This window comes from Salvelinus namaycush, chromosome 33 (assembly GCF_016432855.1).
Source record: "Salvelinus namaycush isolate Seneca chromosome 33, SaNama_1.0, whole genome shotgun sequence".
Classification (NCBI taxonomy): Eukaryota; Metazoa; Chordata; class Actinopteri; order Salmoniformes; family Salmonidae; genus Salvelinus; species Salvelinus namaycush.
In genome coordinates this window covers 14,916,740-15,060,918 of record NC_052339.1, presented here as the reverse complement: position 1 = coordinate 15,060,918, position 144,179 = coordinate 14,916,740, and the positions used below count along the sequence as shown (strand labels likewise).

The following is a 144,179-nucleotide window of genomic DNA, read 5'->3' as shown; positions in this document are numbered from 1 at the left end:
TTTCTCCAAAAAGTACGATCTTTGTCCCCATGTGCAGTTGCAAACCGTAGTCTAGCTTTTTTATGCCGGTTTTGGAGCAGTCGCTTCTTCCTTGCTGAGTGACCTTTCAGGTTATCTCGATATAGGACTCATTTTACTGTGGATATAGATACTTTTGTACCTGTTTCCTCCAGCATCTTCACAAGGTCCTTTGCTGTTGTTCTGAGATTGATTTGCACTTTTCGCACCAAAGTACGTTCATCTCTAGGAGACAGAACTCGTCTCCTTCCTGAGCGGTATGACGGCTGTGTGGTCCCACAGTGTTTATACTTGCGTACTATTGTTTGTACAGATGAACGTGGTACCTTCAGGCGTTTGGAGATTGCTCCCAAGGATGAACCAGACCTGTGGAGGTCTACATATTTTATAATACTGAATGGGTATAGACAAAGAAGGGCTCTCCAGTAGTAGCACCAAAACATTGAAAGATGGTTTTCTCAAAAATTTGTTTACAAGTTGATCAATTTTCAAAGCAGAATTCTTTTCCCATTGTTTCCTCAAATGCAATGTATGATATACCATTTTGTAGCTCTGAGTCTCTACTTTTATCCAATGTAACAAGAAATTCAAATTTTGCTACTAAAGACCAAATCCAGGTGGTGAGTCACATTTATTTCCACAGAGCCTTGGATTGAAACAGGGATGCAGCTTGAGCCCCACCCTCTTCAAAGTCCAGTATGTATCAATGAATTGGCGAGGGTCCTAGAACAGTCTGCAGCCCCCGGCCTCACCCTACTAGAATCTGAAGTAAAATGTCTACTGTTTGCTGATGATCTGGTGCTTCTGTCCCCAACCAAGGAGGGCTTACAGCAGCACCTAGATATTCTGCACAGATTCTGTCAGACATTGGCCTTGATTGTTAAATCTCAGCAAGACAAAAATAATGGTGTTCCAAAATAGGTCAATTTTCCAGGACCACAAATATGAATCCATCTAGACACCGTTGCCCTAAAGCAAGCACATTCTTTTTACCCTCCTCTACCTAAACATCGGCACCACAGGTAACTTCCACAAAGCTGTGAATGATCTGAGAGACAAGGCAAGAAGGGCCTTCTATGCCATCAAAAGGTATATAAAATTTGACATCCCAATTAGGATCTGGATTAAAATACTTGAATCATTGCCCTTTATGGTTGTGAGGTCTGGGGTCCTGTCATGGAAAATTACAGTCAAATTATTAGTCATGCTATACTGTGTTTTACTACTTAAAAAGTTGTCTCTTGTTATATGCTAGTGTTTTTTTCTAACCTGATATAAACTTGTCTTTGTGTAACTTAGCTGTAAGACTGGGCGTTTAGCTAAGATCTGTTTGGGTGTGACCGCAGTATGTGAGACATTCCGTGGTTTTACTATCTGCAGGAAGTCAGCTGTATGGAAACCTGCAGGAAGGAGCACATTATAGTGTGAACTGCGACAAATCGCAGATATACTGTTGAGCCCTCGTGCTAGTACATCTTAATCTGTACTGACAAACCAATCACCTTTTAAACCATGTTCTGTCGCTGTTTCCACACATCTGCTAACTGCCACATAGACAAAAGAGGTTGTACTTTCTCTATAAAAGCTGAGACCCAACTATGTTTGTTGGGCTCTTAACTCTGCACTGTTGAGTGGAGTGTTAACCGCTCCATTTTTGCAGATCTTATAATAAAGTTGCTGTTTGAAGAATTCCACAGGCTCTGGTTAGAGTTTCCACCACAGTCCGCTCACCAACCCAGAATTCACAAAATGTGACAAACACCAAATTGAAACTGCATTCATAATTCTGCAAAAACATCCTCTGTGCACAATGTACAACAAAGCAAATATGAGCATTCACAGACAAGCTAGCCGGAGTGTTTATGGACATATTCAATCTCTCCCTATCCCAGTCTGCTGTCCCCATTTGGTTCACCATTGTTCCTGTTCCCGAGAAAGAAAAGGTAACTGAACTAAGTGATTATTGCCCCAAAGCACTCACTTCTGTCATCACTAAGTGCTTTGAGAGGCTAATTAAGGATCATCTCATGTTCACCTTACCTGACACTCTAGACCCACTTCAATTTGCACAACGCCCCAATAGATCCACAGACGATGCACTGCAATGCACAATGCCCTATCCCATCTGGACAAGAGGAAAACCTATGTAAGCATGCAGTTCATTTACAACAGCTCAGTTTTCAACACCATAGTACTCTCCAAGATCATCATTAAGCTCGGGGCCCGTGGCCACGCATGCTTCCAACTCAATCATCAAGTTTGCAGAAGACACAATACTAGTAGGCCTGATTACCAACAATGATGAGACAGCCTACAGGAAGGAGGTGAGTGCCCTCGCGGAGTGGTGCCAGGAAAATAAGGAGCTGATTGCGGACTTCAGGAGACAGCAGAGGGAGCATCCACAACGACGGGGCCACATTAGAGAAGGTAAAAAGCTCCTCGGTGTACACATCACTGACAATCTGAAATGGTCCACCCAGACAGACAGTGTGGTGAAGAAGGAAGCCTCAGGAGGCTGAAGAAATTCGGTTTGGCCTCTAAGACCCACAAACTTTTAGAGATGCACCATTGACAGCCTCCTGTCGGGCTGTATCCCTGCCTGGTACGGCAACTGCATCACCCACAAACGCAGGGCTCTCCAGAGGCTGGTACGCTCTGCCCAATGCATTACCGGAGGCACAGTGCCTTCCCTCCAGGACATCTACAGCACCCGATGTCACAGGAAGGCCAAAAAGATCATCAAGGACATCAACCACCCGAGTAATGGCCTGTTCACCCCGCTATCATCCAGAAGGCGAGGTCAGTACAGGTGCATCAAAGCTGGGACCGAGAGACTGAAAACAGCTTCTATCTATCACTGGCCGGCCTCCACCCAGTACACTGCCCTGAACTTAGTCACTGTCACTAGTCGGCTACCACCCTGTTACTCAACCCTGCACCTTAGAGGCTGCTGACCTATTTACATAGACATGGAATCACTGGTGACTTTAATAATGGAAACTGGTCACTTTAATAATGTTTACATACTGTTTACTCATTTCATATGTATATACTGTATTCTAGTTAATGCCATCCTATTCAACTATTGCTGTACATATACTATTCTGTCCTACGTATTCTACAGATAAACAAAATATTCTATCGCACGCACACACGCACGCATGCACACACGCACGCACACACACAAACACACACACACACACACACACACACACACACACACACACACACACACACACACACACACACACACACACACACACACACACACACATACAGTACCAGTCAAAAGTTTGGACCCACCTACTCATTCAAGGGTATTTCTTTATTTTAATGATTTTCTATTTTATGAAATAATTGTGAAGACATCAACACTATGAAACCCCCCCCCCCCCCCCCCCCCCCAATAAAAAAAAAAAAAAAAAGTTAAACAAATCAAGCCACCATTTAACTTGATGACTGCTTTGTGCACTCTTGGCATTCTCTCAACCACCTTCATGAGGAATGCTTTTCCCACAGACCTGCACAGCTATTTTCAGGTCTCTCGAGAGATGTTAGATCGGGTTCAAGTCCGGGCTCTGGCTGGGGCACCCAAGGACATTCAGAGACTTGTCCCGAAGCCACCCCTGCATTGTCTTGGCTGTGTGCTTAGGGTTGGTATTGGAAGGTTAACCTTCACCCCAGTCTGAGTTCCTGACTGCTCTGGAGCAGGCTTTCATCAAGGATCGCTCTGTACTTTGCTCCATTCATCCGTCCTTCGATCCTGACTAGTCTCCCAGTCCTTGCCGCTGAAAAACATACCCACAGCATGATGCTACCACCACCAGGCTTCACCATAGGGATGGTGCCAGGTTTCCTCCAGACGTGACGCTTGGCATTCAGTCCAAAGAATTACATTTTGGTTTCATCAGACCAGAGAATTCTCGTGGTCTCAGAGTCCTTTAGGTGCCTTTTGGCAAACTCCAGGTGGGCTGTCATGCGTCTATACTGAGGAGTGGTTTCCGTCTGGCCACTCTACCATAAATGCCTGATTGGTGGAGTGCTGCAGAGATGGTTGTCCTTCTGGAAGGTTCTCCCATCTCCACAGAGGAACTCAGGAGCTCTGTCAGAGTGACCATCGGGTTCTTGGTCACCTCCCTGACCATGGCCCTTCTCCCCCAATTGCTCAGTTTGGCCGGGCGGCAGCTCTAGGAAATTTCAAACTTCTTCCATTTAAGAATGATGGAGGCCACAGTGTTCATGGGGACCTTCAAAGCTGCAGACATTTTTTGGTACCCTTCCCCAGATCTGGGCCTTGACACAATCCTGTCCTTATATAGACAGGTGTATGCCTTTCCAAATCATGTTCAATCAATAGGTGTCCACCACAGGTGGATTCCCATTGATCATCTCAAGGATGATCAATGGAAACAGGATGCACCTGAGCTCAATTTCGAGTCTCTTAACTTCTGGCTGCAAGCCCGAGGCCGGCCACAATATGACAACAGCCACTTCAAGTGCAGGGCGCGAAATTCAAAATGTATTTTTTAGAAATATTTAACTTTCACACATTAACAAGTCCAATACAGCAAATGAAAGGTACACATCTTGTGAATCCAGCCAACATGTCCGATTTTTTAAATGTTTTACAGCGAAAACAGCACGTATATTTATGTTAGCTCACCACCAAATACAAAAAAGGACAGACATTTTTCACAGCACAGGTAGCATGCACAAAGCCAACCTAACTAACCAAGAACCAACCAAACTAACCAACAAACAACTTCATCAGATGACAGTCTTATAACATGTTATTCAATAAATCTATGTTTTGTTTGAAAAATGTGCATATTTCAGGTATAAATCATAGTTTACATTGCAGCTACAATCAGAAATTGCACCGAAAGCAGCCAGAATAATTACAGACACCAACGTCAAATACCTAAATACTCATCATAAAACATTTCTGAAAAATACATAGTGTACAGCAAATGAAAGACAAGCATCTTGTGAATCCAGCCAATATTTCCGATTTCTTAAGTGTTTTACAGCGAAAACACAATATAGCGTTATATTAGCTTACCACAATAGCCAGAAACACAAACCATTCCCCAGTAGCAAAAGTTAGCGATCGTAACAAACCAGCAAAAGATATATAATTTTTGACTAACCTTGATAAGCTTCATCAGATGACAGTCCTATAACATCAGGTTATACATACACTTATGTTTTGTTCGAAAATGTGCATATTTAGAGCTGAAATCAGTGGTTATACATTGTGCTAACGTAGCAGCTTTTTCCCACAACGTCCGGATATTTTTCTGACACTTTTTCTGACACACATATTCTGACCAAATAACTATTCATAAACATAACTAAAAAATACATGTTGTATAGGAAATGATAGATACACTAGTTCTTAATGCAATCGCCGTGTTAGAATTCTAAAAATAACTTCATTACGATATGCAGTTTACGTTATGGCGAGAGAGTACCCAAAACCTGGCCGCAAACGACTAGTTCACATGTACGACAGATATATGAAATAACATCATAAAATGGGTCCTACTTTTGCTGATCTTTCATCAGAATGTTGTACAAGGGGTCCTTTGTCGGGAACAATCGTTGTTTGGTTTTAGAACGGCCTTTTTCCCTCTCGATTTAGCAAGCACACTTGCCAAGTGACGCGAATCTCTCCATCGTCAACAAACTCAGAGAACGGCACACGGCAAAACTCCCGAAAAAATTTCAATAATCTGATTAAACTATATTGAAAAAACATACTTTACGATGATATTGTCACATGTATCAAATAAAATCAAAGCCGGAGATATTAGTCGTCCATATCGACAGCTTATCAGAAGGCAAATCCAGGTCCCTTGACGCGCTCTCCAGAAAACAGGAAACTGGTGACACGTCATACAAAGAGCATTTATTCGAGCCCAGATCAAGTTACACACTCAATTTCTTCTCTCACTGCTTGTCGACATCTAGTGGAAGACGTATGAAGTGCATCTAAACGAATAAATATCAAGGACTTTAATAGGCAGGCCCTAGAAGAGAGCATCGATTTCAGATTTTCCACTTCCTGTCAGGAAGTTTGCTGCAAAAGGAGTTCTGTTTTACTCACAGATATAATTCAAATGGTTTTAGAAACTAGAGAGTGTTATCTATCCAATAGTAATAATAATATGCATATTGTACGAGCAAGAATTGAGTACGAGGCCGTTTGAAATGGGCACCTTTTATCCGGCTACTCAATACTGCCCCTGCAGCCCAAACAGGTTAACAAAGGGTCTGACTACTTATTTAAATAAGGTATTTCTGTTTTTTTTATACATTTGCACACATTTCTAAAAATCTGTTTACGCCTTGTCATTATTGGGTTGTAACATGTACACTGGGAGTTGGGAAGCAAGTACAGGAAGTGAATAATTTAATAAACAAACAAACGAACATGGAACAAAACAAGAAACATGAAAAGCGTACAGACTTGAAACAGACACAGAGTCAATAACGCCTGAGGAAAGATCCAAATGGAGTGACAGATATAGGGGAGGTAATCAGGAAGGTGATGGAGTCCAGGTGAGTCTCATAATGCGCAGGTGCGTGTAATGATGGTGACAGGTGTACATAATAACGAGGAAACTGCCGACAACGAGCGCCAGAGGCGGAGCGGAGGTAGACGTGACATGGGTATTCTGTGTACACTGATGGGGATTTGTTTTTTATTTCATCCATTTTAGAGCAGAATTAGGCTGATACACGCTAATGATCAAAATCCAGAAAAGAGCCTTCAAATGCCACAACCACCTAAAAGGAAGCGATTACGAAACCTTCCATAACAAAGCCATCACCTACAGAGAGATTAACCTAGAGAAGAGTCCTAGAGCTAGTCCTGGGACAAACAGACCTCACAGAGCCCCAGGACAGCAACACAATTAGACCCAACCAAATCATGAGAAAACAAAAAGATAATTACTTCACACAAAAAAACAGAGCTAACTGGAATGCTATTTGGCCCCAAACAGAGAGTACACAGTGGCAGACCACTGTGACTGACAAAATTAAGGAAAGCTTTGACTACGTACAGACTGATTGAACATAGCCTTGCTATTGAGAGAGGCCACCGTTGGCAGACCTAGCTTTTAAGAGAAGACAGGCTATGGCACACTGCCCACATAACTGAGCTGCACTTCCTAACCTCCTGCCAAATGTATGACCATATTAGAGACACATATTTCCCTCAGACTACACAGACCCACAAAGAAATAGAAAACAAATCACATTTTTATAAACTCCCATATCTATTGGGTGAAATACCACAGTGTGCCATCACAGCAGCAAGATTTGTGACCTGTTGCCACAGGAAGAGGGCAACTAGTAAAGAACAAACACTATTGTAAATACACCCACATTTATGTTTATTTATTTTCCCTTTTGTACTTTAACTATTCGCACATCTTTCTAACACTGTACATAGCCATAATATGACATTTGAAAACTTTGAAACTTTTGTGAGTGTAATGTTTACTGTTGTTTACATGTATTTCACTTTTGTTTATCTAATTTACCTGCATTGGCAATGTAAACATATGTTTTCCATGCCAAAAAAGCCCTTTGAATTGAATTAAATTGAGAGAGAGAGCGTGCGAGAGAGCGTGCGAGAGAGAGAGAGAGAGAGAGAGAGAGAGAGAGAGAGAGAGAGAGAGAGAGAGAGAGAGAGAGAGAGAGAGAGAGAGAGAGAGAGAGAGAGAGAGAGAGAGAGAGAGAGAGAGAGAGAGAGAGAGAGAAGGAGTTGGCATACTGTCCTACTTCCCAAATTGTTTCCAGCAGCTTCGAAGAGGAAATACCATTCTGGGAGCAAGATCCTTTTGACTGTGTAAAACATTATTGCCATTGTTTCTGTCTGAGGATTTTAAACTAAAACACCTGCCCGAAACAGAGGCCCAGGTTAGAGGAGACTGGAGGGTTTGATTTACTGTTGTATCTTTATTGGAGGTTTGCTTTCAAACCATGAAAGCCAAAGCCAAAATGTACTTCAAGAAATGGCCCAGATTTGAACCTGTATGTGTGTGATTAGCGTTTAGCATAACTATTCACATTTGGAGGGAAAGCATGTTCATACTAACTGTTCATAGAAAAATAGCCAAATCGTACCAAAACACCCTATTCACTATACAGTGCACTACTTTTGACCAGGGTCCATAGAGAATAGGCTGTCATTTGGGACGCTTGTTCTTCTCTATGAATAGAATTTGCCTCTATCTCTCATCTTATTCTATCTCCACCTACCATGGCCATTTCATATTGCTCTTCACTCCCCTTCCATCTCTAATAAAGCTGTCTTCCCTTCTAAGAGCTCTGAGACATTGGCTCTGTTGAAAAGCCCAAGATATACTGTAGAATGCATATTTGTGGTAAAGAAGTATAGAAATGTGTGAAAATGTTTAAGCGTCCAAAGAATGCACGTCTGCATAGAGTGAAAGGAGGTCAGTCAACCTGAATTTTTTAACATTTAGGCTGCATCCCAAATAGCACCCTATTCCCATAGGGCTCTGGCCAAAAGGAATGGACTATGTAGGTAGAGTAGAGGGAGCCATTTGGGGCGCCGACATAGATACTTCCCATTCCAGTACCCAGACATAATGATCCAAAGGCATGTATGAAATAACAGCATATACTTTCACCTTAAAACCACATCACAGAATTGTTCAGTCTTGTCCTTACTGCAACTTATTTTTTCTTGGAAAGTATGTGTTGTATAATATAACTCGTATACGGCCGGAGTCTTATGGTTGCATCCTAAATGGCAACCCTGGTCAAATGTAGTGCACTACATAGGAAATATGGTGCAATTTGGGACATAACTTAATATCTGTTTCATGTTGTTGAAGGCAACCAGAAGCAACAGATTGTCAAGTTGAGTACCTTAATGCACCATAATGTGGAGGCGAGAGAACATCTTCCCATTGGACGAATTGAGAGGGAAAAACTGGCAGAAGAACCATCATCCTCTTCACTTTCCCAGCCAGACAGAACACGGTTGATATTGTCACTGGAGAAAAGATAGAGATTGATCAGGAAGAGCGGTGACTCAGACTTGTGGAGAAGTTCCCTTAAGCTTTTAGAGAGGTGTCTAATTTAGGCCAATGAGTGAAGATATCACAGAACCCAAATCTCATGAGAGGAAGCATTTGGTAAAATCCACCCTATTAGGGCACTTGTTTTGACCAGAGCCTTACATCCTGTAGGGAATAGAGTGTCATTTGAGACTACATGTCATTCTAGAGTCAGAGGCATCTCATCTACAACCGGATTTGTGCACAGTTGAACGAGCAGCTCACAGAGTTTATTGAGTACACTACACGTTTACAACATACCGTGTAACTATATCATCATAATCCTGGCCCTTTGTATTAAGATACCAGATTTAATTCTGACAGATGACTCAGTTACTGAATACGACTATCGCCCAATATAGCCTCGGTGTCCTCTTGTTCACCCTCTTCACTAGTAGGCATAATAGAGCCTATTCTTCACTGTCCCATTAAACACATCAGCTCTATTGAATACAAGCCATTTGAAAGCGGCAGTACCCTTGAGCATAGCAATTAACCTAGTAGAGCTGCATCTTATATTCACTAATACATATATGAACACATAGTCCATGCCTACTGCCCTCTGCTAGATGGTGTGATAAGCCATTGAGTCCCATAATAATATCCCCATCGATCACAGTTGATCACCAAGACTGGAGTCCCAGGGGTGGCTTGGAATGCTTTATCAAGACTGGGAATTTAGAGGTTGAGAGGAGCATGGTTACTTTGCTTTGAGGCACTAATTTGTATCTATAAAGCTACAGCATTATCATTGAATCATATCTCTGAGGAAACCTAGGTAACATAGGTTACATGGGAGGGGGGGGGGGTAAAGGGGAGGGAGAGACAGAGAGAGAGAGAGAGAGAGAGAGAGAGAGAGAGAGAGAGAGAGAGAGAGAGAGAGAGAGAGAGAGAGAGAGAGACAGAGGGAGAGAGAGACGAGGTGTCTATAGGTCAATAGTAACCTCATCAGAAATATGATGGCAGTAACTCAATGCTAAGACAGGGGCGTGTAGCGTATCTTTAGTGTAGTCATGTCAGTCATTGATTTAAGGCATGCTTGTCCTTGGACCTTGACATGAAGGTACTTCATTGTAAGTGTAGATCAATTGGCTAAGCTGACAAGGAGAAATACTGAAAGGTTTCTTGGTAGCCTTCATTTGTGTGTTAGACAACATAGATGTGTGACAAATAAAACACACTCCGTTCATTTCACAGAAAAGCCTTTCCAAGAAAAGTACAAGTGTATTCCGATACCTTGCTATGTAGTCTCTAACGACGACAAAACACAAATGTTACGCCTGTTATGAAACTGGGATTTGAAGGAGAATGTGGAACAACTCCTCCAGTGCGCTGGTTCTGCATCGATAGAACTTCGGAAGTGGGATGTGTACAACACATCAATAACCCCTACCACTATTATGATGCGTTTTTAGAGTTTCCTGAAGTTCATATGCAATAATCAATCCGCAGGCAATGATTTCCAACTTGATTTTTACGACACAATTGTCTCCGCTAGCTTCCATAAAATCTTCATGTCCTTTCATAACAAGTATCGGCCGGACTGCTGGTGTGTTATTATTTTAGTGATGATGTTAATGATGATAGAACATTGGAGCGTTTCCAACCACCATGGAAATTGCCTTCGGCGAAAAGATAGCAACCAAAGAGTTGAATGTCTTTTATAGCTTTGTTTTCATTGTGCAATGAGGTTGTTATGGTTCTCACTGGGTGGAGTGTCATCCTTAAAGTTTGTCTCAAAGCAGTGATCCATGGCAAATAGCTAGAGTCAAGAAGATCGTTGCGACAGGTTTATAATATCAATCAAACATTGGCCAAAAGGAAAGAGAAGATAAAAAATAATAGAGAACTGTGCAAACAGAAAATCTGCTGTTTCAAATGGCCCTCTTGATAATTTGCCAAACGAGAAAACTTTTTGGAGTTACTCGTCGTTTTTTTCCTGTTTCACTTTCACTGGTATCAACAGAATGTACACACAATGCCTAATGCAAGTCCACTGACTACAAGTTGCCACTTGAGCCAAATATGGTTTTGTGCAATGCTTGTTGTTATCACATTGATACAGAGGTTTGAATGTTCAATGCTGAAGTACAGTCCAGCGGCTAAGTGAAAAAAAAGGTATTTTGGGATAACCAACATTCTCCCACAGCTAGGGCATATCCAAAGAAGTATTTTTGGCTATAGTACCATCTCAGAATTTGTCTATTACCCCCTTAATTGTATTGAACTAAACTAAAAGTATTTGATTTCATCCACTCATACACAAAACTAATTTAGCACAATAAGCCCCTCCCTTATCATACCCTCTTATTTTGTTTTATTAATCGCCTATGTATTTTATGTTAATTCACATTTTATGTTCAACGTTGGTCGTTTGCCATTCCCCCATAACTGAAATTGCCTTTGTAGCCTGAGAGCATTTTTGCATTTTCTAATGTTTCAAATCATCTCTCTTTTGTAGTCTGATGTGATTGGGCTATAGCTCAACGTAGTGTATGATAGATTATAGAACACCTCTTTCTCAAGAGCCATAGTATTGCCATTGCCATCCATTTAAAAGCTTCACATTATTAAAAGCTGTTTACTGTATAGCAGACAGCAAGTCTACCTAAAGACTTAACTATAAAACGCACAACATCTATGGTCCGTGGAGACTGTGATACCACAGACCACGGAGCGCTATCTAATGTAAGACAATGGAGGTTTTCACTCATATCGTGTCAATGCCTCCCTGTAGAACTTCTCACTGGTACAGTACACATGCACATATAATTCTCTGGGGAGATCACTTCTAAATTCTATTGTGTAAAGAGCCTCAAGTCAATGGTTTTCTAAAAAGTGCAGCCATTGACCAAAATATATAGCTGTCCAACTCTAATACTGTTAAATGCAACAGTTCAGGGTATGCTTATTTTTTGGTTGTTGTTATAAAACTACCATCCCTGAAATGTTCTTCTTTAATTCGTTGAGATATATTTTTCGGTCATGTCCTCCTTGTAAAGTGGGCTACCAGCTGAGGCTGTGTGAACCCGGAGCAAGGATCCATCTGGATGCCCAAACGGGACGTAGGAGGAGGGGAGAGTCATAGAGAGAGGTGTGAAGAAGGGACCAGAGTTGGCCACTGACACAGCCTTCCTAAAAGTCAGTCAGTCAGTGCCATAATAAGAACAGATTGTGGTAGGAGGGATGGAGGGATGGAGGGATGTGTCCCATTTCTAAAAGTGAGTAACACAGAGACCAGATGACAGCAAGCTCTGAAACTCAGTCAAACAGGCCATCAGAGAGCGAGAGAGAGAGAAAGAGAGAGAGCGAGAAAGAGGAGGTGTATAATTGGAAAGAGGATGATGATGATGATGATGATGAGCTCATTCACAGCCAAAATTGGTTTCACAATAACACCATGCACAGGGGAACACTTTCAAAACAACAAACATAAAACAACAAACTGTTTTGGTAGGATTTGGCCCATGATTACAGCTCATGAAGTCCTCCACTCAAAATTGAGACAGAAATGAATCTGAAATATTGGGTTGCTAAGGAAAAATAAGATGTTATCCTATTGTATAACCTGGCATATGGTGAAATAATGGATGGTGTGTGTGTGTGCACGTGCGGCGTGTGGTCATGTTTGTGTGTGTGTGTATTGTGTGCTTGTCTGCAGACTATATGTCTTGTCCTTCAACCCCCACTGGCACACATATGGTCCCCTGCCACCTCGCCATGTGTGCTGCAGGGTTTAGAGTACTGTACAGTTAGTATCCTGTTCTCTGAGTGGCGTCACTCTTGTTCCCTATGCCAAAGTCAATAACTGCACCACCCGTAATTGTAAATGGCAAGATTAGATCATTCAATTGATCCTGACTATACTCTAAATTGATCCAACGAGCTGGATGTGTAAGGTTATAAGTAATTGATTTGAGAGCCTCTTGGAAACGCTATTATAGTTTAAAATAAAGCTTTTCTAGTTGGTGCAGAGCTTTACTCTATTTAGTGAAATATGATTATTTTCCACAATGCCCATTGGAATTTGATACTCAACCAGAAATATCAATCAAATGTATTTGTAAAGACATTTTCACATCAGCAGTTGACACAAAGTGATTTACAATAACCTGGCTCTAGACACCAAAATGCAAGCAGAAGCAAAATCATATTGTCCACAAATCATGTTAGTAAAAATGTGTCCTTACTGGTTGCTAACATGTAGAGGGCAGACAGACTACACTGTACAGGTCCACGCTCAGCAGATTAAGACAATGAAAAAAGCCTGACATGGAAAAGGGCTTGGCCTCCGACAGAGAAACACAAAACCCAGAGACGTATCAAAGTCCGTCTGAAACGCGACGTTGATCGATGTTATCTGAGAAACGTGCGGCCATATTCTACTCCCCCCACTATCTCAACACGCACAACAATTCAGTTAGCGCTCCTCTCCCACTACACGTAACAAGATTAGCGCCGAGCGAGGAGCCACGGCGATACACATCTCTCCCCTCGCTCGCTCATGTTTCATTCCCGTTAGGAAATAAATAAATGAGGAGAAATAAAGCTCGGCTGTTAACAATGGGCCTTCCTTCCTTCATCTGTATTCAGAAGCGCTACCTATTGTTGATCACCTGAATTCTAGCGTGTTTGCTTATCTCGCCGACTCACTCCCGTGCCCTCTACACTGTATTCCTTGTGGCATTAGAATGTTGCAGGCTACATTTACTTTTAATAATCCAATTCAGTGTATCCAATGTGTTTGTATTAGCTTTGAGCCACTTGTCATATCATTGACATTCACTTTGAATATCTAGCTACAGTCCGTCTTCCCTGAACACGTGTATTTGTTTCGGGAGACCTACTGTATGTCGATAATGGCTAGGTTATTGTAATGTCTCTGGCCTTAATAGTACTGACTGACTGTCATGTGTGTCATGGTTGTATGTAAAAGGTTTGCCTACTTTATACAGCTTGACCTCAGAGTTAATGCGAGTATTAATGGTTAATAGGTAAGGCCAGGGGGTTTAATATATCATCAAATTATATTATATATCTGAGCTGACAACAGATCAGCTTGAAGAAACCATCGATTTTTGTGTGTGTGTGTGTGTGTGTGTGTGTGTGTGTGTGTGTGTGTGTGTGTGTGTGTGTGTGTGTGTGTGTGTGTGTGTGTGTGTGTGTGATATTAAAATAGGAAATCTAAACTAGAGACAAACAGAATATTTCCTCTCCCTCCTCCTGTCACCAAATCCTCTGATAATCCAACAACCTGTCTGTCGTTATGTAACGAAGGCTGGCTTCTTAAAATACGTTCCCACAGTCTTCCTGGTGATGGCCTTTTAAAACATGGTATAATCCCAGGATCCCCCTGGGTCTGTCATTACATGGTATAATCCAACGACCCCTCCCACCCCATCCTCCACCGCCACGCGGTTCTGGTGCCATGGGTCTTGCCAGCTGCTACCAATTCTTATAATCTTCATCTACATCATGATTCTCTTCATGTGGTCCCTCCTTATAAGGATCAGCTAGAGTAGAAAACCTCCCATTTAGTCAAAACCCTCCCATAGAGTCAAAAAACCTCCCATTTTGCAGCATTGGTTTCCCATGTTGGATCTTGGTTGCTTTTCACGTGTGATATGACTGTATTGTCTGTAATGTCCCAGGGATGTAACATACTACATGCCTGTCTTGTCCGTGTGTTGTGGTTTTTACCTCCATGTTGCATGGACAGAAATACAGTGATGTCATTGTGACTGTGTGTAATCTGTTTTCTCCGAGGGTGATCTGGCACCACCAGACCTCCACACAGAGCCTGTACACATGTCACTTCCTCTCCCAGCAGCCCCCTGTGTAAACGTATCACAGGAAATGTGCCTTTTCTTGATAACCCTGACTCACTGACTAAACTGTGCCGTGCCAGTCAGAAAGTGCAGGTGAGGGAGTGTTATAGATGGGCCGCTAGATGGGCGAGCTGCAAAGTCAAAATTGGCTATATTGTAAAAATTCAGGAAAATTAAAATGTGCTTTTTGGTCTTCATTTAAGGTAAGGGCTAGGCAATAGGGTTAGTGGGGTGGTTAAGGTTAAAGTTAGGTTTAAATAAATTTTTATGACTTTGTGGCTGTGGCAGCTAGTGACTATTCTGCAGAGCTGCCTACAGAAGTCGAATCATGACAATAAACACTAACCTGCCATTGTTAGCCTGGGATACAAACCCTCTGATGGAGCTGCTCCAAAATGAATCAGTGAAGTGAAACAACAGTGAAGTGGAGAGTTATTATACAATGTGGATTCCAGGCTATGACACTGGTTAGACACCATAATCACCAGCAAAGTACACTCTTTTTCAGCAAGTACACTAGATCCACCAGGCTAGCCAACCCATTCACTACAACAGTCTGTGGATGTGGTTCTTATTGATGTTCACTTGAGGTCTTTACTCTTAAGGCTATGACACTAGTTGAACATGATACAGAGATGCACAGCCCAGCCGAAGACCCATCCATTTTCTCATTGTGTGCCCACCATTGCATATATGTCCTACTGGGCAATTCATTTTCCTGATGCATGTGAGACTCTATTTAGATAAATGGTGCAGATATCTGAATGGCAAACATTAAACCCTGACTGGTAGATTTATAGATCAATCTGCAAGCCTGCTGAAAACACCACGGATCAGCTCTTTCTTTCCCCTGCAAAGGTTCCTTTTCCTTCACCACAACGTTTTTAAAGAAAGATTACACTAATAATTAATAATATATTGGCGGCAATAAAACAGTGGGATTTATACTAGTAATTTTTTTCCTGAGTTTGTGGTGATGTGTACTTGATGATCTGATGTTATTAGCTCATTTTGAAATGTTTACAAGGCAATAATCCACACTGCACTCTTGTATGCTTTAAGTGAAGCGAGAAAAACTGCCCAACTGAGCATTTTGCTTTGGAGACTATGTTGGGCAGTAAGAGAGACCAGGGGAACAAAGTAATTGGGGTCACTTGTAACAGCTTAATAACTCAAATTAGAAACTACTTAGAAAGCTTTTATCCAGTGTGCTAATGCTTGGTTAGTGTCTCTTGAACTGACAGTTGATTTGCTATGGCTCTACTCATCAATCTAGCAAGAAGGCAATATTTGGAGTAATGTAGTTGTGCCCCCCCCCCCCCCCCCCCCCCCATAAATGGATTATTTATGTCTGGGAAAGAAAACCCATATGACCCAGTACATAATGCAAGTATAATAAACCATATACAAATATGATAATATTATAGTGAATTCATGACATGTGAATTAATTAGCCCTTTTCATGCTTTATGATGTCTATATATAGTTGCAATCAGTTTTAGCAACATCTACCCAAAATATTTCACGTTCTTTAGTACTTTACCCAAAATATCATGGCATTAGTGATATTTAAAAAAGCTAGCTTTTTCTTGGTTCTACTGTGCTTACGTTTCCGGTGTAAAATAAAAAATGTTTTGGACTTCCACACAAAATTACTTCTTTACTTATCTTAGGTTTAGGGAAGTGTGTTGGTCACATTCTTTATCGTACAGCTATGAAAGTTATATATTTAGAATCACATCCTCGGTAGGAATCCAGCGATGGCTGTGTGACAGTGGGCGTCAACCTTTTCTAAAGACGGCCCCTTTGAGGTGATGTGGCAAAGAGCTGACAAAATGGATTGTAATGACTCAGCCAAGAACTGGATAGAGCCAGAGACATGTTTATTTGACAGAGAAGCGTTTGAATGTCCTAGAGCAGTAGGTTTTTTGTGTTCTGACTTAGAAAACAGTGGGAAATGAATCAAATAAATCATGTAAACATATTAGAAGTAATTACCAGTAAATTTAGTGTTTTATCGACAAAAAAATGTGTTTTGAGACCCTAAAGTAAATATACACTTCCCTATGTATTTATTTGGACAGTGAAGCTAAGACTTTTAATTTGGCTGTATGCACCTGTCACGCCCTGACCTTAGTTCCTTTTTTATGTTTTCTATTTCTATGTGTTTGGCCTGGTATGGTTCCCAATCAGAGGCAGCTGTCTATCGTTGTCTCTGATTGAGAACCATACTTAGGTAGAACCTCTACCGCTTCTCTCTCCCGGATCCGGGATCCTCCTCATCAAAAAAACTGACTAGCATAGCCTAGCCTAACGGGACAGGGATATCATATAATATAATTTTCATGAAATCACAAGTCCAATACAGCAAATGAAAGATAAACGTCTTGTGAATCCAGCCATTATTCCCGATTTTTAAAATGTTTTACAGCGAAAACACAATATGTATTTCTATTTGCTAACCACAATAGCCAAACACACAACCGCATATTTTCACCATGTTTCCACCGCATAGGTAGCTTTCACAAAACCGACAAAATAGAGATAAAATTAGTCACTAAGCAAGAAACAACTTCATCAGATGACAGTCTTATAACATGTTATACAATACATTTATGTTTTGTTCGAAAATGTGCATATTTGAGGTATAAATCATAGTTTTACATTGCAGCTACCATCAAAAATAGCACAAAAGCAGCCAGAATAATTACAGAGAGCAACGTGAAATACATAAATACTCATCATAAAACATTTATGAAAAATACATGGTGTACAGCAAATGAAAGATAAACATCTTGTGAATCCAGCCAATATTTCTGATTTTTTTAAGTGTTTTACAGCGAAAACACAATATAGAATTATATTAGCTTACCACAATAGCCAAACACACAAACGCATTTATTCACCGCAAAGGTAGCTTTCGCAAAAACCAGCAAAAGATATAAAATGAATCACTAACCTTTGGACAACTTCATCAGATGACTGTCTTATAACATCATGTTATACAATACAATTATGTTTTGTTCGAAAATTTGCATATTTATAGCTACAAATCCTGGTTATACATTGTGAATACGTAGCATCGATTCACCAGAATCTCCGGAGATATTTTGGACACTCACCTAATCTGACCAAAGAACTCATCAAAAACTTTACATAAAAATACTTGTTGTATGGCAAATGAAAGATACACTGGTTCCTAATGCAACCGCTGTGTTAGATTTAAAAAAATAACTTTACCATAACATACAGCTTGCGTTATTGCGAGACAGCGCTCACCAAAACGGGGGAGAATAGGACTCAACATTTTACACAGAAATACGAAATAACATCATACATTTTTTCTTACTTTTGCTGAGCTTCCATCAGAATGTTGTACAAGGAGTCCTTGGTCCAGAATAAATCGTTGTTTGGTTTTAGAATGTCAATTTCTTCTGTCGAATTCGCGCCACAATGCTAGCCAAGGTTGCTAACATTCCCATCCTCTCTTGACGCAAAGAACGGAAAACTCCAAAAGTCCCAATAAACGTTGAATAAACTGATAAAACTCGGTTGAAAAAACCTACTTTATGATGTTATTATCACATGTATCAAATAAAATCAGAGCCGGAGATATTCGCCGTGTAAACCGAACGCTTTTCAGAAGACAATGTCGAGCTCCGCCGCGCGCCTTAGAAGACAAAGAAAATTCCGGACCTGTCACTCCAAAAGCTCTTGTTCGACCTCAGATCAAGCTAGACACCCCATTCCACCTTCCACTGCCTGTTGACATCTAGTGGAAGGCGTATGAATTGCATGCATATCGATAAATAAAAGCCAGTTGAATAGGCAGGCCCTGAAACAGAGCCTCGTTTTCAGATTTTTCACTTCCTGTATGGAAGTTTGCTGCAAAATGAGTTCTGTTTTACTCACAGATATAATTCAAACAGTTTTAGAAACTTGAGAGTGTTTTCCATCCAATAGTAATAATAATATGCATATTGTATGATCTAGATAAGAGTACGAGGCCGTTTCATTTGGGCACGATTTTTTCCAAAGTGAAAACAGCGCCCCCGTATTGACAAGAAGCTTTAGGTAGCCTTTTCCCACCTGGTGTTTGTGGGTAGTTGTTTTCTGTTGTGTGTCTGCACCAGCCAGAACTGTTTCGGTCGTTCTCTTTGTTATTTTTGTTATTTCAGTGTTCATTTAATAAATATGGACACGTACCACGCTGCACCTTGGTCCTCTCCTTCCAACAGTCGTTACAGCACCAGCATTTTGGATTTGAGATCAAATGTTTTATAAGAGTCAAAATTACAGAATGTTACCTTTTATTTGAGTGTATTTTCATACGTCTCTCTTTTACCATTTAGAAATGAATGCACTGTATCTAGTCCCCCCATTTGAAGGTGTCATAAGTGTCACGTTCCTGACCTGTTTTCTCTTGTTTTTGTATGTGTTTAGTTGGTCAGGGCGTGAGTTGGGGTGGGCATTCTATGTATTGTGTTTCTATGTTGGGTTTAATGTGTTGCCTGATATGGTTCTCAATTAGAGGCAGGTGTTTGACGTTTCCTCTGATTGAGAACCATATTAAGGTAGGCTGTTCTCACTGTTTGTTGGTGGGTGATTGTCTTCCGTGTCTGTATGTATGTTCGTACCACACGGGACTGTAGCGTTTGTTTGTAGTCTGTACCTGTTCGTGCGTTCTTCGTGTATTTGTAAGTTCTCATGTTTTAGGTCAGTCTACGTCGTTTATTTGTTTTGTAGTTTGTTTAAGAGTTTTCGTGTTTCGTCGTTCTGTTAATAAATATTCATTATGTCTTCATCACCCGTTGCGCCTTGGTCCGCTCATTCACCACAAGACGACCGTTACAATAAGTATTTGTACAAATTCACTTACAGTGTATTACATTTTGTCAAAAGTTTAGTATTTGGTCCCATATTCCTAGCACGCAATGACTAAATCGAGCTTGTGACTCTACTACTTGTTGGATGCATTTGCAGTTTGTTTTGGTTGTATTTTAGATTATTTTGTTCCCAATTGAAATGAATGGTAAATAATATATTGTGTCATTTTGGAGTCACTTTTATTGTGAATAAGAGTAGAATATGTTTCTGAACACTTCTACATTAATGTGGATGCTACCATGATGACGGATAATCCTGCATGAATCGTGAATAATGATGAGTGATTAAGTTACATGCACAAATATCATACCTCCAAGACATGCTAACCTCTCACAATTACAATAACAGGGGAGGTTAGCATTTTTTGGGGGGTATGATATTTAAGATTCTGCAACTTTCTCACTGGTAAATCAAATCATAACATTTTTCAATTACCCTTTTTTATTTTTTTTTTTACTATTGAAGACAATGTTACATTTAACCCCGTAGCCTGTTAATTTAACCCCGCCTACCGGGTCAATTATAACATTTAGCTTCCGCTACTTTCGTTTGAATTGTAAACGACTTGTATGTCCTAGAAACCGTGTTGCTGTTTGTAATGGTAGCTGAGATGCATGTTGTTCGCATAAAAATATCATTAATCTAACTCTAATAATATTTTCATAAATAGCAAAAGCCTAAAATGTGTTCTTTAAAGCCCACATCTTCATTCCCACCATCTGGTTTGTATATCCAGTTATGGCAGGAGAAAATGGGAACTATCACTCACTGTGGTTGGTTATTCTGTGACTGTGTGCTATGCTATAAACAGATTTGGGATGGCAGCCGTCCTCCATATTTTCACAGACTTTGGGAGTCTTCAACAAAACTCTCTTGGTCACTCTGAGACACACTCGCCACAAGCACCAGCAGAACAGCATCCATAGCAATCGTCCCACTTCCAATTTAGGTGTGGATCAGATTGGAGAAAAGTGAGCAGTGAGCAAAGCGCTGCTGTATTGTAAGTATGTTTGTCACAGGAATGATAAAAAACGATGACATGCTGTGTGTTTCTCTGGGAGAAGGGCCAATTACCCGGGGTTTCCCTCTCCAAACTTCACCCCAGTGAGAGTGGACTTTCATCATCATCTTGTTGGTGGATAGTGTGGGTTAGGCCTGGGTGATGCTCCAATTACTATGACTCAAAGTGACTTTCTGAGAATAGCTAGCTGCTAGCCTCTCACTCTCAGACTCTCTAGGGACTGTATCCATTATATCAACTCTAATTTCCAAGCAGTACAACCTAGAAGAAAACACACACATGAACACACTTAAACACACACACATGAACACACACGCTGTACACGATCACAAACTCACACACCTTCAATTCTCACCACAGATGGCAGAGGCCCCATCACTTTCACAAACTCTAGCTGGTTTCTTGGAGAGTTGGCTCATGTAAATCTGACTGCATGGTTAAGCTTATTATGTAAATACCCAGTCTGCTCACAGTGATGGGAACGTGTGGGCTGTAATCAGGTTATTTTTATACCATGCACTGCGATACTGTCTGTCTGTCTGTCCTACTCTCTCTGGCCAAGCCTAAACAGCCAAGCATCCTTTCCATTACTGATAGTTCTCAAGCTATGGTTAGAGTAACAGGCCGATCAGTGCAATGCCTTATGTCTCCTTTCAAACTTCCTAGAATGAAGTCCAATGACGTAACAGACGGTCAAATCGTTCTGAGAGTCTCTGATATGTCAATTTCCTCTGTCAGCTGGTCTTGGATGTTGATTGGATGCTGATCCACCGGTTTATATGGCTTGTCTCTTCCTGGAAGACTTGACCAGTGGTGAGGGTGTAAAGCAGTGGCGGTTCTAGCTTGTATTGCTCCCTGGGCGAAGCCCCCCCCCTTCAGCGTCCTCCCCACCCCCACCCAAAAAACACCACTCTGCACTAACTGTAATTTTTATTCTGACATTTGGAACAACACAAATAAATAATCATAATATTTAAAACTATATAAATATAAAAAATACAAAAAAAAGGAACAAAGACATATGCTGATTTTGCACTCGAGCATCAATACATTACCCATCCCCCAACACTGTCAACCAAGAGTCAAGACTAAACCAATTCACCTTGGTAATGTGCAGACTGGTTTCATATTATTCTTAATGATTTCGCACAAACCAGAAAAAAAGTGTGGTTTATTTGGTAGCATTTCGTAGCGTGACTGATTTTACTAATTGCATTAGTACTGCACAAAGTTAGAGGTGCGCTATTTGATAGATTCCCCCGCTCCCCCTACCTCGGGCTTCCAGTGGGGAGACCTGAGGTCAACCTACACCCGCTCCCCTCCCCATCTCGTACTTCAAAGTGGGAGACCTTCCCAGACAGTAGCCTGCCTAGCTCACAAACTAGAATCAGGGCGCCCACTCCGACAAGGTTAATTGACACACAGTCCCACACGGTGACATGATATCATTGACGTGACGTGCAAATGAGCGATAGAAAACCGATCGCGCAAATTTCACCATTCAGATTTTTTTGTGAGGGCGCCCCATGCCACCCCCGGCAAGATGCCGCCCTGGGTGGCTGCCCATGTCGCCTATACCTAAATCCGCCACTGGTGTAGAGTAGCTGCACTGATTATGCTGGATGTTAGCCTCCAAGCTAATGTTCGTCTTACATCAGGCAGACGCCATCAGAATTACATGGACATTGTTTTTCTCTAATGTGGTTGCAAAACTTGTTGGATAAAGTCCCAATACATTTAGATCCATAGATCCTATGAGGGAGATATTGAACTGAGGAACTAGAGTGAAACAGACTGAAAAAAAAGAGAGAGGAGAGGGTTAGAGAAAGATAGAGAAAATGAGAAGGGACAAACAAATTCCAACTACAGAATGTGGTGCACCTATGAAGCCTACAGCAGGCTTCTGGGCTTTTTTCATTCATTTCTGGCCCTCAGAAGGAGGAGGAAGCAGAAGGAAGGCTTTGGAGCAGAGCTGCCAATATGACTAGGCTGGGTGAATGAAGAACAGATGCAGATATTACATGTAGAGTCACATTTGGAGAAGGATAGATGGAGGGAGAGCAGAAGAGAGGAAATGAGGCGGGGGGGGAGAGGGAGAGAGATTGAAAGGACAGGAGGAGAGGGAGGTTGGAGGTTTGTGGGGCCCTGCCTAGCCCTGGCAGGACTGCACCGTGGGAGGAACAGGGAGAGTGGAGGAGAGGAGCAATGTGTTGGTGGTGGTGGTGGAGCAGGCTAAAGACTCCTCTGAAGATTACAGAGCAGGAAATTAAATGGGAAAAAATAGGATTTGAGAGAAAAGGAGAGACGGGGAAATAGGAGGAAAAGAGAGAGAGAGACTGGGAGAGAGGAAGTGGGGAATAGAGAGTAAGATGAAGAGGGAGAGAGAGATGAAGAGAGATAGAGAGAGAGAGGAAAGACATAGAGAGTGTGAGAGAGAGCGAGAGAGCGAGAGAGAGAGAGAGAGAGAGAGAGAGAGAGAGAGAGAGAGAGAGAGAGAGAGACTAAAGGGGCCTGTGGTGCAGATGGCAGGTAAATTGACTGCTTGTGCTCTAGTTTTAGGATGCCGTGTGGCGTCACTGAACGTCTGGGACACAGACCAGACCATCCATGAGTCTGCTGCACCTGTTCTCTGTTCTGCTGCCTGTGTGTGTGTGTGTGTGTGTGTGTGTGTGTGTGTGTGTGTGTGTGTGTGTGTGTGTGTGTGTGTGTGTGTGTGTGTGTGTGTGTGTGTGTGTGTGTGTGTGTGTGTGTGTGTGTGTGTGTGTGTGTGTGTGTGTTCAATACCACCAGCTTGAGATAACATCAAAGACAAATGCACAACTAGAGCAAGCTACCCACTACAGTAAAGAATATGTTCAGTACACTGAACAAGAATAGTGTATAAATGCAACTTGCAACAATTTCCAAGATTTTACTGAGTTACAGTTTATATGAGGAAATCAATAAAATGCTATTGTGTTTGTTGTCCATAGCTTATTCCAGCCCATGCCATAACCCCACCGCCACCATGGGGCACTCTGTTTACAATGTTGACATCAACAATCCGCTCGCCCACACGACGCCATACACGTGATCTGCGGTTGTGAGGCCAGTTGGATGTACTGCCAAATTCTCTAAAACCATGTTGGAGTCTGCTTATGGTAGAGAAACGAACATTCAATTCTCTGGCAACAGCTCTGGTGGACATTGCTGCAGTCAGCATGCCAATTGCAAAACTCAAAACTTGAGACATCTGTGGTATTGTGTGGTGTGACAAAACTGCACATTTTAGAGTGGCATTTTATTGTCCCCAGCACAAGGTGCAGCTGTGTAATGATCATGCAGTTTAATCAGCTTCTTGATGTGCCACACCTGTCAGGTGGATGGATTATCTTGGCAAAGGAGAAATGCTCACTAACAGGGATGGTAACAAATTCTCACCAAATATTAGAGAAATAATATTTTTGTGCATATGGAACATTAAATAACACTTTACATGTTGCGTTTATTTATTTTTTCAGTGCATATTAGCTTAATAACAAATCTAGAGTTAATTTATCTATTTGTTTCTTGAAGCGTCTGAAGGTTGGTAATTTCTTCGTTCTACTAGCAGTTCAAAAAGTAGCTACAGATTGTTACACCAGATAATGTGATTTAACCAAAGATTTTTGGTATCCATTACTGGGAGTTATAGATTAGGTACTGTTTGGTGTAGCACAGAGAATTTTCGATCAATCTTAACTTGGTGATACTATTTTCGTTCTCGAGTCAAACATGTATCTTCTAAAATGTCTGAGTCCAGTTGCAGGTGGTGCGTTTGAAATTAGAATAGACTTCGTTATTAAAATGAATAAACGTTTTGCTCCAACAATCCAACAATGTGTATACCGCCATCTTGTCTATTTCAAATAAAAAAATATTTGTATTTTCATAACAGAGCATTTTCTCATTTCAAACGCACCACCTGCAACTGGACACGGACATTATAAAATATATATGTTTGTCCGAATCGAGAACGAAGATAGTATAGCCAAGTTAGGGTTGGTCAAACATGATCTGTGCTACACCAAACAGTATCTGTAACTCCCAGTAATGGATACTAAAACTCTTCTGTTAAATCACATTGTCTGATGTAACAATCTGTAGTTATTCAGAAAGCAGCCTTTTCACTCAATATTTGCTATTGATTACAATTAGCATGGCAATCATGTAATTCAATCAACACAACAGACACAACAAGCAAATCTATAGCTTGCATTCCACATTCATCATTGCCTGTTTTCTGCTCATTAATTACACATACTGTAAAAACAAATATGACATTTCTAATGTTGCTTTAACAGTGGGGATTTTAGCATGTAAATATTGGTGGGGCAAAGAGATTTATTTTTTTTAGATGCATGCCAGCAAAGCCACTACACAACACAACACTAAACAATACAGGAAATGCACTATAACGGTGACAAACGGTGCCCACAAACTGTTAGGGCCTACCAGCAGAGCTTTCTTTTCAGCACCATGGAGTGAATCCTTACCACCGCTACACTTGCTATCAGCCTTATCTGTTAGCAAAACAGTTCATTCAGACTCATTTACTGCCTTTAAAAAAAAAGCATTGCTGATATGGCTGACTTGTGGTTTCTACTGACAATTGAGATGTACAAACTATGGAATAAGGGAACGATGAGCGAATAAGAGGCAATCCGTAATTTCGATTAAAACATTAATGAGTGAGCTAAGAGGAACGTAGTCAATATAACAATTTGTTCAGCACTTTTGACATTTACAGCAACAGAATTCAGAACATGGGCCATTCATACAGTATTCTCCCTGTACACCAAGTCATAACCAATGATAAATAAAGGGGGCATATAAGCAGACAATGAAAGCTCTTACAATATTCGATGATGACATTTCACCACCAAGTCAGAACAGTAGGCTAAGTTATGAGGGGGAAAGGGACAAAACTATTAAGGTGAGGCATATGGGCTACTAACAGCTTACTACACAACATACATACTTTCTTAGCTACAGTATACATATCTTCCTGGCATATTGCATAATTTATGCAGCAGCATACAAGACATTTTTGGACTCACTTGAACAATTGTGGGCAATTTTTGTCATGAAACTTTGTCATCAAAGTCTGGCATTCTCTTGATTGATGGTGCTTTCAAAACAACTGGGAACTCTGAAATAAACAAGGTTGAATCATGACGTCAGGGATCTTCAGGTCGGAGCTCTAGAAAGTGGCCCGAGTTCCCGACTTGGAATTCCGAGTTGGATGACCGTTCAAAACGTATTATCCCAGTCGGCGCTAGTTTTTTTCAGAGATCCCAATTGTCTTGAACTCACAAAAATCTAAGATTTCCCAGTTCCAAGTTTCCATTTGTTTTGAACACGGCAGAAGTTGTGCTTGGCCAATGTATTCAACCTTTTCTGGCACATGGTGTTGCGGGTGAATGTTTTTCGTTAAACCCAGACTTGGACCACACACCCTTTCCACCAAATAGCAGGCAGGGGAAGCAAAATAGGGATTCCTTGGCAACGCTTGCAGTTAGCCACTGATTCCTTCCAAACCACTCACTGTTGAATTTGCGATTTCCAACTTGTTGTGTAATGTTTATGTCCAATGGCCAATGAGCACCGATACGTTTTATCTATAACTTCTCTTCATATGACAAAGATTGAAAAGGATTTTCCAGTACATTGTCGACGTGATTCATGGTGATGACTGCTTGTCAAGCTTGCTAGCTAAGACTTTGAAAGTATGATGTTGACATGATCAGTCCAATCAAAGCTACGGTAGATGTAATGTGATTTGATGTAATTTTATCTGTAGCCAATGACCTTGAACCTTCTTGGATGGGCACATCTAACGTAAATCTATGGCAGCAACCAAGGGTGATTGAACTTTCAAGCTCTCCCTGTATATTTTGCGGTGACAGAACACTGAGCACAACTAGAGAAGATGACCAACCCCTACACTCTGTATTTTCCGCTGGCTACCCCTTCACCACAGAAAGCACTGATCTAGAATGAAACACCAGAATTTTGGAGCAAAACAGAGACCACGTTTGTGTGTGGCTTTATTATGTTATGCTGGTGAATGAGGACCCAAAAGCGACGTAATAGTAACAGAGTCTTTATTCCAGTAATAAACAAATAATGATTCTCCTGGATATTATCAATGGTCAATCCAAAACAGGAACTGAAATCCTCTCGTCAATAGAGAGGAACGACTGGAGACGCGACCACAGACTGCAGGTCGCTTCAGGAAGGCACTGGCCGTAGCTGACATAGACACCTGCTCACACGCAGCATCTGAAGAAGGCAAAGAACACGACAGGGCGGAACAAGGACACAGGAACAGCAAACATCAAACAAGAATCCGACAAGGACAGAAGCGGAAAACAGAGGGAGAAATAGGGACTCTAATCAGAGGGCAAAATAGGGGACAGGTGTGAAAGAGTAAATGAGGTCGTTAGGAGAATGAGAAACAGCTGGGAGCAGGAACGGAACGATAGAGAGAGAGAAAGAGGGAAAGAACCTAATAAGACCAGCAGAGGGAAGCACAGGGACAAGACATGATGAAAGACAAAACATGACAGTACCCCCCCACTCACCGAGCGCCTCCTGGCGCACTCGAGGAGGAACCCTGGCGGCAACGAAGGAAATCATCAATCAACGAACGGTCCAGCACGTCCCGAGATGGAACCCAACTCCTCTCCTCAGGACCGTAACCCTCCCAATCCACTAAGTACTGGTGACCACGTCCCCGAGAACGCATGTCCATGATCTTTCGTACCTTGTAAATAGGAGCGCCCTCGACAAGGACGGGGGGGGGGGGGGGAAGACGAACGGGGGCGCGAAGAAAAGGCTTGACACAAGAGACATGGAAGACAGGGTGGACGCGACGAAGATGTCGCGGAAGAAGCAGTCGCACAGCGACAGGATTGACGACCTGAGAGACACGGAACGGACCAATGAACCGCGGAGTCAACTTGCGAGAAGCTGTCGTAAGGGGAAGGTTACGAGTGGAAAGCCACACTCTCTGACCGCGACAATACCTAGGACTCCTAATCCTACGTCTATTGGCGGCTCTCACAGTCTGCGCCCTGTAACGGCAAAGTGCAGACCTGACCCTCCTCCAGGTGCGCTCACAACGTTGGACAAAAGCCTGAGCGGAGGGAACGCTGGACTCGGCGAGCTGGGACGAGAACAGAGGAGGCTGGTACCCAAGACTACTCTGAAACGGAGATAGCCCGGTAGCAGACGAAGGAAGCGAGTTGTGAGCGTACTCAGCCCAGGGGAGCTGTTCTGCCCAAGACGCAGGGTTTCGAAACGAAAGGCTGCGTAATATGCGACCAATCGACTGATTGGCCCTTTCTGCTTGACCGTTAGACTGGGGATGAAACCCGGAAGAGAGACTGACAGAAGCACCAATCAAACGACAGAACTCCCTCCAAAACTGTGACGTGAATTGCGGACCTCTGTCTGAAACGGCGTCTAACGGGAGGCCATGAATTCTGAACACATTCTCAATGATGATTTGTGCCGTCTCCTTAGCGGAAGGAAGCTTAGCGAGGGGAATGAAATGTGCCGCCTTAGAGAACCTATCGATAACCGTAAGAATCACAGTCTTCCCCGCAGACGAAGGCAGACCGGTAATAAAGTCTAAGGCGATGTGAGACCATGGTCGAGAAGGAATGGGAAGCGGTCTGAGACGACCGGCAGGAGGAGAGTTACCTGACTTAGTCTGCGCGCAGTCCGAACAAGCAGCCACGAAACGGCGCGTGTCCCGCTCCTGAGTAGGCCACCAAAACCGCTGGCGAATAGAAGCAAGCGTACCCCGAACGCCGGGATGGCCAGCTAACTTGGCAGAGTGAGCCCACTGAAGAACAGCCAGACGAGTAGAGACAGGAACGAACAGAAGGTTACTAGGACAAGCGCGCGGCGACGCAGTGTGAGTGAGTGCTTGCTTTACCTGTCTCTCAATTCCCCAGACAGTCAACCCGACAACACGCCCTTCAGGGAGAATCCCCTCGGGGTCGGTAGAAGCCACAGAAGAACTAAAGAGACGGGATAAGGCATCAGGCTTGGTGTTCTTATTTCCCGGACGATAGGAAATCACGAACTCGAAACGAGCGAAAAACAACGCCCAACGAGCCTGACGTGCATTAAGTCGTTTGGCAGAACGGATGTACTCAAGGTTCTTATGGTCAGTCCAAACGACAAAAGGAACGGTCGCCCCCTCCAACCACTGTCGCCATTCGCCTATGGCTAAGCGGATGGCGAGCAGTTCGCGGTTACCCACATCATAGTTGCGTTCCGATGGCGACAGGCGATGAGAAAAGTAAGCGCAAGGATGGACCTTATCGTCAGACTGGAAGCGCTGAGACAGAATGGCTCCCACGCCCACCTCTGAAGCGTCAACCTCGACAATAAATTGTTTAGTGACGTCAGGAGTAACAAGGATAGGGGCGGATGTAAAACGCTTCTTGAGGAGATCAAAAGCTCCCTGGGCGGAACCGGACCACTTAAAGCAAGTCTTGACAGAAGTCAGAGCTGTGAGAGGGGCAGCCACTTGACCGAAATTACGAATGAAACGCCGATAGAAATTAGCGAAACCGAGAAAGCGCTGCAACTCGACACGTGACTTAGGAACGGGCCAATCGCTGACAGCCTGGACCTTAGCGGGATCCATCTGAATGCCTTCAGCGGAAATAACAGAACCGAGAAATGTGACAGAGGAGACATGAAAGGCGCACTTCTCAGCCTTCACGTAGAGACAATTCTCTAAAAGGCGCTGGAGTACACGTCGAACGTGCTGAACATGAATCTCGAGTGACGGTGAAAAAAATCAGGATATCGTCAAGGTAAACGAAAACAAAAATGTTCAGCATGTCTCTCAGTACATCATTAACTAATGCCTGAAAGACAGCTGGAGCATTAGCGAGACCGAACGGCAGAACCCGGTATTCAAAATGCCCTAACGGAGTATTAAACGCCGTTTTCCACTCGTCCCCCTCTCTGATGCGTACGAGATGGTAAGCGTTACGAAGGTCCAACTTAGTAAAGAACCTGGCTCCCTGCAAAATCTCGAAGGCCGACGACATAAGGGGAAGCGGATAACGATTCTTAACCGTTATGTCATTCAGCCCTCGATAATCCACGCAGGGGCGCAGAGTACCGTCCTTCTTCTTAACAAAGAAAAATCCCGCTCCGGCGGGAGAGGAAGAAGGCACCACGGTACCGGCGTTGAGAGAAACAGACAGATAATCCTCGAGAGCCTTACGTTCGGGAGCCGACAGAGAGTAAAGTCTACCCCGAGGGGGAGTGGTCCCCGGAAGGAGATCAATACAACAATCATACGACCGGTGAGGAGGAAGGGAGCTGGCTCTGGACCGACTGAAGACCGTGCGCAGATCATGATATTCCTCCGGCACTCCTGTCAAATCACCAGGTTCCTCCTGAGTAGAGGGGACAGAAGACACAGGAGGGATAGCAGACATTAAACACTTCACATGACAAGAAACGTTCCAGGATAGGATAGAATTACTAGACCAATCAATAGAAGGATTATGACATACTAGCCAGGGATGACCCAAAACAACAGGTGTAAAAGGTGAACGAAAAATCAAAAAGGAAATGGTCTCACTGTGGTTACCAGATACTGTGAGGGTTAAAGGTAGTGTCTCACATCTGATACTGGGGAGAAGACTACCATCTAAGGCGAACATGGGCGTGGGCTTCCCTAACTGTCTGAGAGGAATGTCATGTTTCCGAGCCCATGCTTCGTCCATAAAACAACCCTCAGCCCCAGAGTCTATCAAGGGCACTGCAGGAAGCAGCTGAACCGGTCCAGCGTAGATGGACCGACAAGGTAGTACAGGATCTTGATGGAGAGACAGGAGTAGTAGCGCTCACCAGTAGCCCTCCGCTTACTGATGAGCTCTGGCTTTTACTGGACATGACATGACAAAATGTCCCGCAGAACCGCAATAGAGGCAAAGGCGGTTGGTGATTTTCCGTTCCCTCTCCTTAGTCGAGATGCGAATACCTCCCAGCTGCATGGGCTCAGTCTCTGAGCCGGTGGGAGGAGATGGTTGAGATGCGGAGAGGGGAAACACCGTTAACGCGAGCTCTCTTCCACGAGCTCGGTGACGAAGATCTACCCGTCGTTCTATGCGGATGGCGAGTGCAATCAAAGAGTCCACGCTGGAAGGAACCTCCCGGGAGAGAATCTCATCCTTAACCTCAGCGTGAAGTCCCTCCAGAAAACGAGCGAGCAACGCCGGCTCGTTCCAGTCACTGGAGGCAGCAAGAGTGCGAAACTCTATAGAGTAATCCGTTATGGATCGATCACCTTGACATAGGGAAGCCAGGGCCCTGGAAGCCTCCTTCCCAAAAACTGAACGATCAAAAACCCGTATCATCTCCTCTTTAAAGTTCTGATAATCGTTAGAACACTCAGCCCTTGCCTCCCAGATAGCTGTGCCCCACTCCCGAGCCCGACCAGTAAGGAGTGATATGACGTAAGCGATCCGAGCTCTCTCTCTTGAGTACGTGTTGGGCTGGAGAGAGAACACAATATCACACTGGGTGAGAAAGGAGCGACACTCAGTGGGCTGCCCAGAGTAACATGGTGGGTTATTAACCCTAGGTTCCGGAGACTCGGAAGACCAGGAAGTAGCTGGTGGCACGAGATGAAGACTCTGAAACTGTCCAGAGAGATCGGAAACCTGAGCGGCCAGGGTCTCAACGGCATGACGAGCAGCAAACAATTCCTGCTCGTGTCTGCCGAGCATTGCTCCCTGGAACTCGACGGCAGTGTTGAGAGAATCCATAGTCGCTGGGTCCATCTTGGTCGGATTCTTCTGTTATGCTGGTGAATGAGGACCCAAAAGCGACGTAATAGTAACAGAGTCTTTATTCCAGTAATAAACAAATAATGATTCTCCTGGATATTATCAATGGTCAATCCAAAACAGGAACTGAAATCCTCTCGTCAATAGAGAGGAACGACTGGAGACGCGACCACAGACTGCAGGTCGCTTCAGGAAGGCACTGGCCGTAGCTGACATAGACACCTGCTCACACGCAGCATCTGAAGAAGGCAAAGAACACGACAGGGCGGAACAAGGACACAGGAACAGCAAACATCAAACAAGAATCCGACAAGGACAGAAGCGGAAAACAGAGGGAGAAATAGGGACTCTAATCAGAGGGCAAAATAGGGGACAGGTGTGAAAGAGTAAATGAGGTCGTTAGGAGAATGAGAAACAGCTGGGAGCAGGAACGGAACGATAGAGAGAGAGAAAGAGGGAAAGAACCTAATAAGACCAGCAGAGGGAAGCACAGGGACAAGACATGATGAAAGACAAAACATGACATATTAACTCAATTTATATATATTTTTTACTTTGTTTGCACACTGATATGTGACACGTATTAATACCAAAACGATATGCAAGACAGGCAACAAATATATATGATTTTTTTTCCATAGCTAAACAGGTGGGCCTCACAAGTTCTCAACTGGCAGCTTCATTATTAAATAGTATCCGCAAAACACCAGTCACAACGTCAACAGTGAAGAGGCGACTCCGGGTTCCTCTGTACAGTGTCTGTGTTCTTTTGCCCATCTTAATATTTTATTTTTATTGGCCAGTCTGAGATATGGCTTTCTCTTTGCAACTCTGCCTAGAAGGCCAGCATCCCGCCTCTTCACTGTTGACGTTGAGACTGGTGTTTTGCGTGTACTATTTAATGAAGCTGTCAGTTGAAGACTTGTGAGGCATCTGTTTCTCAAACTAGACACTCTAATGTATTTGTCCTCTTACTCAGTTGTGCAACGGGGCCTCCCACTCCTCTTTCTATTCTGGTTAGCGACAGTTTGTGCTGTTCTGTGAAGGGAGTAGTACACAGCGTTGTATGAGATCTTCAGTTTCTTTGTAATTTCTCACATAGAATAGCCTTCATTTCTCAGAACAAGAATAGACTGATGAGTTTCAGAAGAAAGTTATTTGTTTCTGGCCATTTTGAGCCTGTAATCGAACCCACAAGTACTGATGCTCCAGATACTCAACTGGTCTAAAGAAGGCCAGTTGTATTGCTTCTTTAATCAGGACAACAGTTTTCAGCTGTGCTAACATAATTGCAAAAGGGTTTTCTAATGATCAATTAGCATTTAAAAATTATAAACTGCCCTTCCGGGTGGCGCAGTGGTCTAGGGCACTGCATCACAGCGCTAGCTGTGCCACCAGAGACTCTGGGTTCGCGCCCAGGCTCTGTCGCAGCCGGCCGCGACCGGGAGGTCCGTGGGGCGACGCACCATTGGCCTAGGGGGTTTGGGTTTGGCCGGTAGGGATATCCTTGTCTCATCGCGCACCAGCGACTCCTGTGGCGGGCCGGGCGCAGTGCGAGCTAACCAAGGCAGCTAGGTGCACGGTGTTTCCTCCGACACATTGGTGTGGCTGGCTTCCGGGTTGGAGGCGCGCTGTGTTAAGAAGCAGTGCGGCTTGGTTGGGTTGTGTTTCGGAGGACGCATGGCTTTCGACCTTCGTCTCTCCCGAGCCCGTACGGGAGTTGTAGCGATGAGACAAGACAGTAATTACTAACAATTGGATACCACGAAAATTGGGGAGAAAAGGGGGTAAAATAAAAAAAATAAAAAAATAACAATAAACTTGGATTAGCTAACACAATGTGTCATTGGAACACAGGAGTGATGGTTGCTGATAATGGGCCTCTGTACGCCTATGTAGATATTGCATTAAAAATCAGCCATCTCCAGCTACAATAGTCATTCAGAACATTAACAATGTCTACACTGTATTTTATGTTATTTTGATGGATGAAAAATGTGCTTTTCTTTCAAAAACAAGGACATTTCTAAGTGACCCCAAACTTTTGAACGGTAGTGTATGTTGTGTGCTACTCCAGCGATCACTAGCTGAAACCTTCAAAACAAGAATGTTATCCAATTGTATGCTCCTATGGCTCACCTGGTGAATTTGGTCTACTGTATTTGTGGGTTCTTTAGATGGTGTATGGATAATTCTCTATGTAGACAAACACTGGGTGGAGACCGATTACCCGTTAGTAGATTTTATGAAGAACCAACTGACCACACTTACAGCCATTCATCAACTCACTGTCACGCCCTGACCTTAGAGATCCTTTTTATGTCTCTATTTTGGTTGGTCAGGGCGTGAGTTGGGGTCGGCATTCTATGTTTTTGTTCTATGTTGTCTATTTCTATGTGTTTGGCCGGGTGTGGTTCTCAATCAGAGGCAGCTGTCTATCGTTGTCTCTGATTGAGAACCATACTTAGGTAGCCTTTTCCCACCTGTGTTTTGTGGGTAGTTGTTTTCTGTTTTGTGTCTGCACCAGACAGGACTGTTTCGTTTGTTCCGTTTTTTGTTATTTTTTGTTCTAGTGTTCAGTGTTATTAAAAGTCATGAACACGTACCATGCTGCACCTTGGTCCTCTCCTTCTTCCTCAGACGAACGTCGTTACACTCACCGACTTCCTGTTCTCTTCCAACAATTAACTAACACCTGACCAATCGGAATAGAACAAAGTAGTTTGTAGGTATTGTAGATAATAAATTACCATTACAATTCCCAACAATTGATTCCTCGTATTTTAAAACCACACAGCAGTTACTTAGAAAGCAATAACATCTCCCATAAAATAAGTCTACACTACCATACGTATCTACATACAGCATATAATGATCATAAAAAAATAATTGCAGGCTATCCTGCTAAAGTTATACACCATTCAGTTACAGCGATTTCAACCATTGGCTCATTTGAAATCAGCAGCCTAATCTCTCAACACAATAACAAGGATGAAACAGCAATGTTATGCAGATGTTTGTGATGGCTGTAGATGGAGTCTCTCTGCCCATTTATTGCTGCTGCACACACACACACACACACACACACACACACACACACACACACACACACACACACACACACACACACACACACACACACACTGTGTACAACAAGACCCCCAGGGGGGAGGCCAGGCAAATTGAAACCTCATCAACAGAACTAATGGTGTCGAGGCTCCCCTCGCCACCCTCTACCTACTCTCTGGTTGTTTTTTCCCCATCACATTTGACTCTAAGTGGAAAATCATTGGTCTGCTTCATTAAACTAGATTCAAATGAAAATGAAAAATCAAATCAAATGTATTTGTCACATGCGCCAAGTACATCAAGTGTAGACTTTACCGTGAAATGCTTACTTACAAGCCCTTTCCCAACAATGCAGAGTTAAAAAGTAAGACAAATTTGCTAATTAAAAAAGGAAATCGTAACACAATGAAATAACAATAACGAGGCTATTTACAAGGAGTACCGGTGCCGAGTCAATATGCAGGGGTACGAGGTAGTTGAGGTAATTGAGGTAATATGTACATGTAGGTAAGGGTAAAAGTGACATGGCAATCAGGATAGATAATAAACAGAGTAGCAGCAGCATATGTGAAAGGTTTGAAAGAGTGTGGCATCAATATCAAAAAAAAAAAAAAAAAAAAATCAAATTGTATTAGTCATATGCGCCGAATACAACCTTGACCTCAAGGGGTATTCGATGGTATCGAAATGTCACATACTATAAAAAAATGTACATACCCAAAATGACTACTATTTCTTCACAAAATGTGAACAGAATGTGAACAAAATCGGTTGACCTTACCATGAAATGCTTTCTTACGAGCCACTAACCAACAACGCAGTTTAAAAAAAGAATAAGAAATAAAAGTAACAAGTAATTAAAGAGCAGCAGTAAAATAACAATAGCGAGACTATATACAGGGGGTTACCGGTACAGAGTCAATGCGTGGGGGCACCGGTTAGTTGAGGTAATATGTACATGTAGGTAGAGTTATTAAAGTGACTATGCATAGATGATAACAACAGAGAGTAGCAGCGGTGTAAAAGAGGGGGGGGGGGGGGGGGGGGCAATGCAAATAGTCTGGGTAGCCATTTGATTAGGTGTTCAGGAGTCTTATGGCTTGGGGGTAAAAGCTATTTAGAAGCCTCTTGGACCTAGACTTGGCGCTCCAGTACCGCTTGCCGTGCAGTAGCAGAGAGAACAGTCTATGACTAGGGTGGCTGGAGTCTTTGACAATTTTTAGGGCCTTCCTCTGACACCGCCTGGCATAGAGGTCCTGAATGGCAGAAAGCTTTGCCCCAGTGACGTACTGGGCCGGTTGCACTTCCATCTGTAGTGCCTTGCGGTCAGAGGCCGAGCAGTTGCCATACCAGGCAGTGATGCAACCAGTCAGGATGCTCTCGATGGTGCAGCTGTAGAGCCTTTTGAGGATCTGAGGACCCATGCCAAATCTTTTCAGTCTCTTGGATAGGCTTTGTCGTGCCCTCTTCACGACTGTCTTGGTGTGCTTGGACCATGTTATTTTGTTGGTGATGTGGACACCAAGGAACGCTCTCAACCTGCTCCACTGCAGCCCCGTCGATGAGAATGGGGGTGTGCTCGGTCCTCTTTTCCTGTAGTCCACAATCATCTCCTTTGTCGTGATCACGTTGAGGGAGAGGTTGTTGTCCTTGCACAACACGGCCAGGTCTCTGACCTCCTCCCTATAGGCTGTCTCGTCGCTGTCGGTGATCAGGCCTACCACTGTTGTATATATGCATGTGTGTGTGTGTGTGTATTTTGTGTGTGTGAGTGTATGTAGTGTGTGAGTGTGTGTGATCGAGTGTCAGTGTAATATGTGTGAGTGTGTGGGTAGAGTCTCGTGAGTGTGCATAGAGCCAGTGCAATAGTCAGTTAAACAAAAGAAATGTCTCAATAGAAAATAGTCCGGGTAGCCATTTGATTAACTGTTCAGCAATCTTATGGCTTGGGGGTAGAAGCTGTTCAGGAGCTTTCTGGTCCCAGACTTGGCGCTCCGGTACCGCTTGCCGTGCAGTAGCAGAGAGAACAGATAGACTTGGGTGGCTGGAGTCTTTGCCAATTTTTAGGGCCTTCTTCTGACACTGCCTGGTAAAGAGGTCCTGGATGGCAGGGAGCTTGGCCCCAGTAATGTACTGGGCGGTACACTACCTCCGGTAGCGTTTTGCGGTCGGATGCCAAGTAGTTGCCATACCAAGCGGTGATGCAGCCAGTCAGGATGCTCTCAACTGTACAGCTCTCAAACATTTGGAGGATTCCTTATCTATTATTTGAAGAGATGAGAGAGCCAGAGAGAGAGAAAGAGAGAGGAGGGGGGGGGGGGGGTTTTGGGTTGTATGGGAAAGGGATTGGGGCATTAGTAATTTTAACTCCAATTAGATTGGTGTGTATATTTTCTTCTTCAATGCAAATATTGTACAAATCCATGGGACTGTGACATTGTGTGTTTGCATATACATAAATGTAACTATTGTACTGTACAGTAAGTAGTAAACTGACACGTTTCCTTTCATCTAATATCACATTTAGCTTGTCATTGCCCTCTGGTGGACTTGACAGACAACAACGTACAGTGCATTTCCTCTGCTTTTATCAAAGCCTACTACTGTACATTCACTGTTAATACATCCCAAATGGCACCACTATTCCCTACATAGTGCACTACTTTTGACCAAACCATATGGCTCCTGGTCAAAAGTAGTGCACTATAAAGTGAATAAAGTGTCATTTCAAATACAACCACATATAAGATGTATATGCTGGGCTGTCACGGCCTATACGGAAGTCATTCAACAAGAAACATTTCAACATTAGCTATTAAAAAAGTGTACAGAGAACATCTGAAATGAAAGTGTTGCTGCTTGACAGTAGCCTAGTGTTAAAATGTTAAAAACAGTTTTCTGTAAGAGCATCAATGGAACGGGCAACATGTAGGCTAATAACATGTAATAATGAGTGAAATAGGTCGTCTGTGCAATTATATAGGCTAATCATAATCGAAAGCTTCATCGTCATTATCATCATCATCAACAACCATCAGCAACCACCGATGTTATGGGCAACACAGATTCTGTCATACTAGCTTGGTTAAGGTAGCACGTTTGTGTTTGGCCCCAGGAATAACAACCTCGGGCTCCTTTATCCCCTCCCTTTTCCACTACTGTCCATAAGGTACGATATAGCGATGATATAGTTTGGTATATGATCCAAAATTCCGTGACGCTATGAGCCTCGCAGGCTCCAAAATGGGAGTGTTATAATATGCGGCTCTGATGGGGGTTCGGAGAGAGAGCGCAGGCGCAGTCATCCGAGTTATGGTTGAAAACTAGCAGCTATGCCGCGCAGTGTAGGACCCAAGCTAAATGTGTCTGACAACAGCATTAGATGTGGATCCACTGAGGAGAACTGAGCAGTGGACAAATAAAACGGAACATCTGAAAAACAATTGCGAATTATTGTCTTCTCCGGATAACTTCCTCTTCAACCCTCGACGAACCGAGGCGACGATCATTCCTTCCCCGGGCATGCGAGAGAGATACCGTCACCACCAATGTTCCTCCTAGCCTCCGCCTGAGACGCCAGGGATTTACTCCTTGTCCGTTTGTTTTTAGTGACTATTAATAAAACAAGCAGAAACAATTAAGGGGCTTCATTATGATTTTGTTAGCATTTCACACTAGAAGACGTTTGAATAGCTTTTATCTAGGGACGTTGTGCTTGCAATTCTTGCTGTGGATTTTATGTGCCGTGAATGGAGAGGAACAACCGTTCAGCGTAGAGGTAAGAATGGGAACGGGGTACTGCTAGCTTTTTTCCACTGGTGGTGACCATTCATTGTTATTTCAATTTTAAAAAATAGAAACATCTTGTGTTTTATGCATAATAATTCCTAGTTACCAAGACAAATAGGATCATAATGCGTGCCAATTTATGCCTAGGGTTTGAATACGAACCGATATGAGCCCTCCATGCTTAGGGATGGAGTTGAATTTAGCTTCAACAGCAGACCTCTTTGTGAGTGTTTACGAGGTGCGAACTAGAAAGGCTACAACAGTACTGTTCCATTCGGTCCACCTTTCCCTCACGCTATTACTATTTTAGACGTGGAATGTGCCTATAGCCATATGTTAGGCAATTTTAGAAGCAAAGCATGCTTCTATGGTTCAATGGTTGTTGTTAAATAAATCCACCTGATATATCTGGTCACTAACTTTGAACATTGATTGGAGTGGTATTATAATGAACTGAGATCTAACTTGTGATTATGTATCCTAATTCAAATATAACTTGTATTTTCATAACGTAGCACCATAGGCTATTGGCGCATTTGGTGATGCCATTACCTATACTGCAAGGATGGGAATTGGATTTGTGATGTCCCACACAACCCAAGACAAATGAGAATGGGATTTAGAGAACATTTATTTAAACTCCCCACTTTACAGATCAAGATCTTAATTTGATTTCCCTGTTGTAGGAGAAATGTCCTCCAATACAGGAAATGTTAAATTTGTAGTATATTTGAGGTTTAAAAAGGCTTCTGAAGTTTGTAAATTCCACCTGAAATTTGAGACTTAATTTTCCCTTAAGAAAAATGTATCAACCCCAAAAATTATAATCCACATAATAATTCAGATTTTCAGTTGCTGCAGGATTATTTTCCTGCTGTAGCAAACAGGATACAATTATCATCCTACATCTGTAGCCTACATATCTAATTGTCAGAATGGTTCTCAACTATTTATCCATTGGTTTAACCGTTTCAAAACTTAACAAGGGAGTGCTTTGTGGATGCTGTAGCCTAATCATTTATTTCAACCTTAAAACGTGGTAATGAATTGTTATAACGGGTTTACAATAGGCTATAGGCCTACACAGCTTAGTTTATTTCTGATGTTACACAAATGTTTCTGCAAATAAAAATAAATCAAATAAAAACAAAAACATAGACTTCTTTCAAAAGGTTCATGTCTCCCCATCCTGCACCGGGTACTCATAAAAAGTTCAAAATTATTACCCAGTATCACTCAATATTCTGCCAAGTGGGCGGTGCCAGCTGAAGTTTGGCTCGCATTCCCTAAAATTAAAGGAGGGTGTGGTAAAGTCAAAGTCCGTGCCAAAAGTAGACTTTCTGCATAACATGTGTGCCAAAACTATAGAACATGTATAGAGTAAAATGTTAATAGTCAATTTTAGGGTGAGTGAACTAATGGCTCTGTCATTCCTTTGCAATTGAATGGACATAATCCCATTACCAAGCATTTACCCATATACTTACATATAGGATGAATTATATAACTCTATGCATTTAGCATGTTAACACTGCTAATAGAAGGTTTATATCCACATGATTTGCAAGCCCAACATATACAAACCTGTGAAGATGAAAAACAGATGCTACAGGTCATGCAGTAATAGATGTCAAAGCCAACATGACAAGGGGGCTGCGGCCCTCCCTCTCCCCCACCTCAGGGCTGCATTCCAAATGGCACCCTACTCCCTACATAGGCCACTACTTATGACCAAAGCCCTCCCTATGGGCCCTGGTCGAAAGTGGTGCACTTTAAAGGGAATGGGGTGCCATTTAGGAAGCAGTCATGTCTTGGTGCACGGTCAAAAGCATAGCCAGGAGCCTGAAACTGAAGAACCTTGATCATTGTGATCTGGCTTCAGATCAGATCAGATGACTGAGAGCATATTGTAATGCAAATACGTTGAGCTTTCAGTCCCTTCTTTCTGCAGTCAGTGCATGGAGAGAAGGCTAACAGATCAACTGCATTATAAAGCAGGAAGGAATTGTTTGTCATTCCACAGCAAAATACATTTGTATGACCTTAAAAAGCTCAATAGGTATATTATTCTATTTGCTCTAAGATTAAACCTTTTCCTTTGTTGAAAATTCACAACACAATGAATGGGCATTGGAATATAAGCTCATACAGTGTACAGTGTGTGGTGTTTAGTGTTACGCCAGGAAGTGAAAGAGAACCAAAATACTATGATTCATATCCCTAAATCCCTCTGATACTAAAAATAGTTGTTGGTTTGGAGTACTGTGGTGAATCTGTGTGGTTTGGCCAGTACAGGGTGGGTCTGGCAGCCTGTCTCTCCTGCAACTCTTTATACTCACAAACACACACACATATAGGTCACAGAGGACAATAAAAGATGACGGTTGACATAAACCTGCTGCTCTGTAATTGGTGGTCAGACTATTTTCAAGAGAAATCCTCACTGGCATTGGAAGAAAGTTTAATAATGGTCCCAACTTCCTGTATCTAGTTGGTTGTTAGTTGAGAGTCCTATAACCCCAGAGAGGCCTGAACTTGAACTTGCTTACTTCTTCTCCAATGCAGCAGGCATTGTACAGTATTTATTTTGCAGAGCATTTCTGAACATTTTCACTCTTTTGGTCTGTCTCCCACTCTGCTAAAAAGCAATTTCCCCCACATTAGTCTGCCCTTGTTATAATGGAAGAGAGAGAACCAAATGATGTCATTTATTTTATTATGGTTTCGTGTCTTTTCAAGTGGCATGTTTCCCATTGGATAATCAAAAATATGTGTGGAGGAGACATCATTAACGTTTGTGATGGACAAAGGAAGCCTTGGGTACTGTGTCTGTCAGTACAGCGACGTATCTAGTGGTACATTATTGTTATGCATGTAAACGAAACTAGAACTGTCGACACAAAGTAATTACAGTGAGACAATGGATTTTTAAGCTTATTTCCCTGTCTGTGTCTGGGACTGGTAAGGTAATAGACACGTATAAGAATCATTCCTCTGACTGTAGGCTACAGTACCACAGTGATGTTATCTGGGTTGTATTCACTAGGCACGAAACGGAAGCAAAAGGGCCAAAACGGGGAAGGACGACCTGAACTTGACCAATAACAAACGGTTGTTTTCATTTTCTGTTGCAAAGCGTTTTGCTACAGTGTCCAGTAATGAATATGACCCTGGTGGAGAGCGACTAAAAGGAATCAGAGTGTACTGATCCAACAAGCATACACGTCATTGCCTTACGTGAAACAACTTTACTACAAACTACTAGTAAGGTTCAACTAGTAAAGTTGAACTACTTTATGTTCAAGGTCTGTAGAGTAAATGGCAAAAAATCGAATTGCTGGCATGGTACTTGATATATTTTGCCCTCTACTCTATGGTATATTTGTGTGTGTGTGTGTATATATACTGTATACATTGACAGAATCAAGTTCAAGGCAGCATTTCCATTCGCTCTCATTCAGCACTTGTTTCTTTACATTTTATGACTGTAGTCATACAAATAGACCCCATTTTTCCTGGAAATGAAGACGACATTATTCAATAACCACAGCTGTAACAGTTACAGTGCCTCCGGTAAGTATTTTCTACATTTTCTACATTTTGTTAGGTTACAGACTTATTCTAAAATTGATTAAAAAAGATGTTTTCCCTCATCAATCTACACACAATACCCCATAATGACGAAGCAAAAACAGTAGTTTTTCCCCCGCTAATTTATTACAAATAAAAAACAGAAATTTCACATTTACATAAGTATTCAGACCCTTTACTCAGTACTTTGTTCAAGTCCATTTGGCAGCAATTACAGCATTGAGTCTTCTTAGGTATGACGCTATAAGCTTGGCACACCTGTATTTGGGGAGTTTCTCCCATTCTTCTCTGCAGATCCTCTCAAGCTCTGCCAGGTTAGGTTGGGAGTGTTGCTGCACAGTTATTTTCAGGTCTCCAGAGATGTTTGATCGGGTTCAAGTCTGTGCTCAGGCTGGGCCACTCAAGGACATTCAGAGACTTGTCCCGAAGCCACTCCTGTATTGTCTTGGCTGTATGCTTAGGATCGTTGTCCTGTTGGAAGGTGAACCTTCGCCCCAGTCTGAGGCGCTCTGGAGCAGGTTTTCATCAAGGATCTCTCTGTTGTTTGCTCCATTCATCTTTCCCTCGATCCTGACTAGTCTCCCAGTCCCTGCCGCTGAAAAACATTCCCACAGCATGATGCTGCCACCACCATGCTTCACCGGTTGGGATGGTGCCAGGTTTCCTCCAGACTTGACGCTTGGAATTCAGGCCAAAGAGTTCAATCTTGGTTTCATCAGACCAGAGAATCTTGTTTCTCATGGTCTGAGAGTCTTTAGGTGCCTTTGGTCAAACTCCAAGTGGGCTGTCATGTGCCTTTTACTGAGGAGTGGCTTCCGTCTGGCCACTCTACCATAAAGGCCTGATTGGTGGAGTGCTGCAGAGATGGTTGTTCTTCTGGAAGGTTCTCCCATCTCCACAGAGGAACTCTAGAGCTCTGTCAGAGTGACCATCGGGTTCTTGGTCACCTCACTGACCAAGGCCCTTCTCCCCCGATTGTTCAGTTTGGACGGGCGGCCAGCTCTAGGAAGACTATTGGTGGTCCCAAACTTCTTCCATGTAAGAATGATGGAGGCCACTGTGTTCTTGGGGATTTAAATGCTGCAGAAAAGTTTTGGTACTCTTCTCCAGATCTGTGCCTCGACACAATCCTGTCTAGGAGCTCTACGGACAATTCCTTCCACCTCATGGCTTGGTTTTTGCTCTGACAACTGTGGGACCTTATATAGGCAGGTGTGTGCCTTTCCAAATCATATCCAATCAATTGAATTTACCACAGGTGGACTCCATCAATTTGTAGAAACATCTTAAGGATGATCAATGGAAACAGGATGCACCTGAGCTCAATTCCGAGTCCCTTACCAAAGGGTCTGAATAAAGTATTTCTGTTTTTATTTTTTATACATTTCTAAACATTTCTAAATACCTGTTTAAGCTTTGTTATTATGGGGTATTGTGTGTAGATTGCTGAGGATAGTTTTTTTTGTTTTTTATCCATTTTAGAATAAGGCTGTAACATAACAAAATGTGGAAAAAGTCAAGGGGTATTTTCCGAAGGCACTTTATGCTTACAGACGTACACTGAGGCAATATAACCTTGTGAGCCCACTATCTGGCACTCCACATCTAGCATACAGTGAAGGTTTCCCCCAGCGAAGAAGCAGGTGTAAAACTGTTGCATGATTAGTCACAAAGGGTTTGAATTACACCAAGACATTAAACACAGAAATCACCCCAGAGCGAGAATAGAATATAGAGATGTAGATACCTACTGTATCTATACTGTACTCTTTCTGGTAGAAATAAACTATGAAATCAACAATGACCGTACACCTCAATACAATAGCAAGTGTCTTTGAATACAACGCAATAATAAGCACAAACAGTTAGCTAGCTATTTCAATCTCAGTCCCAAATGCTAAATATCTAGCATGGGGTATGATGTGTTGTCACTAGGACTCACAACATAGGCACAAGTGTAACGACAGAGCCCATTCCTAACATGACTCATGTTACCAGTTGGCATGCCCTGCCTGGGAGGCCTGGCTAACTGAATAATTGAAAGCGGGTGGTGTGTGTGTGGTGTGTGTCTCTGTGTGTGTGTCTCGTACTGCCAGCGGCCAACAGTGTTATGATGACTCCATGGTGGGACCGAGGCCAATGCTGAGGTCTGTACTAATGGCTGCTCAATGGTCAGGGCAGGGGCTGTTTGGTTTGGTGTGTGTTTATTTGTCCAGTCCCATCACCACACCTCTCTCTCTCTCTCTCTCTCTCTCTCTCTCTCTCTCTCTCTCTCTCTCTCTCTCTCTCTCTCTCCCCTCTCTCTCTCTGACAGCCCCCCATTGCTCTCTCTCTGTCCCCCCCATCTCTCTCTACTTCCTGCTCAAACCTTTCTCTTTTTCATTATTCTCACTTCCATTATCTATCATCCTCTCTACTGCTCATACACACTGCATCTCTCTGAGACTTCATAGGCATACATTGATCGAGGTTGTGGTTAGTAGCAGTTCTGTGAGCTATTAAATCTTTAATGAAACTGAAGTGTCCAGTGTTAGTTAGGGTAGAGTCACACTGTCACAGGCGAAGCTGTCTGTAGTCGTCACCAGCAGTAGGCCTGTCGTGTGTTTTCAGTACTATCCATTGTCGTGGGAACATGTCACTGGGAGACAGAGACATTACGCCACAGATAGAACAAGGCGCCAGATGTTTCACCGGATGTATAAATCTGAAGCATACGGTTGGAATTTCCACTCCAGACCAAATATGGTGATGAGAGGAAGCCCAGGTGCCGGCAGTGGGAGAGTATGTAGTGAGATGGAACTGGGCTGACATTCTGCACATTTTGGCATCTAAGAAAAGCCTGATCTCAATACAGTTTCCTGTTCCCAAAACTAGAATCTCTTACAAACAGAGAGCACTAAGTTTTGTAACTTTACCCTTTGCCAAAGTTTTAAAAAGTTGTTTACAAGGAGAGCAAGGGTGGATTGAGTTATCACACACGTGCACTTCACAGAGTAGGCGTTCCCTAGCAGAAATATGCAAATACATAATAGAACGCGCCAATAGGATCTCGCTAGCTCGTGCTTGGCTCTGCCCACCTCCTTGCTTCTTCTGCCCACTATCATTTGCTCCCGTTGAAAACGACACAGATTAACTAGTTATAAAATATCTTTGATTACGCTGTTAGCTTGTTCTCTTTCTTGATTACACTATCATTTACTTAATAGTAGTTGGATTTGTGTGTCTACATTTAAAAAAAGAACAAAGCCTAGAATTTCAGAAGTGATCAGAGCGCTCTGTTCAGTCCAGGACGTAAACATTTAGTCACTATTTCAGAATGTCCATTTTCAATGAGGAACAGGAAATAATCATTAGTATTGCTAGTATCATGACCACATTGTGATATTTGTTGACATTTGTCCTAATAGGGCTACAGCCTAAGTACACGGAGTAGCGATCTCTTCAATGGGTGGCTGGTGGGTCAGGCTGTGCTGCCTTGGCGACCCTGGGTAAGGTTTGCACTACTTGCTGGTGGGTCAGGCTGTGTTACCTTGGCGACCCTGGGTAAGGTTGGCACTACTTGCTGGTGGGTCAGGCTGTGTTGCCTTGGCGACCCTGGGTAAGTTTGGCACTACTTGCTGGTGGGTCAGGCTGTGTTGCCTTGGCGACCCTGGGTAAGGTTGGCACTACTTGCTGGTGGGTCAGGCTGTGTTGCCTTGGCGACCCTGGGTAAGGTTGGCACTACTTGCTGGTCGGTTGGCGTGTGTCCTACTGGATTATTCAAGCAGGCCGAGGCGAGGGTGAGAAATCGAGGAGCAGAGAGGTGACGTCAGCTACCCCAAGAGGCCGGTGTCATGTTCTGAATTGTCATTTGTTAAAAGGCAGTCTGCATGAGAATATCTGTTTACGATCTAAAGACGGGTCACAGCCACACGGCAAGCAAATCATCATCTCTCCTAGAGTCACACTATTGTTATTTTACTGCTACTTTTTCATTATTTGTAACTTTTATTTCTTATTCTTATTTTTTTTGGGGGGGGGGGTATTTTATAATTATAATTTTTTTGAAACTGCATTGTTGGTTAAGGGCTTGTAAGTAAGCATTTCACTGTAAGATCTACACCTGTTGTATTCGGAGCATGTGACAAATAGAATTTGATTTGATTTGATATACCAGCCATGTGCACCACTGTTTGTTGACAGCCACTGTCCCAGAAGCGTGTTGCTATGGCTACCTCCTCTTCTTGGAAGTGTGTGTCTCTTCTCTAATGAAGTATTCCCACTGCCTTAAAGGTTAGCCTTTGATTTCCTGGCCAGGCTAATTAGTGAGCCTGCATGATGTAGCGCTAGCTCGTTATCTAGCGATCCACTGACACTACCCAGCTGGGACAGGCACAGGAAGTTCATATGAGTTCACCACTGAGGTGACCAACACACAGACACTGACAGAGGAGCTACCGAGGTGACCAACACACAGACACTGACAGAGGAGCTACCGAGGTGACCAACACACAGACACTGACAGAGGAGCTACTGAGGTGACCAACACACAGACACTGACAGAGGAGCTACTGAGGTGACCAACACACAGACACTGACAGAGGAGCTACCGAGGTGACCAACACACAGACACTGACAGAGGAGCTACCGAGGTGACCAACACACAGACACTGACAGAGGAGCTACTGAGGTGACCAACACACAGACACTGACAGAGGAGCTACTGAGGTGACCAACACACAGACACTGACAGAGGAGCTACCGAGGTGACCAACACACAGACACTGACAGAGGAGCTACCGAGGTGACCAACACACAGACACTGACAGAGGAGCTACCGAGGTGACCAACACACAGACACTGACAGAGGAGCTACTGAGGTGACCAACACACAGCCACTGACAGAGAAGCTACTGAGGTGACCAACACACAGACACTGACAGAGAAGCTACTGAGGTGACCAACACACAGACACTGACAGAGAAGCTACTGAGGTGACCAACACACAGACACTGACAGAGAAGCTACTGAGGTGACCAACACACAGCCACTGACAGAGAAGCTACTGAGGTGACCAACACACAGACACTGACAGAGGAGCTACTGAGGTGACCAACACACAGACACTGACAGAGGAGCTACTGAGGTGACCAACACACAGACACTGACAGAGGAGCTACTGAGGTGACCAACACACAGACACTGACAGAGAAGCTACTGAGGTGACCAACACACAGACACTGACAGAGGAGCTACTGAGGTGACCAACACACAGACACTGACTGAGGAGCTACTGTAGTTCATTTTCCTATTATACATTATTGTCTGTCACTAACTACCTGTAGCTAGGTGTATGTTTTCATTGTGTGTAGTTTGTGATGAATCTGTGTATAAGTGTAATCTCTGATTGGTACATGTTCTTTGTGTGACACTTTTAGGTTGCTCTTTTGTGCAGTTTTGTGACCTTTGAAAGAGTCCAAGTCATGTTGAGGTGATCCACAATGACAGAAGGCCAAGAGTTGCCCATTCCGATTCTATTGAACACAGTTGTTTGGACCTACAAGCTTGATCATTATTGAGTTAGGAAGAGGAGGACAGGGAGAGAGAAATACTAGTATATTGAGTGGGAGCCTGTCTGACATGAAAAGCCAAACGCCTGTGCTTTAGTCCTGAACCCTTACATAGACAACGGTGCTAGGACACCAGATCAAGGGGAGAATGAATACTGTATATCAATGAGAAAGCGAAAGAGAGTGTCCACACTAGAGACACACGTGTTACACTCATCATTTGCTCTCTCTGCATCCGCTCGTGCTCTTGCAAGATTCAAATATTTGAAGTGGTGTCATAGCGTGACACGGACAGCCGTAAGTCACAGGCTAACAGAAGAGAGACATGACTGGACGACTGTACAAAGGAACACTAAATGACTGACGGTGGGCTCCCGTATATCCAACCGTCTCCCCTCTCGCCACCCTCCCTCCCCCTCCTTTTCCCTTCTAATGCTAAAGGGTTATGTGATTGTCATAGTTATTGTCCCACAGGGAGATGGGGAAACCACGACAGAGCTGATCCCTCTAAATCAATCTGTCTATGTTGATGGATCTGGCAGATGGCTGTAGAATGTAGCTGGTTTGATGGCTGGTTTGACAGGAACACAAGCTTTACGTGTACACATTTTACTTCCCTGATCTTTGTCCCAAATGGCACTCTTTGCACTGTACTCTTAGAAAGAAAGGTGGAATCTAGAATAGAGGTCGACCGATTAATCGGAATGGCAGATTAATTAGGGCCAATTTCAAGTTTTCATAACAATCGGTAATCGGCATTTTTGGACACCGATTATGGCCGATTATATTGCAATCCACGAGGAGACTGACCACCTGTTACGCGAGTGCAGCAATGAGCCATGGTAAGTTGCTAGCTAGCATTAAACTTCTCTTATAAAAAACAATCAATCTTAACATAATCACTAGTTAACTACAAATGGTTGATGATATCACTAGTTTAACTAGCTTGTCCTGCGTTGCATATAATCAATGTCATGCCTGAAATTGTGTCACTTCTCTTGCGTTCAGTGTAAGCAGAGTCAGGGTATATGCAGCAGTTTGGGTCGCCTGGCTCGTTGCGTTCAGTGCAAGCAGAGTCAGGGTATATGCAGCAGTTTGGGTCGCCTGGCTCGTTGCGTTCAGTGCAAGCAGAGTCAGGGTATATGCAGCAGTTTGGGTCGCCTGGCTCGTTGCGTTCAGTGCAAGCAGTGTCAGGGTATATGCAGCAGTTTGGGTCGCCTGGCTCGTTGCGAACTGTGTGAAGACCATTTCTTCCTAACAAAGACCGTAAATAATTTGCCAGAATTTTACATAATTAGGACATAATATTGAAGGTTTTGCAATGTAACAGCAATATTTACACCTACGATTGCCACCCGTTTGATAAAATACGGAACGGTTCCGTATTTCACTGAAATAATAAATGTTTTATTTTCGAAATGATGGTTATTAATGACCTAAGGCTTGTATTTCTGTGTGTTTATTATGTTATCATTAAGTCTATGATTTGATATTTGATAGAGCAGTCTGACTGAGCGGTGGTAGGCACCAGCAGGCTCATAAGCATTCATTCAAACAGCACTTTCCTGCGTTTGCCAGCAGCTTTTCGCAATGCTTGAAGCACAGCGCTGTTTATGAGCACAGCGCAAGCCTGGCAACTCCCGAGATTAGGCTGGCAATACTAAAGTGCCTATAAGAACATCCAATAGTCAAAGGTCTATGAAATACATTTACATTTACATTTAAGTCATTTAGCAGACGCTCTTATCCAGAGTGACTTACAAATACAAATGATATAGAGAGAAATAGTCCTATAATAACTACAACCTAAAACTTCTTACCTGGGAATATTGAAGACTCATGTTAAAAGGAACCACCAGCTTTCATATGTTCTCATGTTCTGAGCAAGGAACTTAAACGTTAGCTTTTTTACATGGCACATATTGCACTTTTACTTTCTTCTCTAACACTTAGTTTTTGCATTATTTAAATAAAATTGAACATGTTTCATTATTTATTTGAGACTAAATTGATTTTATTTATGTATTATATTAAGTTAAAATGAAAGTGTTCATTGTTCATTCAGTATTGTTGTAATTGTCATTATTACAAATACATATATATATAAATCGGCCGATTAATCGGTATCGGCTTTTTTGGTCCTCCAATAATCGGTATCGGTATCGCCGTTGAAAAATCATAATCGGCAGACCTCTAATCTGGAACCTAAAAGGGTTCTTCAGCTGTCCCTATAGGAGAACCCTTTGAAGAACCCTTTTTGGTTCCAGGTAGAACTATTTTTGTTCCAGGTAAAACCATTTACACAGAGGGTTCTACATGGAACCAAAAGAGTTCTACCTGGAACCAAAAAGGCTTTTACAGGGAACTAAAAGGGGTTCTCCTATGGGGACAGTCGAAGAACAGTTTTGGAACCCTTTTTTCTAAGAGGCCCCTATGGGCCCTGGTCAAAGTTAGTGCACTAAATAGAGAACATGGTGTCATTTGGGACGCAAGCCTTGACTTCTGGCAAGATTTTTAAATAGGTTAATGCTTAAGTAGCCTAATTAGGCTATCCTAGCCTAATTCAAAGACACAACTATCATAATGGAAATTGTTGTTTTTGTTGACAATGTGTTACTGTAATCCCTTGGGCTATATCATAATTGTGACTGTGAGCCCCAGTTTTCTAAAATACTAATTCAGCTTTCTGCAACACTTGTGCTTTTAGATAAGAAAGTTTGTTCTCATAGCCTGAAAGCACATTTTTCACAGTGCTAACGGCCTAGACTACACTTTAATTAGCTTCTGAACTGTGTTAGGGGACTTGATTTCATCCCAAAAGACATACTATTCCCTATTTAGTACACTACTTTTGACCAGGGCCCTATGGGTGTTGGTCAAAAGTAGTGCACAAAATCGGGAATAGAGTGTCATTTGGGATGTAGATGCCTCACAATATATACAACTCCAACCCAGATGTTTGTTGTTTTGGTTTATTTATAGCGTTTACATTTGACATAATACTCCTCCACACAGAACACATTCTTCTGGAACAGCACATCGACAGTGGTACAAATCATTTTTCAAATTCAAAGCGATTCCCTGCTTTTAACTGTGCTGAGCATTGAAATATATGTACATTTTAATTCCTAGCAAAACAATTGAGCCCCATTTGACTCACAGGAAACAATGTGATAACGCTTGTGAATAGTGGTGGCGTTGTTTACCTAATGTCTAAACGGTGCACTTTTCATCCTAATTTCTGTTATACCCCCCGAAGCACCAGAAAAGTGCTGGGACAGCACAATCATAGATAGTCTTTTACTGTAATAGCTTCCATGTCGTCCAGGAGCTGTGGTCGAAGGGCAGAGAGAGAGAGAGAGATTGAGAGAGAGAGAGCGGGAGGGGGGGGAGGAGAAAGAAAGAAAGAAAGAGCGATAGGGAGACGGAGAGGGGGAGAGAAATAGGGATTGAGAGGGAGAGAGATATACAGAAGAAAAAGGACAGAGATAGAGAAAGAGAGATCCTCTATAGGACATTTCTCAGGGCCTGCAGATCCCTCATGTGTTTTTCTACAAGTTTACAGTGATGGATCAATCCTTGTCTCATGAGTGTATAATCTGCTGATTATCAAGTGTACCTGAAAGCTGAGGGTTGTGGCTTTCCAATACACTAGCAAGTTATAAAACACAACGTTCACTGAACTCGATGATCAGTCTATTTGCGTAGTTTTCCTTATTGGGTATTGTACAGTACAGTGTGTCTGTTTCTGTGTATTTATAGGTGGTGTCTAGTGTCATTACCTGACTAGTTCACTAGGAATCACACTGGACTGTATCTAGCCTCTGTCCGCCCCAGGGGCCGTTTCAGCCCTGAGAATAACTGACACACGCCGTATGTGTTATCATCCCCTCGCATAGAGAGGGAAAGATGGAGAGAATAGGCGAGGTAAAAGATGAGGAGAGAAAGGCTCAAAGGACAGATGGAGAAGAGCGAGAGAGAGAGAGACACTTTAACAGCTCGCTGTATTTTAACCCTTGCATGGACAAATAAGAACATTACAGAAAATATCAAAAGAAAGAAAGAAAGAGGTTGTTTAAATAAAACAACATCTCCCTCTCCTCCATGCTTTTATAGGTCCTGGTCAAAAGGAGTGCAGTTAATAGGGAATATAGAATAGGGTGACATTTGGGACTCTATCCAGCAGGAAGAACACAGAGAGGTGATGAGGTGACGAGGTGCAGGGATGTGGAAGGACTGATGACATGTCTAGTTCACACCGAATCCTATCCTGAAAGGCTCCCTGTGTGTGTGTGTGTGTGTGTGTGTGTGTGTGTGTGTGTGTGTGTGTGTGTGTGTGTGTGTGTGTGTGTGTGTGTGTGTGTGTGTGTGTGTGTGTGTGTGTGTATATGTGTGTATGTGTGTGTATATGTGTGTATGTGTGTGTATGCAAGGGTGTGTGTGATTCAGGAGGAGCAGTGGGGCAGAATAAGCCCTCTCAACAGTTCAATGTCTGATGTAGTGAGTGCTCTGTGGAACGTAAACTAGCCTGCATACTTCACACTGTATTACAGATCACTACCGTCCTGAAGCATGGAGCAGTTGGCATTATCCCTCATGTTAGGTCTGGATCGAATAGAACAATATCATCGTGTGTGAGTCTTGCTACGGTCAGTAGTGGGTTGATGCAGGTTGAGAATGAATGTGAGGAGGATGACAATTGCTGGAGATGTGTCTCTATCTGCCGCTCTTCGCTGGTCTCTCTGTCTTTCTGAATGGAAGTGTGGCGTATGCATACGGTACAGTAGTAGTCTATGTGCTTTCCTGTGATGAATCAGAGCAATCACAAGGCTTTAACCTAGTCTTTGCTCTATTCCCCTGGCTCCTCTCCTCGTCTCTCCTCTTCTCACACCATTTCTCCACACAGCAGTTTGACACCTGCCATGTAGAAGACAGTCAAGTGACAAACTGTCACTGTCACTGTGTGTGGGACTCTCTTTACTTCACTCCCTACCCAGAGTCTTTTGGGATCAGGAAGTCAGTGCATCAAGGATCAGTCAACCTCCTGTACTGTTACGTGCCAATCACTATATCTGATTGAAATATGGGATGTCAATTTAGACGTCATACTGTAATACTACAATAGCTGTCTCCTTGGGTTTTTCTGCTGCGATGGCAGTATTTTCACGTTTGCCCTCAATATACGAATATTGGACACGTTTCACACATGCCTGTATGTCAGGTTGTTTCCTTTCTACCACGAGGCCTGTCTGTGTTCCACTGTAGCCTGTTGGTTGTGTTGGTCATTAAAGAGTCTGTGTGAACACATTGCTGGAGTAATGAGACTCTCTGTTGGTGAGACTCTAATCCAAGCCTTTCTCTGTGCAGCTATCTTTCTCTCCCTCTCGATATCTCTCTCTCCCTCTCTCTTTCTCTCTGTGTCTTCCCCTCCCCCTCTCTCTGAGTGGAGTGGATATGGATTTGAGCTCCAGTATGTGTGAGATTGTGTTTTACTCCCAGGCAGGAGAAAAGATGAGAGGCGCGGGTCTTTTTCATGTGTAATGCAGTAATGCAGCCCCATAATAGCTCTGTAGGGAGGTGTGTGTTTATGCTCTGGTTATTCCCTGCTTCCAGCTCAGTGCTGTTGGCTTACTACTCTATGACTGTGTCCCAAATACACCTATTCCTTCTATTCTGCACTGCTTTTGACCAAGGCCCTCTCCTCTCCTCTCCTCTCCTCTCCTCTCCTCTCCTCTCCTCTCCTCTCCTCTCCTCTCCTCTCCTCTCCTCTCCTCTCCTCTCCTCTCCTCGCCTCGCCTCGCCTCGCCTCGCCTCGCCTCGCCTCGCCTCTCCTTTCCTCGCCTCTCTTCTCATCTCCTCTCTTCTCCTCCCTTGGTATAGAGATCTCAGGTTTTATTGGGTGCCCTGAAAGCTCCATTACGTCAGAGTGCTTTCTGACAAGCAGACGATGTGATAATAGATAACATTCCCACGCTGAAAGGTCATCAGAGGATCTCTCTTTCTGTCTCTCTGCCTGTCTCCTCACTAACACTGTGGCTAGAGGCTGCTGTCTGGCTGCTGAAATCCTCCTGCCTGGATGGACACTTGACATTTTTAGCATGGGCACTTTTTGGAAATAATTTAAAGTGCCAACAACTACCAAAATTGAAAATGGCATTGCTTCCTCAACTAAGAGTTTTTTACATGCAGGGTTATGGTTGAATTTATAGTATATTACTTTTTAACTTTAATCATATTTGATGGCAGTGGTGGAAAAAGTACCCAATTGTCATACTTGAGTAAAAGTTAAGATACCTTAAAGAAAATGACTCAAGTATAAGTGAGTCACCCAGTAAAATATAAAAGTCTAAAAGTATTTAGTTTTAAATATATTTAAGTATCAAAAGTAAATGTAATTGCTAAAATATACTTAAGTGTCAAAAGTAAAATCATAAAACATTTCAAATTCCTTATATTAAGCAAACCAGACAGTACGATTTTCTTGTTTTTTAAATTTACAGATAGCCAGGGGAACACTCCAACACTCAGACATAATTTACAAACAAAGTAAATCAGAGGCAGTAGGGATGACCAGGGAGGTTCTCCTGATAAGTGCGTGAGTTGGACCATTTTTCTGTCCTGCTAAGCATTCGTAATGTAACCAATACTTTTGGGTGTCAGGGAAAATGTATGGAGTAAAAAGTACATAATTGTCTTTAGGATTGTAGTGGAGTAAAACTAAAAGTTGTCAGAAATATGAATAGTAAAGTACAGATACCCAAAAAAACTACTTCAGTAGTACTTTAAAGTATTTTTACTTAAGTACTTTACACCACTGTTTCATGGTTGTGTGGGTTTCAATGCCTCTTATAAAGTACTATACGTAAAGCCTACCTTATTGGAATTGTACATTATTTGACCCATATTGACCATTTGCTGACAACTCACCTCTGTGTCCTTTCTCTCTTTCTCTCCCCCCTCCTTCCCCCTCTCCCCCCTTCAGACATGGCTCCAGAGGTATGGCTACCTTCCCCCTACAGACCCCAGGATGTCGGTCCTGCGGACGGCCCAGACCATGCAGTCTGCTATCGCTGCCATGCAGCGTCTCTATGGCCTCAACGTCACAGGATCGCTGGACAGGAACACTATAGAGTGAGTCTCACCACTTTGCATGTTGTAGGGGATCGGTGTGAGAAAGAAGGAACATAATTATTCATCTTGATCACAGAATGAGTAGTTATTTGGGATGCAAGGTGCTTTCTAAATCATTCATTCTGTGCAGTACAACTTCATTGTAGGTTGATGAACGTCCCTAAACGTCCAATAAAAAGCAACAGACCTTTATAAATATACCTGTAATGCTGCTCTGATTCGCTGCTTGACATTCCGGAAGAGAAGAGAACAGACAGGAGCGTTTCCCAGACAGAGAGTTAGCATCACACAGGTTAAGTGTCCCGTTTTAATGTGATCAAAGGGCTCTTTTACAACAGATACACCTACACCAGCAGATCAAAGTCAGGGTAAATGCCACAGTATTACTCTGAACCTAGAAGCCTAGAAAAGGGAATGACAGCTTCAGTCTTCCTGTCTGCCTGTCTGTCTCTCTGCTGCTCGTTGAACCAATCAACATGTGTAAGAGTCCCTAGGGTTGCATCCCAAACGGCACACTGTTCCCTATATAGTGCACTACTCTTCTCCAGGGCACATAGGGCTCTGGTTAAAAGTAGTGCACTAATAGGGAATAGGGTGCCATTTGGGATGCTCTAAAGGAGTCTAAGAAGCTGCAGTTTGGTTGTGTTAAAAGGATTAGAGAAACAAGTACCTTTTTTTGCTGCTGAGATCAATTGTATGATGTGTGTATCAAATCAGTTACAATAATGTGGTGGAATTTGTGATGACTAACCTGCATGCTAAAGTCTAATTTTCTGTTTCTTTGTGCTTCGTATAATGATGTTAGCGATTACACAGTAAGGTGAGGCATATATCTTATTATGTCTATTTCTTTGCAGATGTGTGTGTGTTCACGAGCGTGTTTGTGTGTGTGTGTGTGTGTGTGTGACTTTGTGATAACTAGTATGTCTGTATTGGAAGTAATGACAGGATTGCATTACATGGTTTGTTCAGCCAAGGCCAAGCATACATCCTGTTTTGACTAATGGTGTTCTCTGTTCTTCCTAGCTGGATGAAGAAGCCCCGATGTGGTGTACCAGACCAGCTAGGAGGGGCGTCCAAATTCAGTGTCCGGAAAAAGCGGTACGCCCTAACGGGGCAGAAGTGGCAGCATAAGCATATCACATACAGGTGAGTTGATTGGTTGCTTGGTTGCTTGGTGATTGGTTGGTTGGTTTGTTGGTTGGTGATTGGTTGCTTGGTTTGTGATTGGTTGGTTGGTTGGTTGGTTGGTTGGTGATTGGTTGGTTGGTTGGTTGGTTGGTTTGTTATTAGTTGGTTGGTTGGTAGCATAAACATATCACATACAGGTGAGTTGATTGGTTGGTTGGTTGGATGGTTGGTTGGTGATTGGTTGATTAGGGATTGATTTTTGGTTAAAACAATTCATACAGTACTTTAAAACATGGGCTTTACTCTATGGGTCTGACATGTGCCTGAGGATGTGTCTAGGCTACATGTCTGTGTTCATGAGTCTAGATAAGAATGTCTTACTAGGTGAAGACATGTGACAACCTCTTAGCTAGGCTATATCTGAAAGGTCCTGTGTGGCTCAGTTGTTAATAATCTAACAACACTAAGGTCATTGGATTCAATACCTGCAAGGATCACATACTATAAAGGGTTTCACTTGATTTACTGTAAGTCGCGTTGGATAAAAAGCGACAGTTAAGTTACATGCACTGTATTATATTGTCGCTGTCTGATGAAACTTCTCAGGAAATGTTTTAAAACCGCCTTATTTTCCCATTAACGAACGTACAATTACGAAACTTCAAAAGCTATTTCGAATACAATCTCTTGGGCCTAGAGTACTCGTACAGTATATTGAGTACATTGCTTTCAAAACATGTACAAAAATAAATACATTTGAGTTACATTTTTCATCAGACAGTGACTATACAGTATATTATATTATACAGTGCATTCGGAAAGTATTCAGACCCTTAGACTTTTTCCAAATGTTGTTACATTACAGCCTTGTTTTAAAATTGATAAAATAAAAACAAAACCTCATTAATCTACAAACAATAATCCATAATGACAAAGAGAAAACAGTTTTTTAGAAATGTTTGCACACTTATTAAAAATAAAACAGAAATACCTTATTTACATAAATATTCAAATCCTTTGCTATGAGACTCGGAATTGAGCTCAGGTGCATCCTGTTTCCATTGATCATCCTTGAGATGTTTCTACAACTTGAGTGAGGTGACCAAGATCCCGATCGTCACTTTGACAGAGTTCCAGAGTTCCTCTGTGGAGATGGGAGAACCTTCCAGAAGGACAACCATCTCTGCAGCACTCCACCAATCAGGCCTTTATGGTAGAGTGGCCTCTGTAAAAGGCACATGACAGCCCACTTGGAGTTTGCCAAAAGGCATCTAAAGACTCTCAGACCATGAGAAACAAGATTCTCTGGTCTGATGAAACCAAGATTGAACTCTTTGGCCTGAATGCCAAAACAACCCTGAGCACACAGCCAAGACAAGGCAGGAGTGGATTTGGGATAATTGTCTGAATGTCTTTGAGTGGCCCAGCCAGAGCCCAGACTTGAACCCGAACAAACATCTCTGGAGAGACCTGAAAATAGCTGTAAATAGCTGCATCAACGATGCTCCCCATCCAACCTGACAGAGCTTGAGAGGATCTGCAGAGAAGAATGGGAGAAACTCCCCAAATACAGGTGTGCCAAGCTTGTAGCGTCATACCCAAGAAGACTTGAGACTGTAATCACTGCCAAAGGGGCTTCAACAAAGTACAGAGTAAAGGGTCTGAATACTTATGTAAATGTCATATTTCAGTTGTTTGGTTTTTATACATTTGCAAAAAAATCTAAAAGCCTGCTTTTGCTTTGTCATTATTGTCACGCCCTGGCCATAGAGAGGCTTTTATTCTCTATTTTGGTTAGGCCAGGGTGTGACTAGGGTGGGCATTCTAGTTTCTTTATTCTATGTTTTGGCCGGGTATGGTTCTCAATCAGGGACAGCTGTCTATCGTTGTCTCTGATTGGGAATCATACTTAGGCAGCCTGTTTTTCCACCTTACTTGTGGGTAGTTGTCTTTGTTAGTGGCCTGTATAGCCGAAGTAAGCTTCACGGTCGTTTCCTTATTCTTTGTTTTGTTGGCGACATGTATAAATAAAAAGAGATGTACGCTCACCATGCTGCACCTTGGTCCGGTCATTTCCACCCTGACGACGATCGTGACAATTATGGGATATTGTGTGTAGATTGATGAGAAACAAAAACAATTAAATCAATTTTAGAATAAGGCTGTAACGTAACAAAATGTGGAAAAAGTCAAGGGGTCTGAATACTTTCAGAATGTACTGTATATATAGAAAAAGAACCCCAGAACCACAGTTGAGTTTTCCCCTAGCTACTAGCTATACATCTCCTGCGGGAACAAGTCCTACTGAAACCTGGCTAAACCAGAGGTAGAATACCCTCTCGTTTCCTCTCTACAAACTTAACTAGCAGCCTTACTCAACTCATTAGAAATCACATTCCTCCCTCTTTTTATACAACCGTCTGACTTGCATCCAGCCTTGTAGACAGACATAGAAACAGACATACAGGCAGACAGACATAATGACAGACAGAAAAACAGACAGATGTACAGACAGAATGACAGACAAACAGACCGACAGAATAACAGAATGGCAGACAGACAGAATGACCGACAGACAGACATTAGAAGGGTAGCTGCCATGTAATTCTTCTTTAATCTGAACATTGAAGCCACTCCTCGTGGTCCTCTTCTCCTCCTTTTTTCACGCTCCTTTTATCTCTCTCTCTTTCATTCTTTCAACATCTTTGCTATGTTACTGAGGGGTACTGTTAGGCTATGTCCACTCTACATCAGATAGGATTACACCCATGTCTCAACATATCATTACTCAATAACACATATCAGACTTTAAAGCTAAATATAAATATATGTAAAAATTGTAATGTCGTTTTTGCAACAGATCAAATATAGGTCTCTGTCTGGCCCTACATTTTTAAATATAACTGCCCCCATTTTTAAGTATAACTGCCCCCAATCCCATACTTTATGGACTAATCCTTGAGCTTCAGAATAAAAATGTATTTACATTTTTGTCTGCCTTGAAGGATAACTATGAACAGTATTACCGAAACCCTGATTATAATCTTGAATATGTGACCCACTCATGAACTGTAGCGATGCCAGGAAGGAATGGAAGAAAGGAAGACATTTTTGCGATAGGGCAAAAATAGAAATGGCTGTAGCGTGTGCAGTGCATTAAAAGGAATGGATGGAGATTGAAGAAAGGAGAGGTAAAGGAAGATGAGGGAGGGGAGAGTGCTGCAGTAGAAAGGGAAAGAGAGATTCAAGGAGAAGATGACATTTTTCACACTGTGTAATTCGTCAAGGCAACCACCACCAAAAATGTGTGTTAATCTCTATACAGTTGAGCATACCTGACCATTATATTAGATAATACAGCACATTAATATTAGTACTGTTATATTATATTTAATATACAGTATTATACAGTATGTGAAAGCCTTTGTTAGTTTCAATGACCTGATGCTTATAGAACACTGAGAGAAAGAGAGCGAGAGGGAGATGGAGAGAGGGAGACAAAGAGAGAGACAGAGGCAGAGACAGTACTGAGAGAGACAGAGAGAAAGAGAGGCAGCGATACAGAGCGGAAAGCTGAGTCAGATGATGGTTATATAACGAGATACAACATTTTGGGAGAGGGAGTGGGTGAGGACGAGGGCAGGGGAGAGTGTGTGTATCTGTGTGTGTGTGTGTGTGGTTGTCTCCAGTAGCTGGCCTGGCCAGATGGGGATGAAGCTATTCCTCATGCCACATCCACCCTCTCTCTATCTACCATGTCCCATCATCATACCTATCCCAACCACTCCTGCTCTGCATTATTGCCTTGATGTTGTTCTATGAGAGAGAGGCTGTGTATCCATGTAACCTGAGTGGAAGTCTGGGTATTTGCCAGTTAAGTGATTGTGCCTCTCTCTGTTGGTACTGGACATGTGCATGCATTGACATACAGTAGACACATGCTGATGGTAGGGAGGCGATAATTAGCTCCAGCATCCCCATAACTCTCCCAGCATGGAGTATGGAGGTGGTGTACAGTCTTATAGCTCACCCTCATTAAAACAACATGCATCCATACACTACAGTACTGTTTCTCTCTCTCTCTCTCTCTCTCTCTCTCTCTCTCTCTCTCTCTCTCTCTCTCTCTCTCTCTCTCTCTCTCTCTCTCTCTCTCTCTCTCTATGTCTTGGTCTCTCTCTCTCTCTCTCTCTCTCTCTCTCTCTCTCTCTCTCTCTCTCTCTCTCTTACTCTCTCTCTTTCCCCCTCTCTACTGTATGCTTCTGACTCCCAAGCAGTTTATTGTCAGCAGCAACGAGTTGTACTCTTTCAGTAGCTTGAACAAACTGAGTAGAGACAGTGGCAGTAACTCCTATTTGTTTGGCTCTTCTGTGCTGCACAAAATGCATACTGTATTACTAATTCAGGCTAAAGGGGTGAAACAGTTTTTTAACATTAAAGTGCACTTTCTCTTTGCCTTTTATTCTTTAAGTGGTCATAGCCGTACAGGTTTTATATTTTAAGTGAGGTGAGGTGTAGGAGTCATTACGCTGTTAGACAAGGTTAAACAAGGACACTTAGCCTTTTCATGTCGACTGCGAAGCCGGAGACTTCTTACTTCTAATCTCTGTGTCCGTGAGAAAGTGGTCCCACAGTCGAGGTTTTATGATTACTCGATCAGCTGATATGTGTTTCAGTGACCTATTTTTCCCCGCTTGTTTGCCATACCTCGGAGTGCATCCAAATCTGATATACTGGAGATTCTAGAACAATGACCTTACTTCACAACTGTACAGTCTCTGTTACATTCCAGTTATGGACCACTGATTCACAAACCACACTGCAATCAACACCCACAGTCTTCCACTAAGATCTGAGCTGAGAGAGCCACCCATCAAGTATACTAGTCATGGTGTTCATGCAATGGCACTGAACATGATGACACAATTCTGATGCTAACAGCCATCACTCATCAGAATGTCACGTTTCTGACTGAAGCAACAAATCACGGGACACTCTGCCTGGGTAGTTTTGCTCCTCATAAGGACATCACGAGCGTGTGGCCTCAGAGTACCTCAGCATCAAGCTGTGCCTCAGAGAGCCCGGAGAGTCATCATGGGACGACAGACAGCTGCAGACAGTCAAAGTTCAATCCAACCAGCGGCGGATTAGAGAGACACCTTGGTGGCAAATGTCCCCCTGGGAATTAATAAACAAGACTTAGAGTCCTTATTGGACGAGGACATCTTTCATTCTCAGTTAGAGTAACACCTTCTGACCTGAGTGACAGATGAAGAGAGCGGAAGAGAGAGAGAGAGAGAGAGAGAGAGAGAGAGAGAGCAAGAGAGCGAGGGAGAAGGAGAGGGGGTGCTGTAAAATCAAAGATTTACTCGTCTTGTCATCTGTTAGGGTTTCTGTTGTATTTTGTGTGTTTACTGTCGTAACACTGAGAGACAATAGACGATTATCAAGCTCCTCCAACAACAGCCTACTACCTTCTGCCTAACCAGAGTCCTCTCTGGAAGTCTGGGAACGTCTGGGGGAGACAGAGTGAGAGAGAGAAAGAGAGAGAGAGGATAGAGGTAGGGAGAGGGAGAGAGAGAGAAAGAGAGAGACATAGAGGCGGGGGAGATAGAAGGCTGGAATGCTGACTGGAAGCATACACAGTCCAGCAGCTCCATCTGTAAGAACATATAGCCATGAGGACTGTGAGTCTGGAGAGGAGAGATAGAGAGAGATGTCAAAGATCACCTTTGAGCTGCTGAGTCGTTAGCTCAGCTCTCAGCTTATACTATGCTGATACTGTAAACTCCCTAGGAGTAGATATAGAAGGAGCACAGGACAATAGATTCACCATATTTTTTATGTTTCCCAGAAGAATTAGAGAAAGAGGAAAAGAAAGAAGGGGACAAGAAACCGAGAGCAGGAGTGGAGAAGAGTAAACGCACCAGAGCCCAGATGAGAAAGAGAGACAGATAGACGGAGAGAAACAGATAGAGAGAAACCAAGAGAGAGAGAGAGAGAGCAGATCATCTCCAAAGAGGGGAAATGAAATGGGGGTTTTTCGAGGCAGGCATCACTTCAGAAGAGCAGATGAGTTGAACACTCAGTCAACGTTAACAGTTTAGATTCCTTCAGTAGAAGATAGCACACCACGACCTCCAGAGTACCTGCTAACTTCAGTAGAAATGTAGCGAGTGTCTGACTTCTCCACTTCACTCATCCACTTCTGCTCAAGAGAAGAACTGGGGATAAAGCCTGATGCTCAAGTGCAATGTTGAGAAGGAAAAATAAGTTTAAATTCAAAGTGCCCCTCTTTCCCGTATTTTAGGCGTGACTAAAGTGTAGAGGGTATGGAGATTGGCCAAGCCAGACTGAGGCTTCGTCTCAAATTAAACCCTATTCCCTACATAGTGCACTACTTTTGACCAGAGCACTTTGGGCCCTGATCAAAAGTAGTGCACTAAATAGGGAGTAGGGTGACATAGGGGATACAGATTGCTGGCGCTCTTGTGACGCAGTGAGCTGTGTATAATCCTTAATTAGAAAGTAAATTCCAGGGACAGGAAATCAGGAAATCCTCTAGTTCTTCTCTCAACACCTGGCTACAGCAGTCCAAGCAGCAGGAGAGGACTCAGCTGCATCTCTGGCTGCCTCCCAAATAGCACCATATTTCCTTTATAGTGCACTACTTTTGACCAGGGCCCATGGGGCATAGAGTGCCATTTGGGAAGCACACTCTCTCTCAAAGCCCCTTTTTACACTTCACTTTTCGGTAGTACGACTTAGTGCATAATGGTGAGAGGTAATGGCATGTGTGTTGCTGTATGCTATGGTACATTATAATATGTTACAACATGGAATGTGTGTGTTATGATATACTGTTATGATATACTATACACAGTATGTGTGGCCTAACCCCTACCATCCTCTATCCTCTCCCCCTGCCACAGCATAAAGAACGTCACACCCAAGGTGGGCGCAGAGGAAACCCATGACGCCATCCGGCGGGCGTTCGATGTGTGGCAGAACGTGACGCCGCTCCGCTTCGAAGCCGTCCCCTACAGCGACCTGGAGCGTACCAAGAAGGACGTGGACATCACCATCATCTTTGCCTCGGGTTTCCACGGCGACAGTTCGCCCTTTGACGGAGAGGGGGGCTTCCTGGCCCACGCCTACTTCCCTGGCCCCGGAATCGGAGGGGACACCCACTTTGACTCAGACGAACCCTGGACCCTGGGCAACCCCAACCACGACGGTAAGATGGGTAATGATAACCTTTAACATTAATATGGAAACAGACATTGATGCTTACATAACAATGATGTAGTCAACTAATATATGATTATGACATCACACTCCTCTGGACTAGTTGAGTGTTTGAAAGCTATCAAACATTATCAACTGTCACGGTATTTTTGAGTTGATATGTAAGTTGGGTTTACAATTTATGCCTGTACTCAGTGTGTTGTGTTCCTCTGGTCTGGGCTTGGATGTGCCTCTCTCTGTATAAACCCAACCTGAGCAGGCAAGGAGGGGAAGTTATGGTGAGCCACAGGGTCCGCCGGCAGGCCGGTCGATGCCCTCCGTTTAAGCTCACTATCTGACCTTTGACCTCCTGCATGCAGTCTGCAGCACTGTCTGAGTACATCCCATCTAGGATAAAACAACCAGGGTCATCATCGACCGAGAGAGAGGGGAAAAGAGAGAGGGAGAGAGAGAGGAAGAGGTAGAGAGAGTGATGGGGGTGAGAGATGAGAAAGATAGGGAAAGGAGGGAGGGACAGAGAGAGATAATGGGTGAGGGGTAGGGAAAGAGAGACAAACATGGAAAAAATATGGAGATATGAGCGAGAGAAAAAATGAAGTACAGGAGGACATGACAGAGAGGCGTGGGAGAGATGAGAGGGAGTTAGAGTGTCTGACTGTGAAGAGAAAGAGAAGATGAGAGAGAGGGATGAGAGAGAGGGATGAGAGAGAGTGGGATACCCAAAAGGAGGAAAAAGCAGCTGGAGAGGTAGACGAGGAGAAGAGGAGGACGAGAGGAGAGATGTAAGGTCAGGGAGAGGAGAAGAGTTCAGACAAGAGGTACTGGAGAGTTCCAGATTGTGAAGTAGGAAGTAAAGCGGATAGCTGATGGTTTATGGTTAATGCAGCATATCCAGTGGAGGGGCGGGAGAGGGGAGAAATAGTCTGGGTATAGATGTAAGCTATTAAAGGACACATCTGAAGTGAGTCCTATGGGACATGCGCACGGACACACACACACACACACACACACACACACACACACACACACACACACACACACACACACACACACACACACACACACACACACACGCACACACACACACACACACACACACACACACACATGCTAATGAGATGGAGAAGCAGCTGTCAGAGAAGCTAGTGATTCAGTGCCCCTCTCTCTCCTCAATGTAATATTGATGCGGCTTCTTTTTTCCAACACTGCCCACACATCAATGAAAACATTCAATTAAATGATATATTCACGAGCAGTAACGCATCCCACTGAATATAAACATGTGTTGCTTAAAGTAATCATGAAGACAAGCTAAGGTCTGGGTATCTTTATCAATACAATATCCTCTGTGTGTGTTATTTCTGTGTGTGTGTGTGTGTGTGTGTGTGTGTGTGTGTGTGTGTGTGTGTGTGTGTGTGTGTGTGTGTGTGTGTGTGTGTGTGTGTGTGTGTGTGTGTGTGTGTGTGTGTGTGTGTGTGCGTGCGTGTGCGTGCGCGCAGGTGTGTGGGTGCGCGTGGGTGTGTGTATGCATGTTGAAGGGAATGTCATGGAGTATCTACTGTGTCGAACGTTGTTACTTAGAGCTATGACACTTACCTAATAATAATAATAATATTCAACTTTCTCCATAGCATTACTTAACCATAGGACCACTGTAGATTGGCATGAACAGAGTAATTCAGAACATGATCTTCAATTGACACTCAAATACAGTTGTTATTCACTGAGCTATGAGCTAGTTAGTGCTTTATTAAAGAAAAGATAACATACTGTATGTTGCCCTCATTTATTGATTCTATTCTAAATTATTTGACAACTCCATGACACACTTACAAATGTATGTGTTTTAATCATGGTAATATGTACAGTAGGTAGTAACTTGTATGTGTTTTAATCATGGTAATATGTACAGTAGGTAGTAACTTGTATGTGTTTTAATCATGGTAATATGTACAGTAGGTAGTAACTTGTATGTGTTTTAATCATGGTAATATGTACAGTAGGTAGTAACTTGTATGTGTTTTAATCATAGTAATATGTACAGTAGGTAGTAACTTGTATGTGTTTTAATCATGGTAATATGTACAGTAGGTAGTAACTTGTATGTGTTTTAATCATGGTAATATGTACAGTAGGTAGTAACTTGTATGTGTTTTAATCATAGTAATATGTACAGTAGGTAGTAACTTGGAATTAGAATGCTGTTGTAGTTAAACTACTTGTAGTGCTGTGGGGAAGAAGGGTTGCCCTAAATTCACTGTTGGCATTTCTAGTCTGATTCAGGGTTTGAGACCGAGGGTTTGAGACAGAGAGAGGGATAGAGAGAGGGATAGATAGTGACAGAGAGAGAGAGAAAGAGAGAGAGAGAGAGAGAGAGAGAGAGAGAGAGAGAGAGAGAGAGAGAGAGAGAGAGAGAGAGAGAGAGAGAGAGAGAGAGAGAGAGAAAGAGAAAGAGAGAGAAAGAGAGAGAGAGAGAGAGAGAGAGAGAGAGAGAGAGAGAGAGAGAGAGAGAGAGAGAGAGACTAGTCTGTGGCTACCTAAATGCCAGAACTGGACAATAATCTGACACCCTCAGCACACAGGGGGACAAACACCTACCTGGAGACACAACTACGACAACATAACCAACAAAAACGGGTCAATACTCCTGCAGCTCTGTCTTACTCCTGCCTACCATTGACTATGTATGTACATAGTCAATGGTAGGCTTCGAGGGGACTTCTACAGTAGGATTCCTACGGTAGGTACACCTATAGTTCATCTCTTGGCAGTAGTACTGTAGACTACTTTATCACTGACCTCAACCCAGAGTCTCTCGGAGCGTTCACAGTCAGCCCACTGACACCCCTATCAGATCACAGCAAAATCATAGTCTACTTGAAGAGAGCAATACTCAATCATGAGGCATCAAAGCCAAAATAACTTAATAATATTAGGAAATGCTATAGATGAAGGAAAGTAGTGTGGAAACCTACAAAAAAACTATTAGGCAACAACTAATTAAATCAGCTATATGTAATTGAAGAATCCATAGAATCTAACCACTTCTGGGAAAATTGCAACACACTAAACAAACAACAACACAAAGAGTTATCTATCCAAAACAGAGATGTATGGATAAACCACTTCTCCAATCTTTTGGCCCTATAACAAAGAACAAACAGCAAAAACGTAAACATGATAAAATACAAATCTTAGAATCAACTATTGAAGACTACCAGAACACACTGGATTCTCCAATTACATTGAATGAACTACAGGACAAAATACAAACCCTCCAACCCAAAAGGCCTGTGTGAACTACAGTGCAATATACAAACATTCCAACCCAAAAGGCCTGTGGTGCTGATGGTATCCTAAATGAAATGATAAAATATACAGACCACAAATTCCAATTGGCTATACTTAAACTCTTTAACATCATCCTCAGCTCTGGCATCTTCCACAATATTTGGAACCACCCCAATCCACAAAACTGGAGACAAATTTGACCCCAATAACTACCGTAAGATATATGTCAACAGCAACCTTGAAAATCCTCTGCATTATCATTAACAGCAGACTCTTAATTTCCTCAGTGAAAACAATGCATAATTGGCTTTTTACCAAATTACCGTACGACAGACCACATGCACACCCTAATTGACAAACAAACAAACCAAAACAAAGGCATAATCTTCACATGCCTTCTTGATTAAAATAATTGACATGAGGGTCTGCTATACAAATTGATGGAAAGCGGTGTTGGGGGAAAAACATACAACATTATAAAATCCATGAACACACACAGTAAGTGTGCGGTTAAAATTGGCAAAAAACACACACATTTCTTTCCACAGGTCCGTGAGGTGACACAGGGATGCAGCTTGAGCCCCACCATTAGAACCTAAGAACAGATATATCAATGAATTGGAGAGGGCACTAGAACTTTCTGCAGAACCCCTGGCCTCACCCTACTAGAAGCTGAAGTCAAATGTCTACTGTTTGCTGCTGATCTAGATCTTCTGTGCAGATTCTGTCAGACCTGGGCCCTGACAGTACATCTCAGTAAGACAAAAATAATGGTGTTCCAAAACAGGTCCAGTTGCCTGGACCACGAATTCAGATTCCTCCTAGACACTGTTGCACTAGAGCACACAAAAACCTTAACATACCTTTGCCTAAACATCATCGCCACAGGTAACTTCCACAAAGCTGTGAACGATCTGAGAGACAAGGCAAGAAGTGCCTTCTATGCCATCAAAGGAACATACATTTCGACATAGCAATTAGGATCTGGTGAAAAATATTTGAATCAGTTTTGAGGTCTGGGGTCCGCTCACTCACCAACCGAGAATTCACAAAATGGGACAAGTTGAGACTCTGCATGCAGAATTCTGCAAAAACATCCTCTGTGTACAATGTAAAACACCAAATAATGCATGCAGAGCAGAATTAGGTTGATATCCGCTAATTATCAAAATTCTACAACCACCTAAAAGGAAGCCATCAGCTACAGAGAGATGAACCTGGAGAAGAGTCCCTAAGCAAGCTGGTCCTGGGGCTCTGTTCACAAACACAAACAGAACCCACAGAGCCCCAGGACAGCAACACAATTAGACCCAACCAAATCATGAGAAAACTAAAATATAATTACCTGACAAATTGGAAAGAATTAACAAGAAAACTGAGCAAACTAGAATGTTATTTGGCCCCAAACAGAGAGTCCACAGTGGCAAAATATCTGACCATTGTGACTGACCCAAAATTAAGGAAAGCTTTGACTATGTACAGACTGAGTGAACATAGCCTTGCTATTGAGAAAGGCCGCCGCAGGCAGACCTGGCTCTCAAGAGAAGACAGGCTATGTGCACACTGCCCACAAAATCAGGTGGAACCTGAGCTGCACTTCTTAACCTCCTACCAAATGTATAACCATATTAAAGACACATATATCCCTCAGATTACACAGACCCACAAAGAATTTAAAAACAAATACAATTTTGATAAACTCCCATATCTATTGTGTGAAATACCACAGTGTGCAATCACAGCAGCAACATTTGTGACCTGTTGCCACAAGAAAAACGGCAACCAGTGAAGAACAAACACCATTGTAAATACAACCCATATTTATGTTTATTTATTTTCCCTTTTGTACTTTAACTATGCGCACATCGTTACAACACTGTATATAGCCATAATATGACATTTGAAATGTCTCTGTCTCTATAACTTTTGTGAATGTAATGTTCACTGTTCATTTTTGGGGGTTATTTCACTTTTGTTTATTATCTATTTAACTTGTTTTGGTAATGTAAACATCTGTTTCCCGTGCCAATAAAGCCCTGTGAATTGAATTGAATTGAGAACCTGGGGTGAATAACTCACTCATCCTGTAGCCTTTACATGCAGCAGGAGGGGTTACCAGGCTGTTGTTTCCTAGGGACCAGTTGTACTCTGGCATCTTATGACCTGTATCATATCCTCACACTAGTACATCATTCCTGTTTTCACCTCCAAACACTCCATCGCCACATCACACATCCCTCTCTTTTCTTGTCCCTTCGCTACAACTATCGCTTCCTTCACACCATCGCTTCATCTCTCCGTCGCTCTTCTCCACATGCTCTCTGTTCGTCTCCCCCACTCTAGCTTTCTCCCTACCTCGCCCTCTCTCTGTCTCATTCCCTCAGCTCTCCCTTTGTGTGTCTGTGTGTTTGTAGAGAACAGCTGTGGATGACGTCACAACTCTGCCTGTCACTTCTCTCCCCCTCTCTCTCTCTCTCTCTCTCTCTCTCTCTCTCTCTCTCTCTCTCTCTCTATATATATATATATATATAAATATATCTTTTTTTTTTTACATATATATATACAGTATATATGTATATATACAGTAATAATATATATATATTTCTCATATTTCTGTACACGTGCTGACAGTCTAACCAACCCCTTAGTCTGCATGCACACATGCACGTACACACACTAGCAAAATACACAGCTGGAGAGAGTTTTTTTGGCACATCTTAGCAGTTCACTTATTACTTATAAGACATATGGCTGGAAAACATTAGTAGTGAATTAGAAGTGTAACCCATCAATCATAAACAGTATATTTTATACATACTGTACCAGTTGACAGTACATTACAGTACAAGAACTACACCTTGTGTAGATCACAATGATTACATACAGAGCATACACCACTTATAATGGAGATCACAGCCCAACATTGTGGGTCATGTGATGTCAGGAAGTAGGTCAAGTCGTTAATGAATAAAGCACTCTGTGACTGTCAGTGATGCAGAGAGCATAACGATGAATAGGTCACATTCAATAGGGCCTGGTAATATATTTTAGTCTCCGCTCTCTCTCTCTCTCTCTCTCTCTCTCTCTCTCTCTCTCTCTCTCTCTCTCTCTCTCTCTCTCTCTCTCTCTCTCTCTCTCTCTCTCACTATCTCTCTCTCTCACTATCTCTCCCTCTCTCTCTCACTCTCTCCCTCTCTCTCTCTCACTATCTCTCTCCCTCTCTCTCTCCCTCCCTCTCTCTCTCTCTCTCTCGCTCTCTCCAACCCTCCTTCCCTCTCCCTCAAAACATTATCTATCTCCAGTGTCTTCAGCTCCCTGAGGTGCAGGAGGACAGACAGACAGAGAGAGGGAACAGTAACACCTGCCAGCGTCGTGCTAGCACAGGCGGTGGTGGGAGAGAGGAGAGAGCCAGAGAGGGGGTGATGTTCAGCTGCTGTAGCCAGAGTGAGGGTGGGAGGCCTGGGGGCTAGAACAGAGAGATCCATCCCCTCTTGTCCTGGAGCTCTGGAGCTACCACGGGTGTTGCTGTGCTACACACACCCTAGGCAGTGTGGAGAGTTAGAGGACAGGGGAGGGAGGGGTTGCGATGGGAAACAGGGGAGTATTTTGGTCAGGGATGGATTATAGTTGAGCACCCTTTGGTTTGCTGAAAGGTTTGTTATAACAAGGACCACATGTTAGGTGTTCAACCTCGTAGGTACTTAGAAAAACGTTGAAGTCGTGAAGTAACATTTGAAGTAACATTCACATCAAATGTAGTTGATCTGGTTGGTTGATCTCTAGCAGGGCTTGTACTCCTAGTTCCAAATGCACTTGCAATGTTGGTGTGTTGTATCTCGTATAGTGCGGAGAGCCTTAGCTCAGACATACTTAAAGAAAAAGTGAAATCTAAAAGCCAAGATTCCTTGACTATCCGGTACAGACCTGGCTACATGGCACTATCCGGTACAGACCTGGCTACATGGCACTATCCGGTACAGACCTGGCTACATGGCACTATCCGGTACAGACCTGGCTACATGGCACTATCCGGTACAGACCTGGCTACATGGCACTATCCGGTACAGACCTGGCCACATGGCACTATCCGGTACAGACCTGGCTACATGGCACTATCCGGTACAGACCTGGCTACATGGCACTATCCGGTACAGACCTGGCTACATGGCACTATCCGGTACAGACCTGGCTACATGGCACTATCCGGTACAGACCTGGCCACATGGCACTATCCGGTACAGACCTGGCCACATGGCACTATCCGGTACAGACCTGGCTACATGGCACTATCCGGTACAGACCTGGCCACATGGCACTATCCGGTACAGACCTGGCCACATGGCACTATCCGGTACAGACCTGGCCACATGGCACTATCCGGTACAGACCTGGCTACATGGCACTATCCGGTACAGACCTGGCTACATGGCACTATCCGGTACAGACCTGGCCACATGGCACTATCCGGTACAGACCTGGCTACATGGCACTATCCGGTACAGACCTGGCTACATGGCACTATCCGGTACAGACCTGGCTACATGGCACTATCCGGTACAGACCTGGCTACATGGCACTATCCGGTACAGACCTGGCCACATGGCACTATCCGGTACAGACCTGGCCACATGGCATGCTGTGTGATTATTTGTGGCCTTCTACAGGCCAAATCACCCTGTGAGCAGTCAGTCATATGAACTCCTAATCTTTGATGTTCAGTCGACTGGCAAAAGACTGGCACGATAACAGTCAAACTAGATAAAATGCCAAACTGGTATTTCCCATACTGATATCCCCATAGTGACTTATAAGGAGTGGTATGCTTTACAGTCAGCGTTCATGTGGCGATAGCATCGACTAGCCTAACGCAGTGGAAACTACTTCAACTTAACATACATATTAGCTGATGTGCCTAACAGGAAATGAAGGTTCCACGGTGACAGTTCTTCACTCTGAACCTACGATGAATGTAGGGGTTAGCTAAACAATGCACCGGGAGATAGAATGTCAAGACCCATTCTACGTGGGTCACATCCTGCTGGGTTGGAGATCGTATGGAATAACAGGAATAGGGTGGGGTTGCCCCTTGACCTTGGGTCAGTTCAGCATTTCCCCCACTAATGGTTAAGGCTAGGATTGGGGGAGGGGAAGCTGATCCTAGATCTGTAGTAACATGTTAGAGGATGGGCCATAGAGGGACGTGGGAGTTGATAGCCATTGACTCGTCGGATTATTGATTGGTTGTCACACTGCAACATAGCATAACATAGCAAACATTTCCATTGATTGGATGAACTGCTAATTGTCTATTCCCAATCTGTTTTCCCTGTCGTTGAACTGATTCCTTATTCAGATGCCGGTAGCTAAAATACAGTCATTGTGTCTCATGAAAGACTCACAGGGATAACCTACTGTAGAACATGGTTCAACCCCGGTTCAGGCTTTGGTGTTGTGGATGTTGTAGATGTGGCAGTGGAGGAGGCTGTGTTGTGAAGGAGCATATGGTGTCCTTGTGGGTCTATTTTTAGGCCTGGATTCTCAGCACGCGGCCAGTGACGGGATGTGGAGCTTTGATAAGACGGAGCAGCCTTCAAACTGCAGCAGCCGAAAACAGTCATTTATACACTGATGCTGCTCGGGCTGTCAGGGAACTGGGACTGATCTCTATCTCTTTACTGTGTGTGTGTGTGTGTGTGTGTGTGTGTGTGTGTGTGTGTGTGTGTGTGTGTGTGTGTGTGTGTGTGTTGTGTGTGTGTGTGTGTGTGTGTGTGTGTGTGTGTGCGTGTGCGTGTGCGTGTGCGTGTGCGTGTGTGTGTGTTTGTGTGCGCAAACAGTTTGCTTCTACAAACACCCAGTGTGGTGACATTTGGAGAAGATGTATTGATATTGATGACTGTCAGTGGTATACCTTGCTGGAGGCCAGCAGCAGGGACGGTTACTGTGAAGAGCTGAACACACAGAGAGGAATCTGAGGAGGCTAGGGTACTGTACTGAGGGAACTGAGGAGGCTAGGGTACTGTACTGAGGGAACTGAGGAGGCTAGGGTACTGTACTGTACTGAGGGAACTGAGGAGGCTAGGGTACTGTACTGAGGGAACTGAGGAGGCTAGGGTACTGTACTGAGGGAACTGAGGAGGCTAGGGTACTGTACTGTACTGAGGGAACTGAGGAGGCTAGGGTACTGTACTGAGGGAACTGAGGAGGCTAGGGTACTGTACTGAGGGAACTGAGGAGGCTAGGGTACTGTACTGAGGGAACTGAGGAGGCTAGGGTACTGTACTGAGGGAACGGAGGAGGCCAGGGTACTGTACTGTACTGAGGGAACTGAGGAGGCTAGGGTACTGTGCTGTACTGAGGGAACTGAGGAGGCTAGGGTACTGTACTGAGGGAACTGAGGAGGCTAGGGTACTGTACTGTACTGAGGGAACTGAGGAGGCTGGGGTACTGTACTGTACTGAGGGAACTGAGGAGGCCAGGGTACTGTAATGTACTGAGGGAACTGAGGAGGCTAGGGTACTGTACTGTACTGAGGGAACTGAGGAGGCTAGGGTACTGTACTGTACTGAGGGAATTGAGGAGGCTAGGGTACTGTGCTGTACTGAGGGAACTGAGGAGGCTAGGGTACTGTACTGTACTGAGGGAACTGAGGAGGCTAGGGTACTGTACTGTACTGAGGGAACTGAGGAGGCTAGGGTACTGTACTGAGGGAACTGAGGAAGCTAGGGTACTGTGCTGTACTGAGGGAACTGAGGAGGCTAGGGTACTGTACTGAGGGAACTGAGGAGGCTAGAGTACTGTGCTGTACTGAGGGAACTGAGGAGGCTAGGGTACTGTACTGAGGGAACTGAGGAGGCTAGGGTACTGTACTGAGGGAACTGAGGAAGCTAGGGTACTGTACTGTACTCAGGGAACTGAGGAGGCTAGGGTACTGTACTGAGGGAACTGAGGAGGCTAGGGTACTGTACTGTACTGACGGAATTGAGGAGGCTAGGGTACTGTACTGTACTTAGGGAACTGAGGAGGCTAGGGTACTGTACTGTACTGTACTGAGGGAACTGAGGAGGCTAGGGTACTGTACTGTACTGAGGGAACTGAGGAGGCCAGGGTACTGTACTGTACTGAGGGAACTGAGGAGGCTAGGGTACTGTACTGTACTGAGGGAACTGAGGAGGCTAGGGTACTGTACTGTACTGAGGGAACTGAGGAGGCTAGGGTACTGCACTGTACTGAGGGAATTGAGGAGGCCAGGGTACTGTACTGTACTGAGGGAATTGAGGAGGCCAGGGTACTGTACTGTACTGAGGGAACTGAGGAGGCTAAGGTACTGTGCTGTACTGAGGGAACTGATGAGGGTACTGTACTGTACTGAGGGAACTGATGAGGCTAGGGTACTGTGCTGTACTGAGGGAACTGAGGAGGCTAGGGTACTGTGCTGTACTGAGGGAACTGAGGAGGCTAGGGTACTGTGCTGTCCTGAGGGAACTGAGGAGGCTAGGGTACTGTACTGTACTGAGAGAACTGAGGAGGCTAGGGTACTGTACTGAGGGAACTGAGGAGGCTAGGGTACTGAGGGAACTGAGGAGGCTAGGGTACTGTACTGAGGGAACTGAGGAGGCTAGGGTACTGTACTGAGGGAACTGAGGAGGCTAGGGTACTGTACTGTACTGAGGGAACTGAGGAGGCTAGGGTACTGTACTGAGGGAACTGAGGAAGCTAGGGTACTGTGCTGTACTGAGGGAACTGAGGAGGCTAGGGTACTGTACTGAGGGAACTGAGGAGGCTAGGGTACTGTGCTGTACTGAGGGAACTGAGGAGGCTAGGGTACTGTACTGTACTGAGGGAACTGAGGAGGCTAGGGTACTGTACTGTACTGTACTGAGGGAACTGAGGAGGCTAGGGTACTGTACTGTGCTGTACTGAGGGAACTGAGGAGGCTAGGGTACTGTACTGTACTGAGGGAACTGAGGAGGCTAGGGTACTGTACTGTACTGAGGGAACTGAGGAGGCTAGGGTACTGTACTGAGGGAACTGAGGAGGCTAGGGTACTGTACTGTACTGTACTGAGGGAACTGAGGAGGCTAGGGTACTGTACTGAGGGAACTGAGGAGGCTAGGGTACTGTACTGTACTGAGGGAAAAGCAAACAAATACATGAACTAGCAGACAAAATAATTAGAAGAACTTGATTTTGAATGATTTTTCCAAATGTTTGTATAGCAATGCATCTATGCAGTGAGAAAGAACTTGATGTGTTTTATTAACACAGTGTGTGGCATAGAGAGAAAGAGAGAGAGAGAGGCGAGCGAGAGAGAGAGATAAGAGATAAGAGAGAGAGGAGAGAGAGATATATAAGAGAGAGAGAGAGAGAGACAGAGAGAGACAGAGAGAGACAGAGAGAAAGCTAGCACCATTCTCTACCCCACCAGGCTGCCTCTAGAAATAGACGCTCACCCACTGACACTAGTACTAGCTGCCATGTGGGTGGCATCAGCCTCTTCCGCCCTCACACACACACACACGCACACACAGACCTCATCTCACATGCCTCTTTCTGCCACAGCACTTCAGGCAGGGAGCCGGAAGTCAAACTCATAACCTCCCCATCAAGGCCATTAATTAAACAACCTCCATACACAGCCACTTCCCCTCTTTCCTTTCCTGTCTCCTCTTTCAGCTCTTTTGTAGAGGAGATAGATTCATTCAACACAATTGTGTTTTAACAGGAGATCACCGATAAGGTTTTGCGAAAGGGAATTGCGCTGAGAATCGCGTTTTTTGTGTGATATACATTTTAAAGTGAATAATCGGAGTCTCAGCGTAATTCTGTAAGCATGGAATTTCCCCAAAGCAGAGAGCACAGGTATGCAGAATGGGGGTGGACAGAGTGAGAGTGTAAATCAGAGAGATAGAGAGATAATATTGTGGCGGGGTGCTTTAGTTTGGCTGCAGCCATAATGGCCAGTCTGTCTGTTCACACCCAAAAACCAGGCCAGGTGCAGCAAAAGAAACAGACCTTGAGCCCTGCTGGCAACAGCGCAGGCAGGGGCACCAAGCTCCCAGACTACTCCTGGAATCTCAGCACTCAGCTACTCCTTCCCTCCCTAGCTTCCCTCCCTTTTCTCCCTCCCTCGCCTTGCTCTCGTTCACTCTTTTCCTCTTCAGGTTTACCTCTCCAGTTCGTATGCGCGACATGTTATTGACAATGGACTGAAGCGGCACTGCTGTCAAAATATTGGGAATCACTGTTTTCCTTGTATTTCTTCAGCCTCTTTCTCATCTTTCTTCTGTTCCATCTCTCTCCTCTCCCATTTCCTCTTCCTCCTCCCACTCACCTCCAGTCCTTTAGTACCACAACCAGTTGCTCGTACACACGCACGCCGGCGCACGCACTCACACCTCTCAGACGGCCGCTCTACTTTTTAGGGGCCTCGACCCAGGGAATTCTGGGTAGGAGGAAGACAATGGGAACATTTAGCTCCTCCAGGGACAAAGGAAGTGCTTATTCTCAGTGCTAAGACTCGGGCGTAAACAACAACAGCAACAGCAAGCATGCAATAATAACACAGTTGTCAACACAAGTGTCAGGCCTTGAGTGGGGGAAGGCTGATGGGCGGCAGATCAGTCTTTCCTTGGGGAGCTCTGCTGGAGATGGGAGTGTTGTACTACATCGTTGGTAATTATATGGCATGTGGATGATGCAGTTCAATTGTTGTTGTTTGAGTTCCTACAGAAGATGCAGTGTCAGCCTTTTAATATCGTACAAACACCTCTTTCCGTCTCTGTTTCTGTCTCCCCCTCGCTCTCTTTCTCCCTCTCACTCCCTGTCTCCCCACCTCTCTCTCTCCCTCCTCTCCCTGTCTCCCCACCTCTCTCTCTCCCTCCTCTCCCTGTCTCCCCACCTCTCTCTCTCCCTCCTCTCCCTCTCTCGCTTGCCCTTTCACAAACCCAGGATGAATTGAATGAGTAGAGAAATACAGAGCAACTGAAACAGCATTCATGACAAAAGCAATGATAAGCTTTTATTTTGTTAAGTTAGGAGCAGAAAGAGAGAGAGAGAGTATATTATCTACCTCACTTGCTTTGGCAATGTTAACACATGTTTCCCATGCCAATAAAGCCCCTTGAATTGAATTGAATTGAGAGAGAGAGAGAGAGTACAGTACAGTACAGTACTGTACGTAAAGAGGTAGAGCAGAGAAAGGTACAGTTAACCACGGTCAGATCCATATGAATTTGTTTCTTGTCGAAGCAAAAGTTTATTGTGGTGAAATACTGTCGTGCCTCTTACTGTATGGGGGATAGGAGGTCGGAGTTACAACCACAGATAGAGGCCAGCACTGCCATGCAGAGCAATATAACTCCTGTGTGTCGAGAGCCCGAGATCTAGTGGGAAAACAGAGGACTCAGAGTCAGTCTGTTGAGTAAGAAACACAGTCAGACTGAGTCACGTGCGTCCCCAGGAGCAGCCCTGCACTGTGCCATGTGCAGCTAGCCACGTCACCAATCAATTATGAAGAAAGGGCAGATCCAGTAGAGCTCCAGGTTCCTAATCACAGCTCCTGTTTATTTTGCTGCTGCTGTGATAGAGAGAGAGCGAGAGAGAGAGAGAGAGAGAGAGAGAGAGAGAGAGAGAGAGAGAGAGAGAGAGAGAGAGAGAGAGAGAGAGAGAGAGGGCAGAGAGAGAGAGAGAGAGAGAGAGAGAGAGAGAGAGAGAAAGAGAGAGAGAGAGAGAGAGAGAGAGATCTGTTTATTTACTTTCCCTTTCAACTGCTTGCACGTTGTTACAACACTGTACATAGCCAATAATATAACCTTTGAAATGTCTTTATTCGTTTACATTTTTGTGAGTGTAATGTTTGTAATGTAATGTTTATTGTCTATTCCATTTGCTTTGGCAATGTAAACATATGTTTCCCATGTTAATAAAGCCCTTTGAATTGAATTCAATTGAGAGAGAGAGAGAAAGAGAGGGAGAGAGAGAAAGAGAGGGAGAGATATAGAGAGAGAGAGGGGGCAGAGAGAGAGAGAGATAAAGAGAGGGAGAGAGAGAGAGAGAGAGAGAGAGAGAGAGAGAGAGAGAGAAAGGGGGCAGAGAGAGAGAATAGAAAATGAGATGGTGATCATAAATCTCCTGTGTCTTCCTCTCCCTCCCTCCCTCTCGCCCTCCCTCCCTCCCTCCCTATCTCTTCTCTCTGTGCGAGAGGGTTAGCTTCCTCCCTGCCTCATTTATAACAGTATGACCTCCAGTGTCTGTTTAGTAGGAGAGGACTGTAGTGGCAGAGAGAGGAGAGGAGAGGGGAGGCGAGGCGAGGAGAAAGGGGGAAAGAGGGAAGGAGAGGAGAAAGGGGGAGATAGGGAAGGAGAGGAGCGGAGAGGAGAAAGGGGGAGAGAGGGAAGGAGAGGAGAGGAGAAAGGGAGAGAGAGGGAAGCAGAGGAGCGGAGAGGAGAAAGGGGGAGAGAGGGAAGGAGAGGAGAAAGGGGGAGAGAAAGAGGGAGAGGAGCGGAGAGGAGAAAGGGGGAGAGAGAGAAGGAGAGGAGAAAGGGGGAGAGATGGTAGGAGAGGAAAGGAGAGGAGAGAGGAAAGGACGGGAGAGTGGAGGAGAGGAGAGGTGAGAAAGGGGATGAGATGGGAAAGGGGGAGAGATGAAAGGTAAAAGGGAGACATGGGGAGGAGAGGAGAGCTCCAGCAGGTTCCACAAGTGGCTCCCGGCATTACACCTAAAGCGGACATTGCCATCGGCTGCACATTAACAGAAATCCCATGCAGCCTTGTTTACGAGTTCTAACACTGGAATGAGAGATGTCATCTACACCTCTATTAGGATGATAGAAACCCTCATTATTTAGTTTGATCATTTTTCTATTTGAGCGGCATTCTCTCTGTATAGCCTACACTTTCTCGTTCTGACTAATTAACAGAGTGGGACGGGTGTGGCTTTGTGACAATGGTCAAGAGCAGCTGCTCACTGATTTGACGGCTTCAATGAAGTTCTACCTCCGACACAGCCAAAACATCCGTCATGCGGGTGTCTGCTATTGCTGGTTAACGCTGGATCTGATTGAATCCAGGCCTACATTGAGTCCCAACTTTCACCTTGTTAATATTTAGCAACAGTGCTAAGAACCAGACAGCGCAAACAGCCAATGTCCCTGGAATCTGGCGGTAGAGAGGGACAGGAGAGCAAACAACAGTGGATAAAAGACTGGAACTATTAAAATATCAACAGCCAGTGTGAGACAGACTTTCTGTACAGAGACAAACGGAGACTTATTGAGAGATTATAGTGAGACATTTGAGAAATGATGCTGGTGGTGTGTGTGACTGTTGTCCTGGGACTTCTCTCAGTGGGCGGCTCCCAGGTGGCCCCATCAACCTCTGCGGATCTCCTGAGTTCACTAGAGCAGCGCAGCCTCAATCAGACTCTGGGTAACTCTGTGGCTGAGAGTTCAGAGCGTCCTTCTTGGTAGTTAATCCCTGTTGGTAACCAGAACAATCCACTTGACATCACCCAGTTCCATGATTTAAGAGGAACATGCTTCAGGATAATCTCTAACTTGACTCGCAAGCTTCACTGCTTGAACCCCTAATAATAATTAATGCCAAAAACAACAATGGGGTTTCTTGTAGCTTCTGTTACAGGATTTTGTTTTTTAAGTTTCTAAATACCAGGGTCAACGGCATCATCGCATTTCGCTTTCCATGATGGGCATATGGACACATGGCAACGTCCGCTCACTGTTTTGCTGCACCCTAAAATAAAGCTTTGGTGATTAAGATTTGTTTCAAGGCGGTCTCAACTCTGTCCTCTGTTGGTCCACATGGGCCAGCTCAGGAGAACCACTTCCAACGATATCATCTCTCACTCTCTCTCTCTCTCTCTCTCTCTCTCTCTCTCTCTCTCTCTCTCTCTCTCTCTCTCTCTCTCTCTCTCTCTCTCTCTCTCTCTCTCTCTCTCTCTCTCTCTCTCTCTCTCTCTCTCTCTCTCTCTCTCTCTCTCTCTCTCTCTCTCTCTCTCTCTCTCTCTCTCTCTCTCTCTCTCTCTCTGTCCTGCTCTCTTTTTCTGTATCTCTCTCTGTCTCTGCCGTTTCTGCATTTTCTGTGCCGTTGATCAGGGAATGGATGGATGGAGGGGGAGGGAGAGAGTAGAAGGGAAACTTGTGCAGTGGGGACACTGTCTACTAGGATTGTCTATCCTCCTCGCTTCTCCTCACCTCTCCTCTCTTCTCCTCTCCTCACCTCTCCTCACCTCTCCTCTCTTCTCCTCACCTCTCCTCTCTTCTCCTCAGCTCTCCTCACCTCTCCTCTCTTCACCTCACCTCTCTTCTCCTCACCTCACCTCTCTTCTCCTCACCTCTATTCTCCTCTCTTCTCCTCAACTCTCTTCTCCTCACTTCTCTTCTCCTCACCTCTCCTCTCTTCTCCTCACCTCTCCTCTCCTCTCTTCTCCTCACCTCTCTTCTCCTCACCTCTCTTCTCCTCACCTCTCTTCTCTTCTCCTCTCCTCTCTTCTCCTCACCTCTCTTCTCCTCACCTCTCTTCTCCTCACCTCTCTTCTCCTCTCCTCTCTTCTCCTCACCTCTCTTCTCCTCTCCTCTCTTCTCCTCACCTCTCTTCTCCTCTCCTCTCTTCTCCTCACCTCTCTTATCCCCACCTGTCCTCTCCTGTATTCTCCTCACCTCTCCTCTCCTCTCTTCTACTCACCTCTCCTCTTCTCTCTTCTCCTCACCTCTCTTCTCCTCACCTCTCTTCTCCTCACCTCTCTTCTCTTCTCCTCTCCTCTCTTCTCCTCACCTCTCTTCTCCTCACCTCTCTTCTCCTCACCTCTCTTCTCCTCTCCTCTCTTCTCCTCACCTCTCTTCTCCTCTCCTCTCTTCTCCTCACCTCTCTTCTCCTCTCCTCTCTTCTCCTCACCTCTCTTATCCCCACCTGTCCTCTCCTGTATTCTCCTCACCTCTCCTCTCCTCTCTTCTACTCACCTCTCCTCTTCTCTCTTCTCCTCTCCTCTCTTCTCTTCTGCTCTCCATCAGGGAAATAGATTGGAGTAGACATCTCGCGCTCTTCATTTGCATAGCAATATGCCCCAATTTCCCAAGTGATTCTTAAACCATTGGACTCTCTCTTCTCGTTCTCTCTCTCTATCATTATTTATCTCATTCACCCTCATTATATTCTTGCAAAAAATATTTTCTGTGATTGTTAGCATTTTGCTCACATTTTCATTTTGGTGCTAAACCATAACAGTCATTTACATAACAAAATACAGCTGGAATCATTTTTTACATGGCCTATTATAGCACTGTGAGACACTACCCACTGGGCACAGACGTCAATTCGACTTCTATTCCACTTTGGTTCAAAATAATTTCATTGAAATGCAGTAGAAACAATGTTGATTCAACCAGAGTGTGCCCAGTGGGTACTATATATTATTTTTATACTGGCATCTCATTTATTTGCTGTATACACAAATCCAGACCCAGTCATTTGTGTGTTTGTCTATAGCAGCATACTTATTGAGAGAACACATCTGGCCCGGAGTGGACTGTTACTGGATCTGTTTTTCATGGTACACATTCCTCTGTAGATAAGTGCTTCAAGTCAATGAGAACAGAATGAATAAACTATTGTCCTTTTGTCCATGCCGGGTGCTTCGGAAAGAGTGAGAGTGAGGGGTGAGTGAGAGGAAGAGGGAGGAAGAGAGAGGGAGACGGTAGGAGGAAGATATGGCGGGAGAGAGAGAGAGCGATAGACAGGGAGAGAAGAGAGGGGGGAGACAAAACGAGGAAGAGAGAGGGAGACGGTAGGAGGGAGAGAGGGGGAGAGATAGAGAGAGCGGAAAGAGAGAGCGGAAAGAGAGAGACTAATTGATAATGTGGCTTTCCGACTGTTCTCTATTCATTCTGGGTTTTCTGGTTCCTGTCCTCCTCTGTCCCAGTTAGTGAATGAATCTGCGTCCCAAATGGCATCATATTCCCTATGTAGTGCACTATATAGGGAATAGGGTGTCATTTGGGACGTACACTCTGACTGGGACACGGCTGGTTGCCACTGGAGCCTTCTGGGGTCAGAGTTCAACCCAGCGTAAAATCACCGGCTTACCCGCATAATTACAAAGGGGACCAGTGCTTCCCATGCTCTCACAGAGGGAAGACACTCCAGTTCATTTTGATCTGTCTGTGTGTGTGTGTGTGTGTGTGTGTGTGTGTGTGTGTGTGTGTGTGTGTGTGTGTGTGTGTGTGTGTGTGTGTGTGTGTGTGTGTGTGTGTGTGTGTGTGTGTGTGTGTGTGTTAGTGGTTCCCATCAGTGGTAGTGGTTGTTTTTACTGCATCATCCTTTCATTTGGGGAATCAATGGTGGATCACACACACTCTCTCAGACCCTGCTCTGATCCTGCCGACCCTGCTTTGACCCTACTCTGACCCTGCTCGCCTCTCACACACATATCACTCATCTCTTTCTGTGTGTGCATATTTAGCGATTGTGGCTTTCTCGGGTGTATAGTAAAACTCCAAGAAAAGTTTCAGCATAAATTGCGCTGCAGATTATAATTCACACATCCTGTCCATTTGAAGTATGATGGTGCATTTACTCATAGGGATTCTATGTGTGCGAAAGGCAGATGTCACCCTTAGTGCTCTGATCTGATCTCACACTACACATGTCTCACAACTCTCTCTCTCTCTCTCTCTCTCTCTCTCTCTCTCTCTCTCTCTCTCTCTCTCTCTCTCTCTCTCTCTCTAGGTAATGATCTGTTCCTAGTGGCAGTCCATGAGCTGGGCCATGCCCTTGGTTTGGAACACTCCAACGATCCCACAGCCATCATGGCCCCCTTCTACCAGTACATGGACACAGAGAACTTCAAGCTGCCCCACGACGACCTCCAGGGCATCCAGAAGATCTACGGTAGTCTAGCCTTCCTCTCGTTTAATACAACCATCTGCTTATATCATCAGTGTGCTGCCGGAGGGAGGGAGGGAGTGGCAGACCTGGGTACACCATCAAACCTCTCCTCGTCCTTCCTTCTTTTACTGTTCTTCCTCCTCCTCCACCCTTTCATTGTCATTTTGGTCTTCAAGGGAAGTGGGCAGGACTCTTATAAAGCGGATGGGTCTTAACCTTTCCCCTCTTCCTCCTCCTAAAATCAGGGTTGTATTGGAGAGAAGTGTGTGGGTGTGCGTAACAACATGAGAGTTTGCCGTCGTAAGGGATAGCATCGAGCGCAGATTCTATTTATGTTTATGGTGTGTGTGGTTCATCTCTCCATCGTTCTCGCTATCATTATATAATTGCAAAGTGCTTTGCCCCCACTAATCCAGGGTCTATTTCAAGAGATTTAATTCAGTCAATGAATACAATCCCTGTGGTGCTCCCAGGAAGCAGCTGATCAGTTCACTGTACTGACTGACTGGCATGATGATGATGATGATGATGATACCTAGTGGAGTAGCACTGTAATCTGCTGATCCTATGGGCCTACAATCCCTGGGGATGATTGCCTAAGGTCATGTGTTCGTCCATGTATTCATTTGTTGGTTAGTTTGTCCGTTCATTCATTCATTTGTTTTTTGTTCATTCAGTCATTCACTCACTCACTAATGAATTTATTCGCCCTCTCTTTCTCTATTTCCTAATGCTGTCACCTCTGTGTAATAGTCCTGTCACTGTTGTTGGCCCCAGCCTTGTTATCCGGCTGCATGATTGGCACCGGTCCTGTCCAAATGGGATTAATAATCATTTAATAACCCACAGCTATGGACAGACATCCATTATAGAATTTCAGCTGTTTATTTATATAAGCTAAATAAGTACACCAACACTGAACCCAAGCCGCTTAACATTCAATAATACTACTGAACTAATAATGTCAAAGAATCACAGTCAGTTCATTTAATAAGAACAAAGTTAGAAATGAGTCTGTTTGGATAGCAGGGCTAAGTCCCAAATGACACCCTATTCCCTGTAAAGTGCACTTCTTTTGACCAGAGCCATATGCACTATATCGGGAATAGGGTGTAATTTGTGATGCAGGCTAGGTCTCGTCTCCTGTTAATGGCTGTAGTCTAGCTAGGTTAACATTGGACTGTAATTGACGTGTTAATGATGACAGCGTGTCACGCTGTGTTCCTCTGTTCTTTATTACCAATCTAAATGACTATTACATTTGCTAAGCCAATTACACCACCTCTCTGTAACAGGTAGTTAGAGAGGATTGAAGTGGAGTGTTCTGGTGGAACCCTGCGACACAAAGCTCCCAGGAGATTGACTTATGCGTGTCTGTGTCTGTCGGCTATTGCGTTAGGACCAAAAGTTTCAGATACCCTTAGGTCCGCATCTCAAATGGCAACCTATTCCCTCGACAGTGCACTACTACTTTATAGAGCCCTATGGACATAACGTAGAGAATAGGCTGCCATTTGGGACTCATTATGAAAGTACAATGCTACTACTACTTTATAGAGCCCTATGGACATAACGTAGAGAATAGGCTGCCATTTGGGACTCATTATGAAAGTACAATGCTGTGTGGACCCCACCCCACCTTCTAGCTCTGAGTCTACTGATGGCTACGTTATTGAGGGAAAATGTACTTTCTTTACCTGTGATATGTGGTTGTCCCACCTAGTTATCTGAAGATGAATGTACTGTAAGTTGTTCTGGGTAAGAGCATCTGCTAAATGACTCAAATGTACTGTAGTCTTTTGATTGTTTTTGTTAATTTGTTTGTTTGTTTAGTAATATTGTTGATGTTGTTTTCATTCAGGTCCACCAGATAAGGTACCCCAGCCGACCAAGCCTTTACCAACAGCCCCCCCACACCGCTCACAACCCCCCTCGGACCCTCGCAAGCCTGACAGGCAGACGCGACCCCCCAGGATACCTACGGGGGACAAGCCCAGCCAGCCCAATGCCAAGCCTAACATCTGTGATGGAGGCTTCAACACCCTGGCCATTCTGAGACGAGAGATGTTCGTGTTCAAGGTAGGAAGTCACTGTGTTTAACCATCCACTACTTCAACTACATTCAAAAGAACTACCTGAGTGGCAATTACCTTAGGGCATGAGAGAGTTTGTAACAACAACAAGAAAAACAACAACATCATGACGGCATACAACAAACACACCACATATGACCAACACAGCAACTTCACAGCAAGATAGCACAACATCAACATGTCATGTTCCTGGGTGTGTGTGTGCATGCATACTTGTGTGTCTATCCAGCTCAAAGGACCAGGGCCCGGTTGCATAAAACACCTTCAGTTAATTTTCCCCTTATATTTTCACTTAAAGTTTCCTTAACTTTAAGTCAGTTGCACAAAACATTTTAATGGGAATTTCCCCCTTAAATTAAGTGAAAAATTGAAGTGTGCCCATGAGGTCCCTTAACGGTTTCATTCCGTATGGATATCAATTTAAACAGCATTTGTGGAGATTAATGTTGCTTTTATCTGCTCTGGTTACAAAAGAAAAATGTCTTAGGTAAACAATGGAAGGTGCACAATTCATGGCTATAAAGCTAGCTGGCTAGTTAGCTATAGCTACTCTGTAAGCTAGCTTGACGTACTACAAAGTAATATAATGTAAGTTGAGAAAAAAGTAACCACAAGAAACGTGGTTTATTATCTTCTGAAGAAATATGGTTATCCTATCTTGATTGTAGAAGTTATTTTTTGTTATCTTACAAAATGAAAGCAACCTTTTTGACTAGTTGTTTAGTAAGGCCGTCTCCGTGGTAACAGATACTTGTTCTGCCATACATGCCTTCAAACTACCGTAAAACCCCTTAAGTTTGCCCTTACCTAGGGAAATATTTGAGGGGCTCTATGCAATGCCCTTAAACCATTCCCTTAGGTAAGGTACGATTATTCCTTAACCCTTAAGGGAAACACTCTGTGGATCAGCCGCACACAAGGGTACTTTTAGGGTACAGTATTGTTCCCGGTGGTACAAAAATATAAAAATACACATAACATATCTTCAGAGGCACACGTTTCTCACCTGGTTCCTTTTAGCATACATGTGCTGATAATCTATTATAATGGTACATTTTTGTACTTAATATTTTGAATATGAAGCTACAATCATCACACACTCTCAAAAACCATTCCCATTATTATAATATTTCCCAGCATGCTCTATTTCAGGTTGATTTTATTTTATTTATTTTTTTCAATATGTGTGTTTTTGTATGCACATTAATTTTTTTTTTTTTTTTTTTTTTTTTTTTTTTGGGGTGGATCAGCTTAATATTGCGGAAAGAATGTTGCTTCCAATGTAATTGTCTGCATCATTTCCAATCCCCCATATTTTTTTGGGTAAATATATATATCCATACACGCATGCATACATATATACATATATACATACACATACCTATATAGACATACATACTTTTTTAAAGAATATACCTTTATTATTATTCCCCGCAACCCTACCACCGCTCCCCCAATTGGAGTAAACTAATAAACACTTCTGCTTTTACCTTCAATTTATACATCTTATACCTATTTTACAGACACAGACTACTTTATAATAGTTCTCTCTTGTTTGTTCTTAGTCCTTCCTCTATTTCTGTTGTCCATCCAATTTTATTTCCACTTGTAACTGTGCTATTTCACAAAAGCTCCGCACCTATACACATTTCACAGATCCCGTATGCCCTACATTGTTTATCTTGTTATTAGTCCCACCCTTCAGTTCTACTCAACCCTTCCCATCTATCTTCCAACATCATCCATTTCGGATTTTTATTTGCCATATATTTTTCAACTGTGCTGTGATGCTTCACAAAAGATTTGAACCTTCCTATTCTCATAGCTTCTACAGATTGTAAATTAAAAATAAACATTTTTGCTAAAATAATTATTATATTATTGATTGATTGACTATGGCTTTTCAAATCCCCCAGTATTGCTATCTGTAGCGTTAGTTCTAGGCAAATGTTGCAATTCTTCAGCCATTCCTGGACCTGTGACCAAAAACGAGCTACATATGGACAATACCAAAATAAATGGTCTAATGACTCTGCCTCCTCACAGCAGAATCTACAGAGCTGGGAAGATTGTATACCCCATATATATAACATTCTATTAGTTGCAAGAATTTTGTACAATAATTTAAATTGAAAAATTCGAAGTTTTGAATCCGGCGTTGTTTTGCGTATCAATTCATAAACCATGTGCCATGGAATGGGTACATCGAACATCTCTTCCCAACTATTTTGCAATTTATATGGCACAGCTGTCAGTTTTTTGGTCCTTAAATGAAATTGGTATATGTTTTTATTTATCACACTTTTCTTTAACCATTTATGTTCTTTAATACAGGGCCGACATACAAGTTCCTTACTTTTTTCCCCTTCTACTTGCCTCTTCCATTTTTGTGGTAATGCTGCAATTAATTGGTTGTAATTTTGGGTAGAGCAGACATTTCCATATGTCTGTGTGAGCTGCATGTGTGACATAACTCCACTAGTCCTATTTATGATATCATTCACAAAAATTATACCTTTTTTAAACATTTCTTCGATAAATACAGTTTTTTTATCAATTACTATATTTGAATTTAACCACAATATTTGTTGTACTATTTGTTCCGTCCTTTCAGGTGGATTAAACTGAAATTGCAACCAACTTTCTAAGGCTTGTTTAAAAAAATAAGGATATTTTGGAGATTATTTCCTTTTCAAACAACCGAAAGTGAGCAGGTGTAATCTGAATAAAGGGAAAAAGGCCCTTCTTGAACATAGGATGAGACATTCGTACCAATTTACTAGAGAACCAGTTTGGATTTAAGTATAACTTTTGTATGACTGATGCCTTTAGTGAGAGGTCTAATGCTTTAATATTTAATAATTTCTGCCCTCCGAATTCATATTCGTTATATAAATAGGCCCTTTTAATTTTATCTGGCTTGCCGTTCCAAATAAAATGGAATATTTTTTGTTCATATAATTTAAAAAGCAGGTCACTAGGTGTAGGCAAAACCATAAGCAAATAGGTAAACTGTGATATGACTAAAGAGTTAATCAGGGTGATTTTTCCACAAATAGACAAGTATTTTCCTTTCCATGGTAGCAAGATCTTATCTATTTTTGCTAACTTTCTATAAAAATTTATTGGAGTGAGATCATTTCTTTATTTTGGGATTTTTATACCGAGTATATCCACATCTCCGTCAGACCATTTAATTGGTAAACTACATGGCAATATAAAATGTGTATTCTTTAGTGATCCAATACGTAATATGGTACATTTATCATAATTTGGTTTTAATCCAGAGAGGATAGCAAAGGTATCTAGATCCTCTATGAGGCCGTGGAGAGACTCTAGTTGTGGTTTTAAAAGAAAACATGAATCATCAGCGTACAATGACACCTTAGTTTTTAAGCCACGGATTTCTAATCCATTAATATTAATGTTTGATCTAATTTTAACAGCTAACATTTCGATGGCAATAATAAATAGATATGCCGATAGTGGACAACCTTGTTTTACTCCTCTAGATAGTTTAAAACTTTCTGAGATGTAGCCATTATTTACTATTTTACACCTAGGGTTACTATACATAATTTTAACCCATTTTATAAGAGATTCCCCAAAATTGAAATATTCTAGGCATTTATATATAAACTCCAGTCGTACTTTATCAAAAGCCTTTTCAAAATCAGCTATGAAAACCAGACCTGGTGTCCCCGATATTTCATAGTGTTCTATTGTTTCCAGTACTTGCCTTATATTATCTCCAATGTATCGTCCATGTAAAAAACCTGTCTGATTAGGATGAATAATATCTGACAAAACTTTTTTTATTCTATGCGCCAAGCATTTTGCTAGGATTTTTGCATCACAACACTGAAGTGTAAGAGGTCTCCAATTTTTTAATTGGACTGGATCTTTATATATACCACTTGGGTCCTGTTTCAGTAATAACGATATCAGACCTTCTTGTTGCGTGTCTGATAATCTACCATTTATATAGGAGTGGTTAAAACAAGCTAATAATGGTCCTTTGAGTATATCAAAAAAAGTTTTGTATACTTCCACTGGTATGCCATCCAGCCCTGGAGTTTTCCCATCCTTAAAGGCCCCAATTGCATCAAGCAGTTCCTCCTCTGTAATTTGGCCTTCACATGAGTCTTTCTGTACAGATGTTAATTTTACATTATTAATAGGAAAAAAATCCATACAATTAGTTTCAGTTAGTGGAGATGGAGGAGCCTGAAACGAAAACATATTCTTAAAGTACTTTACTTCCTCTTTCAAAATATCATTTGGTGAATCATGCGTGACTCCATCATTTGTAACAAGTTTTAATACATTTTTTTTGGTAGCATTTCTATATTGAAGATTGAAAAAGAATTTGGTGCATTTTTCCCCATATTCCATCCAGTTCGCTTTATTTTTATAATGTATTACACTGGATCTTTCTTGAATAAGTTCCTCCATTTCTTTTTGTTTTTCCTCTAACTTATTCTGTGCCTCTATGGTACTGTTTTTATTGCTATCTAACTGTACTGTTAGTCCTTCAATTTCCTTTGTTAATATGGACTCTTTTGATCTAAATTGCTTTTGTTTTATAGATGAGTACTGAATTGCATGGCCTCTAAAGGCACACTTAAAAGTGTCCCATACAATAAGGGGATCTGCTGTACCTATGTTATGTCTGAAAAAGTCAGTTATAAAATCTTCTGTCCTAGTTCTAAACAATTTATCATCTAGTAGACTTTGATTAAATTTCCAATATCCTCGCCCACGTGGAAATTCTGTAAGAGAAATATATATGCCAATTATGTGATGATCCGACCGCATTCTGTCCCCTATCAACACTTTTTTAACTTTTGGTGCCAGAGAGAATGGTATAAGAAAGTAGTCAAGACGACTAGCTTGATTCAGCCTCCGCCATGTATATCTCACTAAATCAGGGTATTTAAGTCTCCATATATCCACTAATTCCAATATATCCATGACATTCATGATTTCCTTAAGTGCCTGAGGGTGATAGTTTGTAGTGTGATTTCCTTTCCGGTCTATAGAGGTATTTAAGACCGTATTAAAATCTCCCACTATAATAATAGAGTCTAGTGTTGCTTGTAGAGTTGATAAATTCTTATATATATTTTCAAAGAAGCTTGGATCATCATTATTCGGACCGTATAGGTTAACAAGCCATATTTGTTTATTGTCCAATAACATATTTAAAATAATCCATCTACCTTGAGGATCTGTTTGGACAATTTGCACATTTGGATCAAAATTATTGTTAATTAAAACCATCACCCCTTTTGAATTTCTTTGCCCATGGGAGAAATATATTTTTCCCCCCCAGTTCTTTTTCCACAAAACTTCATCTAAAACTGTTGAATGGGTTTCCTGTAAACAATAGATATTATAATCCTTCTCTTTTAGCCAGGTAAATACTGATCGTCTTTTCTTATTATCTGCTAAGCCATTACAATTGTAACTGGCTATACTTATTTCACCACTTACCATAATGAGACACACCTTTCATTCTTTTAATCAGAATATATTTTTGTAAACGTACTATTAAAAAGTAACATAATGATTGAGTGTCTATATAGTTGTACCATGATATTTGCATTTCTACTAAGTAAACCTCCAATTGGTCCCTACTATTCCACCCGCTAAAAGGCCTCATCTCGAGATGGCTTGTCATCCCAATGCCCGGTAGACCACCCTCGACCCCCTGTATCCCATAGCCCTGAACCGACTGGGATCCATTCTTTGAAAAGAGCATACAGTGCCATTTACCGAATTGAAGAAGATCAATTACCATATGCATTTCCATTGCCCTCACCTCGATTTGTATTATATATATCTGTGGATCATCCTCTATTGTCCCTAACATCTTTTACTTCTTCCTTCGCAACAGTTGTGGGATACACACATACACCCACACACACTCAGCCCTTACCCCCACACAACCATAAGCTCACTTTCTCAACAATTGCACCATCCCAGAGCCCAACTCAAGATGGGTCATGATTTACAAATGCACTTGCAGTTGCAGCTGCATGAGAAGGCCTGCAAGACCGCACAAAAAATTAGCAAAAATTGAGAGATTTATTTACCATTGTCATATCCTAGATAATGGAGGTCAAATGTACACCTTATTCCTGAAACACCCACAATACGGCCACCCGTCATGACCATGTCCCCACGCATCTCCATGCAGTCCGACTTTGATTTTGTGCCGCCAGGGCCACAATAATATACCCCCTCTCTGAATGTCCGAGTGTGACCCCCTCCCCATGGGTTACTGCAGCTAGTGTTGCCAGCACTGCCACTGCCTGGGTGGGGGCACCCCACCGGAATCCCCACCGGCTAGGTACAAGGTCGTCAAGGTTCTCATTAGCAGCTTTGAGAATTTCCTTGTATATTATGCTCTCCCTTATTGGGGCTTTGGCTTTGCAGGACCAACCCTGCCAAGCAGGCTCAGAATCTTGAGGGGGCAGTGCTGCTCTTGGTCTCTGACCTCATTTTAGCTGCATACAGACCGCTTACAGCGGGCACATAAAACAGTTAGGGACTTCTCCTTAGTATCTGGGTCATTCAGGTGGGTGTCTAGGGTATAGTGCCATGGACCGTACCATTAAAATAGGATAATAAATAATTAGATATAATTTATAAAAAAATAAATAAAAAATGTAGTTCTCCATGATAGGACAATAAATAAATAAGACGTATAATTCATTATAAAAGTATATCCATCATCTGAACAACATTGAAAGCCCTCTCATACCCGGCTCACAGCAATACATTGGCTCTGGGATATGCAACCATTTCATTACTCACTCACTCAACTTTCCAAACATAACAAATAAAATAAAAAATAAACACAAACCATACCATCCACACATACTGTGTCTTCTGTTTACTTAGTTTTTATCTTCACTATGTTGAATTAGTGCTTGTGTGTTCAATTAGTTATATGTGAAGATTTATAGAAAAGCTATATTTTTTATTGTATTGTTACAATCAGTAACCGGGCTTGAATTGTGTTTATTTCCCTCGTCTATGAGAACTTTGTAATTTTTAAAATAACCATGGAGTAGTCTTTGTGTCTCTGAACAACTGGTTATCAATATATAGTTTATCAACGACGAGAGCTACTCGTTTCGCTTTTAATCTATTTTCTTTGAAAATTGGATACAGAACTTTGCGCCGTTCTGCAATTTCCTTCGGAAACTGATCATTCATGCCAATTTTGGTCCCAGCAAGTCTTTTACCCAGGCTTTTAACCATTATTTTATCTTTAAATGAAGCAAATTTGGCAACGATTGGGCGTTCGTACCTCTGCCCTCTCTGTCCGAAGCGGTGAACGCGTTCAAGTTGGATTTTGTCGATAACTTCGCGTGGAATCTGAAGCGCTGTAAGGAGGAACTCTCTAACTATAGATTCAGGAACTTCTCCTTCTTTTTCTTGGATACCTGTAAGTACCAAATTCTCTCTCATGGATCTAGTTTGTATGTCTAGTAAGGTTTCCTTCAGAACGGTGTTCTCCTTTTTAATTCCATTCATTTCGGTTTCAATCTTATTGACTGTCCCTTTTAGCGCGTGTGTTTGCTTCTCCAATGTCGCAGCTTTTTCATCACTCATCTCTAGGCTTGCCTTCAACTCTTTTATATCCTTACTAACTAATTCAAGTATACCCAGTTTGTCATTTATTGATTTTAACAGATCGGTTTCGACCTTTACCATTCCGGGTGGTGAGAATATTAAATCATCAGTGTCTGTAGAAGAGTCACGTTTTCGTTTTGTAATCGGTTCCCCTGTCTTACTCTCCGTCATGTTTGGTTGTTGCCTGTTTTCGTAATATTTGTCGATAAATGTCTCTAGTTTTAGGATTTGTTTTGTGTTATTGTCCAGATTGAAGGTTATCACTCACCAGATTAAGTAGTGCTAATATTTTAGTCTAATTTAGCAGATATTTCGAATATTATGTTTTATCTTGAGGTGCTCTACATAAATCCCTTCAGTCCGCCATTACCCTTACGTTACCTTTACGTCATACGTCACTCTCTCTCGTCCTCTCGTTGAGAAAACTTTATGCACATTAATTGATTGATTGATCTTAAGCTACATAAAGATAAATTACATACATAACAAAACGAATCTGTTAGTAGTTGGATTTAATGCATCCGTTATTGAGATGGTTGTTTCCATTTAGATGGTTTAGGTTGTCTCATTTATCCATTTTCCTTACCTTGGCAGTCATTCTGAATGCAGGTTACAGGTGAATAGAAGTTTAAAAAAAAATTGATATCCTAACTCTGGCTGGATTCCAATAAGAACTACATATTACTTTGCAAGCAGCATAATGTGACTTGCCCAGACACCCTGGGAAATATTCAAATAAGGTTTTACACCCTACAGTGTTAAAACAACACCTAAAACCCATTAAGACATACATTTTTGCCCCTTAAAAAGAAAAAAGGCAACAACCAAAAAAGGGAAACGTTTACCTTTTCCAAATGTATGCTTCTGTGGACTACATATAATGAGGTACTATCTCATCCCGTAAGGTACACTATTGGCTCTTTTAAGGTACGAACTGCAAGGGTACAATTATATACCTATAACTAAAGGTACAAACGACTACCTTACAGGATACCACTACAGTGACAAGCGTTTGTACCCCTTTAAGAACAAATATAAACCTTTATTTTGGAGAGTGTGCTTTCAGTTAGTCAGATCTCAGAGTCGAACTAATGGAAAGGCTCTGTGTGGGAGGGCTTCATATATGTGCCTAATATGTACTAATGTAGCAGATAAATGAAGCACTCTGGGTAGTGGGTATACCCGTAGTTATATATAGCTACAGAGTAGTCAGTGGTTTCTGTTGGTCAGGAGATTTCAAGCGTTATCATCATTGAAACTCAAGGGGACATGTGTACTGCACTGTAGCTCATGTAATTAGCACTTTAACATCTCTAAAATGTAACTCTCTTCCACATTCATTTTCTTAAGAGGAATTTAACAGACTGCACTGTATGATAGTCTACATATAGCACTTTATAGTGATTATGTAAGTGACTGAGTGACTCACACATTCTAAATGTGAGGTCTGTACGCTATGGCAGGGATGCGTTCCAAATGGCACCCTATTTCCTATATAGTGCACTACCTCTGACAAGAGCCCTGGTCAAAAGTAGTGCCGTAAATAGGAAGTAGGGTGCCATTTGGGACGCAAGCCCAGGACTTGTTTTAATATCTATTAGCTTACATAGAAATAACATCTAGTCCAGATGGAATATGGTGTTCTCTTCCCAAACAAACCCCACAGTAGTAAACTCATCTCAGTTCACCCAGAACAAAAATGGTGCATAATTTGGTTTATGTTTATGTTTCGTGGTCTGTCCACGAGAGATTATCCAGTAACAAACCCCACAGTAGCTTTCTGTCCAGTAACAAACCCCACAGTAGCTTTCTGTCAAGAGTCAGTGTGCAGCAGGTAGGACGGAGTCAGGCGCAGAACACAGAACTGAGTAAAAACGTACTTTACTTGGAAAATCAAACAAATTCCATACAGTTAAAAATATTCCAGCTCGACACAAACGAGCAACTACTTAACAAAGAACAAACACACACAAAAACCATTTGGGAACCAGAGGGTTAAATAGGGAATAAATTATAACGTAATGGAAACCAGGTGTGTACAATCAAGACAAAACAAATGGAAAAAGAAACGTAGATCGGTGGCGGCTAGAAAGCCGGTGACCGATTGTTCGGCCGAACGCCGCCCGAACAAGGAGAGGCACCAACTTTGGCGGAAGTCGTGACACTTTCTGTCCAGTAACAAGCCCCACAGTAGCTTTCTGTCCAGTAACAAGCCCCACAGTAGCTTTCTGTCCAGTAACAAACCCCACAGTAGCTTTCTGTCCAGTAACAAACCCCACAGTAGCTTTCTGTCCAGTAACAAGCCCCACAGTAGCTTTCTGTCCAGTAACAAGCCCCACAGTAGCTTTCTGTCCAGTAACAAACCCCACAGTAGCTTTCTGTCCAGTAACAAACCCCACAGTAGCTTTCTGTCCAGTAACAAGCCCCACAGTAGCTTTCTGTCCAGTAACAAGCCCCACAGTAGCTTTCTGTCCAGTAACAAGCCCCACAGTAGCTTTCTGTCCAGTAACAAGCCCCACAGTAGCTTTCTGTCCAGTAACAAACCCCACAGTAGCTTTCTGTCCAGTAACAAGCCCCACAGTATCTTTCTGTCCAGTAACAAGCCCCACAGTAGCTTTCTGTCCAGTAACAAGCCCCACAGTAGCTTTCTGTCCAGTAACAAACCCCACAGTAGCTTTCTGTCCAGTAACAAACCCCACAGTAGCTTTCTGTCCAGTAACAAACCCCACAGTAGCTTTCTGTCCAGTAACAAACCCCACAGTAGCTTTCTGTCCAGTAACAAGCCCCACAGTAGCTTTCTGTCCAGTAACAAGCCCCACAGTAGCTTTCTGTCCAGTAACAAGCCCCACAGTAGCTTTCTGTCCAGTAACAAACCCCACAGTAGCTTTCTGTCCAGTTTAACACAGAGTCGGGATGTGTCAATGCTTATGTATCCTCATCCAGAGACTCAGAGTCTCCGAGTACAAGGCCCTGGCAGCTCACAGTCAGCTAATGCACGCCCGCACACACATATACATATGCACACACACAGGAGAAAAGGGGAAAGCCCTCCAGGCAACACAAAGATCAGCTATGTTCTCCACCAAAGAGAAAGAGAAAGAGAGAGAGCGGCTGTTCTTTTGTGTGTATTTTTCAGGGGTTATAAATAGCTAGTATTCATTGGTTAAGTAGGCTAAGACACGTGGAACTCACTGGGGAAATACCCCTCTCATAGAATATTGCCAAACACACTTACACTGTGGTTTGGTTTATTTAATTTGAACAGTGATTCTACTTGTGTCTTACATTGCTTGGAATTCTCACTCGGCTTTCCAAAAAACAGTAACAGCCATTGCAGATTTGACTCTTCTCCTGTCTCAGTCCACTGTACTTAATCATGGAGACAAGACAAAAGGACACATGTATAATATTTGTGTGTAGGAAAAACCTTCAGGCCAACAGTCTCAGTGACCTGTGTCTCCATGGAAATGTCTGCCTAAGAACCCCCCTCACATGGTTTCTCCCACCTCTCCCCTGGCAAAAGTTGGTGTGGAACGACCCGGCCTTGGTGATAGTCAGTAGTGGAGAGAGACATGAGATTTCAAGACAGAGCTAAGAAAGCTAGATAGTACGTCAAATAGTGGCCCATAGGGCTCTTGACAAAAGTAGTGCACTATATAGGGAATAGGGTGCTATTAGGATGTACACAAAGGAACACAGGAAGTCTCAGTCTGATCGTTTATGAGTTTGGCACCTCAGCTCGGGGATGGATGGATAGATTTCCACAATAACGACTCTGTGGATATGAATCAAAACACTGGCCAACTACTCATGATTCAGACCATGGATAGAGGTCATATTTAACTCGCAGATCAAAGAGAGCATTGGCCCGTTTTATTTTCTGGTTTGGTTTAGTGGTATTTCAACTCCAGAAAGAGTTGATTTCAAGGGCTATTGTTTTTTTGTTTTGTTTTTAAGCTGTCAATGAGCATATTTAACGACGCTAAAATGAAAATAAATGACATTCCCTGTTCTAACCATCATCATTATCCCTCTCGTGAAGAGACAACACAAAATCACCTATTATGCAACTTCCTTTATGTATATGAATTGTGTTTCTAAGTAGTTTTTTATACTATGCGTTTGAGCTCATTGTAATTATAGTGTGTGGTTTGAATCCGGTTTTCAAGAGAAGCTCTCAGCTTGTCCATCATTTGCAACAAAAGCACAATGCATGTTTTCTCCCAAATCCAAATGTGCTCCGCATGGTCAAGACACATCTAAGCTAGGTATTATGAGAGAGAGAGAGGGTGTGGGGGATTCTATTAGCATCACTTAACCAGCAGCAGGGGAGATGAAGAGGAAGTTAGTGCTACTCTCTGACTGGCTCACAGCTACTCAGAGCCAATCACAATCCCTCCCACACACATCAGACAGGAAGCAGGACGCTGAGAGTATGGATGTTCTGTTCAGGGTAACTGAGGTTGTCATGGAGGAGACTGACTGGTCAAGAGTGGATGAATAACAACAGAGGGAGAGAGGGAGGGAGGTTGGGAGGGAGGGAGGGATACGTAAGTAGATAAAATACATGATGTGTAGAGATAAGCAGTTTCCTGAACAAATAAGTCCTCTAATTGAATTGCAATTTGGAAGGATGTTTATTACTCATACTTAGGGCTGTACTCTGCAATGTACATGAATTGGCTCCAGTAACAAGTAGAGTTGGAATCTTCATTAGTCTGTGTCTGTGGTATTTCCTCTGAAGCAGGTCTGTGTGCAGAGTGACAGTCTGTCTGGTTGATGGGTTACTGAGGAGGGAGGGAGGGAGTACGAGCGAGCTTTGGCTATTTTGGCTCACCTCGTCCTCCAGTTGATTGTGTTGGAAGACACGTTGTCACTACCTGCCAAGTCATTAAAGATGAAATCTCCTCAGCCCTGAAAGACTGAAACACAGGTGGTCCCATAATGGGAAATAGGACTAGAGAGGATGGTGTGGTAGACCTACAATCGTTTCAGCTGTAAGTTATATGAAACCATGAAGGAATATCATACACTTCCATCAAACATCAAGAGATCCTTGAGGGAGTATCTCTCATCATAACTACAGTTGCAGTCTCAAACTCTGGGGCCTCTTCAGTACCCCCCTGCCTATCTGATGTACCACAGTGATGTATAACGGAGACTTTCTGCATTTAGAAGGAGTTACCTTTCCTCCTCTCCGCTCTGCTTTCAACAGGAAGAGGAGGGAACGGGTGAAAGGAAAGCACATGCTGTTCAGTAGCTTTCCAGAGTCCTTGACGGAGCTCAGAGCCATACAGCCAAGTCTGGATTTACAGTTATTATGGCCCTGCCGTCTTCAGTGGTGGAGAGGAGGGGTTGAAGAGGGTCGGCAAGGTTTCAGAGAGAACAGTAAACTGTACAGACATGACATGTTGCGTCCAGCAATCACCACCACATGATACCGTACATGCCCCAAAAAATTGCACACTTCCTTATGCTACCCCTTGGCTCCCACCCACCTCCTCCTACCCCCTCCTCTCCCGTGCCCCTGCGTACAGGGATTGAGGGACACAGTCTCATGCGAGAGCCCGATTTAGACCAGAGCAGCAGAGAGACACTTCCTTCCTGTCCTGAATGTGTGAACAGATTTAGTGCTGGACTGGCTGGTCACACTAGGATGCAGTGGCAGAGCAGGAAGACCCATCTGATTCATCCCTCTATCCCTCCACCTTTCAATCTCTTTTTTTACTGTTACTACACCTTTTGTTTTGTAAATGGGGGTTGTTTCTCTTGTTCTCTCTCTTTCTCGCCTCCCACCCTCTTTTCCCTCCTTCCCTCCTTCTCTGCCCTCTCCTCACTGCTCCTCACTGCTTCCCCTCCTCTCTCCTCTTCAGTTGGGCTTGAAGAGAAGAGCGGGCGTCACTTAACTAAGTGTCTTTCACTCATCCATCCCCACCCATCTTTCTCCATTCTTCCCTTCCTCCTTGTCTTAACTAGAGTAATGTGCTTGTCTCTACTGCCTGACTTCCCCTCTCTGAGGCGGTAGGTAGCCTAGCATTTAAGAACGTTGGGCCAGTAACCGACAAGTCGCTGGTTTGAATCCCCGAGCCGACTAGGCGAAAAATCTGCCGTTGTGCCCTTAAGCAAGGCTCTTAACCCTAATTGCTCCTGTAAGTCGCTCTGGATCAGAGCTTCTGTTAGATGTGCGTTGATGTACGGGGTCTACTAGGAAGTGGGTAACAAAGTGTGTGTATTATCTGTGCTTATCCCTCTGAGGCGAACCCAGGACCTGGCTTCTTTCATCTCCACTCCTTTCTCCCCACTGTCCTTTCACCTTAACACACACGCACATCAGATCAACCCCAATTGGCTTGTTTAGCCTCAGCTGACCTCATTGTTGACCTCTGTCATGTTCAGTCTCTCAGGGATGCCCGTATGCTGCTTTATGGCTGTTCTGTGGCTAGGTGCTCTTACTTACAGCACTTTTAATGCAGATCATTTATAGATGTCAGTTGTTGACTTATAGCCCTACATGCATACCTGCAGTGATATTTGCACTACATTGAAGAACTTCTGTGAACTCAAACATTCAGTGTTAAGAGTTTTTTTATTTTGTTGTTGTCCTGTTTTACAGCTGTACCACTGTCTAAATGCATCATCAGTATTGCAAGGTAGCACTGTGAGTCTGTTTGTCTGCATTTCTTCTCCATAATCTTCTGTTACAGAGGTTATAGTAGTTATTTTGATTAGTTTGGACATTTGGGTAATTCCAAGTGCCAGCAGAAATTGCCTACATCTCAGGTTGGCTCACTGTCCATATTTTCAGAGCAGGAGAAAGAGGGAGATTGGAACATTTTGTCTTCTACAGAGTCGAAAGGAATCAAATAGCTCCGATTTCACAGTTTGATCTGTTTTCAATTACCGGGCTGAGTCCCATACTGAAGAAAACGCTGAACAATTGAAATCAATCAGGGCTTAGTGTAGAGTGTAGGGGCCATGGGACACTGTGTGTGTGTGTGTGTGTGTGTGTGTGTGTGTGTGTGTGTGTGTGTGTGTGTGTGTGTGTGTGTGTGTGTGTGTGTGTGTGTGTGTGTGTGTGTGTGTGTGTGTGTGTGAAAGTGTGTGTACATGTCCTCCACACACACACACACACACACACACACACACACACACACACACACACACACACACACACACACACACACACACACACACACACACACACACACACACACACACACACACACACACACAGAGAGTTTGATAAATGGGCTGTGCAGGTTTTAATGTGAATAAGGCGTGGTGTTGTGATGATGCCAGTGATGAGGTATCTCTATCCTTCTCTCTTTCCCCCTCACTCCCCTCATCCTCTCTTTCTCTCTCTCCCTCTTTCGCCCCTGTCTTTCTCTCACTGTCTCTCTTTACCCTCTCTCTCTACCCCCCCCCCCCTTTCTCTGTCTCTCTCTCTTTCTCGCTCTCTCTGTCTCTACTTCTCCGAGGGCAGGTCACTGTGTGTTTGGCCTCTGTGGAAGGCTAGAGCGGCCATTCCGTGCCAAGGGTGTGGTGTCTTACTGAGCCATAATGTCTTTCTCAGCTGGGCCTGTGAGCTCTTTCCTCTGAGTTTTGGCCCAACTCTCTTATCTTCAGGTTACATCCAGCATCAAAAAGACAGGCACACCTTAAACTTGGCTACGTGCATTTTTCCTTTAGATTGTTTTATTTTTCCTCAAGTTTCTTAAAAAAACTGAGCCATTTGACCTGAATAGTTTAGCATGTTTACAGTACAGGTTACATACTAATAAGCCTAATGGATGTTGATGCAGAGTAATGGAATCATCTCTCGGTCATTAAGCTTCACAGCTGTTAAACTAACTAGCTGGGTTTTGATTTCCAACAACACATTTTAGCTTGTGTTGAAATGTTGGTATGCCAGTGTGTTAATGACCCTTTCTCTCTCCTCTCCTCTCTCTCCCTCCCTTTTCTCCTCTTCTCTCCTCTCAGGATCACTGGTTTTGGAGGGTACGGGACAACGCAGTGATGCCGGGGTACCCCATGCTCATCAATGTCTTCTGGAGAGGACTGCCCCCCAAGATAGACGCTGTCTACGAGAACAGCGAGGGGAAATTTGTCTTCTTCAAAGGTAAGGATGCCCACAGATGTATTATACATGATCTATATCAGGGATGGGTAACTGGCGGCCCGCGGGTCGCATGGCCCCCCTTTTGTAGTTTTTTTGGGGGGGGCTCATTCTTACTTACTGTTAAGAGATAGAATAATAGTACACAAAGTGCAATTTCGAAATTTGATTGTGTATCAGCAGTTACTCAATTAGGCCATGTCAGCTAATTTTGGGGGGTTTGGTAAGTTAGTCTAGCGGCCAGCTATCTAAACTTGTAGTAAGCATGGTCGAATTACTGACCAGGGTGTGGACCATTGATCATCAGTTATCATATTAAAAGCTGCACGTATTTGCCTCCAACCTACAGTATAGCAACATGTGAAGAATTGCAGGAAATTAGCTGTAAAACTACACATTTTTCTCTTTTCCCCAGACCAATGTTGCCCATCCCTGATCTGCATAATCAGATAAATCCTGGACCAAAAAGCATTTTCAATAGGATACAGTAGGATGGGTCTTGCTCCTTATTCTTGGTTATGTGCGTGTGTATGCGTACGTGTGTGCGTGGAGTGACGTTGCTGTAGTAGAAGGATTAACCAGAGGCTTATCTCTCTAGACTACGTGACTATAGACCCTGTACTTACTGTAACCCAGGCAATTTGCCTCTTAATCTCAGACAGTCAAAAGCAGTTTGTCCTTTGAAAATGTGTGTGTGCGTGTGCTTTCATGCATTGTCTCTTCCATAATCAGTCTATTTGAATGTATGACCTCACTAGCCCCACTGCAGCACAGATTAGTCTCTTCTCTGAACGTGTTTACATCATATAAACCTATAGCAGAAGAAGGGGATGTCTCAATATATACATTTACTGAAAGAGACAGCAAATAAACAAACAAACAGACTTGTATACTCCCATGAGAGAGGAAGGGAGGGATGTGGGGAAGAGAGGAGACGGGTGTAAATCTGGGTCTGTCTTGATAATAACTACAAATCACAGATGGCTCGCAAACACATTTCTATTTTTCACAGTTCCTCGAAAAACAGACTAGTTGTCCCCTGTGTCCCCGAGAGCTCCTGAAATCCCTTTTTTCTTTTTTTTTCTTTTCTGGTTGTAGCTTTGAGATTTCCATGAAATAAGAGGGTTTATTACTATGTCCTGTAAAAAAAAAAAAACTGTGAGCTTTCAAACAGAAGAAAGTGACTCTATAGGTAACAATGTAGGCAACGCATATTCATGTAGGTGTCTGTGGAGATAAATGTTTATTAATTGACTTTGAATGCCTTATAAGGCAAAGCTTATAAAGACGTTCTGACGTTGTTTGCAACAGACTCATGCAGACTCAAATGGCACCTCATTTCCTATTTAGGACATTAATTTTGACCAGGGAATATATATTTAGAATTTTTATATTTAACCTTTATTTAACTAGGCAAGTCAGTAAAGAATACATTCTTATTTACAATGACGGCCTACCCCAGCTGGGCCAATTGTGCGCCGCCCTATGGGACTCCCAATCACGGCCAGATGTGATACAGCCTGGAATCGAACCAGGGACTGTAGTGCCATCTCTTGCACTGAGAGACAGTGCCTTAGACCACTGCGCCACTCGGGAGTCCTAATTTAGAGAAAAGGGTGCCATTTGTGACGCGGACTCCCTGTTTTTAAAGCTGTGTTATACAAACACTGAACCGGCATGTAAATTAGACCCTCATTTGAATAAATATGCATCGCTCATAACAACCTTGTTTCTTAGCTGTCTGCCTTTAGGACTAGGGGTGTATATGTTTGGTGAAATCTGCTCATAAAGAAAGTCATTGACTCAATAATGTCCACTCATACCCTGCTGACCTTTAAATGGGAGCAATGCGATAAGATAGAAAGTTATAGTATCAAAGTGCACTGACTATAAGGTTGCGTCCCAATTGCCACCCTATTCCCTATATACTGCACTACTTTTGAACAGAGCTCTATGGGTTTTTGTGAAGTGTAGTCCACTATAAAGGGAATAGGGTTCCTTTTGGGACTTAGACTAAATGTAGAAGAGCTACCAGAATAACTGCATCAACCCGTTAATTCGGTAGCACTGCATCCATGGTCTTTCTGATTAGCCCGACAGAAACACACACGCACACACACACACACAATGGGTATATCAATGCTTGGTTCTAAGAGAGAATTATGCATCTATACGATCTACCACTCGGGGTAGAGAGAGAGACAATTTAGCTACGTATACTGCCAATCAATGATTTATTTAGCTTGGCCTTGATTATATTTCATTTTTTATACAGAGAAAGCTAGTGTGTGTGTGTGTGTGTGTGTGTGTGTGTGTGTGTGCGTGCGTGCGTGCGTGCGTGCGTGCGTGCGTGCGTGCGTGCGTGCGTGCGTGCGTGCGTGCGTGCGTGCGTGCGTGCGTGTGTGTATGTGTGTGTTTGATCTGTTTTCAATTACTGGTCTGAGTCCCATACAGAAGAAAATGTTGAACAATTGAAGTCAATCAGGGCTTAGGGTAGAGTGGAGGGGCCATGGGACCCTGTGTGTGTGTGTGTGTGTGTGTGTGTGTGTGGGTGGGTCTTTACGTAATGTGTGTGTGTGTATGTGTGTGTTTACGTAATGTGTGTGTGTGATCTACACACATATACATGTGTGTGTACAATACACTCTGTGTGGTCCATGTGGAGGAGGAAGGAGCCTGTTGTTCTTGGCACCTTGCCCAGACTCAATGATCACCATCCCCTGTACAACACTGTACAACACTGTTTAGACATTGTTAGGAGATAGCAGGAGATTAGCAGTGTTCACTGCGGGAGGAACATCTGAGCTAACATTAAATACTGACAGTTAAAGTTAAAAGATGTAGTCAGTCTAGTCTGAATCATTATTTACTCCCCAAATATCTCACCCTGGTGAGTTCTGAGAAGCCCCTTATGTCCAATATCCTTCACACCCGTCTTAACACACACACACACACACCCCAATGCCCCCTGACCCAGTTTACCCAGACGTCCTTAGTGCCTGTGCCAGGGGGAGGGGCTTGGCAGGGCTGGAGTAACCGTGGTAACCATGCGCCTGCTATGTATGGAGCATGATAATAAAACAGGTGTAATGACAGGCATTTCCTGTCACATGGCCCTGTCACGAGAGCTAGGCTATACTCCTGCGACCTTCCCACCCCTTCCTCTTCCCCTAAAAACATCTCCCTCCTTCACACATCCCTATGTCCCACCCTCACTCCCTCTCCCTTCTTCCCTTCTTCCCTCCCTTCCTCCCACCACAATCACAGTTGCCCTTTTCTTCCATAGACATTAAAACCAATTCATTTCCTCCCAGTCCTCCCCAGACCTATGCCAGTGAATAAAAAAAACACTTCCTGGGGTCACCAAGTCAAAACCGTGCCACAACCTAATTTACCAGAAACATATCACTCCTCCTCCTATCCCTCCATCCCTCTCAACCTCCCTCCTCTTTCTCCATCTCTCTCTACCTCCCTCCATAACTCCCTCCTCAACTCCCTCCTCCTCCCTCCGCTCTCTCCATCCCTCTCTACCTCCCTCCTCACCCTCCATCCCTCTCCACCTCCCTCCATAACTCTCTCCTCCCCCCTCCACTCTCTCCATCCCTCTCTACCTCCCCCCTCCTCCCTCCATTCCTCACACAAGACAACACTTCCTCAAGTCTCGGCTTTGCACTTCTCGAACCTGATCATAATGAATAACACGATATGGACAGCACTCCTGCTTTGAGACACTTCTTGAATACAGGCCCTGGCATCTAGACTCTTAACGCATTGCCCCAAATGGCAACCTATCCCTGAGCCATGGTCAAGTGTAGCGCACTTTTTAGGGAATTGGGTGCCATTTGGGACTCTTGGTCTGCCTCTTGGTTTGTGAGAGGTAAAAAATCAACAACTGAAAAAACAAATATGCCACTTACCACTATTAGGCAACAATTAAGAGGTTGAACAGTGGTAAACCTGCCTGGTAGAAGACCCAAGTGTATCTTGTCCCCACTAGCAGTGAGGAAGATGGTTCGGGAGGCAAAGAAAAGACCAAGGGCCACAGTTGGAGAATTACAGAACTTGGTTTTATCTTGGGGAGTCTAACAAATCTACAATTAGATGCCAACTCCATGCCAGTAGGCTATTTGGAAGTGTTGCCATAAAAAAGCCTTTATTTAGAGCAACCACCATATGTAAATGCCTGGAGTTTGCTTAAACCATTGCCACTTTGATTAGAACCGGGTGCTATGGCCAGATGAGGTGAAAATAGAGCTCTTTGGCCACGCACACCAGTGGTGGGTTTGGCCTCAAAATAAGGATGCATACAAGTAAACTTCATGCCTACTTTAAAATACGGTGGAGGATCTTTGATTCTATGGGGCTTTTTTACGTCCACTGGTCCTGGGGCCATTGTTAAGGTCAACGGCATCATGAACTCTACCAAATACGAGGCTGAAACTTGGCCACAAGTGGATCTTGAATGTTTGTTCCGCCTAAATGTCAAGTCAGACCAAATAATGCAAATATTAGACTAATGCTTAGATATTGTAGTTCCCTACTGAACCAGCATTTAATGTTATTGATTGTTCCAGAGAGAATGTTCTGTTCAATGATAAGGTGACTATTGCACCTAATATATTATCATGTGGTTATATATAACCAAAATTGAAAATGCTGCAACTCTTGTGCAATGTGATATGACTCTAACAACCTCACTGTACTGTAACATTCATGATCTCCAGTGATGTAGTAGTCTAGCAACACTACAGCTTCAGATACTGTACACCTTGGGGTTCTGAAACTGATTTGGTATGGCTCATGTTAGGCAGGCTGGATTATAGTTACCCTGCCTGGCCAACCAAATGTCATCCCCAGGTTTTAGTAACCCCTCCTGGCCAACCAAATGTCATCCCTGGGTTAAATCCCCTCAGTGCTGGTGAGTGAGTGGATGCGTCCCAAATGGCACCCTATTCCTTGTATAGTCCAATACTTTTGACCAGAGCCCTATGGCAAAAGTAGTGCACTATAAAGGAAGTAGGGTGCCATTTGAGACGTGTAATGTCCCAGCAGTCCCTCTGAGCCCTGTTGTCCTTGTGTCTCTTCCAGGGAAGCAGTTCTGGGTATTCAAGGACACCATGCTCCAGCCCGGCTACCCCCAGGACATCTCTATGTTCGGCCACGGCATGCCAACCCAGAGCATCGAGACCGCCGTCTGGTGGGAGGACGTAGCCAAGACATACTTCTTCAAAGGGGACAGGTGTGTACACTGAGCTGAGCTGTGTGTGTGTGTGTGTGTGTGTGTGTGTGTGTGTGTGTGTGTGTGTGTGTGTGTGTGTGTGTGTGTGTGTGTGTGTGTGTGTGTGTGTGTGTGTGTGTGTGTGTGTGTGTGTGTGTGTGTGTGTGTGTGTGTGTGTGTGTGTGTGTGTGTGTTTCTAATGTATTGGGACTGGGATGCCTATGAAATTGTGAGATGTGTGTTTTGATGTCTGATTATCCCGCACCCTAATCCCCATGGCTGTCTGTTCAGGTACTGGCGCTACAATGAGGACATGAGGACAATGGACCCAGGCTACCCTAAATCCATCACTGTCTGGAAGGGTGTCCCAGACTCTCCACAAGGAGCCTTCGTAGACAAAGCCAATGGTATGTCCACCTATCTATCCCATAATACCATTATTACTAGACAGTAACATAATGACACTCACGTCTCCCTATCTATTAATCCTCTCCTTCCATCTGCTAGACAATAACACTCACATAATGTGTACCAAACATAGTCTTTACTTCAGCCTCTTAACTACACATTTGAATACCTTGTAGCTACAAGAAGCTATGATTTTAGTAGCCATGTTTTGACAGTATATTGTAAGACCCAGTTGGAATATGACAGGGAAGCAGAAAACAAAATACCACAGTCTGCTGCCCAATCCGGTTGAGGCCAGTTGGTCTGCACAGAGGGTGGGAAAGATTAGGTTTCTATTTTTTTTGTCAGGCCTGCGGGCTAGACTTATTAGACAAGTGGATCGTACAAAAAGCCTGAGAATGGCTCCTATTGGTTGGTAATGGCCAGCAGGGCGGGGTTTGAGCGGACCTGGCAGTGCCTCTATGGGAAAAAACAGGCCAGGTTGGGAGGCGGAGCACACTCATGCCATCTGTCCCCGTCCCTCTCAAGGGGAACTGCCCCATCCTACCTTCAGGCTATGCTCGAACCCTACACCCAAAACCGAGCACTCCGTTCTGCCACCTCTGGTCTCTTGGCTGTCACAACCCTACTGGAGGACTGCTCCCACTCAGCTCAGTCAAAGCTCTTCTCTGTCCTGGCACCCCAATGGTGAAACCAGCTTCCCCCTGAAGCTCAGACAGCAGAGTCCCTGCCCATCTTCTGAAAATGTCTGAAACCCAGGTAAACGTCTGAAACCCAGGTAAACGTCTGGTACCATGGTAAACGTCTGAAACCCAGGTAAACGTCTGGTACCATGGTAAACATCTGAAACCCAGGTAAACGTCTGGTACCATGGTAAACGTCTGAAACCCAGGTAAACGTCTGGTACCATGGTAAACGTCTGAAACCCAGGTAAACGTCTGGTACCATGGTAAACGTCTGAAACCCAGGTAAACGTCTGGTACCATGGTATTTTCCTAGCAGCACTGACTTAGCTGATAACTGCTTTATTGAGGGAAGGTCAATTCCACGATAAGGGAATTGAGCTTTGATTCAGATTTTTCACTTTAAAATGTATGCCAAACAAAAACCATTGATTTCAAAGTTTAACAAACCATACAACTTTATGCACAAGGACTATTTTGAACATTTTACACTGAACATTTTACAAAAACACATTTACTGGAAAACTGCAGATGTGAAGTTTGTAACGGAATTATGGTAAACTCTTCATCAGATTTTTATGTGACCACATTTTCCTAAAACAATGTTAAATATCTGCTCTGAATTAAGATTCAAATATGTTGTTAGGAGTGTGTATTGGAGGCGAAGTCAGGTGCAGGAGAGCAGAGTGTAGTGAACAGGCACACTTTTTATTCCGGTCAAAATGACAGCACAAAGTAACATAAAATGTGCCCAAAACACGGCACATAGAACAAAAAGTAATGTAACAATATCCACAATATCAAAATACACGTAACACAAACAATCCTACACAAAGACATGATGGGGAACAGAGGAATAAATACATATGAAATGACTGGGGAATGAAAACCAGGTGTGCAGGGAACAAGACAAAACAAATGGATACATGATAAATGGAGCGGCTATGGCTAGAAAGCCGGTGACGTCGACCGCCGAACGCCGCCCGAACAAGGAGAGGAGCCGACTTCGGCGGAAGTCGTGACAGATGTCTGCATAAAGACTGGGGTGTCAGCTATGCCATGACACCTTGGGTTTGAAAAATGTATTTTGGTTATTGACCTACATTAGGTGAAGTGGATTGTAGAACTAAGAACAGATATAGCCCTTGGTTCACTCCAGACTTTGACCAGCACAAAAATACCCTGTGACGTACTGCACAAGCATCGAAATTTGCATCCTGCAGCACTAATTCCAAAAAGTTTTGGGACACTGTAAAGTCCATGGAGAATAAGAATACCTCCTCCCAGCTGCCCACTGCACTGAGACTAGGAAGCACTGTCACCACTGATAAATCCACGATAATCGAGAATTTCAATAAGCATTTCTCTATGGCTGGCCATGCTTTCCACCTGGCTACCCCAACCCCGGCCAACAGCTCTGCACCCCCTGCAGCAACTGGAGCCTCCAACACTCTACTCAGCAAATTAGATGCAGTCTATCACAGTGCCATCCGTTTTGTCACCAAAGCCCCATATACTACCCACCACAGCAACCTGTATGCTCTCGTTGGCTGGTCCTCGCTACATATTCATTCCCTAACCCACTGGCTCCAGGTCATCTATAAGTCTTTGCTAGGTAAAGCTCCGCCTTCTCTCAGCTCACTGGTCACCATAGCAACACCCACCCGTAGCACGCGCTCCAGCAGGTATATTTCCTTGGTCATCCCCAAAGCCAACACCTCATTTGTCCGCCTTTCCTTTCAGTTCTCTGCTGCCAATGACTGGAACGAATTGCAAAAAACACTGAAGTTGGAGACTTAAATCTCCCTCACTAACTTTAAGTGTCAGCTGTCAGAGCAGCTTAGCGATCGCTGCAGGTGTACACAGCCCATCTGTAAATAGCCCATCCAACCAACTACCTACCTCATCCCCATATGTGTTTTTGTTTTTCTGCTCTTTTGCACACCAGTATTTCTACTTGCACATCCTCATCTGCACATATATCACTCCAGTGTAAATTGCTAAATTGTAATTAATTTGCCACTATTGGCCTATTTGCCTTACCTCCTTACTTCTTTTGCACACACTGTATACAGATTTTTCTACTGTGTTATTGACTGTACGTTTGTTTATCCCAGGTGTAACTCTGTGTTGTTGTTTTTGTCGCACTGCTTTGCTTTATCTTGGCCAGGTCGCAGTTGTAAATGAGAACTTGTTCTCAACCGGCCTACCTGGTTAAATAAAGGTGAAATAAATAAGAAAAATAATCAAATACTGTGCTCTACTGTACTGTACTGTGCTGCCTAAACTTGTGAAACATAGATGTCTATGATTGGTTCAGATTTGGTCCGGCCAGACTGAGCAAATTTCAACTTCTTTTCAACGTCAATGGACATCCGGTGTGGTCAGTGGTCAGTGGGTGAGGATGCTTGTTACAGTAAATGGAAAGAGGATAGGTGGTAGGTGTCATGGTAGGTGTCAGTAAGAGCCAGTAGAGGTGACATTAACTGGAGAGAGAGAACATGGAGGGAGCGGCAGAGAGAGAGATAGAGAGAGAGTGAGTCTAAGACCCCTTTTCCATCTGTTTGACCAGAAATCAAAACCTTTGCTTATTTCCAAATTTTTAAGATGGGAAATGGTTGAAAAATGTATATATGCCTTAATTTCTCAAAAATATATGCTCTTAGCTTTCATTTGACACCCAATTTGACATGCTCCTATGAACTTCTCACGTTTGTGCTCATGGGTCCTTTCACATGGAAAATGCCCAGAAAATGGACCTGCAACAATATGTGGTTGTCTCACCCAGCTATCTTAAGATGAATGTACTAATTGTGATTAGCTTTGGATAGCGTCTGATAAAATGACTGAAATGTAAATGTAATGACGATGTGGGAAAACAAGTCACCTCGAAAATGTACCCTGATCATCAACCATTATCAGGTCAGGTGACAGTAGGGTAGGCTATACTCCACTGTTTATAGATGTTTGGTTGGGTCATTGTGACTGGGATCTGGGATGCTTGAACAGAGGTGTGTGTTGTAACACTCATCCGCTCCTACACACACCTTCACACAGTGCTCGGTCTTATAGTGGGATTATTTGTCTCTCTGAAATGAAACCATGAAGTGATAGATTTTAAACAAATACATGTCTGTCATTGAACAACTGGGCCATGATTAGAAAAACACACCAATCTCTTCTATAATTTCAAACAATAAAAGCTAATTTACCAACATTTCTGAAAATGGATATGGAAAATGGGTTTTGGATATAGGGGTATAGGGTATAGGGTTTTGGATATTAAACTCTTCTTTTGCCCACACCAGTCAGAGCTTAACTAAAAGCCAAGTCTCTCCCTCTCTTCTTTCCCAAGATGAATCTTTCAGGACACTGCTCTCTCTCTCACTCCCTGGGTTGCTAACCGTAAACAACTCAGCTGCCCATGTGATTTAGAACCCCATTCTCTCTGTTTCTCTCGCACTCTCACTCTCTCTCGCTCTCTCTCTCTTTCTCTCTCTCTCTTCCCTTCTAAAGAACTCCTCCTCTCCGCTGTGCACTTGGAAATAGAGCGCATATCTCATCTATTCTTCTCTCTCTCTCTTTTCTTAGAAGAATTCATGAATAATGCAGAGATGTATAGAGGAGAGGAGAGGAGAGATGTGGAGTTTAGCCAGGTTGTCATGCTGGGGATATGTCACTGGTTTACAGTGTGTTTGTGGTCCAGTGTTTCAGGTCCTCCAGAGAGGAGTAAGCACTTGTCTTTATCACTGCCAGGGCTTTATTCTACTGGCCTGTAACCCCCAGGGATATATTGGGCCCCTGGAATAAAGAGAGAATTACAAACTACATGGAAACAAGTTCTTTACCAACCTCAGATTGACATCCAAATGAATCCTGTGGAGACCATATTAGGAGACTTAGACTGTGAACAGATTGTACTTAATTGTATTATCTTTCTCTCTCTCTGTCTCTCTGTCTCTCTCTCTCATCCCCCTCTGTCGCTTTCTCTCCATCACTTTATCTCTCCAGGTTTCACCTACTTCTACAAAGGGAAGGAGTACTGGAAGTTCAACAATCAGAGGTTGCGAGTCGAACCCGGTTACCCCCGCTCCATCCTGAAGGACTTCATGGGCTGCGACCTGACCCCCATCGACCCCGAGTGGCCGCCCACGGAAGACGTCGACATTGTCATTGAGCTGGAAAACGAGGCCAACACAGTGAAGGCCATTGCCATCGTGATCCCCTGTGTCCTGGCGCTCTGTCTTCTTGTCCTGGTCTACACCGTCTTCCAGTTTAAGAGGAAGGGAACGCCCAGACACATACTGTACTGCAAACGCTCCATGCAGGAGTGGGTGTGATGACTCTGGGTGACACACAGGGGTCCGCTAGTTGGACCAATATGACTTTATTATACCCTCCAGTATAATGGAATCAATGGTCCGGAAATGACATCCAGACAGAGGTGGTGGCGGTTGTAGTACGCCGGTGACTCCACTATGATCTGATCTAATTTTAGGCCTACTCCCAAGACTCCCCCGTCTTTTTAAATGGGAGCGGGAGAGGGTGGGGCCTTTGCCTAGATACCCCTCCACCCTGAGATTGAACAGAGGGTACTGTTATTTTGTATCCCATCAACCCCCATTCCTAGCCCTGCCCTTTTAGGACGGCGCCTGGTGCAACCGCTCTTAAACGGGGAAGAACTTTCATGTGGCTTTCAACTCTTCCCATGGTGCACTGCGTCAGTCATCTTCCTGTTGTCATATCAGGCTGTCGCCCAATCAGAGGAACACAGCCAGTTCTTATCTACAGTATCTTAGGTCTTATCCCCTACTGCACGCGCTCAGAAAGACAAAAGACCCCCAATAACAACTGTTTCTGAAGTTACACCCAGTTACCAACTCCTGTCTCTTTTTATTGTTTTTTTCCTTCAAAATATAATTTATTTTTAAAAAATGAACGTTTTTACAGTCCCGTTAAAAACAGTCCTGAAGAAAAGTACAACCCAAACCAAATAAATACTTGTTTCTCTCTAAAGAGGATGCTTTTTTTTCATAATCATTTTTGCTATCACTTTCTTTTTCTTTTCTTTTTTCTCTCCCTGCTCTTCTTGATCCTTTATGCAGCGGAAACTTTGACTGTTGTGGCAGTCTGTCTCAAAAACAGGGGCCAAAATATTTTGCAATATTTTTAATCGCCTTAATTAAAGATCAATTGTGTTCTTCTTGTGTTTCATTTTCTTGTTTTTTGCTATTTTGTATACTGCTTTGTTTGTTTATTTGTTTACTTGTTTCTTGAAAGAGCTGTTGGGGCCATATTGGTTGCTATCCAAGATAAATAGTCATGGGTTAAACAAGGTCGCGTGCCAAATGACACCCTATTCCCTAGATACTAGTAGTATATAATATCTAGGGAGTATGGTGCCATTTGGGACGCAACCCATATTCTATTGCCCAGATGCCTCAGCGCTGGTTTGCCAGACTACCAGAACAGGGGAAAGATTCTGCCTGTATATAGAGTTTAAGATATTAGTCAAAATAGGGAGGATGAAGGTTCTTGAAAAAAGCCGCTAAAGTTGAGTGTTATGGTATTGTTATGGTATCTGACTTGATATATATATATATCAGTTTGATAGGAAAGACTGATAAATTAAAAAGATTAAAATGCTGTTACATTATAGATTTGCTTATTGTTTGGTCCTGTCAACCGACACTTACCCCTCTGAAATGGTAGTTCTGTATTGGTTAAGTTTGCATCCCAAAAGAATTGTATGGTCTTTGTAAACGTACGGACAGACCGTGTTTAATCTTCTTGACTGCCTTGTTGAGAGAGTTCTACTTAAGTCACAGACGCCTACTACCCATGATGCACTTGTCTCTCGACCGAGGACCAATAGGAGTGACAGTGACGTCAGTCAAGACAATGCAGTGTCTTCTCCTGTGTCCAAGTGCATGCAAGCATCTACATCCACTTTGGACTGCTCAGAAAACCTCTACTAAAATAAAACAGAAGAAGTGAAAACAAACAATATGGACAAACCGGATTCACAGCAGTTTGTTCCTCCAGTGCTTGAAAACAGGTTGCAGTTACAGTTCGGTGGAACATACCTGCAGGTTCCTTGTATGCGAATAGAACGCACCATGTGGCATGCAGCTTGACTAGTGGTTCTGCCCAAAGCTTACGGAAGGACTTGATGATGATGCTCAAACTCTTGAATATACCTTGTTTGCATCTATTTGTTTATGTTTCATGGCTGCGGGTTCCCTTTCTGGTACTATAAAAACAAAAGAGTCATTGGAACCTCACGATTCAAATGGAAAATATCTCACCTGAGCTATAGGAAGCAGGCATTTAGGTCATTTCTTGGTAATTGGCGAGTTAGGTTAGGTTGGCCAGAGGAAACTTGATTTGATTTGGTCACCGAATCCTAAAATTCGGTGTCGTTGCTTCATGGTGAGCAGTGTTTGAATGTGTGTCTGTTTCATGATAATGGTTTCCTACTTTCTTTCTTTTTGCAAAAACAAATGCGACATCCTTCTTCCTTCTCCGTGTAAGACAGATTGGGACAATGGAAAATGTCCTGACAGAATTAATAAATTGATCAGTATATGATTAAAAAATGATGCCTTGAAACTCATTGTTTATATTTATATATACATGATATACCCAATGAAGTTGTGGAGTAAGGGTGTGTTATGTGAAAAGTTTGAGGTGGGATTTGACATGTTTTCGCTATGTGTGTAAGCTCTCCCCTTGCCCCTCGCTGTGTTCTTAATGGTAAATCCTCACCAAATCTAAACTACTTCTGCTCACAATCCATTTCTCTCAGAAGAGATGAACTCACACATGTCTGACGTGTAGAAAACAACTCGATTGGTTTGAGATGTCAGACACAGTACAGTGCTCTCAATAGACATGTACTTAAACCTTATTTACCAGACACTCAGCAAGTATACCGCAGCCAGGACAAATAAAACAAACTCTAAATATATTCTCCAAACTCTAGGGGGATTTCCTTAGTCTAATCCGACCACAAAAGGAAAAATGACAACATTTATATTTCAGAGTTAAACCATGTTGATGTTTATGTGGGAAATACCAAGACTGAAAGCTCAACATCCTTCTAACTGGTATTATGTGTCACATTAAGTCGCGTGATAAAAATCAGACCTTTTAAAGATATGCAGGCATTTAAAGGCCCACTCTGTGATTTTTACAGCTGTTTTTGATCATTTAAAAGCATGCTGGATAGCAGGCTACAGGGGCAGACGCCAGACAGTAGTGTTTATTCTACTGCCACTGCACTCCAGTCCAGACGGTAACTAACTGCCATCAACAAAGAGGTCGACCCAGTTCACTTACTTGGGCTTTGGTTGTGGTCTTGAACACACATACGGTAGTAAGACGATAGCCCTTCTGTGGCTAGAGAGTTCACTGTTCCCCCGTCACAATACAACTCAGCTGCAAAATGGCGTCTGTGCTGTGAGTCTGACTTAGACAATGGCATAATGGTTACAGTTATGTTTAGAGCACAATCCAGCCATGGCTTTCTTCTAGGGCTTTTTTTCTTCTGTTTGCACTTTTTACTACTTACCCAGTGATGCAAATACACTCCTGTTTCTTTTCAAATGCCTGTGTGTGTGTGTGTGCGGGCGTGTTTGCTGCCTGCGTGTCTGCCTTTTAACTCTCTAGCATTACTTACCACTGGCTGTGTGCTTATTCACAAATGTATGTCTGGGTCTCTGTCTACGTCTACATGTCAGTCAGTGTGTGTGTATCTACGTCTGTATCTGGGTCTGTAGCTCGAGACTGGAGCCTGCACTATCCCTTGGAGACGTGTTGCTCTGGGAGGCAGGCTGAAACATTGGTGCTAACCGAACCTACAGAACACTAGCCAGGGCTGGAGCTATGGCCGCGCAGGGCTAGTTTTATGGTGCTGTTTTTCTTTACGTTTTTCTTCTTCTTTTTTTCCTATTCTGTCATTGACTTAAACTTGAGTGATTACAACGTGAACAAGAGTAATACATTTTCATTTAACACAAGTCGTTACGGTGCAGTGTTTAATGGCTGTAGGTAAATGGAAAGCATATATCATCCTGGTGGTTGTTAATGTAATGTATCCCAGCAGCCACTCTGCTGAGAGACCAGGGTCGCTACTAAAAGGTCACAGGGTCAAATAGTCACCCAGACCCAGTGGTGTATAGCCTGCATCCCAAATGGTACCCTATTCCCTTTATAGTGCTCTGTGGGCTCTGGTCAAAAGTAGGACACTATAAAGGGAATAGGGTGCCATTTGGTACGCTCCCATAGCTTACAAGGTCTGATGGTATGGAGGGAGGAAAGAAAGGAGGGATCAAGAAATTGAAAAGGTGAAGGTTATTTATGTTTCACTATAATATACCTGCGATTGGAAGCGGGTTGGAAATACAGGTTGATCCTCTGTTTTCTGGAATAGCTAAGAAATATAAATAATTGTTCAACCATCTTCTTACCTCTTCTCACCATCATCCACACCTGTTATCACCTTGTGTATCAGACAGAGAGTGGAGGGGTTAACAGTGATAACCACAGGACGTGTGTGTGTGTGTGTGTACTGAGTCAGATGTATGCTGTTTCATTGTATATGTGTGTGTACAGTATGTGTGTATCAAGGGGACTGACCCCCCCCCCCCCCCCCCCCCCCCCTCATACACACACAAACACTATGCTATGTCTTAATATTCCTGTATTCATGTCATTACATTTGGGGAAGGGTCTTATTAAGATAAATAAGAAACATAATGAAATACACATTAACCATCTTTTGTATACTATTTTCCATCTTACATACATGCTGAGCATCATTCTCTACATTGTGTTGTATCAATGGAGCCTGGATCCATCTTGTTGATCAATAAAGGCATTTTAAAAATGTCCTCATTTGCGTTTTGTCATGTTCATGCAAGTGTGATACTAACACATCTTTTCCATGTCAAGTTTCAGTTAGTTTTCCATTGATGTTCACTAATATTCATTCAACCTCAGCAATATAAAATAAGTTAAATCAATTGGCTGTGACATTTCAGCTGTGTTTCACTGTCATGAGCCAGGTCTTACTATGGCTGCAGTAGAGTGTATATCAAGGCAGGAAAGCATTTCAACTATTTCCTCCATGGATGGTTTGGTCAATTAACTATTTTTACATCTTCATTATTGCTCCATCCATACACTACCACCCCAGGGGTCATGTTAAGTCAAATATCTTCCCACAGCACCTCAGTACTTTTACTGACCCTCCCACAAGGATAAAACCATTATAGGATGGAAGTGACAGGTGAGAGGTTCCTCCCGGGCCTTCAGTTAGCTCCCATATAGAAACAAAATACAGTACATTGAGTTCCATTCCATATATAAACTGTACATTCAAGTTCCTTTCCGTACAGTACAGTACATTCCTCTCCAGCTGTGGTAAAGTAAAGGTCTGATCCAGAAATAAGGCTGGTGTCCCAGATGGCACTCTATTCCCTATATAGTGCATTACGTTTGACTAGGGCCCATGGTCGAAGTATTGCACTAAATAGAGAATAGGTAGCCATTTAGGACATAGCCATAGTCTAACGCCTGGCTGTATCCCTTGGCCTCCAATAAGGTGTTCAGAATGCACTGGACGGACAGCTGTTTTCAATTTCTATCAATGGTTCCAAAGTTTCCCACATTTCAATGGTACTTGCTAAAATGTACTTACAACAACATCTAGTGGGGTATGAAAACATATTTAAGACGTGTTATATGTTCCAGACACTCAAATGAGATCGATCACTTAAAGGATTCCTGACTGTACAGTACTTTAGCTGTTTAATCACTGACCCATGATTCAGTGTTTCCCAGGAGTTGCTTGAGACCTGAAGTCTGGTGTTAGCTCTCCGAGAGAATGCCTAGGCTTTAGCGCAGTGGGCAAACATAGTCTTACAGGAGACCCAAACTAAAACCACAGTTATACTGTCTAGTGGGTCTCAGTCCTAGGTGGGTACATACACACTGAGAAACGACAACTTGGCTATGTACACGGGGTACCAGTGTACATTGAGGTAGATATGTACATATAGGTAGGGATAAAGTGACTAGGCAACAGGATGGAAAATAAACTATAGCAGCACCGTATGTGAGGAGTCAAAAGAGTTAGTGCAAAAAGGGTCAACTATTTGAACCAGTCTTGTTGATGTGTATGGGGGTGTGCTTGGCTTCCATTTCCTGTTGTCCACAATCAGGTCCTTTGTCTTGCTCACATTGAGGGAGAAGCTGTTGTCCTGGCACCACACTGCCAGGTCACTAACCTCCTCCCTATAGGCTGTCTTAATGATGGTGTTGGAGTCGTGCACGGCCACGCAGTTGTGGGTGAACAGGGAGTACAGGACACTGCCAGGTCACTAACCTCCTCCCTATAGGCTGTCTTAATGATGGTGTTGGAGTCGTGCACGGCCACGCAGTTGTGGGTGAACAGGGAGTACAGGACACTGCCAGGTCACTAACCTCCTCCCTATAGGCTGTCTTAATGATGGTGTTGGAGTCGTGCCTGGCCACGCAGTTGTGGGTGAACAGGGAGTACAGGACACTGCCAGGTCACTAACCTCCTCCCTATAGGCTGTCTTAATGATGGTGTTGGAGTCGTGCACGGCCACACAGTTGTGGGTGAACAGGGAGTACAGGACACTGCCAGGTCACTAACCTCCTCCCTATAGGCTGTCTTAATGATGGTGTTGGAGTCGTGCACGGCCACACAGTTGTGGGTGAACAGGGAGTACAGGACACTGCCAGGTCACTAACCTCCTCCCTATAGGCTGTCTTAATGATGGTGTTGGAGTCGTGCACGGCCACGCAGTTGTGGGTGAACAGGGAGTACAGGAGGGGACGAAGCGTGCACCCCTGAGGGGCCCCCGTGTTGAGGGTCAGAGTGATGTGTGTCTTGTTGCCTAGCATCACCACGTGGGGGCTTCCCGTCAGGAAGTCCAGAATCGAGTTGCAAAGGGAGGTGTTTAGTCCCAGGGTCCTTAGCTTAGTGATGAGCTTGGAGGGCACACAGGGACTAAGGTGGTCTGCTTGAAACTGGGTCAGGGAGAGGTTGAAAATGTCAGTGAAGACACTTGCCAGCTGATCGTTAGTGATCGCTGTTCTGATGTCCAGAAGCTGTTTTCGGTCATAGGAAATGATGGCGGAAATATTATATGAAGAAAAGTTAAGATCAGCGTAAATAAATTGGTCAGGAGCCAGTAAAACAGCAGCTATCCACTGCAGCGCCATCTTCATTTTCAATTCTACGCTTATTCCACGTTGGTTCAACGTCATTTTATTGAAATGGTGTAGAAACAATGTGGATTCAACCAGTGTGTGCCCAGTGGGAAAATAATTACAAAGAAGAAAAGGAAAGAGTGAGAGAGGACAAGAGAGGACAGGAGAAGACTAGAGAGGAAAGGAGAGGACAGATGCATAGTGTGAGACTAGCCCAACACTCCCAGGCTGGCTATACGACTGGTCATACAGTACAATGCACTATACATCCATGTTTAAAACTCATTAGTAGAGAGGTTTCATAGGGTCGTACAGGAGGAGACAGAGACCAGAACCCAAGCTAAGGTAACCGGCGACTGAATGATTGGAGGTAGTTATTGGTTTGAGACTTTCCCTACACTACACTTCTCTGTGCATTCAGAGAGACAAAGCTAAGGTAATGATTGGAGGTAGTTATTGGTTTGAGACTTTCCCTACATTACACTTCTCTGTGCATTCAGAGAGACAAAGCTATGGTAATGATTGGAGGTAGTTATTGGTTTGAGACTTTCCCTACACTACACTTCTCTGTGCATTCAGAGAGACAAAGCTATGGTAATGATTGGAGGTAGTTATTGGTTTGAGACTTTCCCTACATTACACTTCTCTGTGCATTCAAAGAGACAAAGCTAAGGTAATGATTGGAGGTAGTTATTGGTTTGAGACTTTCCCTACACTACACTTCTCTGTGCATTCAGAGAGACAAAGCTAAGGTAATGATTGGAGCATCCAGGTGAAATTAGTTCCATTTATCACTCCATTGATTCCACTACCATTCCACTACCCAGCATACTGTGCTTTGTGCCCCGCCTGCCTGCCCTTCTACAGTCCCTTCTTGCCCTCCCTCTCTTCCTCTCCTCTCTCCTCTCTTTCACAATCCAGCTACTGGAAGGATATGGGAACTGAAACTAGTTCAAAGTATATGTCAAGAGTGAGGAAAAATACTTTGAAATTTGAAATGGTTTGTGTTTTCCTATTTGCAGAAATAGATCTGCAATCAATAACTGTCGTCATTTAGATTAAGTATCTGGCCTGAAAACGTTCCCATTCTTTGTTCATTCGCAGGAGACTCTCAACTATAATTTGTCCCCAAACACTTCTCATTTCATCTTTCAAGAGAGCTCTCAGCCAGAGTCAGATCCAACACCAGAGACTATTATTTTTTTCAGAGACCATTAACTGCTCTCATTTTGAGGGGCCAAACTTTTGGGTGAGAAAGATTTATATCTGATTGATGTATCGCATTTCCTATCTTTCAGAGGAATACACTGTTACCATGGTGCTTGTGTGTGTCTGAGAGAAATAGAAATACTCCATAGTTGTCTTCTGAACCAATTGAGCGTTCACACCGGCGACTCACACCACTGACTCCGGCTTACAACTGAATAATAGTTGTGGGCCCTGGTCAAAAGTAGTGTACCATTTGGGACGGAGTCAGTGAGAATTCAAGCATGGACTTAAGGCGAAAGGTAACAATAGTTTCTGCTGAATATGATACGTTATCTCCTTTGTCTGAGAGGTGGGACGTGGTTGGATGATCATCAGACGCTAATGCGTGGATTCACCTGTGTTTTGTTACCGTTGTCATGGGGATCTCCTGTCTAAAGACGTGCGGTCAGCCAGGCTAAATGATGTGGTGATATCGATCTTATCCATCTATCCTCTCACCTGCTCTCGCTCTCCTCTCTCGCCCTCTCTCCCTCTCCCTCCCTGTCTCTCACGCTCCCTCTCTCCATGAGAAAAATAACAGTAGATGGGATTTCCATTTATGTGTTTTCCCATCCCTGCTTTAGTCTTTGAAGAAGAGACCAAGGGAAATTATGTTTCTGGTCTCAGTCATGAGAATGAGAGAGGAGGAAGAGAAAACGAAAGGCTGGGAGAGAATGAAGAGAAAAAAAGGACTGAGTGGGAGAGGAGAGACGTTCCCTGAAAACTGGCAGGGGTGGATGAGGTCAGTGATGACTGCAGCAGATGTTTCAGCTGCCACTGATCATGACAGGATACAACATTGCCATGTACACTAGTTATTTATTTCACTGCCAACAGAAATATCTTATTTTACAGACCTCTTGAATAAAGTCCCAAACTTTTTTTGGGGGGGGGGGTGGGGGTTATTAAGTACACATAGGCCTATTGTTGAGATACATATTTTTACTGTACAACATAGTCCTAAGGGCAATTCTATATCTGAATTTCTGTGGTTCTGTAATCTCCATAGAAATATAAGAAAGTAACCCAACCACTCTGTCAACATTGACTTTTTGACAATGTACAGAAGTCAAATAGCCCATTTCCAAAAATCCATATATTGAATGAATGCAGCTGTTAGTCCTGTGAATTCTTTCTGCGTTCAGAAACTGTGACGTTTTTTTCTCGATTGTTCTCAAAAGAAGACATTAGAGGGACACGGGCTAGCTAGTCTACAGCCCCACATGTGATCTTTTGCACCATTCTGAATACCTCAGCAACACGTTTTTTAAGCAGACATAGCCACAGACATTTTTCCCTTTCTTTCTCTCCACTGCTCATTTATTTTCTCATGGGTTCCTTGTGGAAACACAGGTTTAGGAAATGTAGCGCATTCATTTCAAAAACTGAAAAACACCGGCTACTCGTTAGTCGGCAGTCTGATATATTTACTTTCCATTTATTTGTGTTGTGTCTAGCCTTGTGAAGTTAATTGGGTCTTTGCTCCAGTTATTTTTGTGTTGGGGAGCCTATTGGCAACAACGTTAGCCTCATATCCACTTACACTGTTGAGGTTCGGCTCCCTAGATCTACAAGTGTACAGTATAGCTCTAACAGACCATCATGTTTAGTTTAGTGTTTCGTGTTTAGCAATTATTTTTTGCTGAAAGTTTTACACTCAGCAAGTTTCATACTCAGTGAATGAGTGATCCATCATTTTTACAATAGCAAACCAAAGTCTACATTAGTTCTCACGGAAAAACTGTCTCAGCTTTTTGCTCACAAATCTTCTTTTGTCCTGTCCAGGGGACAGTCTGGAGAGTGTGTCCCTGGCTCTAGTCCTACTGAGCTGTGTCCTCGTGGCAATCTGCTGCACCAAAATGTATCCCAAATGGCACCCTATTCCCTTTATAGTGCACTAATAATTTCGCATTTTTTAAACAGATGAAACTGTTTTTTCCTGCAATCTAGAGACATAATCATTATGCCTAATTATATGTAAAATATATTAAATATATATATTAAAACATTTCTGCAAAGGTTATCTAAGCATACCTCTTTACCGGTTCAATTGTCATTTTAATGACAGGGTCACGCTGCCTGTTGTAAATAACACATGTCAATATACTGCACTAACATGCATAGGCTATTACATCCAAATTACAACACAGTACATGGAATCATAGCACACATCATCAATACAGGCACATATCATGGCATCGGAATTAATACACAAATATCATGATATTATCATAAGGTGCTAGATTACATTGAAACCAAGTATTTTTCTTCATATCTAGCATACCTCTTGAACTGTCTGTATCTTCCTGAACATTCGTTTTTTTAAATAAACTAAATATCTCTGCATCTCTGCAAAAAATCTGGGGAAATGATTGAAAGGAATGTGAGTCTTATTCAGTACATTTACTAATTGCTTGCTTTTCTAAAGTCTAGCAAACTTGCCAGCAGACATGCCAGCTAAAATGATTGATAGCCTGAAATGGCTTGGTAGCTAGGTATGAGGTTGGGAGATTAGGAACCTATCTAGCTGGCTACCTAAAGCCAACTTCATAACATTTCTACGTGGCTGGTATTACAGAGAAACAAAACATTTTAAGTATTATTTATTCATCAAGAAGGAATAGGCTACATAGCTTGATCAAATTAATTTACAAACATACTGTACCTCCTGCGAGTCCTGCCAATCACCGGCAGCTAAAATGAAATCAAATGCTGTGTGTCACTCTGCACTCTCACTCTTGCTCTGTGGTACACCTTGGAAGAAACCACTTACTAGCCCCATATTACCAACATGTGACTAGAAAATACTATATTATATTTGTTCTTCTGACATTGGGACACTTTGTTAAAGTATAGGTACACAACAAATGAGATGCTCAAAACATGTACATATTCACATGAGCTATCATTCCAAGGTGTTTACTAAATGGTTTCCTGAATGGAGAGCTGAGAGTAAGGATGGTCTGTTCCTCTAAGTGGTATTTTTCCTCCACCATCTGTTTGAACCATCACTTCTTGTCCCTGTTCTCCCTGCTCCCTCCCTCTCTCCCTCTCAGGGGTAATCAAAACATCTCTGCTTAATTAAGCCTGCCGTGAAGGAATAGAGGGAAGACAGGGGAAGAGAGAGAGAGAGCGAGAGAGAGAGAGACACAGACAGACAGACAGACAGACAGACAGTCAGACAGACAGACAGACAGACAGACAGACAGACAGACAGACAGACAGACAGACAGACAGACAGACAGACAGACAGACAGACAGACAGACAGACAGACAGACAGACAGACAGACAGACAGACAGACAGACAGACAGACAGACAGACAGATGATGATGATGCCTGGCTGCTGTGGAGGAAGAGAGGATGCTGATATAGACTCTACAGCAAGAATGGAGATGGGGAAAATTTGAGAGAGAGAGAGAGAGAGAGAGAGAGAGAGAGAGAGAGAGAGAGAGAGAGATAAAGAGAGCACTCAACATAGACAGGTCCAAGGTGTGTGTATCTGTGTGTAAGTGAGAGGACTCAGCTCAGTGGAAGATGACTACAGTGATCCAACAGAGCAGTTAAGTGCTCTATGGTCAGACAGACGGACGGACGGACAGCAGAGTTTCTTTCTCCATCTCTCTGCCCTGAGGCCTGTATGTATGATTCATGCTGCTGGACTCTAAACCAGGTCAGTCCTCAGCCATCATGTCACAACCACCACTGAGCCTAACTAACATCACCATGGAGACCTGAGACCCTAGGATCTTAAACTGGGGGGGGGGGGGTATGTGTGTCTAGACATATATCTTTTTATCCACCGGAAAGTATCAACATTACAGTACATTAATATTCTTGTGAATATTTATTGTATTAGAGATTTCACAAATGATGTATACTGAGTGTGTGTGCATTCTCAAGACAATGGATTTGTATACAGTACCCTTACTGAAAAAACACCTACTTTTAACATTTAATCACATGTGAAGTTAATGTGATAACATGTGACAACATGTAAAAGCAACGTGATAACATGAAACTACACATATGAAAACATTGAGCACATGTGAAAACATTGAGCACATGTGAAAACGCGATCTCATATGAAATAAATCTGACAACACGGGGATGCAAAATTGATACCATGAAACTACACGTGACAACATTTAAAAGTCTTTCGCATGTGAAAATGCAAATTCTCACATGTGAAAAGGTGGTGTTAACATGTGAACAACTGGCCTCACACATGTCTCTTTTGTTTTGTTTTGAAAGTTTCAGCTCAACATGAAAACTGCTATTTCACGTGTTCTTTTGGAAGGGAAGTAGCATTAAACACTTTGAAACTTGACGTTTGGAACAATTTCGAATTTTGATGTTTGAGAAACATGGATGAATGTCTAATTCTGACGTGAGACTGTGAGAGCTTGTAGGAAGAGAGAGCTTCATGTCTATGAGAGCTTCAAGCTCTTGAACCCCCCCCCCCCCCCCCCCCACATTGACTCTGTACCGGTACCCCCTGTAAGTACCCCCTATATATAGTCTCACTATTGTTATTTTACTGCTGCTCTTTAATTGTTACTTTTATTTATTTTTCTTATCTGTATTTTTTTAAACTGCATTGTTGGTTAGGGGCTCATAAGTAAGCATTTCACCTGTTGTATTCGGCGCATGTGACTAATACACTTTGATTTGAAATGGTATGGGGGTTTAAGGTAAGTGGCAGTGTAAACATCTTTAAACAATATGATTATATGTGACTTGATCACTTAGTACTGACTTTTCAATATGACCCAACCTGGGATTTGAACTCACAACCTCTGGATTTAGAATACACTGATCTTTCTGCTGAGCCACAAAGTCTGTAGCACTTTCAGAAGTCCACAACAGATGTATTACCTATAATACATCTCTGCACTTAGAAATCCCAGGTGAGGACATGTTGAATAATAATTACTGTATAAATTAACATACACAATGTACTCATGTATAGTGCATTCGAAAAGTATTCAGACCCCTTCCCTTTTTCCACGTTTTTTTATTTTTTATGTCCTCATCAATCTACACACAATACCCCATAATGACAAAGCAGCAAAACCATTTCATCTTTGTTTTTGCAAATGTATTTATGTATATACTGTATATGGTTTTTTTCAACTTTATTTACATAAGTATTCAGACCCTTTGCTATGAGACTCGAAATTGAGCTCAGGTGCATCCTGTTTCCATAGATCATCCTTGAGATGTTTCTACAACTTGATTGGAGTCCACCTGTGGTAAATTCAATTGATTGGACATGATTTGGAAAGGCACACATCTGTCTATATAAGGTCTATATAAGCATGTCAGAGCATAAACCAAGCCATGAGGTCGAAGGAATTGTCCGTAGAGCTCAGAGACACGATTGTGTCGAGGCACAGATCTGGGGAAGGGTTAAACATTTTTTATGTAGCATTGAAGGTCCCCAAAAACACTGTGGACTCTCAGACCATGAGAAACAAGATTCTCTGGTCTGATGAAACCAAGATTCAACTCTTTGGCCTGCATGACAAGAGTCACGTCTGGAGGAAACCAGGCACCATCCCTACGGTGAAGCATGGGGGTGACAGCATCATGCTGTGGGGATGTTTTCACCAGCAAGGATTGGGAGACTAGTCAGAATTGAGGGGAAAATGAACGGAGAAAAGTACAGAGAGATCCTTGATGAAAAACTGCTCCAGAGTGCTCAGGACCTCAGACTGGGGCGAAAGTTCACCTTCCAACAGGACAACGCAGGAGTGGCTTTGGGACAAGTCTCTGAATGTCCTTGAGTTGGCCCAGCCAGAACCCAGACTTGAACCTGTTCGAACATCTCTGGATAGACCTGAAAATAGCTGTGCAGTGATGCTCCCCATCCAACATGACAGAGCTTGAGAGGATATTCAGAGAAGAATGGGAGAAACTCCTCAAATTCTATTTTATTTAACCAGGCCAGTCATTTAAGTACAATTGTGCGCCGCTCTATGGGACTCCCGATCAAATCAAGGTCTGTAGTGATGCCTCTAGCACTGAGATGCATTGCCTTAGATCGCTGCGCCACTCGGGAGTCCAAATACAGGTGTGCCAAGCTTGTAGCGCCATACCCAAGCAGACCTAAGGCTGTAATCGCTGCCAAAAGTGCTTCAACAAAGTACTGAGTAAAGGGTCTGAATACTTATGTAAATGTGATTTCAGTTTTTATTTTTAATATATTTGCAAACATTTCTAAAAAACGTTTTTGCTTTGTAATTATGGTCTATTGTGTGTAGATTGATGAGGAAAATAAACACATTTAATCCATTTTAGAATAAGGCTGTAATGTAACAAAATGTGTAAAACGGTTCCGAATACTTTCCGAATGCACTGTATGTCGAATATGTAAGCTGAACACTGACTGCGTAATGTTCCGGGGACATCCTAATGACACATTTTGGTTTGCAGGGCATCACCTGTGAAAAATATCCACGTGAAACTTCTTGTGAAATTACATCACATGTAAAGTGTTCAAAAACCACAAGTGAAATCATGTGGTTTTTCATGAAGGTATACACATAAGATGGGCTATGTTCAACTATTTATGAACTATATTCAATTATAAATGGTGGTTGCCTTTCACACAGATCTGCCATCTTAGAGTGCAGGAACATGTAAGCTCAAGTAGAGTATCTGTCTCCATAAGCCTGCAGTTTGTCCCTTGACCTGCTTGTACAGTCCAAAGAGCAAACCCACAATGTAAATGAAAAGGTCTTTGAAAGGAAAACCAAGTCCAAGTCTACATAAATATTTGTAATCCAATGGGGAATAAAAATGTAATGGAAATCAGGGGCTGTAGACATGGGTGGGTGTGGGTGGACACAGGCCCACCCACTGGGGAGCCAGGCCCTGCAAAGGCCCACAATCAGATTGAGCAAAAAACAAATAATTATATATGATTATTTTTTTAAATACTCCTCAGTCCCCCCTCCCCCGAATTTTGGTCTATGCCCCTGAAATGGAAAATGGATTGCTCTTAAAAGGGCAGCTGAACTAAAATGTATCTGGTTGAAAACGCTTATGATTCTAGTGTAAACAGGGCATAAGGGAACGATGAGCAGATAAAAGGCAATCCGTAATTTTGATTAAGATATTAATGAGCGTGCTAAGACAGACGTAGTCAATATAACTATTTGTTCAGCACTTTTGACATTTACAGCGACAGAATTCAGAACATGGGCCGTTCTTACAGTATTCTCCCTGTACACCAAGTCAGAACAGTAGGATAAATAAAGGGGGCATATAAGCAGGCAATGAAAGCTCTTACAATATTCAATGATGACATTTCTCTATAACAGGCTATAGGCTACATGTGCACCACCAAGTCAGAGCAGTAGGCTAAGTTATGAGGGGAAAGGGACCAAATGATTAGGGTGAGGCACATGGGCAACTAGCAGCTTACTAAACAACATACACTTAGTATTACTTTCTTAGCTACAGTATACATATCTCCCTGGCATATTACATAATTTATGCAGCAGCAAACAATACATTTTTGGACTCACCGTTGTGCTGTTCTCACTTGAACAGGAAGGTGGTGCAGCAGTCCTTCTTGTGGGCAAATTTTGTCATGAAACTTTGTCATCAAAGTCTGAAATTCTCTGGATTTATTGTGCTTTCAAGACAACTGGGAACTCAGAATAAACACGGTTGAATCATGAGGTCAGTGATCTTCAGGTCAGAGCTCTAGAAAGATGCCAGAGTTCCCGACTTGGAATTTTGAGTTGGATGACCGTTCAAAACATATTTTTCCAGTCAGAGCTAGTTTTTTCCCGAGTTCCCAGTTGTCTTGAACTCACTGAAGTCTGAGATTTCCCAGTACCGAGTTTCCAGTTGATTTGAACGCGGCAGGTGTCATGCTGGATTGACAGCATGGCCAATGTATTCAACCTTTTCTGGCCCATGGTTTTGCGAGTGAATGTTTATCCTTTTATGCTTGGTAAAGAGACCCTTAAACCCAGACTTGGACCCTTTACACCGAATAGCAGGGGAAGCAAAATAATGATTGCTTTGCAACGCTTGCAGTTAGCCACTGATTCCTTCCAAACCACTCATTGTTGAATTTGCGATTTCCAACTTCTTGTGTAATTTTTATGTCAAATGGCCGATGAGCACCGATACGTTTTATCTATAATTTCTCTTCATATGAAAAGGATTGAAAAGGTTTTGCCAGTATATTGTCGACGTGATTCATGATGATGACTGCTTGTCTAGCTTGCTAGCTAAGATTTTGAAGGTATGATGTTGACATGATCAGTCCAATCAGAGCTACGGTAGATATAACGTGATTTGACGTAATTTTATCTGTGGCCAATTACCTTGAGCCTTCTTGGATGGACACTTCTAATGTAAATCCATGGCAGCACCCAAGGGGGCTTGAACTTTCAAGCTCTCCCTGTAGATTTTGCGGTGACGTAGTGTCCCCATGAGTGACAGAACACTGAGCCAATCACTAGAGAAGATTACCAACCCCTACGCTTTGTATTTTTTGCTGACTGCCCCTCCACCACAGAAAGGACAGAGCTAGGCTGAAACACCTGCATTTTGCAGCTGCAAAACTCAAGAAACCAAAAAAAAGACCATGTTTGTATGCTGTTTTAATAACTCAATAAATGTTTTGTTTTCAAACTGATATGTGACACGTATTAATGCCAAAATAACATGCAAAACAGGCAAGAAGAAAATATCAATTGCTAAACAGGTAGGGCTCAAAACAGGTGGGGCACTGCCTCACATGCGCTGAATGATGGGTCACGCCTGCGGAGAATTGTCATGTACGCTCTATCCAATCGTATGGCAGACAGACCTGCTCACATTATGCAGAACCTCAGACAACACTCACCAATGTTATGTTAAAACAACACTTGGCCCCTAAGCTCTTTATCGAGCGGCTACTTGCTGATATGTTTGATAGTCATCACTCAAGTCTACCACTATTTTGTGCAAAGTGAGATTTTGAGAAGGCGCACACTTGCATCCTAACTGCCACTTGACAATATTCCAAAATTCGCAACCTATTCTTGTGCTCATGATTCGCTATGAAACAATATCAGACAAACGCACACTCCGGTAATAGATTGTGAGAAAGTTGTAAAAACGAGACCAAAGCACTTTGTCACTTACCTGTGACTTGGTAAGCTGATTTACAGTAGCTAACGTGGACTGTCTGCTCAATGTGCCAGCTTCATTGACAAACACAGAGATGGAGCTTAGCTGGCTAGTGATTCTGTGCACTGATAAAGAGAGTGTACCTTGTGCTTTAGAGTATTTAAGATAGTTTTACAGCTTGCTGATGAAGTTGTTGACATCTTCTCAGTAATCTTTCCTGGGCAGCAGCAGCTGACTCGATACGGTCTGCAGTCATGCCCATTTTTTCACTTGAGAAATACCGCACCAAACACTTTAGCTAGATGTTCAGTTGTGACTCAAGGCATCAGCATGCTTCAGTTCGGCTGGCGCCTATCCGAGCTTGCATACTCCCTTAAAACCTCTTAGATGTAAGGTCTGTGGGAGGATTTTCCAGTCATCTGGTGATTCTCAGTAACTATACTGTTCTCTTTGAAGTAGAAAGAATAATCAATATAAGTTCAAATATTAGACATTTCTAAGCAGAATGAAGGCTGAAGCCCATGTGAGTGTACAAAGCTGCATTAACATCAAGTTAACCATTAGACATGTAAAAAACAGAACGTAAGCAGAATCTGTGTGGATTAGGCAAGGTAAACCAACAAGACTTGTCTGGTCTGGGCCATGTCTGATCTTGTGAAGGCTACTGGACACGCACATGGGTTAATCATACATAGACAACATCGGTCTGAACTTGTGAAGACCTTTGGTCAGGAAGCTAATCAGTGATAGGCAACAGTAGGAGTATGCATGTCACGCCACCATTAGAATCTATGCCCCAATGTCTGAGCCAATAAGAGAATGGAAACTATGTAAGACAACAAGATTCGTAAAGTGGAGTGATGATGATGTTATGTAAGGGTACGACTGTATAAAAGCCAAGTACTAAGAATGAAGAGTTGGTTCTTCCATGGAATTGCTCGGCTTCTTACTCTCTGTAATAAAGTCTATTTGAATTCACAAGCTCCGGTATCTGAGAAGTATTTGATTCAATATTTTCCACCACAGGTCCCCTATTTTGGGGACCAGCATGGTTCTGGTACTGCTACCAGTTCTGACCGACATTTTCACTTATAAATCGGTCTGTGGACACAGTAGATCGAAATGGCTTGCATTGAGCGATAGCCGTGGTTCCCACAATCACAGTAGTATTTTTTTCTGAGACTGTGTAGGGTGTGAAATCTGAAACCACTTGAAGCTGGGATATCCCTCCTACAATTTATTTCCCTTTTCCAACTTTTCATCAACTCCTGGCTGAACCCTACATTGCAGCCACTGACAAAGCACATGCCTGCAATCGTTACATAGTAGCGCAGCAGGAGAGAGAGGTTTCATCACGGTAGCACAATCAGAGATCGATTGATAGCCATTAATCAAAAATAATTAATAGATTGTAAAAAATATGCACATTTTCTCTAACACTAAACATACAAATATGTATTTTTACAGTTATAACGAAGGTGAAATCTTATAGTCATTTTATAAATTGATTATGCTATATTTAGAAAGCATATAAGTAATGTCCAGCCTTAATTCATACAGTTTTGCTGAATAGGAAAAACATCATATAAAATAGTTCATATTTGTATCATATTTTGTATTGTGTACTTGAGCTTGTGTCCTCAAACTCAGCAATTTAAAACTATGTTTACCAGAAAGGTGATTTGAACCTTTCTTTGAGTATGCAGTATTATTCATTATTGTTTATGGCCCTCTCAATTTAAATAATTACTTTTGGGGTTTACGTAGATGACATTTTCGATTACATTTAATTATATTTAAGTGGTTAAAAGACCTACGCTTGAAAACTAGAAAAAAGCAGCAATAGTACTGTTTGTCCATTTAGAGATGCCGTCGCCACTATAAACTTCCTAGGTAACTCAAGTAACTCAATAAATCTGTCATTAATGATGTTTTTGCCGAAGAGATCTTAGTCGCGCAATTTTACTTGCAACTAAGATGTTTGGTGCAGTACTTCTCAGTGAAAGAATTTGCATGAAAACGAGTCATCTCTCGTTGAATGACAACAAAGACTTTATTGAAGAATCCCTACTGATGACCAATCACAGATGAAGGGGCGTAGACTTCGGTTATCGACTTTGGTTTGCTTCTAGGATTTTTTGTTGTTGTCCCGAATAGTTGAAAAAACCCTCACCGAAGTCCAAGACAAAAAAAAAAAATCACAAAATATTGTCATAATATATGCACAAACTCTTCCAAACTGTTTTGGCTCGGAAGGATGCGGACGCCGTAAGATCTCCTTGGCAAAAACGTCAACATTAATTACAGATTTCTTGATTTATCTTATATTAATATATTAATATATATATTAATTCAGACTATTTTGAGGGCAAAATGTTGCTACCGTGACTCGAGAGAGACAAACAACAATGACTGCCAGGTTACAATTTAGCCAACATAACACACCCACATTGAAACACACTCTCAAGACGCAAATCTTTTTTCCTTAATGAGCAGCAGAAAATCACATGCGGAAACAGTGAGTTCAGCCGCCCTTTAACTATTCAATATCTATTTTCTACCAAAATAATTGTGAATTCCCTTTCCGTAACAAACAATGCTGGGTGGTTCCACCAATGTGGTGCATTTTGAGAAGTTTAACTTGGTCAAAAAGAGGTTTGACTTCACCAACTTTTTAAATTCTCTCATAAAGAGCTGGGCACACATGTCAATTCAACATCTATTCCACATTACATTGAAATGACATGAAAACAATGTTGACTCAACCATTGTGTGCACAGTGGGTATGTTCCACTTCATATTTTTTTTTTGTCACATCTCAAGAGGTTAAATAAAAAATGACTATAGTAAGTGCCTAAAGTGCGCCAAATAAAGTAACAGGGTTGACAGTAACATGGTTGACAATTTCATCTTACATTACCCATAAATCCCCTCGTGACAGTGGGAATGGAAGCTTGTTGTGTACAACAGGGAGTTTCCTAAAAAAAACAATAATTGCCAAAACATTTCTAGCCTGTCTATTTATGGGTAACAGGGTTGACGTCGTATGCTTGACCCGCTTAGTTTCACACCCCAAAACACCACAAAAACGGCCAAAAAGAGTAGAACCAGCTCACCTATTTTTAAACTATGATTTGAACAGTAGGATTAAGAGTTAGGATTTCATTTGGATCCCCGTTAGCCGTTGCTAAAGCAGCAGCTACTCTATCTGGGGTCCACACAAAACATAACACATAACGTAATTCAGAACAATAATAGACAAGACCAGGTCAAGTATAGAGATACTATATTATTAGATGTTCGATGTTAAAACGAGGGACAGACGTAAATGAATCACTAATCACGTGAAATAAATAATCATCTTCAGAAATGACTTTGTCAAAGCAACAAAATAACTAGGGCTTTACAATGATGGTGAAATTTTGAGAATTTGGGGAATTAAGTGGGTTGAAATCTTCCTAGAAATGACACGGGGTTGACAGAGGGACATTAGCACTTTAGCAAGCCTTTATTCATAAGGCTCAGTGTACACAGCAGAGAGAGAGAGAGAGAGAGAGCAATGACGTTGTGCACATACAGCATCTGCACATACACTATGTGACGTAGTATGCAATTTTCAGGGACCATTTTTGGCTTATAAGTGCTACTTTCAGAACTACTGGCTAAAAAGTATTAAAAAAGTACCAGAGAATCTCATTAAAGGGCACTTAATTTAATATAACAGGCTTTTAAAATGTTATATTGGTGAACAATTTCTACTTAAAATATCAAAGGGATGCAGTAGGCACCCTTTTCGTGGAACAACCCTGCTGGGCTCTCTCAAACAATGGGCCTGCAGCCTAATTCAAAATGGCACCTGTGGGTTGGACACACCTCCAACCAGACCCATACCTGCAGCCTTAAAGGACTACTGCTTATTAGGTAATTATCAGTAAAATAGTGTTGGTCGAGTACATACAATAACACATTATTTTCATATATATATTTTTTTAGGGGCCGTGTTTCATTTAATTTTCATTTTATGCTTTCATTTAGCGAGAGAAGGAAGAGTGAGAGAGAAAGAGGGAGACAGACCATACAAAGTCTGAGATAAAAAGACCCATGGTCCCATTCCTAAGGGGATTTTAGAACACCTCAGGGATTCATGATGGACACCTCCCAAATCCCCAAAGCCTGTCATTTCAGAGTGGTGGCAGCGTAGCCTTGCTGCTGACCTCATTGAGGTTGACCAATCAGGTTCACCACAGACAACCACAGATACAGTAGACCGCAGCCTGTCGTTTCCAATGGGAACAGATGAGTCATAGTGGGCAGAACAAGCAAGGAGGGGGGCAGAGCAAAGCACGAGCTAGCGAGATCTTATTGGCCCGTTCTAGCATATATCTGCATATTTCCATTTGGGAACGCCTACTCTGTGAAATGCACGTGTGCAATAACTCAATTCGACTTTGCACACCTTCTAAACAATGAGATTTTTTAAAACTTTGGCAAAGGCTAATGTCCACTCTGTTCATAACAGATTCTAGTTTAGGGAACAGATAACTGTATTGAGATCAAATGTTTTATTGATGAGAAAATATAGAACGTAGGCCAAAATCCATCTTGTTCAATCTTCCACCCCTTCACGCCAGTGGGCTTCCTCTCACTACCATATTTGGTAGTGAGTGGAAACACCAAGCAGATGCTTCATATTTATACATCCAGTGAAATATCTGTCTCATTGTTCTATCTGTGCTATACGTGGCTCAGCCAACACAACCGGGGGCCATTTTAAATGACCAAGGTCTTCCTCCTAAAATAAACACACATAAAACATCTGTCTAAGAATGTAATATCAGAAGCATTCAATTTCATATCACATTCAACAGTGTACAGGTATAAGCAAGCTACTGAAGTTTACTTTTTTTTGGAACCAATCAATACCCAACCCGAACTGTCCGTCCCCCTGCCCAGGTTACAGCTGACTTTAGGCTTTACACAATAGTGCTTGATGATTATATAATGAGTTGAATTATGTAAAGTATAACCTTGTGTTAGATCCTTTTCCTCCATCTCCTTCGCCACGTGTCAAGAGAGTCCAATTTGTGAAAGTTGTACAGTATTTTTATATTACTGTCTATTCCAATAAAACCTTGAGGATAATATTAGAAGTTTCTATGCCATTATCTCTCTAGGGCTTCCCTTAAACTGGTGGCTGTAATAGTCTAAAATAGGAATATAACGACAGTACAGAGACTTCTCTTGGCCTTACAAATCGCTCTTACAAAACCCTGCTAATTAAAATCGGCCTTAAGTCCACGGTTATATCTGATCTACCATGATCTGCTACGTGTTGTGTCAAAAGCAATTAATGGCCCTCAATCGCCTCAGCTCAGCTTTTTGTTCCTTCAGAAACTTTAATTAGATTGCTGAGTGAATGTCTTCAGAAAAACGAGGACATACAAGTTCTTCAGATAGAAGCCGGAAAATGGCTTGTTCTGTTCTTCTTCAGCTATTCAATAAACAATAGGCGTGTTAAATCATGATTCATTTTGACTGGGGAAATATGAAATCTCTTATGTCCCTTTTACTCTAGCACTGCTAATGTCCTTTTAAAAATGTGTTTTTAAACTCTTGTACATAATTCTAACAGCTGGAGCCTCATTCAATAAACAAGGACAGTACAACATCCGTCAAGTACTCTGCAAGCCAGGGACCAATACTGGAAGAATCAAACCACAGCCCTTTTACATATTCCTATAAGGGCACAGGGCGAGACCCAGATGCAGACACGGGAGGCAGATGGTTCGAGTCTCTGATATTCATTAGTATCCAAGGGGCAGGCAAGAGAATGGTCGTGGACAGGCAAAAGATCATAACAAGGTCAGAGTCCAGGAGGTACAGAGTGGCAGGCAGGCTCGAGGTCAGGGCAGGCAGTATGGTCAGGCAGGTGGGTTCAGAGTCAGGGCAGGCAAGGGTCAAAACCAGGAGGGCTAGCAAAATACAGAATAGAAAAAGCAGACGCACGGGAAATAAATGCTGGTTGACTTGACAAGACAAACTGGCACAAAGAGACAGGAAACACAGGGATGAATACACTGGGGGAAATAAGCGACACCTGGAGGGGGTGGAGACAATCACAGGGACAGGTGAAACAGATCAGGGCGTGACAGTCCATCTCTGATGAAATCATGTAGCTACAGTAGCCTGATCCAGACTCATATCCTGTTAGTCTCTGTCTGTCTATTACCCCACATGAGTGTCCTTGAATCCTAAGTGGTGTCCCATATTCCCATTACTCCCAGTCTTTTCCATGGATTCAATAATTCTGATTTCCAGATAGATTCCTGGAGGCTCAGGTCACAGTGGCCCTGAAGTGGCTTAACAGAAATAATTATTCCCATTGTGACTTGTAACTGGAGACAAGGCAAGGCACATGGGGCTGCATGAGGAGACAGGGTGTGTGTGTGTGTGTGTGTGTGTGTGTGTGTGTGTGTGTGTGTGTGTGTGTGTGTGTGTGTGTGTGTGTGTGTGTGTGTGTGTGTGTGTGTGTGTGTGTGTGTGTGTGTGTGTGTAAAGCTTTCATCAAGGCAAAGGGTGGCTACTTTGAAGAATATATTTTGATTTGTTTAACACGTTTTTGGTTACTACATGAATCCATATGTGTTATTTCAAAGCCTTCACTATTATTCTACAATGTTGAAAATAGTAAAAATAAAGAAAAACCCTTGAATGAGTAGGTTTGTCCAAACTTTTGACTGGTACTTTTCCACTGTGTGTGTGTGTTATTCTCTCCACCTTTTGGATTAGAAAGACAATGCAAAATCTTCCATTCCAAATACTGTAGCGGCCCCACCAGTTAAACTTTGTGTTAACCATTTAGGAGTGAAAAACACTTAATGGTCTTGTCTCACATGCAATTACAGAAGTGATTTGAGGAAGCACCCAAGTGACGCAGCAGTCTAAGGCACTGCACCTCAGTGCTAGATGCGTCACTACAGACCCTGGTTCAACTCCAGGCTGTATCACAACCGGTTGTGATTGGGAGTCCCATAGGGCGGCGCACAATTGGCCCAGTGTTGTTAGGGTTTGGCTGGGGTAGGCCGTTATTGTAAATAAGAATTTGTTCTTAACTGGCTTGCATAGTTAAATAAAGCAGAGGTAGGTATACATAAGAAACTAGGATTCGTATGTAGTAGTTTAATTTACACATTTTAAAATAAACATTTCTACGATACAATTATTTTCCATTTGAGCTCGTTCTGACTGTCTGACTCCTGTTTTAGAGATGATCTTGAAAGAGAAAACAAGAGGTAGCAAACAGACAGAGAACAGGCTGATGGTCCCTGGGAGAGAGATGCTAGCAGAGCTGCCATGGCCACCGGTCGGTGATGTGTTTATAGAGATCACTCCATTGATATCCCTCAGGTCTTGTTATAAAGGAGAGGAGAAAGAAAGAGAAAGACAGGGAAAAGACAGAGGAAAGTGACAGATAATAAGCCAATTCAATATCAGTACACCAACACATGGGATAATAACTAGGTGTGTGCAGTTAGCTTGATCGCAGTGCCTGTGACTTGCTCTGCTGTGCATGCTTGTCTGGGTGCATGCGTGTGTGACATTGCCCAGTACAGTCCTTCTGCCATGATAATAAAGGATTTATAGGGTGTATAAGTCATGAATAAAAATATGAATGATGTTATTTTAGAGAACACTCCAATAGTTATTGGGGTGAAAGGATAAAGTAAGTAACCTCAGAGATATAGAAAATATTTTATCCTATCTCTTTGTTGTTAACTACAGGATAAAACAAGGCTCAGTGCTGTTATCCTTGCAAGGGGAGGGTGCCTAAGTATTAAAAACAGAGGTGGCAATAAAAAAATGTTTTACTTGATAAACAAAATCTCTTTCTCTGAGCAAATGTATTAGTATAAAATAATATAACTTTCCAACTTTTTTTTGTATATAATATAGCTCAGTATTTGTATTATTTATTTTATACAGTCTTTTTTGCTCATCTTTATCAAGGGTGCCAATAATTTAGGTCGTGACTGTACAGTATGTCCAGTAATGCAGAGATTGGCCTCTCATCCCTGTTGAGCGGTTATCTGGCCAGAGGCCTCCATTGGTAATTAACACAGAGAGAACACCCTTCAGTTATTAAGCCTTACATTCAGGCACGTACAAAAAACACACACACAGGAGGAGGCTGGTGGGAGGAGCTATAGGAGGACAGGCTCATTGTAATGGCTGGAATGGAGTAAATGGAACGGTATCAAACACATCAAACATACTGAAACCACGTTTGACTCTGTTCCATTAATTCCATTCCAGCCATTACAATGAGCCCACCCTCCTATAGCTCCTCCCACCATCCTCGACTGACACACACACACACACACACATACACACACACGCACACGCACACGCACTCTAAAGATAGATGGCATCCCCCCTCCAATCTCAATGATACAGAACGCGTTAGTGGTTTATAGCATCCTCTCCCTCTTCAGTCCACCAACCCTCACCCCAGGGGTCAACAATAATCTACATTTCAATGAAAGTGGAAAACAGGGTTTAAAGATGCTCAATGAATGATGATAATGCTCTGTCCCAGGGTGCAGGAGGTTTCAACTGCTGCGCTGAGGAAAAGTGGACTGCTGCGTTTAGGCATAATTATTTCATTATCTGAAATCCTGCTAACACTGGAGCAGTGGCACAGTGAGACTACAGATTAGCCCAAACCACAATTATTATTACAATTAGAATTGGAATAGCAGACCCAGAAACTTGGCCTTGGGAAAATGTGAATGTCAATGACTGCAATGAAAGTGTGGAGAAGGAGAAAAAGCAAGTGACAGGAGTTTGAGAGTAAATATTGTGTGAGTTTGGGGGGAGGGGCGGGTACTTGTTTGTCTCACCGCTGATTGGTTGAGATTGTTTTGACATGGATGGCTGTTGTGATGGATAAGGGTTGTCTGGGAGAGACAAGTATGTCAGGTGTCACAGGTGAAACGTGTAGGCCCGCATAGTAGTGCAAGAACTCATAATGTCATTTCCTGCATGGGAAAAACATTATTCTTGAGGTCAATCCAAAGAGGCAAGTATGTCTAGGCTACAATTCAACATCAGTACACCAACACATAACTATAACTAGGTGTGTGCAGTTTGCAGTGCCTGCGATTTGTTCTACTGTGCATGCTTGTCTGTGTAAACATTTCCCAGTATGGGCCTTCAGCTATGACAATAAAGAATTTATAGAGGGTGTATAAGTCGTTAATAAAAACATTTCATGATGTTCTTTTGGAGAACACTCCAATAGTTATTGGGGTGAAAGGATACATTTAGTAACCTCAGACATATAGAAAATATGTTTTTCTTGTGTGTTGTTAACTACAGGATAAAACGAGGCTCAGTGCTGTTATCCTCGCAATTCGAGTGTGCCGGAGTATTACATTTGACATAATAAAATAGAACCCAGCTGCAACATGCGGTCATGTTAAACCAATCATCAGAAAACACAAGACAAACGCATATTTAGTGGTAAATATCTTTGAACATAAGTTCATACAGGAAAATGAGAGAGAACACATGTCGACATTTGAACAGGGGGATTTCCACACGTCCTAACATTTCAATGTTTTTTAACAATCTCATTCTGATGAGACAAAGTTTATGGTATTAGCTGTCAGTGGCGCTGCTATGGTAACGGCGGTAAAGAATGGCTCCGTTATAGGCCATAATTACTACCAGTTCTGCTGAGGTCATGACCGGACTGTGAGAAAACCTGTCATACTGAAACAAAGGAAAGTCTAATAGCGTATCACATTTCCAGCAGCATACCACCCTACATCCCACTGCTGGCTTGTATCTGAAGCTAAGCAGCGTTAGTCCTGGTCTGTCCCTGGATGGGAGAATAGATGCTGCTGGAAGTGGTGTTGGACAGCCCAGAGGGACTTTTTCCTCTGGTCAAAAAATATGTATATCCCAATGCGCCAGGGCAATGACATTGCCCTGTGTAGGGGGCTGTCTTTTGGATGGAATGTTAAACGGGTGTCCTGACTCTCTGTGCTCACTAAATATTCCATGGCACATATCGTAAGAGTAGGGGTGTTAACCCCGGTGTCCTGGCTAAATTCCCAATCTGTCCCTCATACCATCGTGGCCACCTAATCATCGCCAGCTTCCAATTGGCTCATTCATCCCCCTCCTCTCCCCTGTAACTATTCCCCAGGTTATTGTTGTAAATGAGAACGTGTTCTCAGTCAACTTACCTCGTAAACATTTTTATAAAATATTCACTGAATCCATACAGTACATACTGTATTTATCCATTTCCCACTTCAGCAAACACCCCTGGCTCTCCAAGGACACTTGGTGAAAGATAATGTATCAACAATTCAGTAAGTTATGATGTTTTAAGTCTGTCCCAGGGAAAGTCAGAACAATGTAATGTATTGGATAATCATATAGACAAAGTGAAAAAAATCACACTGACTGATGGTAAAATCACATCTTAGTATTATGGTATCATAAGCAAAGACAAAATATTAATCAACCTGTAACGGCAGCCTTCCTCCTCTTCAAGAGAAGAGAAGGTGTAGCAGGGATCGGACCAACACGCAGCGTAGCCAGTGCTCAACATGTTTAAATAAAACGATAACAGTGAACACTTACAACAATACAAAATAACAAAAATGTGGCAAACCGATACAGCCCTATCTGGTGCAGAGAAAACACAAAGACAGGAAACAACCACCCACAAACCCCAACACAAAACAAGCCACCTATATATGATTCCCAATCAGAGACAACACAAAACACTTGCCTCTGATTGAGAACCATATTAGGCCAAACATAGAAACAGACAAACTAGACACACAACATAGAATGCCCACCCAGCTCACGTCCTGACCAACACTAAAACAAGCAAAACACACAAGAACTATGGTCAGAACGTGACAGTACCCCCCTCCTGAGGTGCGGACTCCGAACGCACCCCCTAAAACTCTAGGGGAGGGTCTGGGTGGGCATCTGTCCACGGTGGCGGCTCCGGCGCTGGACGAGGACACCACTCCACCATTGTCTTTGTCCCCCTCCTTAGCGTCCTTTGAGTGGCGACCCTCGCCGCCGACCTTGGCCTAGGAACCCTCACAAAGGGCCCCATCAGACTGAGGAGACAGCTCCGAACCGAGAGGTAGCTCAGGACAGAGAGGTAGCTCAGGACAGAGAGGTAGCTCCGGACAGAGAGGTAGCTCCGGACAGAGAGGTAGCTCCGGACTGAATGGCAGCTCCGGACTGAATGGCAGCTCCGGACTGAATGGCAGCTCATGACTGGAGGGCAGCTCATGACTGGAGGGCAGCTCATGACTGACAGGCAGCTCATGACTGGCGGGCGGCTCTGGCAGCTCCTGACTCGCTGGCGGCTCTGGCAGCTCCTGACTGGCTGGCGGCTCTGGCAGCTCCTGACTGGCTGGCGGCTCTGGCAGCTCCTGACTGGCTGGCGGCTCTGGCAGCTCCTGACTGGCTGGCGGCTCTGGCGGCTCCTGACTGGCTGGCGGCTCTGGCGGCTCCTGACTGGCTGGCGGCTCTGGCGGCTCCTGACTGACGGACGGCTCTAGCGGCTCCTGACTGACGGACGGCTCTAGCGGCTCCTGACTGACGGACGGCTCTAGCGGCTCCTGACTGACGGACGGCTCTAATGGATCGGGACAGACGGGCGGCTCTGACGGCTCGGGACAGACAGGCGGCTCAGATGGCGCTGGGCAGACGGATGGCTCAGATGGCGCTGGGCAGACGGATGGCTCAGATGGCGCTGGGCAGACGGATGGCTCAGATGGCGCTGGGCAGACGGATGGCTCAGATGGCGCTGGGCAGGCAGGCAGCTCAGACGGCGCTGGGCAGGCAGGCAGCTCAGATGGCGTTGGGCAGGCAGGCAGCTCAGACGGCGCTGGGCAGGCAGGCAGCTCAGACGGCGCTGGGCAGGCAGGCAGCTCAGACGGCGCTGGGCAGGCAGGCAGCTCAGACCTGCTGAGGCGCACAGTAGGCCTGGTGCGTGTTGCCGGAACTGGTGGTACCGGTTTGTAGACACGCACCTCAAGGCTAGTGCGGGGAGCAGGAACAGGGCACACTGGACTCTCGAGGCGCACTATACACCTGGTGCGTGGTACCGGCACTGGTGGTACCGGGCTGAGGGCACGCACCTCAGGGCGAGTGCGGGGAGAAGGAACAGTAAGTACAGGGCTCTGGATACGCACAGTAGGCCTGGTGCGTGGTGCCGGAACTGGTGGTACCGGGCTGGAGACACGCACCACAGGGAGAGTGCGTGGAGGAGGAACAGAGTTCTGGAGACGCACAGGAAGCCTGGTGCATGGTGTAGGCACTGGTGGTACTGGGCTGGGGCGGGGAGGTGGCGCCGGATATACCGGACCGTGAAGGCGTACAGGAGCTCTTAAGCACCGAGCCTGCCCAACCTTACCTGGTTTAATGCTCCCCGTAGCCAGGCCAGTGCGGCGAGGTGGAATAGCCCGCACTGGGCTGTGCTGGCGAACCGGGGACACCATGCGTAAGGCTGGTGCCATGTACACCGGCCCGAGGAGACATACTGGAGACCAGCTATGTTGAGCCGGCTTCATGGCACCTGGCTCGATGCTCACTCTAGCCCGGCCGATACGTGGAGCTGGGCTGTACCGCACCGGGCTATACATACGTACAGGAGACACCGTGCGCTCTTCCGCATAACACGGTGTCTGCCCGTACTCTCGCTCTCCACGATAAGCCCGGGAAGTTGGCGCAGGTCTCCTACCTGACTTCGCCACACTCCCCTTTAGCCACCCCCCCAAGAAATTTTTGGGGTTTCTTCTCGGGCTTCCAGCCACGCTTCCGTGCTGCCTCCTCATACCACCGCTCCTCGGCTTTAGCTGCCTTCAGCTCTTCACGAGAGCGGCGATATTCTCCAATGTTAGCCCAGTGTCCTTTACCCTCCAGAATTTCCTCCCATGTCCAGGAGTCCTGTGTAATGGGCCGCTGCTGCTGTCGCTGCTGCCCGTTTCTACGCTGCTTGGTCCGAGTTTGGTGGGTGGTTCTGTAACGGCAGCCTTCCTCCTCTTCAAAAGAAGAGAAGGTGTAGCAGGGATCGGACCAACACGCAGCGTAGCCAGTGCTCAACATGTTTAAATAAAACGATAACAGTGAACACTTACAACAATACAAAATAACAAAAATGTGGCAAACCGATACAGCCCTATCTGGTGCAGAGAAAACACAAAGACAGGAAACAACCACCCACAAACCCCAACACAAAACAAGCCACCTATATATGATTCCCAATCAGAGACAACACAAAACACTTGCCTCTGATTGAGAACCATATTAGGCCAAACATAGAAACAGACAAACTAGACACACAACATAGAATGCCCACCCAGCTCACGTCCTGACCAACACTAAAACAAGCAAAACACACAAGAACTATGGTCAGAACGTGACAGTACCCCCCTCCTGAGGTGCGGACTCCGAACGCACCCCCTAAAACTCTAGGGGAGGGTCTGGGTGGGCATCTGTCCACGGTGGCGGCTCCGGCGCTGGACGAGGACACCACTCCACCATTGTCTTTGTCCCCCTCCTTAGCGTCCTTTGAGTGGCGACCCTCGCCGCCGACCTTGGCCTAGGAACCCTCACAAAGGGCCCCATCAGACTGAGGAGACAGCTCCGAACCGAGAGGTAGCTCAGGACAGAGAGGTAGCTCAGGACAGAGAGGTAGCTCCGGACAGAGAGGTAGCTCCGGACAGAGAGGTAGCTCCGGACTGAATGGCAGCTCCGGACTGAATGGCAGCTCCGGACTGAATGGCAGCTCATGACTGGAGGGCAGCTCATGACTGGAGGGCAGCTCATGACTGGAGGGCAGCTCATGACTGGAAGGCAGCTCATGACTGACAGGCAGCTCATGACTGGCGGGCGGCTCTGGCAGCTCCTGACTGGCTGGCGGCTCTTGCAGCTCCTGACTGGCTGGCGGCTCTGGCAGCTCCTGACTGGCTGGCGGCTCTGGCAGCTCCTGACTGGCTGGCGGCTCTGGCGGCTCCTGACTGGCTGGCGGCTCTGGCGGCTCCTGACTGGCTGGCGGCTCTGGCGGCTCCTGACTGGCTGGCGGCTCTGGCGGCTCCTGACTGACGGACGGCTCTAGCGGCTCCTGACTGACGGACGGCTCTAGCGGCTCCTGACTGACGGACGGCTCTAGCGGCTCCTGACTGACGGACGGCTCTAATGGATCGGGACAGACGGGCGGCTCTGACGGCTCGGGACAGACAGGCGGCTCAGATGGCGCTGGGCAGACGGATGGCTCAGATGGCGCTGGGCAGACGGATGGCTCAGATGGCGCTGGGCAGACGGATGGCTCAGATGGCGCTGGGCAGGCAGGCAGCTCAGACGGCGCTGGGCAGGCAGGCAGCTCAGACGGCGTTGGGCAGGCAGGCAGCTCAGACGGCGCTGGGCAGGCAGGCAGCTCAGACGGCGCTGGGCAGGCAGGCAGCTCAGACGGCGCTGGGCAGGCAGGCAGCTCAGACCTGCTGAGGCGCACAGTAGGCCTGGTGCGTGTTGCCGGAACTGGTGGTACCGGTTTGTAGACACGCACCTCAAGGCTAGTGCGGGGAGCAGGAACAGGGCACACTGGACTCTCGAGGCGCACTATACACCTGGTGCGTGGTACCGGCACTGGTGGTACCGGGCTGAGGGCACGCACCTCAGGGCGAGTGCGGGGAGAAGGAACAGTAAGTACAGGGCTCTGGATACGCACAGTAGGCCTGGTGTGTGGTGCCGGAACTGGTGGTACCGGGCTGGAGACACGCACCACAGGGAGAGTGCGTGGAGGAGGAACAGAGTTCTGGAGACGCACAGGAAGCCTGGTGCATGGTGTAGGCACTGGTGGTACTGGGCTGGGGCGGGGAGGTGGCGCCGGATATACCGGACCGTGAAGGCGTACAGGAGCTCTTAAGCACCGAGCCTGCCCAACCTTACCTGGTTTAATGCTCCCCGTAGCCAGGCCAGTGCGGCGAGGTGGAATAGCCCGCACTGGGCTGTGCTGGCGAACCGGGGACACCATGCGTAAGGCTGGTGCCATGTACACCGGCCCGAGGAGACATACTGGAGACCAGCTATGTTGAGCCGGCTTCATGGCACCTGGCTCGATGCTCACTCTAGCCCGGCCGATACGTGGAGCTGGGCTGTACCGCACCGGGCTATACATACGTACAGGAGACACCGTGCGCTCTTCCGCATAACACGGTGTCTGCCCGTACTCTCGCTCTCCACGATAAGCCCGGGAAGTTGGCGCAGGTCTCCTACCTGACTTCGCCACACTCCCCTTTAGCCACCCCCCCAAGAAATTTTTGGGGTTTTTTCTCGGGCTTCCAGCCACGCTTCCGTGCTGCCTCCTCATACCACCGCTCCTCAGCTTTAGCTGCCTTCAGCTCTTCACGAGAGCGGCGATATTCTCCAATGTTAGCCCAGTGTCCTTTACCCTCCAGAATTTCCTCCCATGTCCAGGAGTCCTGTGTAATGGGCCGCTGCTGCTGCTGTCGCTGCTGCCCGTTTCTACGCTGCTTGGTCCGAGTTTGGTGGGTGGTTCTGTAACGGCAGCCTTCCTCCTCTTCAAAAGAAGAGAAGGTGTAGCAGGGATCGGACCAACACGCAGCGTAGCCAGTGCTCAACATGTTTAAATAAAACGATAACAGTGAACACTTACAACAATACAAAATAACAAAAATGTGGCAAACCGATACAGCCCTATCTGGTGCAGAGAAAACACAAAGACAGGAAACAACCACCCACAAACCCCAACACAAAACAAGCCACCTATATATGATTCCCAATCAGAGACAACACAAAACACTTGCCTCTGATTGAGAACCATATTAGGCCAAACATAGAAACAGACAAACTAGACACACAACATAGAATGCCCACCCAGCTCACGTCCTGACCAACACTAAAACAAGCAAAACACACAAG

The 144,179-nt window shown here is 43.6% G+C and overlaps 1 protein-coding gene across 1 annotated transcript; it reads left to right on the top strand.

Moving 5' to 3' along the window:
• The first annotated feature begins 38,426 nt into the window (after window positions 1-38,426).
• On the top strand, window positions 38,427-111,769 carry LOC120028086 (matrix metalloproteinase-16-like). Its single transcript, XM_038973247.1, has 10 exons — window positions 38,427-38,552; window positions 54,686-54,834; window positions 55,861-55,983; window positions 62,895-63,199; window positions 82,243-82,404; window positions 84,263-84,480; window positions 100,122-100,260; window positions 105,346-105,496; window positions 105,767-105,882; window positions 110,578-111,769. The coding sequence occupies exons 1-10, from the start codon at window positions 38,427-38,429 to the stop codon at window positions 110,904-110,906; spliced, it is 1,818 nt and encodes a 605-aa protein (XP_038829175.1). The 3' UTR covers window positions 110,907-111,769.
• Window positions 111,770-144,179: the final 32,410 nt, after the last annotated feature.

Excerpts from the sequence above, each read along its gene's own strand:
- LOC120028086 (XM_038973247.1), top strand. The coding sequence starts at position 38,427 with ATGATTTTGTTAGCATTTCACACTAGAAGACGTTTGAATAGCTTTTAT. Across the intron at positions 84,481-100,121 it reads GAGAGATGTTCGTGTTCAAG|GATCACTGGTTTTGGAGGGT; the intron begins GTAGGAAGTCAC and ends CTCTCCTCTCAG. Across the intron at positions 100,261-105,345 it reads GAAATTTGTCTTCTTCAAAG|GGAAGCAGTTCTGGGTATTC; the intron begins GTAAGGATGCCC and ends TGTCTCTTCCAG.